The following is a 144,179-nucleotide window of genomic DNA, read 5'->3' on the forward strand; positions in this document are numbered from 1 at the left end:
TTTCCTTTATTTTTATGTTCATTTATGTACTTATTTATATGTTTATTTTATGCTTTAGTTTATTTATTTGTTTATTTGCTATAGTATATGCATGATTGATTTATTATTCGTTTTTGTTTATTTTTATTTATATAATCATGTTTATTATTCCATCATGCATATAAATATCATATTTCAAAAAAAAGAGAAAATATTTCTAATTGAGGCAATATTTAGCGTTTGGAAATTCGAGAAAACGTGCCCTAAGGTGCTGGGTGTCGATTTTTCTCGTTCAACCAAGTAGCTAAATATCCTTTCAAAAATTTTAAAATAAGGCAATGTTTTGCGTTTGGGAAATTCGAGAGAACGTGCCCTAAGGTGCTGGGTGTCGATTTTTCTCGTTCAACCAAATGGCTAAATATCCTTTTAAAAAATTTTCGAAATAAGGCAATGTTTTGCATTTGGGAAATTCGAGAAAACGTGCCCTAAGGTGCTGGGTGTCGATTTTTCTTATTTAACCGAATAGCCAAATATCCTCTTGAATTTCAATCCATATCATCCGAGTTTTTTTTAGGATCGTATTTTTTAACTTCATTAAAGTTTTTAATTTTTCGACACTAAGACATTAAGTAATCAACTAGGTACCAATTTTGGGCGTATCGAGGGTGCTAATCCTTCCTCGTGTGTAACCGACTCCCGAACTCGTTTTTCTGAATTTCGTGGACCCAACTTGTTGTTTTAATAAAATCATATCATTTATTAAAAACAACCATTTTTCAAGGTGACCCGATCACACCTTATCAAAAAGGATCGGTGGCGACTCCCATTTTCGTTTTCATTTTCAAAAAAACCCAAGTCGACCCCGTTTTAGATTAAAAATGGTGTCAACACCTATTATTGTTATTATTTTTTATTTTTCCCAAAATTGAATTTCTTTTCCTTCATCTTTTCTTGACTCAAGTATAATTAAAGCTTCAATTTTTTTTTTTGAAAATCTTAAGACACTGAACGTTTCTGATTTTTGTTTTTTTGTAAAATTAGGTAGAGTTTTCTTAAGTTTTCTTCTTATTAAAGCTTTTCTTTGACTCTAGAGTTAGGGATTGTTGCAGGTCTACGTTTTTTGTTTCTCTTACGCTTTCTAACACTTTGTTTCTTCTTGTGTTAGCAGATATTAAAGGCACGCACAATTCCTTCATCCGTGTAGCCTCCATTACAAATTGCCTCGTCAAGTTTATTAGCCTCTTAAAGCAATTAGGATCTTCATTGTTTCTTTGAAGTTTGCACCTCCGTTATTTGATCTTGATTAGTAACCCTCTCCAAACATATTTACAAGTTTTGAATCATTCAGAGAGTTATTCTTTTGAGAGCTAACGAGTGAGGTTATTATTATTTTTTCTTTCTGGTTCCTGTTTGTGTGATTTTTTCATAAATACCATGCCAATCACTAGATCCCAAACTAGTAAAAAAGAAGAGGATGAGCAAAAAAGAGAGAACGATCCTTTGGTCGAGTTGTTACAAAAAGAGATGAAAAAGTTGCAAACTCAATTCGAACATCGCATGACCCAGATGTTACAAGAGCAAAGGGAGTATCTTGATGCAAAACTTACAACTCAAGAGAGATACATTACCGATAATTACAAGAAGTTGAACGAAGCCTTTATAAGCCGATCAAATTCGCGCGATCAAACTTTTAAACGAAGGGAGGACCATGTTTTTGATGATGACTTTGAGTCCGAGTATGTACCTAGAGAAAGGTTGGAACGAAACAATGACACCCCCAAACCAAAATTTCCTTCTTTCTCAGGGAAGAATGATCCTGATGCTTACCTTGATTGGGAGGAAAAGATGGAAGCGTCTTTGCTTGTTACAACTACTCGATGAGAAAATGTAACATACTGTGTCATTGAGTTCATTGATTATGCACTAACATGGTGGAATCAATTATGTAAAAGCAGGATTCTTTATAGAGAGCAACCTGTTACTACTTGGGTTGAAATGAAGCGCATCTTTCGAAAATGGTTTGTTCCACCATACTATTATCGAGAACTCCATCACAGACTCCAACATCTTGTTCAAGGAGAAAGATCTGTGGATGACTACTACAAAGAGATGGAGACTATTCAGATTAGAGCCAATCTTGTTGAAGAGGCTGAGGTGACTATGGCTAGATTCCTTGCCGGCCTAAAACCTGAGATTGCAAATCGAGTTGAGTTACAACACTACATAGATGTTGAAGAGATGCTTCAAACCGCACTCACCATTGAAAAGAAATTACGAAAGAAAGGGACAACGAGGGGTGCTAGTTCAATTTCTAATCCTGCTTGGAGAGGAAATTGACAAAAACAAGATGATAGATTATGGAATGGGAGAGATGCACAGTTCAAGCCAAATGAGCCTAGAACTTACTCCAAAGATAGAGGTATGCCTAATTCATTTAAAGGTTCTACTTTTACTAATCGAGCTCCATCTTCTTCTTCTACTTCTCCTAGTGCTATTAAGCAGCCAAAAGATATTACTTGTTTTAAATGCCAAGGAAGGGGTCACTATGCTCGAGAATGCCCTGATAAAAAGTCATTGGTGATTCGAGAAGATGGCGAGGTTGATTTTGAGTCTGATAACGAAGATGAGATGCCTCCTTTGGAAGATGCTGATGATGTGCATACTCATGATGAGTATGAAGAATACTTGGAGTATGGTGAGAAAGCACTTGTTGCTCGAAGGGCTTTAAATGTCCAGTTTAAAGAGGAAGGGCGCGAACAAAGAGATAACATTTTTCACACGAGATGTTTGATTGGTGGACAACCTAGTTCATTGATCATCGATAGTGGAAGTTGCACCAATGTGGTGAGTTCTTCCCTTGTTGAGAAAATTGGCCTACCTTGTGTGAAGCATCCAAGGCCATACCGCTTGCAATGGCTGAATGATAGTGGGGAGGTAAAAGTATCTAAACAATGCTTAGTTTCATTTTCCATTGGTAGATACTCTGATAAAGTTTTGTGTGATGTTGTTCCAATGCAAGCTGGGTACATATTACTTGGACGGCCATGGCAGTTTGATCGACGAGTAAATCATGATGGTTTCCTTAACCAATATACATTTGTGTTCCTCGGAAAGAAGTTTACTTTGACTCTACTTCCTCCTCAAGAAGTCTACAATGATCAACTCAAACTTGCTAGTGAGATGGGTAAGGGAAGTGAGGTAAAATCATTAAAAATGGCTGAGAGTAAAGAGGCCCTTAGTGTTAAAAGCCAACTTAAAGGCCCAACATTGGTAAGTGATTGCACACACAAGCCAGGAGATGAGAGAGTGAGTTTATTCGCTAGGTTTCGAGATATCAAATTTACTCTTTGTACAAAACAAATATTTGTAATTATTAGGTTTAGAGAAAACTTTGTTTTGACTAACCCTAATACACATTTGCCTAGTTGTTTTGTTGATCTTTTGTAGGATTTTAAGGATGTATTTCCTTCTGAAATGCCTAAGGGATTACCTCCTTTACGAGGGATTGAACATCAAATTGATTTTGTGTCTGGTTCGAGTATTCCGAATAGACCAGTCTATCGAAACAATCCTGAAGAAACTAAGGAGTTGCAAAGGCAAGCTGAAGATCTCTTAGAGAAAGGGTTGATTCGTGAGAGTCTAAGCCCTTGTGCGGTCCCTGTACTTCTCGTCCCAAAAAAAGATGGTTCTTGGAGAATGTGTGTTGATTTTCGTGCTGTCAACAAGATTATGGTAAAGTATCGATATTCAATTCCTCGATTAGATGATATGTTGGATGAGCTTAATGGTGCATGCATTTTCTCTAAAATTGACTTAAAAAGTGGTTACCATCAAATAAGAATGAAACAATGTGATGAATGGAAAACTGCTTTTAAGACTAAGTATGACCTGTATGAGTGGTTAGTCATGCCATTTGGCTTAACTAATGCTCCTAGCACATTCATGAGATTAATGAACCACATACTTAGACCTTTTTTAGGAAAATTTGTCGTTGTGTATTTTGATGACATACTGATTTATAGCAAAACTTTGAATGATCATGTTGGGCATGTTAAATTAGTATTAGATGTGTTAAGGCATGAACGACTCTTTGCTAATCTTGAAAAATGCACCTTTTGTATGGATAAGCTTGTTTTTTTAGGTTTTGTGATAAGTTCTACAGGGATCCATGTGGATGAGGAGAAGGTAAAGGCAATTAAAGAATGGCCTATCCCTAAAACTGTTTCTGAGGTAAGGTCTTTCCTTGGGTTAGCCGATTTCTACCGCAGGTTTGTTCGTAACTTTTCCACAATTGCTTCGCCTTTGACTGCACTTATTAAAAAGGATGTATCTTTTCATTGGACAAATAAGCAAGAATTAGCATTTAATGAACTTAAAGATAAATTGTGAAATGCTCATATTCTTGTTTTACCTAATTTTGAAAAGACCTTTGAGATTGAATGTGATGCTTCTGGTGTAGGTATAGGTGCCGTCCTCATGCAAGATAGTAAACCACTAGCCTACTTTAGTGAGAAACTTGGTAGAGCACATTTGAACTATTCGAACTATGATAAAGAGTTGTATGCCTTGGTAAGGGCACTAGAAGTTTGGCAAAATTACTTTTTACTAAAGGAGTTTGTGATTCACACTGACCATGAATCACTTAAGCACTTAAAAGGACAAGGTAAGTTGAACAAGCGACATGCGAGGTGGGTTGAATTCATTGAATCTTTTCCTTATGTTATAAGGTATAAGAAAGGTAAAGATAATATTGTGGCTGATGCTCTATCAAGGAGGTACACTTTACTTAGTACTTTGCATACTAAGTTATTAGGTTTTGAGTATCTCAAAGATTTATATGCCACTGATTTTGATTTTGCAAGCATTTATGACGCATGTGAACATGGTGCATTTTACAAATTTTATAAGCATGATGGCTATCTTTTTCGAAATAATAGACTATGCTTACCAAAGTGTTCAATGCGAGAATTGTTGGTTCGAGAGGCTCATAGTGGTGGTCTTATGGGTCATTTTGGAGTCACTAAGACTTATGATGTTTTACATGAGCATTTTTATTGGCCTAACATGCGAAAACTTGTTGAGAAAATTTGCTCTACTTGCATTACTTGTAAACAAGCTAAATCCACTATGATGCCTCATGGTCTATATACTCCTCTTCCTGTTCCTAGTTCACCTTGGACTGACATTTCAATGGATTTTGTAATAGGTTTACCAAGGACAAAGCATGGACGCGATAGCATCTTTGTGGTTGTGGATCGATTTTCTAAAATGGCTCATTTCATTCCATGCCATAAGACTGATGATGCAACCCATGTTGCCGATCTATTTTTCCGTGAAGTTGTGAGATTACATGGAATCCCAAGGACTATCGTTTCCGATAGAGATGCAAAATTTCTTAGTCACTTTTGGAAGGTGTTATGGGGTAAGTCAAGTACTAAACTACTTTACTCTACTGCATGCCACCCTCAAACTGATGGTCAAACCGAGGTGGTAAATCGAGTTTTGGGATTTTTGCTTAGAGCCATAATAGGTAAGAATGTTAAATCTTGGGAAGAATGGATACCCTATGTTGAGTTTGATTATAATCGTTCTGTTCATTCTTCCACAGGTTTTACTCCTTTTGAGATTGTATATGGCTTTAATCCACTTACTGTTTTAGATTTGCTTCATTTACCTTTGAATGAGATTGCTAATTTAGATGGTGAAAGGAAAGCTGATTTAGTGAAAGAGATCCATGAGAAGGCTCGTAAAGCCATTGAGAAAAAGAATGAGTCCAATGCACATCGAGCTAATAAAGGGCGAAAGCAAGTCTTGTTTGAACCTGGAGATTAGGTATGGGTGCATATGAGGAAGGAACGATTTCCTTCTAAGAGAAAGAATAAACTTGATGCACGAGGAGATGGACCATTCCAAGTACTCGAGAAAATAAATGACAATGCTTATCGCATCGATCTTCCTGGTGAGTATAGTGTTAGTGCTACTTTCAATGTTTCTGATCTTTCTCCTTTTGAATTTGATGTAGGTTCAAATTCGAGGACGAATCTTCTTGAAGAGGGGGAGAATGATACGAGCCAAAGAGGTGACACTCAAGGGGTTGTTTTTTCTTGTGGTCCAATCACTCGAAGCAAGGCACGACAATTAAAATCAAAGATGAATGCTTTTGTCCAAGACTTTGTTGCTACAAATTTAATTCATCATGTTCGTGACATTGACAAATACGGGAATGCAATTCACTAGACCAATCTTGGAATAGTGAAAGCCCATAAATTGGTGGATTAATCTTTTATGTATCTTATTAATATTATTATTTACTTAATTTTCATTGGTTGGGACACATCATTTATGAGTTAAGTAATTTTATTGGTTAGGTTATTATTTATGTATTTTCTTAGATAATTTTAAAGAGTTTTGTTAGGATTCAATTACTCTTTAAAGAGTTTTTATTAGGATTCAATTACTCTTGTAATTTGCCTATAAATAGGCTTGTTTTCTACACATTGGAGGACATAAAAAAGAGAGTATTTGTTTTCTTCCAAATTTGTGTGAGGCAAATTTTTTAGAGTAGAGTGATTCTTCTCTTGCTATTAGTTTGGAGTTTGTTACTTTCGAGGGTATTTCGGAGTTACAATTATTCAAATTTCTTTCCCGTTCATCGGTGTTTCTAGAGGTTCTTCTTCTAGGGGTTTCGTAAGGAGCCGCTCAATCATTGGCGTTTTTGGTTGCAAGTTAACCAAGGGTTCCATAGGGCAAATCTATCATATTATTATTATTATTATTATTATTATTATTATTATTTAACTAATTTTATTTATTCTCGTTTTTATTTCTAATTTGTGTTTCTCTTGTGTCTAGATCCGGGGTTTCCGCATCAGTTATTTACTCCTTGGATGAAAATAAAAGCTGTTTATGGGTCATGTCACACAGTCAACCTAATCGGCTCATTTTAAATATAAGTGATTAAAAAATAATATAAATCATTTTATATCTAAATTTAATTATAATATTAATATTAATTTATATAAATATTAATTTATAATCAAATATTAATATAAACTTTTAAGTTTTATCATTATAAACATTAAAACAAGTTCCTAATTGAAACAATCCAACCAGTTTAAAGCAAATAAATTATTAAAAATAAAACATAAAAATATTTTTTAAAAATATAAAAATTAGTTCAACTATTGGTTCAATTGATTTTTAGCCTGATTCAACCAATTTTTACTGGTTTGTGGGTCAATCAATTTTTTGCATCTCACTGAACCAATACCCTAGCTAATTTTATTGGTCGATATGGTCCAATTTTATTGGTCGAAATTGTCCAATTTAGACAGCATTGAAATTTGGAATTTTTTATTTTTTGAATTTTAAATAGTTTTAGTTTTCATAAGTTTAGAAATTTTTAAAATTTTATTTTTCTTATTTACTTTTAAGCGGTAAGGATCAAATTAGAAAAGAATAAACATTAAGGGGCTAAAAAGAAATTTTACCTTATCTTTAATATCCCAAAATTAAAGTATATTTTAATGAGATATTTAAACGTCAATTTTGTAAAGAGAGAGTGAAAAAGATGTAAAGTTTAGTGGATTAACTAATATTTTGTGTTTTCTTTGAAAGAATAATTGAGTATAAGATGTGAAGAAATCAAAGCAATAATAAGATTAAAATTAAAATCACACTAATAACAAAAATTAAGCTATAAATTTGATAGTTTTGAAATTGCATCAAGTCTCTCTGCTCCCCAGTCCCCACTAATCACGCCCATAAATCAATCTTAATTTCATTATTGTTCAACAACACCAATTAAATCAATTTTTATATGTTTGGTGTCCATCCATTTTATTAATAATAATAATAAAACTTAGACAGCTAAAGCTTTAAAGTTTAGTGGATAAATTAATATTTTGAAAGAAAAAAAAAGACCACACAACAGGCTGACCAAAGTTATTTATCACAATTACTTACAACTTGTTTGCAATTTACAAATTATAATACACGCGGATTCTTCTACAGTTAATTTTTGTGTCGAAGATAAATATTATTTTTGGACTAAGCTGAATCAAAGGCCGAGGAATCCCTGCAAGTAAAAACTTCGCTCCTGTAAATTTTCTATAACCTGTCCTACCAAAACTCTAGTCTTTCTGAATTATTGTCTTATTTATAAAGTTCACAGATCCCCTTTTCTTCTTTTTCAATTCTCTCTTTTCCATCTTCTTCACAGACTCGTATAATAGAGTCATTTGCAAGGGGCAGTGTGACGATGGGAAGAGGGATCAAAGGCAGTGAACTGTTGCCTTTCACGCTACAGTTCCTGAGAGGAAGATGGTTTGCACTTTTTGCATCCTTTCTAATCATGGCTGGAGCTGGTGCCACATATCTATTTGGAACCTACTCCAAAGAGATCAAAGCTACACTGGATTATGATCAGACAACGCTCAATCTCTTAGGCTTCTCAAAGGATCTTGGTGCTAACGTTGGGGTTTTTTCCGGTCTTATTGCTGAGGTAACTCCCACTTGGTTTGTTCTTCTAGTTGGTGCTGCATTAAACTTCGGAGGGTATTTCATGATATGGTTAGCTGTGACTGGTAGAATAGCCAAGCCAAAGGTTTGGCAAATGTGCATTTACATCTGCATGGGAGCCAATTCTCAGAATTTTGCCAACACTGGAGCTCTTGTCACCAGTGTCAAGAACTTCCCTGAAAGCAGGGGTTCAATGTTAGGCCTGTTGAAGGGCTATACAGGGCTCAGTGGAGCTGTAATGACACAAATTTACTTAGCTGTATATGGAAATGATTCCAAATCTCTTATTCTTCTTATCGGATGGCTTCCTGCTGCAATTTCCGTAATATTTGTATATACAATTCGGACAATGAAGCCAGTTAGACACCCGAATGAGATTAGAGTGTTTTACCAGTTCCTTAGCGCCTCCATTTTGCTAGCAGTTTTTCTCATGCTAATAACTTTGACAGAGAAACTAGTTACTTTCTCGAAAGCAGCATATGCTGGGGCTGCCACAGTGGTTTGTTTCCTCGTCTTTTCCCCTCTCTTTATTTCCGTTAGAGAAGAATTGCTCATTTGGAACATGCAGAAACACCCAATTGGTTCTCCAATGGAGATAACAGTAGACAAGTCAACCCCTGAAATAGTTGAATCCAAACAAGTGGTTTCCATGCCTGGTTCTCCAAAACAGGGTGATGAAAAGGTAGAAAAGTCTTGTTTCTTAACCATTTGTGACAGGCCTGAGAGAGGAGAAGACTACACAATTTTGCAAGCACTGACAAGCCTTGACATGTGGGTTCTGTTTCTTGCAACATTCTGTGGACTTGGAGCAAGCTTAACAGCAGTAGACAACTTGGGGCAGATTGGTGAATCCCTTGGCTACCCCAACAAGACAGTTACTTCCTTTGTGTCCCTTGTTAGCATCTGGAATTTCTTCGGAAGGGTGTTTTCTGGATTTGTCTCTGAAACACTAATTGTAAAATACAAGGTTCCACGGCCACTCATGATGACCTTGGTCCTTCTACTTGCCTGCATTGGCTACGTCCTGGTTGCGTTTCCAATGCCAGGTTCACTCTATGTAGCATCCATCATAATTGGATTCTCATTTGGTGCACAACTGCCGCTGATTTTCGCCATCATTTCCGAGCTTTTCGGCCTTAAGTACTACTCCACATTGTTCAATTGTGGACAGTTGGCTAGTCCTCTCGGCTCATACATATTTAACGTGAAGCTTACTGGGTATCTATACGATCGAGAGGCAATGAAGGATCTTGCTAAGAAAGGTCTAACACGATCCTCAGTGAAAGCATTGACCTGCATTGGCAGTCACTGTTACAGGCTACCGTTTATAATCTTGACTTTTGTTACCTTCTTTGGAGCCTTGACGTCTCTAATTTTGGTGGTGAGAACCCGAAATTACTACAGAAGCGATATATACAAGAAGTTTAGAGAAAATGCTGAGAGTTTATGAGACAACAAAATGATCATTTGGGATTAGCATTGATAAAATAACAGTATTGTTTCTACCATATTATCCCATGTTGCTATCTGTATACCATTTTTTATGTATTATTTACAGCTTCCTCGCTCATAATCGAAAGATTCTTGCACAATATCCAAATTTGTGGATGAGTACTTTGTTGGGATTACCACCCTCTCTCCCCAAATCAAATGTCTTCTTTCTGTCGTTTTGTGCTAGATTCTGTGAGTCACGGGTGGGCAAGTCACAACTTGTGATCTCTAAATCGTTTGTTTATAGAATTTAGGAGCTGTAATTTCAGGACAGTTTTCCTTGAATTCGGCCCAAGTTGTAGGACACTCACTTCACGTGGGGGGATTTTCATACGTTGATTGGTCAGCCAAAGCCAATCCCCAAACGTTAGTGCCTCTTGCTCCATTTCCCACTATGCATTCACACTAATTTATATATAATGGCTCCTACCATATGTATTATATCTCAATCCGGAAACATAAATATATGTTTGAGTGCATTTAAAACTATATTCAATTAAATTAAAATTTAATCGGTATATTAATAATAATTAATAAATTAAAATTCTTTTCTGAAAAATAATATTGCATACTAAAACTACATCATTATTATATGATATTATCGAAATTTTTAAAAAAATATTTTTTAAATAGGTGTCACCGTTGATTTTCCTTTAACAATTTAATCTGCATTTATATTAAAATAAACAACAATAACTCGAAAAATAAACTTATTGCTTGAAAAATTGAGAAAGAGGACTGACGAAAGTGGTGTGGTTTTTTGGAGTTGGTGAGTGGTCATTGTTTCAATTTTTTTAATTGGAATAATTCCAAACTTTATCCTCCTGTTTTACAAAATCGAGAAGTTGATCTTTTATCAAAATAATATAAAATTAAAAAAGTTATTTTCTAAAATAATATGGGTGAAGGATTATTTACTAAATTGGTATGACTATAATATCATATCATTAAATTTATATTTAAAAATTGTGATAATTCTACATTTAAGATAATTATAACCTATCAGAAATTGAAGTTATAAGAATCAAACATTTAAAATTAATCATAATTTAAGTTAACAATTTTGTGTTCATTTTAAATAGATTTATTATTTAAATAGAAATCTAACCATAAAATATAGGGAAAAGTTAAATATAAATATATTTATAATTATTAGTTAAAAATTTTAACCTAAAAAAGAAGTGCTAATTTTTTTTTTGTATAAATCCTCATGGGCTAGGTCAGGTCGAGCCCAAGCATGATATTAATAAACTTATGCTTATCCAAACCCAACCCATCTCGGAATATCAGTCTAAATTTTTGCTTACGCCTACCCATATTTTTAAATGGCTAACACAAAACCCATTTTAGGCCCGCCCATATTGATTTTTATAAATTTTAAAATATTTATTTTAATTTAATAGTAAACAATTTTATATTTTTTTTATTTATTATAATTTTATATATAGTTATCTTAATTTTTTTAATGTTTACATTATAGTAGTATTATATATTATTATAAATTTAATTTTTATGCCTTATAAAATACATAATATATAAAAATAACATAACATAAAATATTACAAACTCTAAAAATAAACTGGGTTTGGGCTTTGGTCAAAGCTCGAGCCCTGGCCATATTTTAAATGGGCTTAATTTTTTTTACCTAATATTTAGATTAAGGCATAATATTAATAGAGTTGGTATTTAGTACATTGGTAGTGTACTTTTTATTTTAGTTTACAAGCAGTCTTAAAAATTTAACATATATTTGTTTCTCTTAAATATCTTTTTTTTTAACATTTTACTACACCATTGCAGAACACTTGTCAACCTTTAACCTTACTATTGACAGGATATCAAATATTTTCCTATATCAATAATAATATAATTTGACTTACTTTTAATTGTGTTAATTGGTTTCAAACTATTAAATGGCTTTCATATCCGTTGAAATAGAAAAGAATTTTTTTTATCGAAATCAAGGTGTTTATCTTTGATAACAATAATTAATTTTTTTTATCACAAATTTAGTTCACCATAAAATGTGGTTCATTTCGAGGATTTGAACCTAGAATTTACCCCAAATTTAACAAGGCCGTAAACCTAGAAAGTCTTCTTAATGACAACCCACTTTTGTTTTTTTGGATTATTGCAGCTTGAATGCAAGGATAATGCTTCACAACTAAAGCACAGAAACTGTAATTCTTACTTTTCATCACTACAATAATGTTACAATGCACATTATTACTTGCCAAAACTGGAAAACTACGCTCATTTGCTGCTACTAGAATTAGAATAGATTCTCAAACATGGACTGTTATGGATCCATTTCATCATCTTTGATCCCTAAAATTTTAGATGATTTGCTTGTATCTACTAGAATATTGTAGACTGTGTCTCACATTTTCCTCGCGATGTTATGAAGAGAAGACTGTTGACGTTGTAATGACGAAAGACGTTCGAAACAGAGATAAAATAGAGATGACATCTCGACGGTGCAACCCATGACGTTGCAATGATGCGACGGTTTCCTAATTCAAAGCAGTTGCGTAATTAAACTTTCAATAGGTTATTTTTCCCTATTAAACTCTAATTATTCCAAAGATGTTTTAATCAGATTAGAACTCTAATCTTAGCCTATAAAAAGGGTTTTAGTAACGCTAGACAAATAATCATCATAACATCAAAAGGTTTAGTGAACTTTAATGGAATTTTGTGTTTTTACCCAGATAACTTTGTATTAGGGGTTAGGGTTTATTTCAAATATTTTTCATCTTGTACTCTTTATTTATTTGCTCATTAATAAAGTTTCTTTTGTTCGTGGTATTTTATCCTTTTGAGAGGAGAGTTTTTCCAATCAAAATAATGCTAATTATATGGCATCATGGTTCTAGTACTACTACAAATAATAATAAGCTATTGTAATGGAGCCCTAATTTTAAACTAAATCTAAAATATTCAAAAGAAGATGGAAGATGGAGATGTAATTTGTAAATATAATATTAAATATAATAATTTATTTTTTAATTTAATATTAAATTAAATATTTTTCATTTCAATTAAAAATAACATGCATGATAATAGAATTGTTAAGATTTTTTAAAGGAGTAATAAATTGGGATAATTGCAATTTCAAAATGTAAGAATAGAACTAAAATTGCAAATTCAAAATGTAAAAATGAATAAACTAGTCGATAATTGCAAGAAAACTTGAGCAATGCTAAGAGAAATATCAATTGCTCGTAGAATTACAAAAGAACAAAGATAAAAACTATCTTTCTGCCGTAATTCAATTTCTCTATATCTGCGGGGTCTTGTCCTGAGAGATAATCAACTATCTTTTAACCTCGTACAACAAGTGGTTTAAGTCCTAACACTCACCAATTTAGCAACCTTATTATTGCACCTAAAGATCTAGAACTCTCTCTTTTTAAGTTTTCCTCCTCAAAACTTAGTTTGTAAATCAAGTGAACAAACATGTTGACATACAAAAAGGAATGCCTAAAGAAGATATTAAGTGCCAAAGCTCTCTGTATAACACTTATACAAATCCCGAGATATATATGCTTTTCGACTTACTAACATACTACATCAATTACAATCAATCCTCTCATTAAATTAGCAAAATAAACAAGTAACATTTTAATAAAATCCAAATTAGTATGGAAGTCCTCAAATCAATTTGACCTCCAATTGCATAATTCATCATGTAAATCTAATCTTTAAAGAAACGATGCACCAAATGAATCAACCTTCAAAAAGGAATTACCAATCATTCCAACAAATAAATAAACAAAAGCCTAATCGTTTTGATTAAAAAGTTTGTGAGTTCAAATAAAGCAAGTTTACGTCAACCTTCTAAAAAGTTAAAAATTGCAAACATTCCCTCCACTGTTCCTTTTAAATGCCAAAAATTCATTCCATTAATTTCTGTCTAAATTCTCTTAAAAAGTGAAAATTTCTCTAAATATATTTTTCTTTTCCCTCCATTCTTTTTTGGTTTACTGTTGACTTTTTGAATTCCAACACCGAAAGCTTCATAATTGGACGGAAAACTCATAACATTTTCATTCTTTTTTTCAAAATTCTTTATCTAACAAGGCAATTTTTGGGCAGTGTCGAGAACTAGTACCAATTGGTATCTGGCACTATTTGCTTGGGAAAGTTTGTCAAGTTTCAATTGGTAAATTTTAGTAACAAAAATCTTTGGGTTTTGATTGTAGCTGATACAGACAGTTAATTCATCTTTGATAACTAAACTACACATAAAATATCTTGGAGATTAATTTGGATTTAGATCAATGCAATTGATTTCCAAAGTTTGACGAATTAGATCAAATTGGGCAAAATTTAGAAGTATGTCCTAGAGATTCAAGGCTTACCCTAAGCTAATTGAAGATATTATTTATGTTTATTGTACATGTTTCATAGGAAGATTGATTGCAATTGATATAGTATGTTAGCAAGTCTCAAATATTTCTTGTAAATTGAGAAGACTTGTATAGGCGATGTACTCGACAGAGAACACTTATTCTTACTCATTGAGGAACGTTTCTTTTGAGTGCATTGAGTGAAAAATCAAGTGTGTTACTTGACTAATGTCCTAAGCTTTTAGGAGAGAAACTTAGAGGAGAGTTGTCTAGATCTTAGGTACAAAAGTGAGGAGTTTAATTTGGTGAGTGTTAGAGGTTGTAATCACTTGTATAGGTTGCTAAAATAGTAGATTATCTCTCTAGGCAAGACATTGAAAACATAAAAATCGAACTGCATAAACATATCGAGTGTTTATTGTTTCTCTACCTTGTTCATACTCACTCAATATCTGAAACACTTGGCACTAGTCACTAGCCGTGCTTGATTTCTGCTTGCAGATATTGATTTGAAACTAACAAATCTAACGCATACAAAATAGTTTTAGCTGTATCAATACACTTGGTAACTTGCTAATTAAACTACCGAAAACTAATTCAAGTGTTCATCATATTCTTCTCACGTTAGATTTTGAAGCACTGCATAATTTTGTAATAAAAATGAAACGCTAATTTGGTGTCATGTTATATATCCATTGTTGTTTGTCGACCTTTAACATATATGAAAGGACGGGTTTGCTCATTATTTATGGTTCAATATTTATTGCTTTGGCGGCCAAACGTCTAATCAGAATGAAATGCATGCATTTCATGGCTACTGGCATTTGAAATTTACACTGTGAGAATCCTGTAAAGATGGAATTTTTATTTAGACAGCTTATTGCAAACAACTCGTTTTGTTCTACTTAACTGCTGAATGATTGTAATAGAAGAAGACAAAAAGCATGGAAGAAAAGGAAATCTTTGCATTCTTACAAGCTTTAGATTTTGCTCCTGTCTGGGCCAGCTGGGAACCATGGTAATGCCAGTTGAGGGAAGGGAAAGGACCCCTCTTTATACTCATTTGTTTGTTTCCCAGTGAATTGGATTTGCCATTTGATTTTAAAACTTTGATGTTGATTTGCTCTTGCACGTGTGTCCTTTGAAGCATTTCATTAATTATTTATACATAAAAAATATTTATTCTCGAATTCAATAATTATTAGCAAATTAATTCCATGGATTTATAATCTCTAGAATAAGTTTCAATATAAGATTTCAGATTTTCTAACCCTTAAATAAGAAGATAATATATTTCAGCGCACTCGAACCCACCTCCACTTGTACTAATAACAATGTCAATGCCAACTGAGTTAAGACTCTATCGGCTAAAATATTGTTAATGTACATCCTATGATACATCATCTCTATATAAAATAATATATGATACATATGATTAAAGTATCAAATATAAATCCAATTATTCTTTTTTTTTTTTGTTGTTGCCATCAGCGGTTAAATTACTAACAAGAGATAACTTGGTAGCTTTTTAAATTGGCATAATAGTAATTTTCACCCTCATAATTTATACATTGTATCAATTTAGTATTGATTCCAAAAATTTTAACTCTCAACATTTACATATCATGAAATTTGGCCTTTTCCAGAGTTTTACTTTTACTTGTGACGCTTTAACCTAAAAAGCTAAAAAGAATATCAGCTAATTGTGATCGAATGTATATATAAATAGAAACTCCAAAAATTGAAGATAATAATTTTCATCTTTTCTCATTCTTTTAAAATTAACCCTCAATGACATAAAGAAAAATAAAAGTGCAAAAAAGACCAAATTACACAATGTTGAGGGTTAATTTTTTTAGAATCGAGACTAAATTGACAAAATGTATAAATTTTAAGGATTAAAATTGCTATTAAGTGACCAAAAATTAATTAATCAATTTGAAGAATGATATCTAAAAGGGATCTCCCATCCATGGTCGGTGGGTTATTAGCCCACATAGAAAGAGTGGGCTTTGGAATTTGTTTTTGTCCATGTCCCAAATGCAATTAGTGAACGACAATTTATCAAATCTATCTTTTTAGATTTTATAACATCATCATGTACCACTAATGAAATGGAATTAGTTTCGAGTTTGATTTATACCCTCTATCTCTTATCAAAACAGTATTCATTAAAATACTAAATAATTAAATTAATAAAAAAATTCATGTTTGCTCTAATTTTCTACGTTAAAGAATTAAGATGTTTGAGAAATTTGCATAAAAAGATTCAAAGAAAAAAAGGGAAAACAAGACATCCCAAAGCAACATGCTTTTTGAAAAATGGTACTACCTGCACTACTAAAATTATTCGTAAGCAGGGACACTTAGTGGGCAGTTACCAAAATTTTGAAACAAGTCAACAACACAGTCCTCTATGAACTTTAGATCACCAAATTCTTCCTTACAACTAAAACTTCTTACAATTATCACAAAACCGTGTGGGACAACCCTTTCTTAATCCCATCAACAATTAATTATTGGGTAAACTACATTATTAGTCATTTAATTATTCCAAAGTTTTCATTTAAGTCACTGAGCTGTTAAAAGCGATGCTATATGACTTTCTCTATTTGCACTGTCTGCATCAATTGAAAGCTCTCTTTTTTTTGTAGTTCAATTATTTTTTCATGAAATAGCTTTTGACATCACGAATCTGTGAATTAAAATTCAAATAGTTTTTTTCTCCAATCTCCGACATTCATTATCAAATCAACTTGGATCTAAGGTATGTTTTTCTACTCATCGATGGGTACTAATCTACTATACCGATCATCGAATTGTCGCTTGAAACTTGTAGGCGCAACTTAAAAAAATAAGATTAACAGTCCAATGACTTAAATGAAAACTTTCGAATAAATTAGTAATCAAATTGTAACATTTTTTTAATTAAATGATCAAAATAAAAATTTACCTATAATTTAGTGACTAATGATATAGTCTACCTTTAATTGTATAATATGCATGAAAAAAATTAAAATTTGTTGAAGATTTATGTCCCTCTTAATAATAACTGTAATCAAATTATTTATTTTTATAAAAGATAGGATGGTCTAAAATTGAAATCATAAAATTTGTAACTTATATTCAAATTTGAAATGATTGATATTGTACGAACTAGGATTATAAACCTCAATTCTTATACTACATATATATAGGTCATGAAATGGAACTTTAATCTTTAGATTAATGGCCAAATGTGCCCATTACGAAGATATCAACAAAATAATAATAATTGGATTTTAAGTCTCCCTCGTGAACTTTAACACATGAGTCAGCCTGCCCCATACATTGTTTTGCATGCTAGTTTCACTTTTCACTGTAAATCAATTTGTGAAAGTATAACCAATAATATAATATGAATAATTTTCATATTCAAATCCATTTCCACTTCTAAAGTCAAAACTAACGTTATATAAACAAAACACAGTAGAAAAGATTTTGTAATATAATTGTAAGTTTAGGTTAGGGGTTCGAATTCGTGTCGGACCTAATACAGTTTAAGATTTGTTTGTTAGACTCGAGTCCGGTCTAATTTAAAAAATTAGCTTAAAATTTAGTTCAAACCTATTTTTTAGGTTTGTATTTTTACTTAAATTCTCTTATTTTTTGAGCAGATTTTCAGACCGGGTCTTAGGTCTAGTTTAGATATAGCACACAAATAAATATATATAGTAAGCAAAGGGGTTAAAAACATATTCTATAAAATATATAACCACATAAAGAGAAAAAAGGAGCATATTTCTAAATTCAAAGGTAATGAGAAACCAAGAATATAAAATAGGAATGTTAAAGGAAGAATAGAAAATGGAAAGCACATTGATTACATTAGGCATAATAATTATATAACCCAAACTTAGGTTTGGAGGGGGCTTTAGCTTTTGCATAACGACCGCTTGGGATTCCAATGATCCAAAAACAATATGATATGATTTGACGACCCACCTAAAGACTAAAGTGGCTAAATCCCTATTTTATTTTATTTTTAGTTTTTGTGATTGGACCAAATAGAAAAAAGGGGTTGGCAACCATGATTTTCCCAACCGACAGGTACTAGCCATTGGGACCCCACTTTGGTACAACTTTGAACTTGGTTCTTCCATTACAAAGACTCAAATATCTAGGTATTTATAGGTATATTTCATCCTTTTGATATAACCCTAGAGGAAAAATGATTTGTTTGGGAAATTTTGTTTCGGTGCAAAATAATATTTTACGTAATTTTATATAGTAATGATATTATAAAATTATGTATTTCAAATGATTTATAGAGTTGATTTGATAGTAAAAAATTCTGTAGGTGATATGTTAAATCGGAGCTTTTGTTTTCGTGTATCTTTTTTAGGCAGGAACAAAACCTAGTGTCACATGCAGACAGCATAGTATCAACAAAGATACAGCAAAATGGATTTGGTAGTTGAAACCCTCACAGTTGGCATACATTAGTAGTACTTTACTCGACTCACTTCAAACCGCTTTATTAAAAAACTAATAATTAGGAAATATATTTTTAAAATATTCATAACCTTACTTATAAAATAAAATTTGAAGCTTAATCTATTTGATTTGTACAAGCAACTATAAAATATGGTATATATTGTATGGTTGTCAGAATTGGTCCGATTGAAAAAAATTGGTGGTCCAACAAATTCATTGAGTACCATAAAAATCCAGGTTAGCATAGTAAAACTATAAATACCACATTGTAGGATGATGTGTAGTTAGAGCAATTACACCGCTCTCTTTTATTACTTACTAGAGTTTAGAGTTTTACCATTTGTAATTATTAGAATTTGTGTGACCCGACTTTAGTAACTTGTTGAAGAAATATATGCAGTGAAAATAAAAAGATTTGTGGGGGCAAGAGGTCGACGGCCATAGAATTACACTTCTCCTATTTAATTCTGATTAGAATACTTAAACAGATGTAGTCGAAACTCTTCTTGTATCATTTTTTTTTCAATATTAGTGAATTTCTTCTCATCTGCTCATGATTTTTTCCCGAAAGAATTTCTACATAAAATTGTATTTTACGATCATTTTATTACTATTATAGTAAAATTTACACTCAAAACAAGGTAAGTAACTTTTTGTTAGTAGTCAAAGGAATAACTTATATTAACAAGTTGCTGTCCAACTTTTCATAGAATTGATTCCGTTAACCGTCTCAAAAGAAATTAGTTAACCCCTTTTTTTTATTCAATTAAAGATCAATCTACCTTGTGTTAATTATAACTTTATAGTAAAATGCACGTTTCGATTCCAACCAATTTTTGTAATATTTAGTTACCACACCACAAATGGCGGTGAAATCACTTCCCAAATAATTTCCCATCTCTTCAATGACCATTAACAATTCACTTTTGTCAACATAATTATATATAAATAATATTAATAATATACAATTTTGTCGGGAGAATATTCGATGTATTATTGGTACATAAATCTTATCTACCATAAATTAATTATAAAATGACACATTATTATTGGTGTAAAATAAAAAATATTAAAAAGTTTAAAATAAATATAAATAATTTCATTCTAAAAAATATTAATTATATTTATTAAACATAAATAAATATAAAAAAAGTAAATTTGAGACTCAAAACTCAAAACTCAACGAAATCCAAAACCCCAAAAACCAAAATTGAAACTTAAAACCCGAAAATGAAAGAGAAACAAAATAATTACAATTACTATTTATTTTTTAAAATAAAATTAATTGTATTTATTTTCAATTTCTTCCATATTTATTATTTTATATCGTTGATGATATGTCATATTATTATTGGTTAATAGTGCATGAGACCTTTACACCGACGATACATCAAATATTAATCTTTATTTTATCATGATCAATAAACCGCACATCATCTAAAAATTTTTAAATTAACCATGCATAAAATTATACATTAACAATAAATCAAATATAAATCATAAAAAAAAATACAATTGATTATTACTCTAATTTTTGGCCGACAAAATATTTTGTAAAGCCGAAGCACACTAAATTATTAATTTCGAATGGATAAACCAAGGTTTGTTTTCTTTCCATAGTTTGGATTTAGGCAAGCAAATGGCGATGCCATATAATTTGCAGCCTTGTTTAGGGTCCAAACTCATTTCCTTAACCACTACTTTCTCATTTAGAATTGTGCTGTGGCCAACCAGATCATGGTTTAGGCACTACAACAAAATACGATAATGTGGGGGGGGGGGGGGGCATGGTGTAAAAAATATGGGTGATGGGTCCCTCCAAAATTCCATATATTTGATTATGTATATGTTACCTTTTTTTGGTATGAAAATTATTGGTTTAAAGCATGGTATTATGTTGGTAAAGGTGATCCTATAATAATAAATCCTGTCTCCTCTTTGTGTAGTTGAGGATGGCCTTTTTCTACATATCCTAGAAGGATCATGTACATAGGGATCTAGGGTTTATATATACAAGGGATCTGCCTTTAAATTATATGTTCGGTTTATTAAAAAGACAATAATTACAATTGCTATGACCATCATGATTATCATTATCTCATAACAAAACACATGCCTTAGGCAAATGATCTTTGGAAGATGTTCATTGCGATGGTGGGAGATGAAAATATGTTTGGAGGCAGGTTTCTTTTCCATAATGAATCATCACAAGATCACCTCCAATTTCAACTCTACTTGATTATATTATCTTAAAAGCTAAATTCATCATCTGAAACCCACTAAACATTGTTTGAGGTTCTCATGAAATTATACCAATGAAACCGCTTAGTGATATGAGAATTGACTACAACAGTAAATGTTTTGAATTCGATCACTATTGCACCGGTAGATGTCTAACTTTTGTTGGTTTCAGTTTTATCTTTTAGTTACAATGTGAGTTACATTTTGAGGTATAACTTGGAAATTACCCAAGCTTTATGAACCTATGTTTGATGGATCTCGATAAGTGATTATGACCCATTTTTTATAGAAAGACGAACTAGAAAAGAATGAAGCTAGGATCATATTACAAGACTTACAATATAATCCAAGTTTCCTTTACTTAAAAAGATCGAATCATGATGAGTGTTATAAATTGAGGAGATCACAGTCATTGTGAAGATAATTGAAGACCTTTATATGTGACTATTTATGTAGAAAAGCAATTGTAAATTGATTGTAACTTAACAAGTCATACTTATTGTATATATGCACAGCTTGTTTAGGTTAGTTTATGCATTGAGAGTGCACTTTATTTGTTCAAATAGGAATTGTTATTTTGAGTGCAATATTATAAGTAAACTAAAGTGAGTCACTTAATTTAGAGTATAGGATTGAGGTTTGTACTTGGTGAATGAGTGAGACTTAAACCACAGCTTATACTTGTCAAAATATAGCAAATTAACTCTGTAAGACAAGGTCCAACAAACATAGGATGTTCAAATTGCGTGAACAGCATTTTGATATCCATTTCTATTTTTCCTACAATAGTCACTTAGTCTAATTACAACTTACCTTATATCTGCCAAGCAAAAATCAACTACATTTTAATTAGTATCAGAGCTTTACACTTGATGCACAGAGTGATGGTCCTACTATTGGTTTTTACTTGAGATGGAAGGCCTTTTAGTGACTAGATCCCCCATGCTAGACAACTCCAACTATGCTTATTGAAAAGTTAGGATGAGAGGTCTGGTTGAGTTCATGAATAAGAAGACGTGGCACTCAATTTTGACAAGATGGGAACCTCCCACTACATGTGTTATTGGTGTCAAGACTCCTAAATTCCAACTCAACAATATTAATGGAAAAATAAATAGAGTTAATGATTGGACTAATGTTTTAAAATCCAAAATTATAGGGCTCAATGTTTCAAAATTAAAGTATAGAGATTAAATTTCAAATTTCGAAAGAGTACATGAACCTTGGCCATATTTAAACCTAAAAGATATGATTGATTAGATTTTCAAAGTGGCGTGAGAAAAAACAAGCAGTTTAATTCCTTTAAAAGAAATTGAATTTTAATTATTTTTCACTACCACTTTAATATTTAATATTTTTTTTGTCAATAAAGTCTTGGCACTATTGATAAAATCTAAGGCTTCAAATTTTGAAAGCCTAAATTAGAGTCTCATTAACTGTAGTTATGATGTGTGATTTTTTCTCCCATTTCATACGTATACTTTATATGAACTTTATTCGATTCTTTATCCATTATATATATATTCTTATTAGTCATATATGTATATATACTTATCTTACAATCGTATTATCTTTATATTAGTCAAACTTTTTTAAAAAATAATTCATAATTATTTTAACATTACCGGGAAATTTTGAAATTGAGGTGGGGAAATTAGGAGGCAAGGGTGGGGGATGAGTGAAATGAGTGAGTGTGATTCGATGCTTGAGATTGCCGTTTCCGAATCCACTAACACATATGCAGGTTGGTTTTGATAAAAAAAAAGAGTTAAAATTAAAGAAATGATTCAATAATGACCTTTGGATGGGACATAAAGCTATACCCTCAGCCCCCATTTCCCTTACACTCCTGCCCCCATTGCTAAAAAATACTACTACTCTAACCCTCGAAAATTAACCATTATTTTGGACTTTGTACCCAACACGTGTTCCAAGTTAAGAGTGGTTTTTGTAACTCATAAATATAAATTCAACATTTAATTTTATTTAATTTTTTTAAAATTTTAGTGATTAAGGTTATCTCCAATTTAAAAACATCTTATTGGAAGTAAGCCCGACATATATATTTTATATAAATATCAATAAATTTGACTTCGTCGTTACAACTTCATTAGTGGAGTCTAAACTATTAGCAATCAAACCCCTAATAATAAGTAAATTGATTAAACTTTGTTTTTATAACAAAGGGTCTTAATTTAGTCTAATGGAAGCCTTTAACTTTCCTACATTGAGGACTTTATTTTTGATCTTTTTCAAAATTGGGTCCATTAGCTTTCTTTGGGCAGAATATTGGTGGGAAAGTTTGGTTACCAGCTCCTTTTTTAGACCAATGAAACAATGAACCATTGACCCTCCCCAACATATGAACATGATTGAGAGACAAAGACACAAAGAAAACAGAAGGTTTTGGTGTGGGAATTGTTTACATTGTAGGGTTCTAAAATATTATAATCCATTCCCATGAAGAAATAATAATTTTGCACATGCAAACATTCCTTAAGTCAACAACGAGTTCCATTCAGTTGTAAATTTGATTGTGTTTGTTTCCCACATTTTTTTTCTTTTGTTTGTCAAAAATGGCATGCTGATTTTTCTTTCCTAAATTCAGAAAAAATATATATTAAAAGAAAATCTTTAAGACCAAAGAAAAGAAAGCTTGTAGGACAAAGTAAAAACCAAACAAAATGCTTCATGATACTATTAAAAAGGGTTAATATCTACTTTCCTGTTCAACTTATTTAAAAATATTTAATTGGTACTTCAATTTATACTTTGTCATTCAGGTTAATGTCTTCGTATTAACACCGTTAATTTGTGCTGACGTGACATTGATAATCAATCCTTCAGTAAAGTGACATTAAAAAAATAATTACGGATAAAGTTAATTGTATTTATATATATAATGTATTTCTATATTTTAAATTAAAAGTAAAAATAAATTCCTAAAATTATAATAAAATAATTCTTGACTTATAATTTTTTATTTTAACTTGTAACTATAAATATCAATCAATGGGATTGTTAAGAAAATTGTGCTAACTTCTCTAATTATTTGTGATATTTTTCCCATTGAACTATATTATTTATGTTCTCAATTATATTATTTATATTCATATTTTTAAATATTTATTTAGGGAATAATTGGAGAAAAAGAACTTAAAGTTTATTTTTGGCAAGTTTTTGTGTATTTGGACTTTTAAAATAATATAACTTCAATATTTCGGTCATAACTTAAGCTACAGACTTCCGTTTTGGGCCCACAATATATTGATTCGGAGGAAATTGAAAGATTCAATTAAAGTTATTTCGCGAATCAAGCCCAAAAACATCAGGAAGGCCCCCAAAATGGCCTAGAAATTTGATGCAAAAATTGCCAAAATATATTGAAAAATTCTACTTTTTATGTAATTAATGACACTTTTGTATTTTTTCTATTATATTATTTTTGCACTATAAATAGATATTATTAGGTTAATATTAATGGAGGAGACAAAGACAGAGACGTTCTTAGTTTTATTTTTTTTTATAACTTTTTAAACTCCTTTTTTTTAGTCAAAACTTTTATCAAAGTTTGATTTAATAAATTTGTGAGACTTATTTACGTTTTAATTCTTCTTTACTTTTTGGCATTCATGCATCTTTTGTTTTAATTATAATTGTTCAGGTTTATTAAATATCCGGCCAGTATTTGTTAGTTTAGAACATTTGCCTTGTTAATTAGAATAATTAAACCCGTAATTGTTTAATTCATTCTAATGATAGTGATGAACTGTATAACTTATTTATGTTGTAGTTTGCGATTAAGTAGTGTGGATGTATGATCTAACTTAAATGAACCTCGTTAAGGTGAGCTTGTTGGTTAGAATTAGGTCTCTCTAGTTCTTAATGTTGTCAGTAAGTTAAATCTTGAGCGTTGAGTTACAGAGTTATTTATTGGTTAGGAAAGTAATTTCAAACAAGTTACCTATCGATTTCCGAATAAGTAAGGAGAAAGTGGTTGTCTAGTGTTGAGTCAATAACTAGAACTAATTTATTAAAGGTATTCAGGTTATATTTGCATCGATTATCAAATCTATGAATCACATAGAAATTTTACCTTTGGTTAGAACTTTTCTTCATTAATGTTCTGAAACTTTTAATTAATTGTTTTCATTGTTTTAATTTTTAATTTGAATTTAGTTTTTGCTTTTAGAAAAAAAGATATTTTTATTTATTTTACCTCTTTTTATTTAAAATAAATAAATTTATTTGTAATATATGTGGATACAATTCTGCTTATTTTTATCTAATAATTTATAGTTTCAAATAAATTATTATTTCTGCAAGTGTAGATGAGTGTTTGGTAGCAAGTACCTCCACCTCAAAGGGAGGCCAAGGAATTATTCCACAAACAAAAGACAAGGTAGTAAACATATGTAGAAGAGTTAGTGGGATGAAAAGATAATGTTAGAGCCCCAATAAAACAAAAAATCCTTTCCAGTTTCCAAGTGAAAGTTGGAAGGATACTTTACATTTACTACGACTTAGGGCTACAAACAACATATGATTGAAAACATTGACTGTTTAAACAGACAGAGCCCTTGCATTTGCTATATGATTGCAAAATATTTTCATCTGTTTTTTGGATTGATGCTTTAGCCATGCAGTTGTCTTGGGCTAGCATACAAAGTTGGAAAATCAAACTTTGTGGTGAGAGAAAATGAGAGGGGAAAAAAAGACAACACGGTTTCAATTTATTCAGCAAGGCAGCTTAGCCATGGAAAAATATTGCTGATTACTGATGTTTTATGGACAAATTTCAAGAAGGAAATTTTGATTGAAGTGCTTGCTGGTTTGAAATCGCATTTGTATTTGCTCGAAATCTTATTTATGTTTGTTTTTTTAATTTGATAAATAAAAACTAAACAATTCTAATTTACAGTAAAAAATTGAACAGCACTGGATAGCGGAAGGAAAACAAAAGTCTTTCACCAGCAAGACAAAACAGTGAATCTGCCATTGGCATGAAACTGATTTGTGAAAATCAAGGTCCAAATGTAAAGATAGGTAAACAAACAAGTGTCGTTTTATTTTGCAGAGGTTGCTTTCTTTACATATTTTAAGGAAACATATTCATGTATACGGGTGTCTAAAAGATGCGAAAAGGAACATTACAAATGGCCATAGGACCAAAGAACTAGAAGATCAGTGGTATAAGGTTTCAGTAAAAAAATAAGAGAAAAGGACTGGTTGTTTCTAACTCCCGCTTTTTGCGCTGGTATCTGATTCGTCACACTGCTTGGTGTTGGCCATGGACTCACTCAACCCAACCCTGGATATTATTAGATGTGCCCAATTGGCTAGGCTTTTGGCCTTTTGTGCTTTTGTCCAACCCCCCAGCTTGAAAAAAAAAAAGGCGGAAAATAGTAAGCTGCTGTAGCAGTGGCTGCCCCTTCTTATAAGACTCGGAAGAATCCACTCATAAACCCCACCTCTGTTTATCTTCTCATTTTCACATTTTAACAGGAAAAAGAAAATTTCACTTTCACTTTCAAGTTCAGTTTAGTTTAGTTTAGTTTAGTTCTTTTGAGTGTTGCAATTCTATGGATACTCAGAGAGGTCCTCTTTTAAGCTTGGCATACTTCTGTCAAGGAAAGGTAACACAACACACAATTTAATTGTTTCGTCTTTTGATTTGGTTTTAGTTTGAACTTTTTTTTCTGAATTTTTGAGTGTTGTGATGAAGCAGACAATGGAAGAGTTAAGGCAGCATCTTTTGTATACTACTGTGGAGCTGGAGCAGACAAGAATGGCAGTTGAGGAGGAGCTGAGAAGGAGAGATGACCAATTGATTCAACTCAAATCCTTGCTGAGCAAGGCAATGAAGGAGAGGGATGAAGCACTGGAGAAATGCCAGAAGCTTTTCCTAGAGAAGCTTCTTCTTCACCAACAGCAACAGCAAGTTGCTGCTGCTGCTGCTCCCCTCTCCGGAGTTTCCAGCATTGAAGATGAACCAAGGAGAGGAATCGATTCCAACAATGGCTTCTCATCTTCTGATTGTGAGGAAAGCATCGTTTCATCCCCTATCCTTGACCCAATGCCACCACCACCACCACCAGCAACCATGGAGGGAGTGCCTGAAAAGCCATTACCTGAGAAAGGGAAGCTTCTGCAAGCAGTAATGAAAGCTGGTCCACTCTTGCAAACCCTTCTCTTAGCAGGACCGCTGCCTCAATGGAGACACCCACCACCACCGTTGGAGTCATTTGAGATCCCACCTGTAACCATCCCTTCAGCAGCACCACCACCACCGCAACTCCTCCACCAGGACTCCTTGATCAACATTAACACCTTAAACAACTGTGGGAAAGTTAACAGGAAAAGGGGTCTGAATGAATATGATGGCTGTGGTTCTCCTACAGAGACCAAGTACCAAAGATTACTTCTCCCCTGACCGCTGCTACTGTAACAAAAGAAGCGTAGCCTAAAAACTAGTATTGATTTTTATAAAACTTACCGGTTTTCAGTATTAAACTTATAGAGTAGTTTAGGGTGAAAATTTAGGATGGGAATCAGCCTATCAGGATATGGAGACTGATCTAGCATTATTGTACAGGGGTTTGCTAGTGAAAGAAAGAGAGAGGTTTAATTTTGTTGGCATTTTGCCAATGTTTTTCGGTGAAGATTTTTTGTCCTTATTTCACCCTTTTCTTTTTCCCGCTATCTTTCTTTGCTCCATGATGTGAAAGGGGGGGTTTGATTTCTACAAAATTGTTGTGGCTGCCATGCAAAATTAGTATCATCACTTAGCTTTGTTTTTTTTGTATCCAAGAGTGTTTGGAAAATGAGAAAATTACATTTAAAAAAAAAAGAGTAGAAAAAGAAGGGTAGGAAATTAGGAATGGGGGAGGGGGGTTGTTGAAAGGGTCAAGGCCAACAACAACCAACAAGATGGGTGTGTCGGATTAATGGATCCCACAAATCACAGCCAGGATTTGTTACTGAGAGAGAGACTGTGATGTATGATTATATTTTGGTTAAGGGAATTGGAGGGAACTATGATAATTATTATTAATTTATATATGTAAGTCGTTTTTGTGTTTCTGGAAATCAAGCTTTTCCCTCTTCTCAGTTTACTGTTAGTATTAATATCTGCTCCCACTTTAACTACAAAAGTAAACTAAAGCAAAAAGTAATGCTGGGATTTTCTTTCCTTTAACAATACAAGGGGATCTGGGAAAACATTTTCTATTTGCTTTTTATTACTAGACGATGTTAGAAGGGTGTTTTCTGCTGGGCCTTAAAATTCAGGATAGGATATGAGCCTCAACCCAACTGAATCTGCAATCAACTTGCTGTGGTGTATCCTTTCAATTGAGGCCCAGCATGTTCCAAGCTAATAGGAACTCAAAGGGAAGAACTTATAAGGCTGGCTAATACGTATTCATACAAATTAAAGTCTAAAGCAATGAAAAATTTGACAGCTTTTAGCTTTAAGAAAATTGATAACAAATTATAAGTCCCCTTCACCCTTGAAAAACAGTCAGATATGTAGTCGAATTCCTGGATCGTCCTCACAATCATCTTTCTCGGCAATTTCATTGTGTTCTGATCATTATGCATCCCGGCAATCTGCAAATATTCAAGAAAGCCAATTAAGAGAACGGAAATTAAGCCATATATGGATAGCTGCTCTTCCTTTTTTGATAATGTGAATAATTTGCATATATTCATTTTTCGGGTATGCAGACAAATCATGGACGAGCTCTTAATAAAACCTAAACAAATTTGTCCATTATGGTAATGTGTCTTCATAAAAATGTGAATGAATGAATTATCAGACAACTCAATTGTTCTTCACCTGCTCAGTTGATGTAGCTTGCTCCGGAGTCTTATCTTCTCAAATACGAACTATACGTGCAAATCGGTACCAAGCATGCAGAGGAATTAGATGAGTCATTTCAATTTATAGAGAAACAACAGCTGCAGTATCCAAACTAAAGTCACCCTCAGAATTGAGTCAGCATGCAATACTTTTGTGGAATAAAAGGGAACTGGAAATGGGAGAATTGAAGGGGAAAACAAAACAAAACAGAAAGATTTCAACATTAAAAAACTTGCCCCACCTTATCAGGATCCACAACCCCAATTGCTGCATGGTACTTAGGGCTAATAGTCAAGCATGCACCTTTTACCTCCCAGATCTGCAAGAATTAAACAATATGTGTACATTCATAAATATACATTGAACTCCTGAAAACATTATTAGGAATAGCCTAAAGCTAAACTCATCGCATTATTGAATGCGAAGAGATGAGCTGCCCTAGGACCTTCTAACTACAGCTATTACAACTCTAAACAGAGATTGGAATTCACAATCCTTTTAAGATCCAACAAATGCCCTATAATTGTTGTAGGATGCAACAACAAGTATATCCATTCAGTCCTAGGAACCATTTAAATGTTTGGTTGTGATACGAAAACAGCTGATATACTTCATATAAAATTCGGCAACCCAGTTTCAACAAACAGCAGCAAGCACACAGTGAGAAGAGCATATATTCAATCACTATAATTTAGTTAATCCTCAAATGGATAAGGTAGGGGAAAAGGGGCATACTGTGTAAAATCCCATCAGAGTCAGACAGCGGACATAGACAGATAAGATTGTGATTCTGATCAAAAGAACTGAGAATTCATTATCACTTTTTGTATCATATCACCTGTAAAGGAACGGTGCTTTTCCCTATCATGGTGGAGAGTAGGGGCACATACATCCCAGCCCACCTTATTATGGAAGAAGCTCGATAGCCTTCTAACTAGAGTCATGGCAAGCTGACAACCAAACCATTCCTCACTTGATTCCATGCACCACAAAAGTTCACTCTTTCAACTAAATAACGTTGTCCGCTTTGGAAACATAGACATCAAGAGACAAGCAATTAAAAATTTCACAATCACCCAAAGATAGATTTCTGAAAGCAGTGAAAAGGTTTTAGAAAGCAGTGTAATTTTACCTCAGCAGCCTCAAACCATACATCTGGCATTTCCCCTGTGTAGTGATAGTATGAATGCTATCAACAAGAACATTAGAATTTGTATGTTATAATGAATTGACCCTATTTGCACACAATTTTCTTTCCTCCTACTGAAGACAATATCAAGAGACAAACCTTTGGTTCAGGAATCACTTTAGACGAGAGACTGGCTGAACATTCTTCGCAGACTGCTTCAGTAAAACCTATACCTATTGAGCATCAAAGAGAGAAGGAAAAGGGACGGGAGGTCAGCAGGTAGTAAACAGGAAAGACAAGCAATGTCTCGATCATTAGCAACTCAAATTTAACTAACCTATTTTACAGATACCCTGGTATTCTTCGTTGTTGTCATCATAACAAGCCAAGAGAAAGGAACCACATACTCCTAAGAATGAACATTATTGCACCATTGGCACATTTTAGGCATCAGCACCATTGGCACATTTTAGGCATCAGTTAAGGACAGAATCCTGTAAGCACTAAGTTGAGAACTGAAACAACCAACAATAAACTCTACATGAACTCTTGTTATCTGATACGCTAAATAAACTGAAATGGTTCTTACCTGTCCGTTTCCCATGGAAAGCAGCAACAGGTAGTAGATCTAATGTATCTCCAATCTGAGTATAACAAGGAACACAAGAAGTTACACATGAGAAAAATAGCAACTGACCGTAATTCGCACAGATAAGTAAACATTTCTTAGACATTAACTTTCCAAGTAGTCTTTCTTCAATTTTAGCCAGTTAAGTGATAGCTTTGATGGCTCATATTTAGCATTTCTATCCAATGTCTTGATAATTAAGCCCCCGCAACTGAAAATTTAAGACGTATTATTATCATAACAGAAATCCGAAGCACTTTGTGCAAAGTTTAATTATTTCCCAGAATTTATTTCCTATCCTCTTTCGGCTCATTCTAGCTACCTGCAAAAGATTACTGGAAGAATTAGCTTGAAGAAACATCAGAATTAAGGAATGATTGTATTTCCTCAAGATCATTTGATGTTAAAGCCGTCGCAAACTGAAAAAACCCAGTTTCTTCTTCAAATGAGTCGTAAAGCCTCTGCAAATGCCAAGTCCCTAGTGAATTAAATAGGGCATATCATATGTCGCGCACAAGATAAACACTTACTAAAGTCAACAGAAATAACTCTCCAAATCAATTAATTAACCATGCACACCAACAGCATCTCCTTATAATTAACATAACATAAATCTTCATTACTACTGATAATAATTACATTTTGCATTTTACATTAAAAAAATAATGAAGCAAGCTGCATATCAAAGACGTACATTCTCAGACAAAACCACTTAATAATTCCTGATAAAAATAAAATTTATTACTACAAATTCCAGAACAATGTGTCACAGAATTAGGGATACCTCTTTACGAATCTCCAGTTGTTCCTGAAGAAGTGCTTGCCCATTAAGATACAGGATGTCAAAAGCAAATATGCACACATCAACTTTGATGTCACTCAACAAAACATTTTTTCGAGCCCTTGTACTAAGGATCTGTATAAATCAACTAAGAGAACATGTCATCAACAAGAGCAACTTAAGAAAGCTTGGACTCGTACTACTTCAGAATGCATCTTCTATAACACCCAAAAAGGAATCAGTCAATTATTAACCATGACAAATATACGACCATTTTCATAATATAAAACAAATGCAAACATTTCAGAAATTTGATAATACTGAAATTCTTGATAGTATCGAATTCCTCTTGGTTTGTACAAGATAATTTTTTTATTGTTGAGTGATCAGCCAACTAATACATAAAGAATGGCATTTTCAAAGATGAACAATTTTCTACATGAAATAGAACCTAGAATTGCACCGTAAATTGTAATGTAAAGCTGCAAAACGATACCTGAAAGGATAAAATTTTCCATTGAACCCGATCATAAGCTACAAGCTCACAATCCAAAACAAATGGTTTTACAGAGGACTTCTTGAATCCGTACAAGAAAGAAAATTTTAGTAAAAAAATCAACAAATGCAGAAGCAGCAACCTGCCATGTTTAAAGAAATAATATATGGAAATTGTGGTAAAAAAGTGTTGCGTAAAAGTTTGTCTGTTAGTTTTTAGTGTTATCCATTGCTGCTTAAAATTGTAGTTGGAAGTTAAAATATTCTTTTTAGACATAATAGTAGAAAGTAAAAAATTAGTTAAAGTATGTAATACTGAAATAATTTAAAATATATACAAGAAACATAAATTTAAATACCTTTTAAATAATTAATATAAATTATTTATAAAATTGATGATATATAAAATATTATTAAAATTTAAATATAATAAATAATATTTAATTAATTTAATATAATAATATATAAAATATAAATCAATCTAATTATTTATTAACATTTTAAATAGTTAATATAAATAAAGATATTTTGATCATTTTTACTTCTAAACACAAAAGCTAAAAGCACTTAAATCCCAACTTTTACATTTGGGTGTAAAAACACTATTCGCACTTTGACTTCAAAAGCCAAGTGTTTTTTATTACTTTTGCAGTGAAAAAGCACTTTTAATCCCAAAATTGTTTTGAAACCACAATAGAGAATGCAACCTAAAAATTTTAGCAACCAACAAACACCCACGAGAGAGACTTCAAAGGACTATAAACGTACAAGTGTTCTAAAATCTCCATTTCAAAGATCCAGCACCTTAAAGGAATTCTTAGCATATAATCCCTATATCTAAGTTTTCACATATAACTAACTCAACACAAGTCATTTAAGTTTTCACGAGGCTTTTTCTAGATTACTAGCAGGCTATGATGTTTTGCAGAAAAGAAGGAATGGGACTTGGACTAGTAGATAACAAGGAAAACATGAATCATTTAAAAGTTAAAACTAATACATGAATGTCGAAACGCCATCTAGCACTACCTTGACAATAACAGAGGGAACAAATGGCTACAACTTAACCATTACTACAACTTTTGACTACCAACATGAATTGACCAGTTAAGCCCGGATATAAGATGAGGAAACAAACTTAATGGTGATTGCTACAATATTAAGTGGATCTCGATTAACTACAAGTTTATTTGATGTGCATTGTAAGAAAACCCTCTGAAGAGAAAGTTTTACCAACATACTCCATTTGGTGGGGAAGATGAAGAATCGTTTATTCAACACACGCACACATAGAATAAATAAATAGAGCACATCAACAAAACAAGTCAACATAGTAATTGAAGCCTACCTAGAAATTGCAGCAACAACATCCGGAAACTTTCCGGTGTTCCGCTCAGCATTTCGACTTTATAACTAGACTGAACCATTCTCCAAATAATTTATCTATATCATGCAAATGGATATTTTTTTTGGTTTTGCATAATAAATTGCTAACAACAGGAACGAAAGAAACCAGAAATAGCATAATATATTCTATAATTACCTGTGCACGCTCGCCATCATATTTATATTCACAAACAAAGTCGGTATCCTGGAATTTATTTACAATTTTGGCAACAGAATTGGTTGATTTTGCTTTCATAGGTTCAACAGGCACACCCACCGTAAAGCTACACGTCTTTGGAAGATTCCATATACCACTAGTCAAAAGAGCAGGAACCACTTTATCATAGACTGGAAGGACAGAAAAAACTTGCTTGACAATCTTAGCAGCCTACATGAGAGTTATCAAAAATCAATATCAGTACATTAGCTAAAGGTCAATGTGGGAGAGGAAAAGGTCATTTCTCAACATGCAGTCATACAAGATATAAGCTATCAAGCAGCAATTTAAGGTAAAGACCAAAAAGAACAATTTCTGAGCACTGAAAACCCAAATTTCAAAATGTCAACCATTCAAAGGCCATTCTAGATGTTGGCTGTTGACCTCTTCAACATTCACTTTCCCTTGCCCCTTCATTATCCATCTACAAAGGTCTTCATTAGATGTTATCTGTAGATCTAGCAAGCCTCAACAAACAACAGCTCACATCCAAACAACAGTGATGGAATATCAGCTCACTACAAGCTGCCAAACTCTAGGTACCAATGGCATGTCATACCATGCACATCTAAGGCACATGCTTTCAATGGCCTTGTGGATTCTTAAAACGTGCTTCTGATGCATAATCAAACCAGAAATTAAAGGTTAACAAAAATAAAACTATATATCGCTAACTGACTCTTAATATGTGGTTCAGTCCTCCCATATGCCTCTGTCAGGAACTTGATAATCGAGGCTTCTCCAATTCCCAGCTCTAACCCCTCATGCGTCGGAGCAAGCTTATTTGCTGCTAAGTAAGCCATGGCCAGCAAATCAACCGGTGTGGTATAAATAACAGTCCTCAACATATTACAACCGATACCGGTTATTAGAATCTGACTAGTCTCGTTTGACATTGAATCAGATGCCAAACAAAGAAACAAAAACGGAACCCTCTCTCCTTTCTCCCAACACGTCACCGTCTTAGGATCAAAATCCGCCGGCTTCTTTTTCAAAAACCCAATTTTCGCCTTCAGTTCAGCAGTTTTCTCAGAGATACCAACCACCTTTGTTTTCTTCGAATCCGGGGGTTTCTGCGTCTCATTCGAATTGGGTTTTGGGGAATCTTCAATGGAGTTTTCAAGTCCATCAATAGTCGTTCCCTTGGTATTTGGCCGGCGGCGGCGAGGAGAGGAGGGACTTGCGTTTCTTGGTGGGAGAGGGAGCGGAAGGGTTGTTCTTGGCGGCTAAGAGGCGTGCATTTGACATGAGAGCATCGAAGGCGGAGGGCCGAGAAGTCATGTTGGACAAAGTTCCCGCCAAAGGATCGTTAGCGGTTGCAGTCGAACAAGTGATTTTTAAAAAGCAAGGGTATTTTATTTTTATATGCCAAAAAAAAAGGGTTAAATTCTACTGCTTTTTTTTTTTTAACTAAATTCTACTGTTAGTCTTTGTTTAACCTAATTTTTTTTTGTTAATATAATATATTAGGAAATTAAAATATTTAAATTAATTAATAAAATATAAATCTTAAAAAAAAATTTAATGTAATTAATATAAATGGTTGAAATATATAAATGGTAAATACTTTAACCATATATTCCAGCTTTTATTTTTCCTTTTCAAATTTCATATTCGCATGATAATGCAACCGCATTGCGAATGATCCCGATTCATGAATTTCTCGGTCCGAGAAATTAAAATAAGAGGATTGAACCATTTCTTCTAACTCTTTTTCAAATTTGATAAATGTTGGTTGATTGTATATTTTATTATAGTTCTATGATTCAGAGTATTATTTCCTATTTGATCCCTTTGAATTCCATATTCGAAGTTGCGATCGAATCGATTCTTTTTAATGAATCGATTCAATCCATTTCTTATGTACCCATAGGTGCTATATTGGATTTGAATCAAATTTTGGATCAATCTATCTTGATTGATTGCCTCCATTATGTTGTTGCTAGCAAATATCATTATTTTTAGTTTTGGATCCTCCAAATCATTCCCGCAGGAGATTCGGATCCATTTTTTTCTGATCCTTCGATAAAAAGATTCATTTTCTTCGTAAAAAATAGGAGGTAGAGCCGATAAAAATTTCTTTTTCGATTCATCCTTGGAGTTGAATACCTCATTCAAGAATTGTTTTTGATCCAATCCGTAGGAATCAATAGAAAAGGCAAATCCATTATAATACACCAGATTCGGCTCGGTTATTGATAGAGTGAATAGATCTGCCATTTCTTAAAATCTCTCTTCTGATTCAAAATCAATTAACCGCAGAATCAACTAAGATTTCTAATTTTTCATTAAAGATCCACTATTTGATGGTCTAAGCATTGAAATCCAACACAATTGTACCAAAATAAATTAGATACGAACAATAAAATAAAATTCAAAAAAGGGAATCGAAATAATGCCCAAATTTTTTTTTTGTGAAACAGAATTTTACAAAAAGGTCCTTCAATTTTTACAATTTTGTATTTTAGTCCTTAAAACCCTTCACATGTTGATTAGGTCAGTGTCACACATCCCCTACCTCTGCCATGGCCACTCCCTCACTGCCACCAGCCACCCTATGCCATCACCATCAACCCTCATCTCTTTCACACGCCCCTCCCATGAATCAGAAAACACACACAGGCGAGGTATGTTCTTCTCTTCTATAATTTATTTATTTTAATGAAATGGTTTTAAATGTCACGAATCTACGAACTAAAATGCAAATAACTTTCTTCTTTGATCTATGATATTGACCGTCAGATCAACTTGAATCTAAAGTATGTTCTTCTATTTATCGATGGATACTAATTCACTACACTAATCATCAAATTGTCGCTTAAAGCTCGCTCGCTAGATTTTTTTTTTTTAAAATAGCCTAATGACTTAAATAAAAACTTTCGAATAGTTCAATGACTTGAATTAAAATTTTTGAATAGTTCAATGACCATTTTGTAAGTTTTTGAAGTTAAGTGACTAAAATGTAAACTTATTAATAGTTTAGTGATCTTTGATGGAATTTACCCTTTTAGTTAATATGTTATAATTTGTAATTTAAATATTAGCGGGGTGCATTTTCGTTCTCTTTTTCTCTGGAACCAATCAGTCCATTAGCTTTAGGCATTAATTAGCAGCATTCTCTTGTGTCGCTTTTTACGTCAGAAAAAGTAAAAAAAAGAAAGAAAATGTTTCCCTGGGTTCCTCATTTTAAGAAAATCAACTCCACCTTTCATTAGCCACGAACTCACGTTCTCTTTTCTCTCCGTTTTTCAGTTACCAACCGTTTGTCTTTCTATCTTCCTTTGTTTTTTCCTTTGGAAGCTTCACAGATCTGATTTACTTCGTAAAAGAACAAAACTCCATGATATTCATTGATTTACGAGTTTTTCACCTGTTTGGCTAGAGCTTTCAACTGATGTTTGGATCGGAAATGGAGATGAGAATGAAGAAATACAGCCAGGTGAGTCCTGAAAGAGCTAAAGTTTGGACCGAGAAATCCCCCAAGTATCGTCAGCATAACCGGAGAGTTCCGGTTGTTTATTATCTCTGTAGAAATCGCCAGCTTGAACATCCTCATTTCATCGAAGTCCCTCTCTCTTCTCCTGATGGTCTCTATTTGAGAGGTATTATTTATTATTAATTACTCTTTATAAATCTTGTTCGATAATTTTTTTTATTGATTTTTTTAGAATTTTTCTTGTTGTGTAGATGTAATTGAGCGGCTTAATATTCTTAGAGGCAGAGGAGTGGCTTCCTCGTATTCTTGGTCTTGCAAGAGGTAAAACATTTTCCTCTTTGTTTAATATTATTCTTAAGTGCTGTTTGGTAGCTGAGAAACTAACGGAAATTCGTTTTTTTTTTCCTTTTGTTGGAACCTTACTTTTTGGAGTATTAATTATTGCAGAAGCTATAGGAATGGATTTGTTTGGCATGATCTTTCTGAAGATGATTTAATTCCTCCCGCCCATGGAAATGAATACGTTCTCAAAGGCTCCGAATTATTTGAAGAATCCTCTCCAGGTTAATATTACCATATAATACACCAATAGTTGATTTCACAGGGGGAGAAAAAAAGGAAATATAGTACTAAAGTTTAATGACGGTATCCCTTTTTTGTGTTCAGATCGTTTTAGTCCTGTTGGGACTAGCATTAGATTTCAAAATCTGAAGCAGTTACCTGAACCACCATCTTCCTCTAGAAGTCAAGATGATTCTTCTCAGTCTTCCAGTTTGAATGGAAATAGAACAAAGCATTCTCAGGATGATGAACTCTCTTCTCCAGGTAATCGTCCGACTCCTGGCTCCTCTGGTGAGTCACCGGAGTCACTTAGTTTGACAGAGTATAAGGTTTATAACGGTGAAGGGTTGGCAGATGCTTCGACACAGACCGAAGAAAACACAAGCCGACTGAAGACACGGGAAACTTGTACAAGGGGCGTTTCAACTGATGATGGGTCATTAGAACCGGAATGCAATGCTAATTTCCAAAATCAGGTCCCTAATGTGAAAGATTGTTCTGAGATATGCAGGAATTCAGGTTCTCCTCCGTCCACGTCTAGTGCATCATCTTCAGGAGGGAAAACTGAAACGTTGGAATCTCTGATTCGCGCTGATGCAAGTAAAATCAACAGTTTTAGGATTCTTGAAGAGGAAGAAATTCGAACACCAACCAATCCGAGGCTCAAGGCAACGAACATGTTGATGCAATTGATCTCATGTGGATCAATATCTGTGAAAGGCCATAGTTTTGGCCTTGTTCCATCCTATAAGCCTAGGTTTTCACATTCAAAGAATTCATTGCCATTGTTCTCTACTTCAATCATGCTGGGTGAGCTTAATTGCTTATCAGAGAATCCAAAACTGCTTGGCCTGAGATTGGAAGACAAAGAATGTTTCAGTGGTAGCTTGATTGAGACAAAAATGCTCAAAGAAAGACATGGACATACCACTCTGAAACGTTCTTCTTCTTGCAGTGCTGATAGGTAAGTTTGTTTTTTTGGATCTTTTTTCTTATTGGATTATTGGTATGCTCTTTGAATTAAACAAATAAACTGTCTTGATACTGAATAGAAAGGCATTTAACTGTCAAAAGTGCAGATACACATTATTAGTTGCATAGCAAAGAATTCCAAAATGTGCTCTTATTTTGTTACACTTGTGACTACACCAGGCGTAGAGTAGGGGAATGTGAACTTAGTTAAAAATAAATATGTGCAAATTCAAGCCATTGCTTCAGGTTAGATCCTTTTTTATATTGGAGTCTAGAATGCCTGAGTTTGAAAAAGATTCATTACTATAATTGTTTTTTTCTTTTAGTTATTTCGTGATATTTCTCATGGAAACAGGTTCTTCTTTGTGTTTTATATAGGATTCCTCATATATATAAAGATCTTCATTTATGTGATATTTGAAAGCATAAAGAACCTGCACATTCACCAACATCAAAAGCATTTCTTAGTGGAGGTCATAATGATGGCTAGAGCAGAACCTCTTAGATTGATAGACTTCTTTTCAAAATGAAGCGTGTTATCTCTAGTTTTTAATATTTATCAGAGTAATGTAACTTCTTCAGCTGAATTTGTTTTATATCTCATGCTAAATCTATGAAACTAAGTGGAATTGCAGGACTTGTAAGGAGCTGGCTTCAACTGAAGAGAAAGAAGAGTTGAATTCAGGACGTACAAAATGCATCCTCCGCTCTGTTAAGGCTTCACTAAGCAAACAACCAAGAAGTGAGTCTATGAGATCCCCTGTTTCTGAAAACCCAAGAAGCTCCTCTGATGGGATCAATAACTTGGGCTCTGTATTGAGTAGCATATCCAATGGTGATAGTAGAAGAACCACAGAGTCCATTTGTAGTAAAAAGCAATCAAAAACATTGGATTCATTAAGAGAAGACGAGAAGTTGATCAAAATTGAAGAAAGTTGAGTGTAAACTCCTGCATTAGCACTTTCAAGATAGATGGAAAGAATTATTGTTGCTTATGATATTATATTGTTTCATGTTCATTGACGAATTGATGTGGTTTCCCTCTGCAGGCTTGCTTCAGGAGCTCGGGTTATAATCCAATCCAAGGCACCTTGTGATACCATTGTGAGTTGCTCCTAGTTCTAGGGAAGCATGTTAAAGGTAAGCTCAGGCAAATGGATACCTTCTCGGATTCTTTTGGGAAAGTTTGTTCAATGTACAACTTCTTGTTTTTCAAATCTGGTTTGAATTTCAAATGAATGTTTGGATCTGCTGGCGGGTCCAATGTGATGATTATGTAAATCTGGAAAGCTAAAAAGGGGAACAAAAAGAGAAAGATAGATATCACATTCACTCCTCCAGATGCTTGGAGTTGAGTATTTTTGGTTTCAGCTTTCTTATACATTGACATTCTGCTTTTCATGTAAACTACAGTTGCAATATCATCCTTTTTTGCTTTCTTTTTTATTTTGTACCCCTAAAACAGTTTCACGCTTCCTTGAAAAACAAGTCATCTACAATTGGCAATGTTAGCCAGGATTAGTAGGGCTACCTTAACTTTTTAATTACTGTAATTAGTTTCAAAATTTTTATAATATGAATATGAGATAGAGATATGGTAAAAATTATATTTGGATCGATAGTTTTATATGAACAATTAAAAATACAAAAAGAAATGCTGACATATACTATTAAAATTATAAAGTCATTATGTCCAAGCAAAATGTAACAGTTATAACAAAATTCGATGATGAAAATGTGCCACTATTGTAAGTGGGAGGAGACAGGCAAGACAATGTGGGTAACATGACACTAATTGTTCAAAGAAAAAAGAAACACTAGCTGACACTTTTCTTTTTTTTACCTTTTTTTTCTTTAAATTTTAAAATCCGACAGATTGGATTCTGTTTAGAACAAAGTGAGCATGGAAGGGGGGGGGGGGGGCCTGCCCCATGAGCACGAAGGTTAACCTCATATCATAGGGAGAGAGACAAGAAAGGAAAATGGGGGGTGGCCATTAATGAGTTGTCTCGAAAGCAAAAAGCTTTTTCCTTTCTTCTTCAGATGTTGTAGCTGAAATTACTTTACTCTTTTTTTTTTTTCTTCTTTTTTGATAGGAGTGAGGGAAAGAAAAAGCATTGGGGACTGAGACTGTTGCTTCTTTTGGTTGGATATAATAATGCATGCATGCATTGAAATACAATCTGATTCTTTGTGCTTTACTCAAAGCCCTAGAAGACAAATACATACCTTAGACTACACTATTTCTACGAAGTGTTCTTCATAATGTGGGCATCACATAGTTATCTTATCGAGTATGGTACAGCTACTATTAATGGTCCAATTATTGTACTACCACCTGTAAAGTAAGTATTGGACTTTGAATTATTTAGACTTTAGAGGAAGCTGGCACTTAAAGTCATAATACCAACATTTATAAACAAATCCCATTGCTAAAGAAATGGTGCTATAGTAAATTAAATTTTTTGACACTATAGCTATAGTCATTGTGAGAATCAAGAATTCTTTTATATTTGATTGGATGCAATTTTTTTTAGTTTCATACTGAAAATGGTACTGTGCCAAGCTTAACTAGAGGTGACAAGATTGTTTACGGATAAATAAATAGCATCAACAAAGGTGATTAACAAGGGAAAGACTCTAGAAGTTTAGAAAAGGGCGGTGTCAGAGGTATGAGTTGCCTGATGACTCTAATCATTAATGCTTGTTGGAAAAATCTATCTGACAACGTAAATAGTAACAATGTAAAATAAAATAGAAATTTCCAACCCAGAACAAAGACAGAGACACTTGATCGACAATATTATTTGTAACAAAAGCTGGTCATAGTTTGTTTTGTATTGGTTCAATGATGCAAGAGAATTTGTTTGTTTGTTTCTTGCTTGCATTGTTTCCTTTGTTTTTGTATACTTATTATATAAGCTAACGTTTTCCACTATTCTACATTGACTAGAAAATTAACTATGCATATGCATATGAAACTTTACAGCATAGAATAAAAATATATAAAATTCATTTAGCTTATGGTTATTTAACAAAAACAACAACCAAAATTATTTATATTATATAATCATCTCCAAACTTTCATTTTAGCAATGAAAATAATGTCTCATCAATATCATCCAAAGGTTAGCTACTAATATCATGATTTAAATATACAAATAATTTCATATCTCAAATTAAATATATATCATAAAAATACTTTTGTACTAAAAATTTCACTCACAAATGAAATGAACTAAATTTTAATTCTCCGAACTTATTATTTATTTATAATGCACTAATAAGTGACTCTTTAAAATGACTTGGTTTCAAGAGATTATTTTAACCCAAATGTAACTGTTGGATTCAATAACACAACCTTTTAGCTTAGGAAGGTTTTTCCGAATAGTCATAATGCTTCATTTGGATAGAAATTTGTTCAACTTATGTTTGAATCATGCCATCGCCATTCAAAACAAAAATATTGTTTCAATCCATTAATAGATCATTTTCAACCATGCATTTTCATTCATCCATGCATTCCATCCGTCTTTTTCATTCTTGCTTATATAATTAAATACCAATCATAACTATGCATGTAAAATATCATATATATAATAAATTAATATTCGAATTTATCAAAAATTAATCTATGACACTTATACATTTTGCATAATATAACTAATCTTAATAAAACATAACCATGATATTCAATTCATGCAACAATAGTCAACCAAAAAATTGACGGACCTCTTATTGTTACAAAGATTTCTTCTAAATCAATAGTTAGATCACTGACATCGATGTTGTCCCATTATTGATGGTCATCCTCATATTACCATGACTGCAGTGGCATTCGAATGCATGATGAACAGACACACCTTCTTTAATTTCTCATAAATTGCGAAATTAGAACCTTAAAATTGTTGGTGCATGGGGATAAAAATAAACTTATGAGAAATTAACGAAGGCTTCAAGGTGTGTGTCAATGCCATTTTCTTTTAAGGTTACCTACATTATGGTTTGCAAAAGATTTAGTGACAAATAAAACTCGAGGATACAATGAAACCCAATGACTATTGACAATTTACATTGACAAAAACAGTTCATTGAACATTGAGCGAAGCATAACAAGAATATCAATTTCAGTAATTTTTTTATAGAACAATCTAGGAATACAAAAACTGGTGGGAGAATAGAAGGAAACTTTGTTTCTACGTTTTTTTTTGTGTGCATCATACAAATAAAATTTCACTCCTATTTATAGGAGGTTTCATGTCTTTTTATAGGGACATATCTTTAACAATAAACTTAATTATTCAATAGATATATCCTTGAATAATCCAGATTCATTATTAATAATCAAGTGATACAAGTTTTGGCTACTTATAATTTTTCATTTCAAACTATTAAAACGAAAATGTTACAACATAAATTTCACTCCTTATTTTAACTTTTATGAAAAATTTCAAGATGAACTATTGGAGGTTAGATTCTATTACATCCTAATAAAGAACTCTATTTCAATTCTTTAATCTATTAGTGGCCCAATGGCCAATGGCCCATTTCCCTACACTTGTCAATCGAATCTGGGCTAGGCGACCAACCCAATAATTAAAAAACCCATTTCCATTGAGGTCAGTTTGGTAATTTCCCCTCCAAGTGTCGCAATTAGGGTTTCAACCCTGCTGTTATATATTCCCATCATAACTTCTTTCTCTCAATCCAACTCATCGCACCCCTGCCTGTAGCCTTTCAATCTTTGGGTATTGTCGTTTTAAAGATTTAGGGTTTCAGGCTCATTCAAACAAAAGGCAAAAGCTCTTTATTGTTTTTGATGAGCAAATCTGTGTGTGTTTATTGAATAGAGATTGAAGCTTCGCAATCTGGTCAGTGCGGATAGAATCCGTTCCCACATGACTCGTTCCCTTGAAGCGACATTCATTGTGTTGCTTTGGTCTTCTCTCTCCCTAATCATTTTCTCTTTGATTCTTTCGGGGAACACTTGGGCAACTATATTTTCTTTATTTCTTTCTTTTTATAAAGATCTGACTCTCTTTTGAGGAAGAACGGTGATGAGTTATTAACAGACCTGTAATGAATTGCGGATATGATCGCAGTTTATTATGAACATCTAAGGGACTGAGTTCTTCCATCATCCCCTCCATTTCTAGTTTCCATTTGTACTTATTTAAGTAATTCTTGTGGCTTCTTTAATTGATCTTTTTAAAATCCGAAAATTTTAATAAAATATTTTCGTGATGGAAAGAAGCCTAAACAGAATTGTTCTCCTCGCTATCCGGTGCTTCAAATTTTATGTGGCATTTGGACGTCGGGGAACTACATCTTTTCTTTTTCCTCTTAAAATGATTGGTTTTACCAATTTTGAAGGCCTTGTGTTCTCAAATAAAAGAGAATCATGAAGGTTAAAAATCAAATCCTAGATTCATTGGAGACTGGATAAGAACAGTCAGTGCACTGACTAACAATACAAACTTCCATCTTATTCCAAATTTGAACTGAATTTTATTTCATGTAATCATAATCTTAAAAATTCTTATTTTTAAAGTAAGAGTTATTTTCTATTTATTTGATTTATAAAATCTTCATAAAAATTAAAATTTACCAATTATGTTTTAAAATGAGATGAATATTATTTAAATAAAATAAGTTCAAAATTCGAAATTCATACCTATTATGAACAATTTGACTACGTTTCAAAAAGAAAAGGTTGATTTATTTTTTTGATAAAATTCATAATTCTTTGCCGTGGTGAAAATTTCATTGATTTAGGGATTATATGAAAAAATTTATAATATATATGTTTGAAGTTTAAGTTTCATTAATCTAAAGTTTTAAATTTTAATTTTATATATGAAAATTTTATAAATTATTAATATAATTATTTATATAATATTCATTTTATGTTAGGAGTGAATAGTTAAGGGATTAATTGATGAGTTTTGGAAGAGCTCAATTAGATACAAAAATATTTAAAGGCCTTAATAGATTCTTTAGGATCATTTTGAGGAGTTTCTCATACCATTAAGTTGTATTACATTAAAATTTGTATTATGTTATTGTTGTTATACCATACTGCAAGGTTTGTTCATGTAGTTTTATTATTTTTAATTCACGATACAACAAGTGAATCTCAAAGTATAGATACCACCTCTAATTATGATTTTGCTTGCACTTTATTTCTATTCTGCATTAATTAATTAAATATGCGTGTTTGGTTTTAAGTGATTGTGATCTGTTTTGTGATTATTAATTGAGCTTATAGTGATTTGAATGTCTGTAATTGTGAATAAAAATTCGTATGATTGTACGAATAAAGAAAAAAAGATATGAATAAAAGTGGATTACAAAGAATAAATTGAGATATCCATGGTGGTAGAGAGCAAACAAAAGAATTAGATATAAAAAGAAGGTAATTTCTAAACCTAATATGTTTTGATGTTTCATAATTAAAATTTTCTAAAATATCAAGAAGTAGATTTCATCATTGTTACATACAGAATATCCTCTATGCATTACTTTCGACAGGAGAGGAGAATAGTGGTGTTGAAGGAAACAAATCATGTTCTCTTTCCCATGTTCTTCAAGGCTGACGTTCATTCTGTTAAAACCATTCTACCAGGTTGCCTAATTTTGACAAATTGGAGCTTTTGGTCGAAAAAAACTTTTTTAGGACAAAAAACAAAATCACAAAATAACTTTTTTTAGTAAAAATACAAAAAAAAATGTGACCAATGTCAGTAACAATAAATAGGTCAAGCTAGGTCTTAGTAAGCATCAATCAACGGTTACATGTGAAATCAAATGCTACATAAGGTTAAATCTGTGTAAGAAAATCGGTTTGAGGCAACCTATTTTTCAGGTCGGTACGGATCCTATCCATGACCAGAATGAGTATACACAATATGATTTTGTACAAGGCTTCGTGAAGGACGGGTCATGAAAGCCTGTGACTAGTTGTGGCCCTTAACACGGAGGACTAGGTGGCTTTGATTCTTTGCAGGCTAATGGAGGAGCCTTGGGATTATATTGTAGCGTTTGTAAAATGTATGGAATGCAAGTGGGGATCAAGGAGGGTATGCATCATTCTTTACTTATCATTCCCTCGAACAATAGGGAACCACACGCCATTGTTTAGATAGGGATGGGGTATGGTTCACGGAGGCGCAACTCCTATTTTGAGTACCTACAAACATCGCTTTCTAAGTGGTACCATGGTTACAAAGTAAAGGCTACATATATTTTGGTTGGTGGTTTGAATCCCCACGCATGCATCCTCCATATTTATTATTGTGCATAATACTAATGCTTCTCCCTTGAGCTCTTGTAGGTCGTATCTCCCCCAAGGCATCCTCTCTCCGTGAATCATACAACAGCTTTTTACGAAAGCCAGGGGCAAAACTTAAACAAGGGACATGACCTTCGTTGTTAAGGGCATTACTGATTGCTTGACGAACAATACTTTGAAGACTTTTATTGAAGGAGTCGATCCTCCTCAACACTACTTTATATATTTTATTTTTATAATTAAATTAGTACAATAACTAATTAAGATACAATATTAGTTTTTTGTATTTGTTTATAAACAGTTAAAATGAAAAAAAAAAGAGAATAAAAAAATATTTTAATTGGAATTGGGGCATGTTCGCAATGTTTGATTGTGAATTGTTGGGATTTTACCAGGATGGGAGGAGGGCAGGAGGCGGGGGAATGGATGGTTGTGGCCTTGTGGGTAGCCAAACTGATGAAAATCTAACCAGTGCCAATTGGGAGTTAAATTGGAAGAGCCATGGACATAGTCCTCAACTTGTAAAGCAATTCCTCTGGTTGTTGCAGCTATTAACAAATGGGGAAGAATGTCGGATGTTGCGGAATGTAAGCTCTACAATCCGCGACGGTTGTTTTGTGAAATCGAGTTGACCGCTTAATGGTGAGGTAAAATTCTTTTCTCTTCCACTAGAGGATTGGATTCCTACTAATTTGCAAACTCCATCGAGAATGTTACGGCATTGTAGATGGAATAAAGCGATGCAATGTTAGATCTGATGGGTGAGTTAGGGATGGGGGCATGGCATGGCAGTTGCTGGCGAGGATGAGGAGAGCTGCAACGTGAGGCTTGGGCGATGTTTGAGGGCTTGAACGCATGATGGGATTTGGGAATCAGCATGAGAGAGGAATGCAGCACATTCATATGATTTGCTCAAAACAATGGGAAGCTAGGTTGTAGCATTTCAATGGAGACCAGAGTCCAGCAAACTTGCAGCTTTTATGGCAAGCATTATATTACTTGATACACCTGCTCTTCCACTATTCAAACATCCACCACAAGTGATGCGGTTGAACAAGAGACTTCGTAATCCGTGGACAATCTTGTCGCGAAAAGAGTAATGAAGAAGGGAAAAAATGATAGAAAAAGAGAAAGTATTAATAAAATATAAATTATAAAAGAATTGGTTTGCAAAATAGTAGCAAAGCCTTAAGGGCCGAAATTAAATTATACTTTTTTATAATAGTAAAAATATAATTTTATTATTTTAATAGTTTATATATTTATAATTTTTAAAAAATTAAATTAAAAATTTTTTAAGGAGGTAAAGTATAATTTTACCATTATAGGGTCCTAAGGAAAAAGTTTTAATTTTAAGGGCCGGCCCTGCGAGCTTCCCTGAATTTGTCACTGTTTTAAATATTAAAATATTAATTTAATTACACCACATATGATATTAGTTGTAGAAAGATGAGGTGAGCAGTTAGCAGTAGGAGAAGCAACGGTCGTTAGTGGACTGTCAATGCAACGGTAACCTTAGATAGATGGCTCCAAAGCAAAACAAAACGGTCACTGAGGGGGCGGGGACCTACCTTTTAATTCCAATCTTATCAGCTACTTTTTGATTAAGTGGGCGACAAAAGAGTCAAACATAAACTTGTAGCTGTGCTCTAATAATGTTGATGCACGTATGGTTACAGCTATTTACGTGTTTGACCTTTTTCCATTAACTTCATTCATAGGGCACTCTTTCCGTCGGCTACTCGGTTCTATATGCTCCACTCCTTTTCCTCTTTTGCCTACAACCCCTACTTTCTCTTCCTTTCGATGCAAGCTACCTCAGTTAATGTTATGTTAATAAATGAGAATGATTCGAGATTTCAAACCTTTGAATTTATTTTCATATTTATTAGTATCCCAATCAATAATTCAAGTATGTTAATTCCTTTTTTAATGAATTTCGTTAATGTCATTATTATTGCATTCTATTTTCTCATTCTTACATCTAAATGGTTTAATTACACTAATCTCTTCAATTTACTTTCACTAAAAATTTTGCTTTTAGATTCCATAATGACGTATCAAATATTAAAGGCGTTGAAAAAAAATCACATAAGAAAAAACTCCTTTTTTTTTAATTCTAATTTCACAAAATTAACAAAAAAAAAATACCAATTTTGCGTACAAGATGAAGATGAGGGTTAACTTTGATATTCCACCACACAAGGAGTGCCCCAAAAGTTAAAAGTCTGTGTTCAACATCTCTAAACTATAACCACTCCGCCATTAACACGCAAAGCAAAGACCAGCTTCTCTTCCCCCTTTATTTATATATATTCTCCTCTCTCTCTCTCACACCTGGGAAGAAAACAAAGCAAACCCTAATTCGAACGTTGATAAAAAGAAAAAAACAAGCGAAGAACAAAAAATCAAGCGAAAATCTCAACAGAAAAATAAAGGAAAGAAGAAAGAGAACGCGATGTCGTGTTCGGTCGCTGTATGTAACTCCCCTGTGTTTTCTCCGTCGTCGTCTCTTTTCTGTAGCAAAACTTCGATCATCTCTCAGTCGCCGGAAGCGTTGAACTTGTCGTTGACTCACCTCAAGCCCTCCTCTTCTTCTCCTGCTTCTCCGTCTCCTTCCTCGCCGTCTTCGCCTTTTCGGCTTCGGCTACAAAGGCCCACGTCTGGGTCTCTTTTGTCAACGCCATCGTCTTCTTCGGTTTCGGGTTCGACGATATTGAAGAGGAAGAGGCCATCCAGGCTGGATATACCGGTGTCCACGACGGCTTTGTGTTTTGGGGTTCCGGCTACTCCCTGTGAAGTGGCGAGAGAGGTAGAGAGAGAAGGAGATGGTTATTCTGTTTATTGTAAAAGAGGCAGGAGAGAAGCTATGGAAGATAGGTTTTCAGCTTCTGTTGAACTCCAAGGAGATTCAAAGCAGGTAATTATTTTTTCTTCCCTTATGATTTTGTTTGATAGCACGTTAATATAGGATTTTAGAAAGAGCAAAAGTATGCTTTTGTAGAACTCCGAAATTCTGCAGAAAACTTAGTCTTTGACTAGAATTAGTGGGAAAAATGGAATCTTTTGACCCGGGGGGGGGGATAGTTTTTTAAGAGGAAGAAGGAAAAGATTTGTCATGTTTGTTAATTCTTCTAGGTTCCATTAGAATTAGATGTTATTGAACTGAACAGGTAGTGGAGATAGATAGTTTAATTGATTTTGGATCAAGCAATGATTTGGCATGGAATCATGAATTTTATGTTGGTGAGGCTCATGGTTTATTGTGATGATTGCAGGCTTTTTTTGGTGTTTTTGATGGACATGGAGGTGCTAAAGCTGCAGAGTTTGCAGCACAAAAGTTGGAGAAGAACATCGTAGATGAAGTAGTTAGAAGAGGAGACAGGAGTGGCGTAAAGGAAGCTGTTAAAGATGGTTATTTGAAAACAGATGCTGAGTTTCTTAAGGAAGACGTCTCTGGCGGCACATGTTGTGTGACAGCTTTGATCCAGAATGGGAACCTTATTGTATCCAACGCGGGTGATTGTCGTGCTGTTATGAGCAGAGGCGGTGTCGCTGAACCTCTTACCTCTGATCACCGACCTTCAAGGGAGGATGAAAAGAGCAGAATCGAGACTTCGGTAAGCAGTTTCTCAATAAATCAACGACCTTTGCATTTGTTCACAATCGGTAATTCATGTGTGCATCTCAGAACAAACTTGATCTGATGTGTTGTGTGAAATTTGTTTTCTGCAGGGTGGCTATGTGGACTTATGCCGTGGTGTTTGGAGAATTCAGGGTTCTCTTGCTGTCTCCAGAGGGATTGGAGATCAGCACCTTAAACAGTGGGTAATATCCGAGCCGGAGACAAAGATAATTGGCATCAAACCTGAATGCGAGTTCTTGATATTAGCTTCAGATGGCTTATGGGATAAGGTATGGTATTGAAGATTTATTTTATTTTCTTTCAAATTATTTCATATCTTTACTATCTTTACAGCATATGATTTTGCATATTAATCTCCTAGTTTGTTTGTTGTCCAGGTTTCTAACCAAGAAGCAGTTGACATTGCTCGTCCATCATGTCTAGGCATCAATAAAGTGAATCCATTGGGTGCCTGTAAAAAGCTTGTTGAGCTTTCAGTTTCACGAGGCTCGTCGGACGATGTTAGCGTGATGCTGGTTCAACTGGGGTGCTATCTTTAATTCCCTAATTTATAAAAGAAAAAAAAAAGTAGGCAGCCAATTAACTCATAGGGGAAGATAGAATCCTTATACAATAAACCATTTAGAGAGCTACTTGGTGGAAATTAGTATTTATTTTGGTAGGCAGCAGGATTTAGTATTTATTGACCATTTTTTGTGGGGAATTTTATACCCACGGCTGAACCAAAGACTCAGTTGTAAACTTGTTTATATATTTGACATTCATTCTTTAACCTTAAGAGCTGTAAATCAGGATATTTTCTTTTTATGGAAGCCATTTTCGGATCATTCTTTTCAATGAATAAGAACTAGTTCATTAGTTGATTCTGCATAAACCAGATTTATGGGAAATTTGAGGGTTTCAAAGACATTCATTCTTTAACCTTAAGAGCTGTAAATCAGGATATTTTCTTTTTATAGAAGCCATTTTCGGATCATTCTTTTCAATGAATAAGAACTAGTTCATTAGTTGATTCTGCATAAACCAGATTTATGGGAAATTTGAGGGTTTCAAAGAGATTCAAGCATTTATGAATCATGCACTCTGTTCTATATGCATTCCCTGATAAGCCTTGTATTTTGTTCATGCATGCTGTGGGGATACTATGCATATTGAAATTGGATATTCAGTTCTTTGTCAAAGAGTTTCAGATTTTGGTTCTAAACCTTTGAAAGAGGCTAAACAAGGACATTTCTTTTTTGGAAGTGGTCAAATAAGAACCAATTAGGACCAAGTTTTGTTGTAATTATGTTGTATTTTTAGCTATAATGGTGTCAAAAAATAACCATGCTGTATGCATTGAGAACACTCGGGGCTTGGCTAAACCTATTCAAGTCCGATAGCCGCCTGGCTAGAGAATTACTGCTTTTTAAGAGGCATATCAAAATTTCAAGCTTATATGAAGGTTGATGGTCAAGCTTGCTACCATTAAGGCAAGACCCTACTTCCTAAGCCGGGACTCTACTTCTTGTCCTTGTTCATGCTTGTGATTTCATCTTCAATTATTATTATTATTATTATTATTATTACAAGAGTCACATGTAAACATTGGGAGTACGGCGAAGTAGAGGGAACCATTGTCCCCAATGGATGACATGGTCCATCGATCCTTTTTCTTCAGCCCCATGGAAGTCTCAACATTTCGCAAACTCGTGTCGGAATGCCTTCGTAAGTGTTCAACATTTGAGCTATTGATTGCTTGTTTATGGCGATGTTGAACCATCACAGTATCTTTAGGAAGAGGTACATAGTATATGTATGGTAAACATGAATTTCAGGTTTAATCCTCCATTATCTTTAGTAAGCTCAAATGTTGTTTATAGGCGTATAACAATCACCTCTCTATAACAGGTAAAATTTTGATAGATAAATGAGGCTATTATAGAAAGAATTAATTGTATATGATGAGAATGTTAATAGTTGTAAAGAAATATTGAAAGAGAGAAACACTTGTAGAGAAAACGAGAAAAGTTATAAAATGACTTACTAACTTTTAACGCTTAAGTTGTTTTACATAAAAATGCTACCCTTTTTTATTGACCAACTCAACATTTTATATTGACCAAACTTATTTTCCTCAACCAAACACAATAAAAATAATAATGAAAACATTTTCCATAGAATAAAAAATGTGAATCAAAACAGTCCCACCGTTAAAAATGCATTATTTAAAATAAGGGTAAACTATCAAAATAGTCACTTTTGTTTATCTTAGGTTACATTTTAGTCACTTATGTTTGAAATGTTACGTTTTAGTCACTTACGTTAACGTGTTGTAACATTTTAGTCACTGAGTAGTTAATTGTCGACAATGGTGTAACGGTAAGTTGATGTGGCACGTTAAATCATCATTTCAAATGAAATTTTTAGGTTAAATTCTACAATTGGTCCCTATATTTTTTCATTTTTAACAATTTAAATTTTTTCTTTTATGTTCTTCTAACTTTTTTTTTCCATTCTCTTATGCTTCTCCCTCTATTTTCCTCCCTTCTTCATTTCTTTTAACATAGCTTTTCTATGCTTTCCATTTGTAACTAGTCCACAAGCTCGCCTCACTCGAAAAAATTAAATTGTTCAAAAAATAAAACATAAAATAACTATGTTGAAAGAAATGGAGAAGGGAGGAAAACAAAGGGAGAAACATAAGAGAATGAAAAAGAAAGAAAGTTAAAAAAAAATAAAAGAAAAAATTAAATTGCTCCAAACGAAAAAATATGGGGACCAATTGTATAAATTAACCTAGAATTTTGTTTGAAATGATGATTTAACTGCCAAATCGATTCATCGTTACACTGCTAATGTAAACTAACGGCTCAATGACTAAAATGTTACAACGTGATAACATAAGTGACTAAAACATAACATTTCAAACATAAGTGACTAAAATGTAACTCGTACAAACAAAAGTGACTATTTTTAGTTTACCCTTAAAATAATAAATTTACTATTATTAGTAAAACCCAAATAAATCAATTTACAAATTAAAATAAATTATTAAATAATTACGCATGTGACATTTTATATGTTTAAGTTGAAGGTAATATATTTTATATTTTCTCACATTTGAGAAATTAAAATAATGAAAATCTATCGATTAAAAATTAATTAAATATTAAACACGTAAAATCACATGCAACACATCTAACATTAGAAACTAGTATCAATATTTGATTTAATGTCTCAAAATTAAAATACAAAAATTATTTTGTCTTTATAATGATTTATTTCAGGCCTAAAATTGTGATGTGTGTGCTTACCATCATGGTAATATCAGAGAATGGTGAGAGATTGTAAAACTTAGTATAGTTATAGGAAAGCCCTTTAACATGAAAACTCTAGAACATGGTTTGGTTTTAACAAAGTGCAATCGATATCCATGTTGAATAAAATGGAAGGTTCTTAATCAAGTTCAACAGCATAATGAGATTGCCACGACCGTTGACCCCAACACATGTGAAATGAAGTTATCGAGTCGTTGGTCAGCTCATAATAACGGTGGTTGACAACAATGACCACCCAGTTGATTGTGGTGTGGGACAAGTAGCAGGCGCGTGCCCACAAATAAGCAATAGAACAATATAAAACGTCATAGCTTACGAAGATTTGCGAGATGAATCTACATGGATATGGGTTCAGTGAACAATACCCTTTTTACCTGACGACAACTATGTATATTCATTTTGACAATTGCTTTCCCTTCATTAATTGGCATTTAAGATTAAAGATGGAACTTTCAAATACAAACACGACAGCACCCACACTTGGCAAATTCCCCCAAATATTTCAACCACAAAGGCCGTCTTTCTCTGCGAGCCAAGTGGAAATGTTCTCTCCTTTCGCTTTTCCCATAAAAGAATTAAACACAATTTGCTTCCATTCCTTCGTTTTAGCCCATTCAAGATTTAGTGGACAACAATATGTTTCGTTTCTTTTTCCCATCTTTCCCTTGTAGTAAGGAAATTGTTGTAGCTTATCCAATTCCAAGACCTTGTTAAGGTGATTATAGTGGGAATATTGCTTTGCTGCTCCCTTTGTATTTTAATAAGCAAAAGCATTGCATTCGGGCATCTACTTATCCATGATTTGTAATAGTCTTTCAAATATAAATCAATACATGCATGGCCTTCCACTAACGTGGAAAAGTGAGCAAAACAATATCAACATTTGGAAGGGACAGAAGTTATAACTGTACCATTCAAGCAGGGTGTGAACGGGGCTATACCCCTGTATTTAGTCCTAAGAGACTATGTGTCTAACCATGATTAGCCTTCAGTTTTTGTTACAAATACTTGAAATTTAATGGGAAATCATAAAATCTTATCCTAATCCAACTTGAAACGTGATCAATCCAAGAAATAAAACCAAGTAGCTACGGTCCAAAAAGCTCTCATCGACTTCAGGGACCCCCTCTTATTAAAATGCTGCAATTTGTAATTTAAGGAAGTTAGGGAGTGTCAAACATCGGTACTCTTTGAGTACATGGAAGGGTGTCCACCAAAATACGTATCTTTCACAAGATTCGATTGGATGTTGCCTCCATACATAAAGTTGTCATTACAATCATTTTTTTTAATTTATTTTTATAATTAATTGTGATTCAAAGGGAGGATGGTGGTGCACGTCAACAAATTTTCAAACTCAAAAACTCTTCACTGCCAAGGCCAGACAAACACAACACACAAGCAACGTGGGGTGAGAGATTTAGACAGCTGTAGATGGGATCGGATCTGTCTTGCCAAAACACAGCCTTAAGTTCTTTGGTGTTTGCGACGTGGACCTACCATTTCCCGCCAGGTATGCTAATAATGGTTACGCCCCGGATTGAAACACCAGTCTCCAAACCGAACTCAACCCTCTTGTCCTTTTGTTTGACTCCATCTTAATCTAGTGGACTTTGCCTCTAGGCAACCAACTTGGCACCTCTTCACTATTTTTTAATCCCCTACATCACAACCACGTGTTGCTTCATCCATCCCCTTTAATCATTTTGGGAGTAAGGTGATCATGGGAGATCGTCAGCTTTGTGCTTACTAAACTATACTTTTTTTTCAGACAATTTTCATTTTGGCTTTTAAATTTTTTTATCGCTTTGGTTTCAATTACTTTTTATTACTTTGGTTACCTATTTTTAAATTTTAATCAAATTGTTTTTTTAATAATTTATCAACATTAATCTGACAAACATTTTATATGTTCTTTATAAAAAATACATAAAGGTAAGATTATAAAAAAGTTTAAAATTTTCATAAATTTAAAAAAAATTCATGTCTAGAGGTGAATCCAACGAGGGCAACACTCTTCTATTCTACATTATAAAATTTTCTGTATTAACAATGTTGGCAATTTTCTTTTGCCAAAATAACGTCGGCAATTTAATCACGTGAAATAAAATAAAACAAGATATGAATTAACAATGCATCAGATATGAAATAATTCATAACATTATTTTCCGTATCTTATTTCATATCATGTGATTAATCAAGTACAAATATTTTAAATCTAAGAAAATCCCTTTTAATTTAAGATACTCAATAACATATGTCTAAAGCTAATATTCTAGAGGAGCGGGGGCAACTATTTGGGACACGTTCTAGTGAACGAGTGGTTTTGGAAATATTCTATTTAGCTCACCAAAATTTTTGCCTTTCCACGAACCCTCTTAGCTATTACCATGACATGTCAACCACATGTTTCACAACACCAAACTAACATCAACCAATCAATGCCCAGAACAAACCTTGCAAGTAACATACCCTAAATCAACGGCTGAGATCTATTCCACATGGCCTCTCCCGTATAAAATCACCCTCCCTCCTGCCTCCACCTTCCCACTCCCTTTTACGTCAATAAAAAAATAAAATAAAACTCGTGACATAATTATTAAACCGTTTTCCGTATTATCCATTTCTAAATTCCACGTAATATTAAATATAATTATTAAAATATATACCTTCTTACGCATCCTTAAATACCCATTTGGGTCCTCGAAAAACACACACCTAAAAACATACACGAAAAAGAAAAACAGTTTTTTTTTTTTCAAGTTCAGAGATGGAGAAACAGAGCAACTCCAAGAAACCTTCTTGGGTTAGGGGGAAGTGCTTAGGCAAAGGTGCCTTTGGTACTGTGAGCTTGGCGATCCACCAATCAGACGGTGCTGTTTTCGCTGTTAAGTCTGTGGATTTAGCAACGGGTGTTCCCAGCCAATTGGATTCTTTGGAGAATGAAATTAGAATCCTCCGTTCCCTTTCCTCTCCTTACGTTGTTGAGTATCTCGGCGATGATGTGACGAAGAATGAAACCTCGGCGGCGGGTTCCCGGAATCTTCACGTGGAGTACATGCAAGGTGGCACCGTCTCTGACGTGGCGATCGTCAAACAACGGTTGGCTGACTTGGACGAGAGGATTTTGCGGTGGCACACGCGGTGCTTGTTATCGGCTCTGAAGTACATGCACGGCCAAGGCATTGTACACTGCGATGTGAAAGGGAAAAATGTTTTGGTTGGACAGGATTTCAGCTCCGTAAAGCTCGCGGATTTCGGCTCGGCTATTGAAATTGTAAAGGAAAGCAGGGGTGACAGGTGTGGGACCGTGATCACGCCACGTGGAAGTCCTCTCTGGATGGCTCCGGAGGTTATTCGCGGTGAGTATCAAGGACCGGAGAGTGATGTTTGGTCCCTAGGCTGCACCGTCATCGAGATGGTAACCGGAAAGCCAGCTTGGGAGGATCAGGGTCTCAAGTCATTGACTCGAATCGCCAACTCGGACGAATTGCCTCGGTTACCGGCTGAGTTATCTGAACTCGGTAAGGATTTCGTTGAGAAGTGTTTGATAAGGGATCGAACACAAAGATGGAGCTGCGATCAGCTGCTACAACATCCCTTTGTAGCATCGGCTTCAGCACCGAGTGAAATCGGAGAATCATCTCCACGTTGCGTGCTCGATTTCAGCAGCTCGGATTTCGAAGAGGATGAAAATACGGGGAATTTCGAAACTTGGGCGAGGGAGAGGATAAGTAAATTAGCTACAGAAGAAGGGGTAGTTTGGGAATCGGATGGATGGGTGACGGTAAGAAGTTACGCGCGTGAATCAGGTGTGAATTGTGAGGAAGGCACAAGTACGGAATATCCAGAGTTGATGAGAATAATGAAGGAAATGATTGAAGGGACAAATTTGGAAACTGCCGATTGCTCTGATGGCACTCATTCAGTGGAGTGGCAGTGTAGTAATTACAAGCAATCGAAAAGGTCAAAGTGGTCGAGTGGTGAGTTACGGTGCGGTGGGTGGAGATGCGAGTGCTCGACTGGTTCGAGCTGTCTGTATGGGTCACAAAAGATGGAGTTAGCGGTGGGGAAAGGACAGTTGAGAATCTACATGTTTTGTAATTTATTATTACAACTATTTTTCTGTAATTTAAGAATATTCAAATATATTTTATTGGTGTTTTTCAATTACTCTTTTTTATTTACTATATTCTTTACCTTTTCTTCTCAGCCTCAAAATTTCCACAGTCATCACAAGAATATACTCGGTTATTAATGAAACAGTCTGGAAATTTAAAAAAAGTCACTAAGTTCAAATTTTTTAAGGTATTGTTAAAAAATAAATAAAGTTAAAATTTAAGGATTTAGCTGTTTGCCACTAACGTGAATAATGGCACCAACTTTTTGAGCAATTTAAAGGGTGGCGCAAACAGTTGGTTTAATAGGGTGTAAAAATGGGCGGACTGGATAATAGAGTAGAACACACAAATTGCGTTGCGGGATGATGTTTCTATTTATCAAAGTGCAAAATCAGCTTAAATGTCATTTCCATTTTACACGCTAAGATTTGGTTCACAGGAAACCATTCTAATAATATATGGTTGAAATTAACAAAAAGCAGAGGAAACAGCCAGAAGTAGTTGGAAATTGAACACGAGGGTGATGATTGTCCCGTAAATTCCAGGTGGATAGCTACCAAGTCATTGCAGCAGTTTCTGGAAGTTAAGATGTTTGGTCCCTTAGAATATCATGCTTTTGTCAACAAATGTAATGGAAAACTTCAAACAAGAAATGCCAACAAATTCATCTGTCTCCATTGTAAAGTACGATGTTAGATTTGGTTCGCTGTCCATTTTTGAAGCTTCCCACGAATTTGCTGCTCTGTGACTTTCCTTTGGCCGCGTGGTCCAGTATTGGAAGCTTCAGTGTGGTTGTAAAGTTAAAAAAGGGGGCACATTCACATTACATGCATGTTGGTTTACACGCATTTGGATGAAGAAAAATGGAAATAAGATGCTACAACTGTTTTCCATGTGAAGAAGAAAGTGGTAACATTTTGTGACAAATTAGTGTATGAACTAAGGAACCTTCTTAAATAGTCGGATGTGGTTGTCTAAGTTTACCACATTCACGCTGAGATGTACATTACTTCCAATGGCTCTATGTTCTCCACAAACATTCAATTTGACCTTATTCTAGGGTTGAGTTCTATATTTTATATTTAATGGATGACAATTTGGGGTGGACAAAAGTCTAATCAATTTGATTCATCATATTAGTTACGATAGTTATGAAATTAAGTCTTAATCAATTATATTGTATATTATTTTTAATTTCTTTAATTATATTTATAATATTCAGATATAATATAAAATAAAAATAAAACTTAAATCAACAAATAGTCATAATTGAAATGACAAAATTATTATATATTCACACAAAAATCAGCGTTTTAAGTCCTAGTGACCCTTTTTCAAATTTGTAATGATAAAATATATATTTATATTATATTTCTCATATTTAAAAGAAAAATAAAATCGTAAGGAGAAGAGAAAGATTATATAAAACTAAGATACCAAGTCAGCATCATTTAATGCCATTTCATCTTCTTCTTCTTTTCATGTCATCGACACATCATTTTATTGAAATTTTAATACAAAATTTGTATAATTAATTAAAATTTTCCGCCACATCCCAATCCTAATTGAAAATTGTGTACCTTATTCAACACTAATCACCAAGACTAGCTGGGATTCTCTAAATTTATTTTTCTAAAATTTTATCATATCATCAAGGTGTGTTAATGACATGAAAAAAAAAGAAAAAGAAGATGAGATGGTATTAATGATTTGTAACATATACGAGCTGATTTGGTATCCTAGTTTCATATAATCTCAAAAGTTGGTTTGTCACCCTCAACTGATTAGATATTATTAACACATGTTATATATAATGTGTATTTTTCCTATGTGGAAATATTGAAAATTATATTGCTTTTCTCAAATATCAAATGGATAAATATCAAAACTACACATGAACTTTGATTTGTTGTGTAACACTATACTTGAGTTTTTATTTTATGCAATTTTATACATGAAATTTTACTTTGATTTAATTTTTTACAAACCTCTAGCAACATTATCTATGTAGCACTAGTTTATATTTATATATTACGCACACAAACAATTATATTAACCCATTATGAAAATAAGTAGATATATTTATTTCTTTAAATGTATACAACTGAATCAAAATTAAAGTTTAATGTGTACATTTGAACCAAAAATAAAGTTCGAGTATATAATTACACCAAATCAAAGTTCATATATCGAATTGCATATTGAAAACAAAATTCATTTGTAATTTTGATATTCATCCTCTATAATATTAACTTTAAGGATTTAAAATTCCTCAAACTTTTTCAAAAAATCAATTTACCATTTTTCACCTATTGCACCATTCACTTGGAAAATTACAATCAAATCCCTTTAACTATTAACGATAATAGTTGACTTTTTTGTTGGTTATTTTGTCATGTGTCATGTTTAGGTTGCACCACGTGGCATTATAACATTTTTTCTCTTTAAATTCCTTGTTAAAAAGGTTATTAGAATGTAAAAAATTATCAAACATTATTAAGTTTTAATAATTTTATAACTTTGTAATATTTTTACAATTCTTATAAAATATTGTAATTTTCAAAAAAGTTAAAAGAAAAAAAATATCATATATGTCACCTCGCATAATTCTAACCTAACACATGAAAAAGAAACCAACAAAAAATCAATGAAAAGATTAGTGAGGTGTATTTTCCATAGGTTAAAAGGCGCAATTAAGCGTAAAATAGAGTAAGGACATAATTGAAATTTCGAAAACGTTTCAATCAAAATTAAATTAAGTGTGATTTAAGTTCGAGTCGTGCTAGAGTTTTTGTCCTTTCTTGTAATTAAAAAAAAAACAAAACATTTTAAGATGCATGTGTTCTACTAAATCGCTTGTGCATACCAAAAGGAACTGTTTACGTAATTGGACCCAATGATTTTAATTCATCAGTATTTGCAAGCCTTTAGACCCAGAGAAGGCTTTCATTGATAAGACTAAAATATTGGGCCATTTGCCTTAGGGTTGAGATTTTCACTTTAAAAATTAGGGCTCCACCTACCCAAGCCCAATTTCTCAAAAGAAACTAAAAACCAGCCTACACATGACAGTTACTACTACTGTAAACCTCGACTCTCTGCTCTGCGTAAACCTCACGCCTCCTCCCTCATTGTATAAGAAAACCCTAAACCCCAATACATCTTCCCCTGCCGAACCATCCAAACGCCTCACTCTCCACAAATCAAATATGGCAAGCAAAGAGCCCGATCACGAGCACAGAGAAGACGATGACGCCCCCGCCGCCGATGATGAAGACACCGGTGCTCAAGTTGCCCCTATCGTCAGGCTTGAGGAAGTCGCCGTTACCACCGGCGAGGAAGAAGAAGATGCCATACTCGATCTGTACGTATACTTTTTCTTTTTTATTTTCCCCATTCATTTTCTTATTCTATTTTGGAATAATCTTGGAATTCGAATGGTTTGAATTGTATATTATATTTTTATCAGGAAGTCGAAACTGTACCGATTTGATAAAGACGGGAATCAATGGAAAGAGAGAGGCGCTGGTACTGTGAAGCTGTTGAAGCACAAAAAGACTGGAAAAGTTCGCCTTGTTATGAGGCAATCTAAGACTCTCAAGATCTGCGCCAATCATTATGGTTCGTTATCTTCTTTCTTTTTCTCATCCTCAATTCTGTTTTTTTTTTATTATAAATTCGTGATTTTATGAAAGTAAACAATATTCTGCAGTGTTGGCAACGATGACGGTGCAGGAGCACGCAGGGAACGACAAATCGTGCCTATGGCACGCTTCTGACTTTGCTGATGATGAACTGAAAGATGAACTTTTCTGCATTCGTTTTGCATCAGTGGAAAGTAAGTAAAAAAAATTTTAATTAACTTTTCTGTCATGTATCTGCTAAATTGAAATTGGATCAATGTTGTTTCAATTCTTTATTTAGACTAAGATCTGGACCTGCACATTAGGGTTTAATAATTCAATTAAGATAATGTTATAGAGTTGAGCTTTGAGCTTTTCTACTAGCAGTTTCATTGTGACTTCTAATATTTTACCTAATTTTGGTTTTGTTCTTAACTGTGTTAATGCTTGATTGAACACAGTTCAAAGGTTTATGGTTTAATTCAAAGCTATTGGGATCAAAATTGTGATCATTCTACTTGACCTTGTATCGGTCTAAAATAAGCATTTCCTGTAAAAAAAAAAGACTGCATTACAAATTTCTGGTAAGGACTGGCATACTGCATCTAATAACGCCATGCATCTGTGTTAGGAACTTATGATATTTAAAAGAAGCTATTGTATATGGTTTTTTTGTGCTTATTAATGGCTGCAATAATTTATTGAAATTTACCTTTTGTTTCTTTATGAGCACTTCTACGTCTTTAGTGGTTAGTGGAAAAAGTGCAGTTGATATAATATGCGGAGAAGTAAGAAATATCAGTAATAATAAGATAACTTTACACCTATATGTAGAGTAATGTTATAGGCCTGTTTCTTAAAGTTTAAGTGAACTTCAGTTTTTCACCTTTTGCTGAGGTGGCTGAAGTTGACTTGAATTATACCTTAAAAGGAATTTTTGGATTTAGTAGTATCTTTGTGTGTGTATGATATTTCTTTACTCGGAAACTAATAAGATGGTGCGACATTGCATTCTTTTATAATGATTATAAGGTGTCATTTAAATAAGATAGGTTCCCTTGGATTTCCAGTTGATGAACTTCAAAATTAACTGTTTATGCTTGTGTAAAAGAAATGTGCTCTAAGTATTTGTTGTTTTAATTTCTATTCCTGAATACTTTGTTTATTCATGAATATTTGTTTCCTTGAGCTGATTCTTAAGTCATTTAGACAGAGGTTATAGAAATGGTTACATGCATGATTTGAGATCTGGATATAATAGCCACACTTGAGAGCTTGATATGTGGTGATAAATGTTTAGAGAAGAGTAGTTGGCTTTATTATTTCTTCCCTTTTAGCAACAATAAAAATGTGTTCTACGAGAGTAACAGGAACAGTTAAACTTAGAGATTGGTTTGGGTTGTAGTTGGCTGCATTTGTTTGTTATTTCCCTTTGTTGACAATTCTTGCGTCTTTGGTAACAAGATCCTTTTGGTCCTTACTGAGTGTTTTTGTTTTCATTCTTAAATTTAGATTGCAAAAGCTTCATGGAAACGTTCCGAGAAGTTGCTGAATCACAAAAATCAACAGAGGAAAATAAAGAGGCATCTGCTGCAGCTGGTCTACTTGAGAAGTTGAGTGTTGAGGAAAAGGAAGCCAAGGATAAAGTGGAAGAGGAGGATGTTAAAGCAAAGGAAGAAACGGAAACAAAGGAGGATACAAAAAAAGTAGATGATAGTGAGAAGAAAGATGGGGAGCCAGCATCAACTTAAAAAAAGGGGTTGGGTTGTGTTTGTTTTCTGTGCCATATGCTTTTTGGGATATATGGTGAGATTAGTCACCTCCCATGTCTTGCATATTCATCTCCTGCAGAGGAAACTAGATGGGTCAGTATGTTTATAAGCTGGAATGGTTTGAGTTCCTTTGCGTGTCATTAGGTGTGAGTGTTTGTGAGTGTTGAGGTTTGTTCGAACACCGAGTCATGTTTACATACAATGCATGTTGTTGAGAGTTTTTTCGCGGTTTTGAGTATTGTGAGGGAGGGTTGCATTCAACCGGGTTTTTCCCAGTATTATTATTATCTCCAAATTGTCTAAATTGCTTATTATTGATAGACAAGTTTTTCTTTATTTTTTAAATTTAGATTTCTTTATATGAAATTCGTAACCTTGTTTGTGGGCAAGAAATTTGGATTGCCTGACCCAGAAAGAATTGGCTAAAAGGCGGATGCTAGTTTAGGTGACCCGTATACGATGGGATCTTTTAAGCTGAGTGTGATCCTTCTGGCTCTATATCATGTCTACTGGGTGGTAGTAAGTAGTAAGGCATAAATATTTTACATATTGACGGGGTGGCAATAGATTTCTCGAGTAGAGGTGTTTATGGGCTGGGTTCAATTAAAAATTTAGGGTTTGGTTTGGCCTGAAAAATAGGCTTAAAATTTTGCTTAAGCTTCCTAAATAAAAATGATAAAACTTGGGTTTTACCCGGCTTGCTCATATTAATTTTTATATTATTTTTATATATTTTTTAACAAATTAAAAATAAATTTTAAAAAATTTGTAGACTTAAATAACAATAAGATAAATGTAATTTAACAAGTAAATGCCTCTAAAATAACAACAAAATTAACAAATACCTTTAAAATAATAACAAAATTAATAATAAAATAAGTTTTATACAATATCCAAACAATAACAACAAAATAGTAGTAACATAATAGTAAAATGATAGCAAAATAGGGAGAAAACAACAAGAAAATAACATTCAAAAAAAAGAAAAGAGAAAGTATTTTTTTTGTCCTTTAGTGAATTCGGGTCGGGCTGGGCTTGGGCCAAAAATGCCTTACCCTAGGCTCGGCTCGTTTTCTAAACAGGCATTATTTTTTTGTCGAAGCTCATTTTTTGGGCCTATATTTTTGCCTAAACCCTTCTACATTTCAAGCGAGTCTTCTGGCCGGGCTAGGTGGCTTGACCCATGATTAGGCCTAGTTTCAAGTTCACCCCTCTGTTAATACTACTTTCTACCCCACATCTAACGTATTTTGTGTAAATTGTAGATTTAATATTTAAATTTTAATTTGATCCTTTTGTCTTTGCACTTTTCATATTTTGAAATTTTAGTGTTGACCTAATGCTAAAATTTAAATCTTTTTGATTAAATTATATCATTAGTTATGTATTATGCGTGAAGTTATAGGTTTAGTCCATGTTCACCAATTGAATCATTTTTAGTGGTTATATTTTTTGAATTTCAAAACTTTAGCCTTAATGTGAACAATAATTGTTAAATCTATTAATTAATTTTTGTGAATAATATGTGAATAAAAATAGACATAGCATTACAAATGTGATAATATATTGAAATATTAAATTTTCAATATCTAAAAATACAGGATTGAAAATAAACAAATCAAAGTATAGATACTAGATTCATTAACTTATGAAAATTACATGGTCTAATACAAGAATTTGACCATATATATAGCCAGCTGCCTTGTTTAGCCTTGAAGTTTGATTGTACAGGATTTTTGGTATGGGCATTGGCAATGGTCAGACCTAAACCCAAATTCTTTGATGGCAAAAGGAAAAAAAGGGGTCCAAACCCATAATCATATTGGAAATTGGGAATGGGTTTGGAGTTTTCTTAAAGAAATGAAAAGGGCGGGGGGGACAAAAATGAAAGAGCTAGGTCACATTAAATGAGTGATATGGATGTCAGACCTAACACATCTATTTCTATCCTCTCTCCCTCACATACCAACATCTCCTGCTATTCAACCTTATAAAATTCCAATTTCTCCTCCCCTCGTGCAATGTACTAAAACTGAACTTGACAATCATTCATTGTACGGCGAGTGCTGGACTTGGTCTTGGATAATATAATTTTATATTCTGTGCTGGATATGTAGCAATAGAATCAAAGGGTAGAGTGATTTGGTTGTTAAGGTTGATAAACCATACATCCAATATCTATCTTAGTCCTTTAATCATTCAATTTTCTAAATTTTCTTTTCTTTGTGCCTCAGTCACTATTTTCAAAACCAATCATTTTAATGTTTTAGTGTAAGCTAATGATTTTCATGAGAATGGACAGATGGGGGATTTGGTTGTTGTGATGGATGTATCTAATATCTTAGTTCCTAACTAATAATGCAGCTGTTGGTGTGAATCATTATCCAATTATTTTGCCATCATGGAAATGGAAACTTTAACAAAGCTATGACCTTTGGCTTTGGCACGAAAGAAAGAGAAAAATAAGTGTTATGATAAGTCATATACATGGTCATCTTGTACTCAATCAGCAGCCTATGGTCTTATCAGTTTGCAACTTGTTTGAAACTTGCTCTCTCATAAAATCATAATTGAACCACCAAAACAGGGAGGTCGGCCATTGAATTCCCTCCTCCAACTCACCAACTTTTATACCATTTTCTCTTCAATCAACCCATGTGTTTTTTCTCTTCACATACAAAAAACACTCCACTTTGGGTTCACTCCCATCCCATTAGTTGATAAAGAATGTTTAAAATTAGTGGTGTTTTGGCATCTTGCAGAAAATGCAAAGGATGCCCAAATAGCTTTTGTGTCAGTTTGAGATGGCTTTTCAATTTCTAAATACTAAATGAAGAAACTAAAGGGAAAAAAAAAAGAAAAAGAGACAAGTTATCTCAGTTTTGAAGGGGAAAGGAAACATCGTGTTTGTGTCTAGAAAGATTCAAAGTAACCCAAGGGAAGAGGGGACCCCATAAGCTAAAGCAAACAAACAAATACTCCAAATAGTCCTTTAACATTCACTACACTTGGTCAATTTAATAGATAGCAGCTCATATTTCCTCACCTATTTGATTACTCCTTTTTTTTTTGTTCTTTCGTATTCAATAGTTACATTAGGTCACGATTAAATTCAGAATTAAATCGAGTTAAATTTCTAAACAAAAGATAAAGTTCCGTTATTACTACTTTCTTTATCCACAATATTTGAACTTAAAACTTCAAACAGAAGATAATGAGTTTCTTACTATTATCGCCTGCCCTACTAGTCTGAATCAAATCAGCTGGCTATTTTGTCAAAAAACATAGCCATAGGGGACAGTTTTGATGGTTACTTCACCATGTTTATAATCTTTGGATTCTGACATCCGATTAGCATTTGCACCTGCAATTCCAGGTGCCCCTTTATTTTAATTACTATGCAAAACAAACAAAAAATTTCCCATTGGTCTATCTATTGTTTTAGTTATATGTACTTATTTTTTTTCATTGGCCAAATTGAGAAGACTGAAAAACACTGTTATGGATAATTGGAATCAGCATTTTTTTCTGCTCATGACACAATCAAGTTCTTTCCTTAGCCAACTCTTCCACTGTTGTGCAGTTTTCAGATTTTTGAACTTAAAATAGTATTTGTTAAAATATTCACAAGTTTCTTAAGGTTTGACTTGAGTGACCTTTTAGTTTTAAAGGTTTAACATATTCTTAACCAAAATTAAATCCAGTAGCAAGCAATATGTTTATGTCCATCGTTTTAGTTTAACTGGAGGCTAATATTTTATACATGAAAGTTTCATGGCAACTTGACTAGGTAATTTTTTAGGTTATGATGCCAGAGTATAAGATTTATGCTTATCTAAGGGTCATGCTATTCCAAAAAGATGCTGAAACTGAACATGTGAAAAAAAAAACCAGATAAAAAAAGAATATCATGATTTTTTTTCCCATTCTGGGAATTTGATTACTTGGTTTAAGCAATATATTATATCCTCATGAACAAAGAGATGGTGTTAAACATGCTATTTAAGGTCTAATTATATTCTATCATTTATTGGTCGACCACAAAATTTAAAACCAAATTTGGGAGCAGTAAATTTTCACTTTTTTCTCTCTAATGTTTCCTTTTAATTATGATTGGTTGGTGTTGGAGACAGCTTTGAAATAAATGAAGCCAGTTATCAGCATGAACAAAGAATCTTGTACTAAAAAAACATTAGTTGTTTATTCTATAAATTTCATGTTGGGGGGTCATTTCTTGATTGTTTAAAAAGTTAAAACTATGCCAAAAAGAATTTAGCCAAACAGTAAATTGATGAGATGGTAAGGAAAAAACAATTGCAGGAAACTGTCAATGATTCCCTGTAAAAGATACAGGGAGTGTGATATTGTATCTTAAGATTCTGGTATATAATTGTATATATTATATATTATTTTTTGTGATTATTATTAGTACAAATTTCAAAGCTTAGGCTGCAACTAGTAGACCTATAAAATAGTAAGTGAGATAAAAGAGCATTGAATGCATTTTGCAACTTCTTTGGACGCACACAGCACTTGCCTCTTTCATTACTTACTGCTTACTTCCTACATTCTCTCTAATTCTCTTCCCCTTTAAATTCTCTTTCTCAAAGGGTTTGCTTCTCTTCCAATTCCTTCTCCTCTTCACTCACTTAATCTTGCCGTAGTCATGAATCCTTCAGAAGAGTTTTTAGAACAAGGAATATCTCAACAGGTAGAACCTTCTTTCTTTGCACCATGGCTTACTGCCATTCATAGTTCACCCTAAGTCTTTTTCTTATCCAAAATGGATAAGGAAATGTGATGCAGTCATTTTCTATTCAGTTTCTTTTGCCTCTCTCCCTGTGTTCTGCTGTTAATTTCTAATGGATGAGATTTTTAAAATTTTCCTTTCATTGATGAGTAAAATGTTTATTATAAGATAAAGTGTGGGTTTTGAATTAGGATATGTAATGGAAGAACAACAGTTATTTACCCATTAACAGGCTCTTTAATGGTTTCTGGTTAAAATTTGTCCCTAAGCTTTGAGTGAAATTTTGGTTTTCAAGCAAAGACTTGAGTAGCTCTCTGGGATGTTTTATGTCAGCCTTCCAATCAAATGAGAACAGGGAAGAGTGAACTTTGTCCTGAAATTTATGCATTTAGCATTCAGCTTCATAGATTGAATATGGTGGATACAAGGTAGAGAAACTTAACCTCAAAAAAGATTGCTATGGATTATTAAACTAAGCTGCTTAGGTAGAATAAAGTTTTGAACTTTATAGAGTCCCCCAGTTTCAATAACCCTGCTTATCTCACTTTATCTTTTCTACTCATTTTGGTGCGTTATTATCACACCATTGAATATATTGAAACATTGATATATAGTTTTGGTTTTGTGGGTCAGAATTTGAGGAAGGCTTCATGCATGACGGTGGCAACTTTAGCTTATCAAAGTCTTGGGGTTGTATATGGTGACCTCAGCACCTCTCCTCTCTATGTTTACAAGACCACCTTCTCAGGGAAGCTGAGCCTTCATGAGAATGATGAGGAGATTTATGGCGTCTTTTCCTTCATCTTCTGGACTTTTACTCTCATTGCTCTCTTTAAATATACTTTGATTGTCATGTCAGCGGATGATAATGGTGAAGGTCAGCTTTCTTCTTTCTTACAATTTGAATAATTGATTACCAATGGAAATGATTGAGTTTTGTCCCTCAAGTTTCCCAAGTGATAATATAGATTCCATGTAGATTTTAATGCTACCTATAGTATGCTACAGATACATTTTACTCCATTAGAAACAACAAAAGTAAGGCAGCTATCATATTTTCAAGGTTTCATTTGCTACTTAGGTGGTACATTTGCGTTGTATTCTCTGCTGTGCCGACATGCGAGGCTAAGCATTCTACCTAATCAACAAGCCACAGATGAAAAGTTGTCTGCATATGCAACACATGGATCCGTGGAGACATGGCAGAGCTCTGCTCTCAAGTCATTCTTTGAGAAACACCCTAGATTTCGTACTGGCTTGTTCATTTTGGTTCTTCTTGGGACCTGTATGGCAATAGGCGATGGAGTACTTACACCTACAATATCAGGTAGCCGAGGTGTTGTTTAGCCACTTTATCTCAACTATAAATCTACTTCATCAGTCTTGCACCTTCTAAAACCTGAATCTGTGATTCCAACTTCTGCAGCAGCATACTGTATTCTACCAAATTATTTGAAATTTCACTCTTATCATTTCTTACTTCTTATATGGATACTCTTACATGGATTTGTTTGCATTCCTTCTTTCAGTTCTTTCAGCAGTTTCAGGAGTCAGACTTAAGATCACAGCACTGCATGAGAGTACGTCCTGCCTCTTACTTTGTTTAAAATTTTTTTATTTTGTAAAAACGATTACAATCTCTTAATGTTCATGTTATTCGCTTTTCTTCCAGATTATGTTGTTTTGATCTCATGCGTCATCATTGTGGGGCTGTTCTCACTTCAGCATCACGGAACGAACAGAGTTGCTTTCATGTTTGCTCCGATTGTCACAGCATGGCTTCTGTGCATTAGCAGTATTGGTATATATAACATATTTAGATGGAATCCACACATATTTCATGCACTTTCTCCAGTTTACATGCTGAAGTTCCTTAAGAGGACAGGCATAGAAGGATGGATCTCATTAGGAGGAGTGGTTCTCTCAATCACAGGTAATTGCTATGGTTTACTTACTTCAAAACAGAATCCTTGAAAGCTGTAACAAACATCTATTCGAATTGGCTCAGGTGTGGAGACAATGTTTGCTGATTTGGGCCATTTCTCTTCACTGTCAATAAGGGTAAACTTTAAACTTTTAGTTGATAAACCAGGCTCCATCTGTTAGTTAATCAGCATGGCTTGTTCTAGCTTCCTTCAAACTTAATCTAATGAGATCTAGCACCTATATAATTAACATCCCAGGTAGCTTTCTCATTTTTGGTATATCCCTGCTTGGTTCTTGCATATATGGGAGAGGCTGCTTTCCTCTCAAAACACCATGAAGATATCCAGAGAAGCTTTTATAAAGCCATACCAGGCAAGAGCTAAGACAAGTATGCAATTGAGACCATCATGCTTTGCTTGCCATAATAATGTCTTTTAATTCTATTTTCCATGCAGAAGCTGTTTTTTGGCCAGTGTTCATTGTGGCAACTTTTGCTGCTGTTGTTGGAAGTCAAGCTGTAATATCAGCTACGTTCTCCATTATAAGCCAGTGTTGTGCATTGAATTGCTTCCCCTTCGTGAAAATCATTCATACTTCGAGTAAAATATATGGGCAGATATATATCCCAGAGGTCAATTGGATATTAATGTGTCTTTGTTTAGCTGTGACAATAGGATTGAGAGACACCAACATGATGGGTCATGCATATGGTATTCAGAGATTATATGCATACAATATTGTTCATTCATCTTAGATCATTGTGCACAAATGAACTTGGATTGTTTTGATCGGTGTGTAGGTCTGGCAGTCACTACAGTTATGTTTGTGACAACCTGCTTGATGGCATTGGTGATGATAATCGTTTGGAAGCAAAGGATAGCTATTGCAGTTGCATTCTTAGTGATTTTTGGATCGATGGAACTGCTTTACATCTCGGCATCTGTTTACAAGATCCCAGAAGGGGGTTGGATTCCTCTAGCACTCTCTTTCATTTTTATGGCTATAATGTATATATGGAACTATGGAACGACTAAGAAGCACGAATTTGATGTGGAGAACAAGGTATCGATGAATAGGATCGTGTGTTTAGGCCCTAGCCTTGGCATGGTAAGGGTCCCTGGGATCGGTCTTATTTACACTAATCTGGTATCCGGGGTCCCTGCAGTTTTTGGACACTTTGTCACAAACTTACCTGCATTCCATCAGGTGCTGGTTTTTGTTTGTGTCAAATCTATACAAGTTCCATACATTAGCGAAAAAGACCGGTTGATGATTAGTAGGGTAGGTCCAAAGGAGTACTGCATGTTCCGGTGCATCGTCAGGTACGGTTACAAAGATCCGCAGCAAGAAAACTACGATTTTGAGAACCGATTGGTGTCGGGAATAGTACAGTTTGTGGAAGCAGAAGAAGATACTACTTTGAAAACAACTTTTATATCATCATGTGGAAGAGAGGTAGGGAACATGGATATTGAAAAATTTGATGCACAAAACCAGGATCATAGTTTCACAAATTCAAAGTCAAGTGATATTTTGGAGACAAAAATCTGGAAGGGGCATGAAGGAGGGGCTCCCCTTAAAGATGAGTCACTGCATATACTGAGAGCCAAAGAATCAGGGGTTGCATTTATACTAGGCCATTCATATGCAAAGGCAAAGAAATCATCTTCCATAGTGAAGAAATTTGCCATAAATGTGGTATACTCTTTTCTGAGCAAGAATTGCAGGGAACCTGATGTGGTATTGAATGTGCCTCATACTTCTTTGCTAGAAGTAGGTATGATCTATCATGTCTAACTCTAACTCCAATTATCTCAATCATAAGAGAAATGTAAATTATACAAAGGGAAAGAGGGTCCCTTAAATTTACATATGATGTGTATACAAAGAGACGGGGCACAAAATAACTTCTAATTCTAACAGGAGGCTGCCTTACCCGTTAAGAACCACTTGACATGAAAATCCCTTCAATGGTTTTTTGTTTTCTTGCTATGTTAGCAATAATCTGATATCATCATATTCCAAATCAAAATCACAAGGTGAATATATATATATAATATATAAATACATGTCTACTAGTTTCGGTGTGAAGTGTTTCTCGTTGGATTTTAATATAATATAAATATTAATAAATACTAAATGACAATAAACAACAAAATACTAATAAAAAATAAATGGATTGTTGTCCTATACCCTATAAGTGGAATAATAAAATAATTAAAAAAAGACATTTGATGTAATCTTAGACTTGGGATGGTGAAAGAGTGGAATCTATCAGAATATTGTGGTTTGAATAAGGAAATTAAGAGCAAGGGATTCAAGCTGCTGCATTGGAGAGAATCTTATTTAACAAGTTGTGGGACCAAAAATCCAATTCAAGGGGATCAAATCACGAAATAATTTATTTTTCGAGTTTCCGGCATTTTCCGTTTAACTGTCCAGAATATAGGACTGGGACCGGAAAAAAATAAATATAAGTTGGTCCCGGCGAGGCTCGAACTCGCGACCTTCGGCTCATAAGACCAACGCTCTAACCAACTGAGCTACGGGACCACACGGTCTAAGTTCCAAATTAATTTTTTATGTAAAGTTAAATAAGCTTTTATAAAGTGTGTAGAATGATAACGTCTAAGAAAATGAGAGTGGTTTCGCGGAAACTTCTAATGAAATGATAGATTTGAATAAAAATCAGTTTGAAGTTTAATCTTGAATAATTTCCACATTTTATATAAAAAACATATATATCCTAAAATATGAATAAATTATGAAATGTATGACATCATATTCTAAACTTGTAGGATTGAAATGGAATTTTTATTTGCTTTACCTAGGAAAAAAAAACAAATCATTAAAATTTGTTAAATGGTTAGAAAGTTGAAGAAATCTCTGTTCATGCATGAACTGAGTTGCACCCTCATCCATTTTCTCACCTATGACATCTTCACTTTACTTAATGGAATCATGGCTAGGCTCGCATATCAAACAAAGTTAGACAAATGTGCATTTTGGATTACATTTACACGTCTCTCCCCCCACCTTTTGACACCCATTCTCACCATCCATTTCATATGGAGTTTTAACTTTGAATTGATTGATATATACACACACATACACGCACGCACAGTGAGGTATTTACACGATTACAAATCGCACTCTCTCTCTCTCTCTCTCTATCATATATATTTATGGTTGTCGAAAACTTGTAACTTGATTATTAAGTAACAATATATATGATATTCAACTACTGATTAATCTACTCCATGCCATTGCCATATTTGATGAAATGAAATTTGTAATCGTTTTAATTTTCAAGCCCAAATTGCAAGGATAGACATAGAGGTGGAGCCAAGAGCAAGGGCAATGAATGAACCCTTTTTCAACCACGTATGTGAACCCATCAACTTGTTATGGAAGAAATCGGCAGCAATGAGATCGACCAAAGCCATATAGATGAGAATACCCGACGACAATGAACCCAATATACCTTCCATTATCAATGCATTAGGGCTACTGTCATCGTACCCCGTCACCGAAAACACCATCATTCCCAACAATATTCCCATCGGGGTCGTCGCGGAAAACAATAAGCACATGTACGCCACTGTCCCCATTCTGAAACCCGCCTGAAAAATCATTCACAAACCACATTCCTCATCACTTCATCCAATTCGAATTAATATTCATGGACTCTGTAATCTTAAAAGAAAGGTAGGACAGAGAAACTCAGTAATTAAGTACAAGTATCTGAAGCTGCATGATAAAGGGTTTTGTTAATTAATGCTTTAAAGTTTAACTCATAACAATGTCATTTATAGGAGTAGTTATTGTACTCATAATAGTTGTTAGGCACAAAAGATCAGTATGAAATTAACACTTAACAGTTAGCTCTAAGGCCAGCAATCTACTGAAAATATTTGTCTTAAACATAAGTTTGAAGTAAATTTAAGTTGAAGACTTGGTATTGAAAAAAAATTAAGAATTAATTTGAATTTTATAAAACAGGAGAAAGGGATGGGTCTAAATCAAAACAGCTATATTTCTGGTCCACTGCATCAAAAAATTAAAATCAAACATTAAATTAATTGAAGTGATACCTGTGCAATGCAGCCACCGAGGCCCATGCCTTCGAAGATCTGATGAAAGGCGAGAGCAGCGACCAGAGGTCGGATGGTACACTGATTTTGGGACATCCCCATCGTCACCCCGATTATCACCGAATGGAAAATTATCCCAATCTCCAAAACCTGGGAAACCAGTCTCTGCTTAAGCTTCACTAATTCCTCGTTCGACAAATCACTATTGGTGTTGCCCACTTTTTTTCCCACCGTTACATCATGCGTTCCCACCGGTAAATAGTCTCCACTGGGTTTATGACCGTGCTCCACATGTGAGCTAGCCGTTAAGTCCACAAAAAGAGCGAGCAGAGCCCCGATTAGAGTGACAAGGCCGGCGAAGGGGAAATCTTTCCAGGGATGGCGAGAAGCGACCTGGAAGTCGGATAGGGCGGCGAAGGCGTCGGGGAGGACGTGGACCAAGGAGGTTGAAAGGATGACTCCGGCAGCGAAGCACTTGATTATTAGAATTGCCTTGTCGTACACGGGTTTTCCTTGGAAATAACGGGCCAGGAGGACCGGGGTAGTTATGCCGATGACGCTAGTGAAGAAGATTACGAAAAGAGAGATGAACTTGAGGTGCGTGGCGGCTGCACCGTCCCTACAGCCGAGGGCTCGAGCCGTGTCGCTCACGCACGATGCCATGGTTGCACCCTCGAAGAAATTAAGAAGAAAGAGAGAGCAACGGGGAAAGGAAGGGAAGGGGGATTGATAGTGTCTGGCGGGGAATTCAATAATGAAAATTTGATAACTTAATTAGAGGGTGGAATTTAACGACGGACGTTTTCGTCTTGTTTCTTGTCAACTATGAACACTTACACTTTGGACTAATAATGGTTATGGAAAAGAAAAAGAGGTTTAAAGAAAGGAAATTATTACATATTATTATATTTAGCAAAATAAAGTTAATAATTTTTTATCTAATTAAACAGTGGAAATAATTATATAAAAGATGACTAGGGTAATAAATATTGATCACTTAATTTTTCCTATTTTTAAAAAATTTTGCAGATAACAAGTGGGCTGAAAACCTTAACCGTCATTTCTAATGCCAAAAGGACTAAACTGGTGAGTGACAAAAAGGTTGAGGTCTTAATCAACAAGAATAAATAAATGATGCATTAAGGCTTCTTCTTTTTTAATTTTCTTGTAAGAATTTCACATGTATTAATTATGACTTACATTTTAAATTCATCTCTAAACTTAAAATCTGTATTAATTAAGTCATTAAAATATCAATATCGTATTAATTAAATCAGTCCATCAGTTTAGCTATTAGTTTTAGTTTTAAATGCCCTCAAATATGATGTAGAGTATGTTTAAAGTGTGTGGATCAAGTGATAAACACGTATGTATCTATTACATCAACTCTCTTTATAACAACACATTTATCTATCACAATTTTGGATGTTATAAAGATGTGATTGTTATACACCTATATCAACATTTGAGATTACGATTATATTTATTTTTAATTTTCAAATTAAATAATCATGTATTAATAAGATTAATTAGTGAGATTTAGATTATGCCTGTAATAAAATTTGTAAATGTAATTTCATTTATTAAAGATTATTTAAGCTAGATAAAATGTGATTAATAGATTTTATATAAAATTATAACATTTAGGAACATAATTTATTCTTATTTCACTTGCGAATATAATTAATTTTACTAAATTTTTAGACAATGGGTTATTATAGAGAACTAATTCAAGAAAGAGTGTACTTCATACTTTATGATTGTTGCTGTTATAGATGAAAATTGTCATAGAGAAGAAAAAAATCATTTCTACAATAAACTTGGATTTAAGTTGATTGTATGTAGATGGCTTGGATTTGATTTATTAAAAAGATAACCATCTTAAAACTTTTTAGTAGTTTTTTTTTTTAAACTTTAGATTTAAGTCGTTAATCCAATAAGCACACATAAGGGAGACATTAGGGGCAAGCGTGGGCTTTGGACTCCTTTCTCAAAAGGTAAAATTTCACTTTTAGTCCTTTAAAAATAATAAATTTATAGGTTAATATAATAATAAAATTGTACTTTGACCTCCTAAAAGAATTATAACTCTATTCTAACTCCCTTGAAAACTATTTTTGGTTTCACCCTTAGGCATACATGATTACAATTTTTGAGCATAAAAGTTTTATATATGAATAAATACAATTTCTATAATTTCAAAAACTAATAATTAAAATATCTCAATTTCCTCTAGAAATATAGCGCAAGTGTTTTTATGTTATTATATACTATATAGCAAACATGTGTACTCTAATCGGAGGAAGAGGCCAATCAGCCTTTTTGAGCCCTTTGCTTCTTCAAATTCTCACATCTTTATACTAAGAATATATATATATATATATATATATATTAAAAAATTAAAATTTGATGGGTTTTTCTTTATCATGCTTGTATGTTGTTTTTATGACGTGCTTACCTTGCTCTCCTTTTGATGGAGTAAAATTGTGTGAAGGATTCATTTGCGTTTTGTAAGTTTGACGTTGGTCACAAATTTTAAAATTGTTTCATATTTAAGGTAAGAATCAAACGTTTGAAAGATGTTTTTTATCTCAATTACTCGTTATAAAATTTTTGGATTAGTATGTATAAATTATTAATGAAGTTATTCCATCAAATGAGGTCAATTAAATTTAAAAAAAACCCAGTAAAAATATAAAATTGAATAAAGATAATTATGGTGTTTACTTTTAAAAGAGAGTCTTTATATTCACAGAGTGTTTCCTTTAATGTTTTGGATTATTGGCGAAAAGGAAAACTGGGTGTTTGATGAGTGTGATTTGCATATTGCAGTTGCAAAATATTTGTGAGAAAAGATAGGTTGAAAGCATGCATTATTGTGGAAGTGGAGTCGTCTTTTCCCTTTTATTACATTGCCTCGACTCATAACACTTGCTTCAAACCATTATATTTGTCTACCAAACAATTACTTTTTTATACTTATATTAGAATTTTAAAGGTATATTCTTATAAAAAGAATTAAGATAAAGCCATGAAACCACAAATAGAATGTGAAAGGACTTGTATTTAAATGAACCATAACATAAAAATAAAAAAATAAAGAAAAAAACCCCCAATAACATCCCTACTCCCTACTCCATGTCGCCATCCTCCAATTACACAAGGTATTAAAAATTTAAAAATCATATAATAAGTTAGTAACTTAATATTGTATCTGCAAAATAAATATGTTAGCACTAACTAGAAAATAAATGATAAAATATGAAATCAGAAATTTACTATGTCCTGGTAAATTCACTGTCTTAGAAACGAATTCGTCCTAATCGGTGTAATTGTGTAGTGGACGTTGTCCTCTAAGGTTAACATAGTGCTTCGATATTCGTACACCCGAATATGGAAGATGGAACTCAATTGGTGTTGCTTAAAACCCAAACTCCTAGATAAAATTTTTCACTAAAGTAATTTGGGAAAAATTGATAAAATTTATAAGGAAAACAAAGAAGAAAAATATTTTTCGGAGAGAGTTGTGTTTTTAGTTCTATGTATAAAATGAGGAAATCAATCTTGTATTTATGCTAGTAACAGAATGGCAAAACAATAATTAGGTAGGGGCAAAGGAGTAGAAAAAACCACACTGAAATTGCCCTATTATTTTTGCGCCCAACAGTAAAAAAATATCAGAATTCTCGGAACAGTAAATTGAAAAAAAAGTAAAACTGCTAAAGATATTATTTTTTGAAAAATAATAAAACTTTTGTCCAAAAAGATATACTTAACAAAGGCACGGAACAGAATAGACCTGTCCATGGGCCGGGTCGGGCCCACAAAAAATTTCAGCCCGTTTACTAGGCACGGGCCCGGCCCGAAATATGGGCCTGAGATTTTGCCCAGGCCCGGCCATAAGAAAAAATATGGGGCCCGAGCCCGGCCCGGCCTGTTTTTAATTAAAATTAAAATTAAAATTATTTTTTAAATAAAATTAAAACTAATTGTTATTAAAATTAATTGTTAGTAAAATTATCAAATTATTAATTGTTAATTGTATTAATTGTTGTAATAAAATCTAACATTTAATTAGTAAATTTATCAAATTATTAATTTTATTAATTGTATTAATTGTATTAATTGTTGTAATAAAATCTAACATTTCATTAGTAAATTTATCAAATTATTAATTGTATTAATTGTTGTAACAAAATCTAACATTTGATTAGTAAAACAAACTTGATGTTTTATTATTATTATTTTGTAACACTAGTCAAGGAAATGAAAGTAAATAAACTTAAAATAAAAAAATATTATATTTTAAAAATAAAAAATATATATTTAATTTTTTCGGGCCGGGCCGGGCCGAGCCCGGGCCAAAAATATCTTGCCCGAGGCCTGGCCCATTTTTTAAACGGACCTAAAATTTTGCCCAAGCCCATATTTCGGGCCTATATTTTTACTAAAACCCTCCCATATTTCAGGCGGGCCGTCGGGCCAGGCCGGGCCGCCCGGCCCATGGATAGGTCTAGAACAGAAGCCCTCTATTTATACTAGTAATGAAAGGGCAAAACAGTAATAAGGCATGGGCAAAAGAGGAAAAAAAAAGCACTGAAAGTGCACCACTATTTCCGTACCCAACAGTAAAAAAAGATACTAGGTTTTTTAGAATAATAAAAAATAAACGCGGTACGTGTTAACACGAACCAACACAAGCGAGTAATGAATGTGCACACATGTTATAGGTGTAAAGCCCAATTACTTAAAGCTTATAATTAATGAGATAAATCCACTCACATCAACCATTTCCATTACCAACAAATATTATTTGTGAAATTTAAAACTCTACTCATAATATATATTTAAAGTTTGAGATTTAATTTGGTTCATCCACGTAACTGTTTTTAGAAAGCAAGATTCAGTATGGGCTAATAAGATTACATGGGCCACGCATGGTTTTCCATGAATAAGGAACAGAGGGTTTGGTGCGGTTTTTCTTTTAGAACATAATTAAAAATTTGAGGTTAATTTATTAAATCAATCGAATTAATAATGTTATTATTTGTGTTTAATTATATATAATAATATTATTAATTATGTTGATTTATTTTATATTTAAAAGATAAAAGAAATATGTTTAGTTATAGTTCATTCATTTATTTATTATTCTTATACTTGAACCACCCAACGCCTACATTTGAAATTTGACTTTATTAATTCATCTTAATTTCATCTCGCGAAACACCACATCACATGTAAACCCATACATTCTCCAGGAAAGGGCTCTTGCCTGCTCCAATCATTTTACATCTCTTTTCTTTTCTATTTTGTTCTTCAAAGATAAATAGTCAAATTCCAATCCCAATCCTTCTACTATAGTTATTATTCTCATATTTAATTTCATTTAATTTGTTCCACTACTTTTACGATCTACATAACTATATAAAATAACTTGCCTTTTGTTAAATTTCATTTTAGTTCCTCTTTACGCCTTAATTCGAAATTTAATTTTTAATATAAATTGGCCTCTATATTTTTATAATATTATTAGCTAATCCAAATAATTAATATCGTTAAATTTTGTATTATATATAATTTGAATACCCTTGCAAATTTTTATTAAAATATTAGAGTCTTTTGGGTTTACCTCCTTTCTTTTTTCCTTTATAAGATAATGGTTAAATTTCAATTTTGGCCCCTATCTTATGTTGAAACTTGGATTGAATCCTTATACTTTAATTTTTGACATAATTTGGTCCTCTATTTTTGCAATCTCATTAGTTAATTTAAATAAATAATATTGTTAACTATTTCAATTACAATGCTTATGTCATTTTTTCTTTAAGAATACTATTCCAACAAAAAATATTTTATCAAGTTTGAAGTGATGTTTTAAGAAAAAAATTCACATGAGCATTTTCAATGTAAATTTTTGTTACATCTCTATCAAGTGATTTTTTTAAATTTTAAAATGTTACACCGTGAATTTAACAAAAGAATTTTAACAATGTAGCAATTGAACCCAATTTTTTAAATTTGAAAAGTAGAGTAACTAAAATTTTCAAAATAAAAATAGAAAGACTAGTACGATGTGTATAGAGATTTAAAATATATTTCAACCTTTCAATTTTTATTCTATAATTTAGCATTAACAAATAATTAACTCAATGCAAAACATGAGGAATCATACTAGTTTTTATAAATCAAAAGCTAGGGAGTTGGGGAGAGGACTATATAAATTTAAAAATTATTAAATTTGTGTAAATTGAATAGCTATAAGTAATTAATGGTTTAAATAAAGGGGAAAATAGGGTTAATTTCCAAAAACTATAAAGATGCTTAATTTTTAAACAGAGTTAACAAAAAATTTACCCAAATAACAAAAAAATAGCAATTTAAAAACTAAAAGACCAAATTTGAGCTAATAAAAGTAGAGATTAAATGTTCACAAATAAATATGGACCATCTTTAGAATTTAACAAAAGATAAACAAAAGTTTGTTGGATTCATTTACGACCCTAATCTATACTTCTATATATAATAGGAATGCCCTAAGGCCTTCTCTACGTGACACCTATGAAGAGGCTTTCTTTAGTTATTATAACAAATGGTTAAATTGCAGTTTTGGTCATTTACTATGCTTATATTGAGGATTTAGTTTTATATTTTAAATTTGACGTAATTTGGTTCTCTACTTTTAGAATGACTTTAGGTAGTCCAAAGAGTTAATATCCGTAACTATTCCTTTTAAAATCTTGACGTGAATTTTTCTTAAAAGCACTTTTCTAATACACTAAAAATCTATTTTGGCATAATTTAGAATGGATATTTCTAAGAAAAGAATTTTCACCTCAAAGATTTTAATCGAAATATTAAGGGTGTTGACTTTTGGACTAACTAACGATATTATAAAAGTAGATAAATCAAAATATGTCAAATTAAAGTACGATATATACAAAATCCAAATTTTAAACGTAGTAGAGGGACCATTTAGCATTTGCATGCTTAATTCAATAAAAGGACTAAATTGTAAAATATGTAAAATTGGAGTTCTATAAGCTAAAGGGATTTAAAAGCTATGAAATTAAATGGTTAGAGGGTTTATGTTGTAATTAAACCATTGACATGTTGAGTGGACAAATATGGACATTTATTAGGTGATTTTAAAGGTTATATATCAAGGTAAATTAAGTAAATTAGTAAATAAGTAATTAAAATATGATAAAGAAAAGAAAGATATCATCTTTCTTCCATCTTCACCACTGAAAATCAAAGAAGAAAAACACCATGGAAGCATGCTAGGTTCGGCCATTGATGTGAAACATTGATATATTTGATAAAAAGGGGAAGGAATCCCGGCTGAATGAAAGGAAAATTCGACGGATCTCTGAAAAGGAATTGACAGTAAAAAGGATCTAGCCCGGACGGGTGATCCTATCCTAATATAGCCCTCCCGAAGAATATGCGTGAAAAAGATCTAGCCCGAACGGGTGATCTTGATATAACCCTCCCGAAGAATATGTGGAAAATGGATTTAGCCCGGACGGGTAATTCGAATTAGGGTCTAAATTTAGCCTGGACTGGTAATTCAGATCCAAGCTCATTAGAGTAATTGTCGTTGTGGATTTAGCCTCGACCGGTAATCCCGACAATACTTATGAGTTTATATTATGTGATTTAGCCTGACCGTAATCCATTGTAATAAATGAGGTTCACGAGTGTGCTCTCTGAATTGAAAAATGTGCGCACATGAATATGAATTGACAGACTCGAATTTGTACACTAAAGTGTGCCCTTAAAATCCATCAATTTCCAGAAATTCAACGGGATAAAAATAGAAAATGATAAGTACATAAAATCATGAAATTAAACTTGAAATACATAGAATGATAATTATTTGATATACTAAAATATGACATGGAAAATACATGTATGTGAAACTTGCACGATAATTATGCATATTCAAGATTATGGACTCTCTCATGGAATAAATATACATTGAACTTATAAAAAATTATGGTACATGAAATATTGTCATAATGAATTAAATAATTTATATTTAAGAAGAAACAACAAGAAAATGATATGTATCATGACATGTAAATATAAGACTATCTTTGATACGTTGATACAAGGAAAATTATGTGTATTAAGACGAGTAATAAATTTAAGTGAGACATGGCGAGAAAATAAGTTTGTCAATATTAAAGTACGCTAACCAATGTTGTTGCTTGAAGTTTAGGAAAGTGCCAAATTACTGTTGAATGATAATATGTTTAATTATAAGGTGCACTAGAATGGTAAGTGCTTAGATGAAAATATAATTGAGCTTATGAAAGAGTGGAAATGTTTTAGTTATGCAATTTCTTATGAAAAGATTAGTTATGTGATACGCCCGTATGAACCCTACACCTAATTCGGAAATAAAAAAAATTTTAAAATCTATATATATATATTTAGGATTCTGCGAAAAATTTCCTATGATTCCGATTTAATCCCAGTAGGTTCCTAATAAATGTTTTGGGCTTCGAGAGCCCAATAGAGGGACATTATGATTGTTTTCAGAATATGGACAATAAATGATTCAGAATTATTGAAAATGTTCAGTAAACTCCGGTAATGCCTCGTGTCCTATTCCGACAACGGATACAGGTAGGGGGTGTTACATTCTAGCTTGCATATCAAGATAAGTCGAGATTGGGATTAGATCAGGGAAAAGAAAAAGCGGACGAATAGTCAATAATTTCAATCCGAGCAACTTGAGGTAAGTTCGTATAATTAGAATTGAACTTTCATTTTATTGCAATTGTATGAAATGAATATGTATATATATGTGAATTGAATGGTTGAAATAAACAATATAGAATTGCTTAATTTGAAATGTATTGAGTAATACCGAGCCCCGTTTGAACTATAGAAAATCGTAGGATACGAGTGACATGTCACTAGGGTTACCGTTTTGGTCGAGCTCCTACATTTGTTGCGGACTCACCACAGCTCGTATGAGCTTACTGATATATCAGCTCTTATGAGCTTACCGTTTCAGCTCGATAGAGCTTACTGTTCTTCAGCTCGAAATGAGTTTACCAATCATGGCTCGAAAGAGCGAAAATGATAATGAATTGACAGATTACCGATTAATGCAATAGTGTGTATCACCCGAGTATCCTTCGATGTTTCATTAGGTTCAACGGACATTATACTGTTACCGATTATATGATTGAGAATGAAATAGAATATGAGCTATGTGAATTGTATAGATGAAATATGATATGTGTTATGAGGACGTATGGAACTGAAAACAAAATTTTATGAAATGTATGAAAGAAATCATGAAAGAGCAAAATTTGCAATAAAACAGTTTTGGACAGCAGCAGTTGAATAAAACATGAAATTAAAGTTTATTGAGTCTAGTTTCACATAGAAGAAACAGTGTCAGCAAAAGAATCTCGTATTATGAGATATTTGAATTTTTATGAGATAATGTCAAAATGATTTTGGAATCCCCTATTCTGACTTTGGAAAATCATTAAAAATTGTATAAAAATAATTCTGAGTTAAATGTTATATGATTAAAATTCCTAATGAGTCTATTTTCAATAGAAACAAACGGGAATATCATCTGAATCCTATACTAAGAGATAATTAATTTTTAGAGAAGAAGGGTCGGAACTGTCAGACCACAGAATAGGGACGACTTTGAAGAATTAATTTTACTTATTGGCTAAACCAAAAATTTTGATAATTTTATGGTAAAAATATATGTGAGTCTAGTTTCGAGAAAATCAAGCGGATCTTAATTTGGAGTTTTGTAGCGCAAGATATAAATAATTTAGTGACTATGACTCAAGTGGACAACTTGAAGTGAACATGAGTAAATAGTGGAACTATGTGAAATTTTGATTGTATTATCTTGAGAACATGTTGTGAGGATTGGTTAAAGCATGTTAACAGATTGCTTATTATTTACATATCAACTTACTAAGTTTTAATGCTTACTCAATTTATTTCTTCGTGTTTTATAGAGGTTCGTTAGCTAGCTCGATTCGGACGATGTCGGAGATAAGCATCACACTATCCAGTCGATTTCTCGGCACTTTTGAACTCATGGAAGTTGTGTAAATATGACATGTATAGGCTAGTTTATGGGAATATGTTTTAGGTTACTTTAGCTTATTGTATAGTTATGTGTTTTGATGTTCTTAAGCCATGAGATTTGACTTAGTTGTTATAATGGTCAAATGTGTATAAGATGATATCTTTTGGCAAGTTTGCTTATGAATGATTGATAATTACTAAAATGAAATGATATTTGTTAAATGTTTGATGAATTACTGATCTGAACTGAGTTGAAAATTCGGTAATGCCTCTTAACCTATTCTGGCGACGGTTACGGGTTAGGGGTGTTACAAGTTCTATCATAATAGTATCATTTAAAGAAGGGGTATTCCTATAATTTCATTATTGAGTTGGTGACTCGATTAAGGGAGACACTAACTTAATAAATTCTGAATTATAGTACCAGAAATTCTATCACCACGTATTTAGAACATAAATGTATGTTTGAAAATAACATAAAATAAATAATAAAACGTATGGTTTGAAACTAATTAGTAATTAAACGTGAAATATGCATGATATTAAAATAAAAAAGTAAATTAAATTGTGAGTAAAATGAAATTTAAAATAATAATGTAGATATATATACAATTGAGGAAGGTAATAGAGTCGCATCATACAATTAAAATGTAAATATTATATTAAAATCTCATCATATGCATATTTTTATTGATTTAGTGGCAAAGTTAAAGTTATATTGATGCCAATAGCGTCAGTTCAAATCTCATATGCATATTTTTATTGAGTTTTGTTAAAATAAAAAAAACAACAGTACCCTCAAATAATAAAACTTATTTTAATTATAGAAGAACATTTCTGTAATATCTCTAATCGTGTTGGTCCCTGATTGACTCGTGGCACCAACTCAGCCAGGAATTTAAATAATAGTATAGATATACAACTGATGAAGATTATAAACCGTGCATATTAAAATAAAAATGTATACAAATATTAAAATAAAGCTTCGATTGAGTTGTAATTTTAAGGTTTTACTAATTCAATTGGTGTTGATTCAAATTTTATTATATCTATATTTTTATTGATTTTGTTAAAATAAAAAGACTAAAGTACGTTCAAATAATATAACTTATTTTAATATTTGGTTAACTCGTGACATCAACTTAAATAAATACATAAATAATAGTGTATCTAAATAATAAATAACTAACATTAAATTTACTTAAGAGTAAAACTATGGTTTGTGTCAAAACTACCATGAAGTTAATCATTCACTTAAAATAAGCAATTAATTTTAGTGAATACTGTTATTCGGAAAACTGTTTCACTCACAAAATGGGAGGTAAAAATATAGTAGATACAATATAATTAAAATAATATAAAAATAATTAAATTTTTTATAGCGGTTGATTGAATTTTAATTTAGTTGGTATTATTATTGTAAAATTAAAATACTTATTTTAATTTAAAGATTAAAATAAGTTACAACTAAAAATAAGCGTTTAATCTCTACTATTTATGTGTTTTCCCAGTAAAAAGAATCCGGTCACAGATATCAAAATTTGAAAGGGTAAGTTAAGAATTTTTTAATAATCTTATTATAAATTCTGATTATATCTATTTTTTTATATGATGTTTAGAACTATTTATAGCCCTCCAACAAATAAATAGGAGGATAATGCGCTTTAGTACACTTGAATCTACGTCTTATTATATTGACAATAATATTTATACCAATCGAACTAAAACTCCATCGACGAAGCAGGCAATCTTCTTCAACTCTAATAATTAAACATTATTATTATTATTAAGTATTGAAAAAGTAGAAACCGTGGAGCGGAGATGCCGGCTTTTTAATCTTCCAACACAACACGTTCATCCGCTAAGGTTATCGGGAATTCTGGCTTTTTTAAATTGGGCCATTCAATGAACAAATATATCCATACATTACCTAGCAATGTTTCAAATGATTTTTGGACCTGTTATCAATCTCATATGGCCCAAACTAAACCACATGGCCCAAACAGTGAAACCCACTAAGTTTCTTGTACTGTCTCTCCAAATTAAAAAAAAAATGGCATCAACTTGAGGAAATTAATCTACATTTCTCATTGAAACAAAAATTTGCTAGTAATTAATTAAGCTACCTGAGATGAAGAAGACCTTAAACAAAAAAAAAAAAAAAAGAGGCTCTTTTTGTGTGTGTGTGTGTGTTTGGTTCATCTCAAACTGCAAATTTTGGTAAAAAAAGAACACATACAAACTAGGAAAGGCATAGAAGAAAAGGAAGGGAAAAAACAAATTATGGAGATGACCCAGATATATAGTGATAAATGCAGAGGAGTGGGTCACCCCATTCATCTTCTTCAAACAACCAGATAATTAGCAAAAGCCCAAGGCTTCTTCCAATCAAAACTAGATATGGACCACCTCAGGAACAAGATAATGACTAAGACCAACCCCCTATCGCTTTCCTCACTTCTGTGTGGTGCACGGTTCAATTCCATTTGAGATTTTATTTTAACCAAAATTGAGTTTTGTTCTCAAGTAACTCTCATATATAATTTTTGAAAAGAATTTAAAATTAATTATAAATTAAACAAAAATATAATTAAGTTCAATCACAGTTTCTTAACTCTCAATTTTTGTTTTTATTTTTTTGCAGAATTTGAATAAAAATATTAATTTTAAAAAATAGGCTTTGATAAAAAGAATTGGCTTGTTTAAATTATGAATTGGGCTTGGACTTAATATTCAAAGCCGGATCTTCATTTTTCTTATTTTATGATATATATTGGATATTAATATCAGGAGGGTTTCACCAATAAAAAATAAGAATAAAAGGTTAGAAGAGGATTGGAGACAAACCGGACTCGTGCAAATCCAAACCAAACTTTCTTTGTTGTACTAATAATTGCACACCCTTTTTACTTCAAAGCCATAAGTCTTTATTCATGCACGGCTCTATTTGGTGAACCAAATGATGAGACAAATTGAGGAAACATCGGCAAAGCAAAGCGATACCAAACAAAGTGCCCCTTATCTCTTTCGTTAATTTCACTGTTCTAGATTGCAACCCAACGCAGGCAAAGGGCTCTATTAGTATTAGCTTACTTCACCCTCAATGCCTCCATCGTATAAGTTCTCACCATGTGTATCGTCTCTCTCTACTGTGAGATGGAACTGTTTAACTAATCATTCTTTTCTTTTCTTTTCGTTTTCAATATCATTTATGGAAGGAAATCTAAGTCAAGATTTGCATGTCTCTTAGTCCAATGCTAATTAAATCAGACCAGCAATCAACATTAGAAACAATTTGGCCTCTTCGGTTAAGCAGCTTCTATCTAACTTTTCATTTATGTGGGATAACTTATTTCCATTGTCAATGTCAAGTTTCCATGATGTTGTCTCGTCGTATATTATTAGCATCTATAAGTTACTAATTTCTAACTATATCCTTTTATCATATATACAGTTAATATATATTATGTATCGAAACTTTTTTTAAGAATAGAACAAGGCTTCAAAACTTTGATTTAATATGCAATTTGATACATGAATTTTAATTTAGTATAATTATAAGCATAAAACTTGAATTGTAGTTTATATTCATACACCAAACTTTAATTTTGATTCATTTGTTCATATTTAAAGAAATAAATACATAAATTTATTTTCATATTAGATTAATATAATTATTCGTGTATACAATATATGAACGTAAACTAGTACTAATTCGATGATGCTGTTAGTAATTTATAAAATTGAATCAAATCAAAATTTCGTACATAAAATCACAAAAATTAAAGTTTATATATATGATATTATAAATTGGATCAAAATTTATTTATAATTTTATATGTTATTGTCATTCCTGTCGTAGTCATGGCTTAAATATTTTGAAAACTTTAATATAGTATTATATCCGTCTAGATACTACGTAAGTAGTTCAATGATCGGCCAATATATATATATATATATATATATACTTTTATCAAATGAGGATCAAATCATCGTGGGAATGAAGACAGTAATGATATCACACTATTTGGCCTACTGTAAGATTACCGATAATGTTTGATTTGGATTCTTAATAAAACTTTGACTAATGTTTTGAACTTTGAACTTAACAGTGGGAATTGACAATAGGCTTCCATGTTTGGTAGGAAAGAATAGATGGGTCGCCTAGTATGCTGCTTTGTCTAAATACGGTCTCACGGACCTGACAAGTGACCTAAAACCCTACCCAACCTTGTTCCTTGTGCATGTATAAAGTAGGGTTACTGAAAATGGAAGATATACCCGAATTGAAATGGTGAGCTTAACATCTTCTCGGCCAGCTCGAAAATGCTACGACATAAACAAAGAAAAGAAATGGGCGCCGAAATCTTTGAGTAGGAAAGCTTTTGCTTGAAACGTGTATAGTATTTTTACTTTCTTTCATGATAATGTGAATCCCCTCGATATATTTTACCTAAGGAGGAACGAAGGTTTGGACCACTGAGGTGCAAAAGAAAAAAAGAGTTACAACTTACAACACCGAGGGTGGCACCTAATTAAGGAAATCTTGCGAGATTCAGTGTGAGCGATGCGAAAGGAACAAGAGAAAGCCCCCACCATAGACATGGATTGGATTTGTCAAAGAATACATGAGGTGGGGTTTTGATTTTAGCTCTCACCTTGGTCAGGGTTTTTGCTTTTGTTTCAGACCTCTCTTGGATCAACAAAAAGAGCTCTTGTTGGTGGGGTTTTTGTCAATTCATGGAGGCTATTCTTCTTTTCATTTTTTAAGGCTTTTATGCACCACAAATCTTCTGGACATGACAGTGACTTCCAGTGCGGGATGTGAAGTCTCGACGTGTCGCTACCTCCTACTTCTGTAACGATAACCTTACAATCCTTGGACTTTGAAGCCATGTTATGCACGAATCGGCACAGGGTCCGCACCAGCTTGCCTGACAATGGACCTTCACGGTACACTCCATATATGAAGTAGAACCCGAATGGACGAAAAAAATCGGGAATGCATGGCAGCTTAACGCAAGGTACAAGCTTTTCGATCAACCGTGAGCTCTTGGTGTACATCAAACAAGATAAGGGTGCATTCCCTAACCTCAACTTGAAAAGCTCCCCACTGTTCCATACACTAAGCATTGCCCAACTACTAGGAACTCCACTCCATGATTCACCTCTAGGATATGCAGCCCAGGTTCCCAAGCTTAGCTTGTTCCTCAGTATGTTGCCTATATCAATCGGGAAGAATTCCGTCGACGACATGAATTTACGGTATATAGCTTCAGCTTCTTCAACCTTGAGCTTTGCTAATTCAACATTGGATGATATCCGGGACATCCGATGGCTGACAGGGTTTACGAGAATGGTTGGTGTCTGGAACTTGACATAACTGAGCCTGTCTACGAACAGCTTGACCGAGGCCTTGTTATCTTTCTCTGTCGCCATGTATGCGTAATCAACGTCATTTGCAATGAACCATTCTTCCAATTTGATAACCAGGCTCGAACCAATCCCTCGTCTACGATAAAGGGATGAAACCCTTAAACCCAAGATATAGCCCACCTTGGCTAGATCATTAGGAGGTTTATGAACTGTTACAAGCTTTATAGAGCCCTGGATGACACCAACCAACTGGTTGCCCAGCTCGGCTACCTAGCATGAAAAAAAATGAAAATGATCAATCATATGACAAGTAATAAGAAAGGAAAATAGTATGGTACGTACCAGCATTTTGTAAATGGGACTGTTTCGGATCCTACAAATGGGATCACCCAAAGTGTCAGTGAAGAGAAACACTCTCTTAGCTGGGCCTACCTCACATTTTCTCTCGAAATCTTCAACTCGAGTTCTATCATATTGGGGGTCGTAGCTTCGTATAATAAGCTCTCCATATCCCATTCTATATGATAAAACTTCAATGAACACAACAGCTAGTGTTTCATATATATAATATATAAGCAAGGAAAGGAGCAGGAAGAGAGACTAAAAACATGGGTGATGAGTTGAACTTGATTGGTCCATCACCTCACCTGATACCAATCAATAAAATCTAAAGTTACAAATCCAAAGGTTTATGATTGATATGGATAGGCAGCACCCGTAGTGGAAGTAGAAGGCTTTGCCTGGAAATTCATGCTCAAAGTGATGATTTTTATAAGGGGAGAGAGGGTGGGGAAATGTGGAATGTTTCTCTGTCATCAATATCAACATCACCCTAGGCCTTCAATATAATAATAATAACAATAACAGTAATAATAATAAGTACTAGACAAAGAAGTAATAATAGATAGGAGATGTGTTTTTTGTCCTTTGTCTTTTGCCATTTTTATTTAAGCCACTCCACGTTTGGACTTGGGATCATAAGCTCAGCCTCACGCCATTTTGCACTCTTAAGCTCTTATTTCTTGCCCAACCAAATTCATTCAATCACCTAATTATTATTTATCTTGTACCTAAATTAATTTTCTTTTTAAAAGGTAATTTATACCAAAAATTATAAAGAGAGTATTTTCTTATTAACAATTAATATATTTTTTTTTACAATTTATAAGAGCATATCACTAACACACATATTACAAGTAAATAATCTTTACGACTCAAACTCATGATAAGGATGAACACTCATTATCGATATGTCAAACATTTGTTTGACAATTAATAGTTCTTTATTAAAATTACATATTAGAAGTGTTTGGCTCAAGGAGAAGCATGCTCTTATCAATAACTTATATGACATATGTCATGAGGTTGAGCGAAATCATGTGCAAATTCTTCAATTTGTGCATGATTTTCACTTATTCAAGCACTTTGAGATTTTCGATAGAGTTGGGAGATATAATCCTGACAAAAAATAATATTAAATTTGTTCTTTTTTCATACAAAGCCTATTTTTACTTGTAAATCTCAAATTCTTAAATCGAAAAAAATACACAAATTAAATATTTTCAAACTAACATTTTTTTTAATTATTACAACGGCAATAATACTGAATTTACTGCCAAAATCATTAATGTATTAATAAATCCTAAAATTTGTAAACCTGTAACACTCTAGGCCAAAGCAAGAAATATCTGTATCAAACTACACCCTCCAAACTTACCAAACTCATGAATATAAAAACATGCCGTGCAGTCGGCAGGGAAAAGAAATCTTAGAGTCCAATAACACAGTTCAAGGTTAGTAAACTATCATCATATTAGTAATTGCATTAAAAAAAATCATATTATTAATTAATTATGTCCAATAAAAAACATATTTATTAATTAATGATGGGGGGAAGATGCGGTTGTGCAGAATTTGTGGGGGCTGTGAGGGTTACGTGTACGCCGTCTAGTGCATGGCTATCAGCCATCAACCAATAATTAAGTGTGAAAAAGTAGGTTAGACAAAATTAATAGGATTAAACTAAAAGGGTTTTGGCATGTATTAATTTGATAATATGGGACCTTTTTCTTCTTCTTCTTTTCACATATATTATATTAAGGTGGAGAAGAGAAGTCGTTTTCTATTGACACTAAACTTTTTTGTAAGTGCAGTAATTGATGATATTTATGGGGAAAATGAGTGTGGGTTTTGGGTGGTCCATCTTCTCTTTTGGGCACTTCATCGAGATTCGAAAGTGAAAAGTAAAAGTGAATCTCTCCCCACTAAATTAATAATGCTTACCTTTCTGCTTATCAACTAATTATTATTTGTGGATTTATGATAATTATGCAGGCCGACGTGCCTTTAGCGCATTTATATGCTTCAACCTATAGTTTTTAACATAAAAAAGTGACAGAACTAATTACATTATCATCAAAATAGGAAAATAATTGTCTTTTTATTTTTTATTTATATATAATATCTTTATAAACATCATTTATTTCTTGAAAAAATATGCTATCAGCGCATGGACATTAGGATTAAACTATTAATCCTCAAAAAATATCTTAGAATTAATTATTTCTTTAATTTAGAATTTAGGGTTTAGCGAATATAATTATCACAAAATAAGATAGAATATGCCGAACCAAAGTTTTTTGTAATCGACCAGCAAAATAGTTGATATGATAAAAAAAATTAAACTTTAAATTTGATATCTATAGACTTTTTTAGGAAAAATTTTGAACTATGGTTTTTGTGGGAATTATAACTAAATTTCTCTTATAAATGGGGCAAATAGAATTTACGGCAGGCAATGACCCATATCTCGTTACCTCTAAAGGGAAAGAGAAGAAAGATCAGTACCCACTTCTTTATGTCATATTATTCCTGCTGAAAACTTTAATAAAACAGCATTTGAGAATTCTATTTATTGGCAACAGTTGAGTCGAATGATCTATTAATAAAGTGTCGGACTATTAATTTCAATCTCAAATATATATTTGTAGAACAGTTGGGACCATGATACTATTATGCAAGTAATGGCAAATGAGAAAACTCCAAATGGTATGGGCCTTGTCTCTTTCTTCTTTTTTTTTCTTCAATTTTTATTGCCCTACATATGTATAAATATGCACATGTGCCCTTGCTCTCCCCTCTTCCTATAATTCTGGTCTATAGGGAAATTAAATGAGTTGATTAGTGTTAAAACACTTTACCACCTCTGTCAAACCTCTACGAAAAAATTAAAACAAGATTGTGGTTTTAATTATTGGATTCAAATGATGAAATAAAATAAATCACCAACATCCTTTTTATTCTACTTTTAGGTGAATAATGATGATAATCATCAAACCCCCCATTATTAATAATGGAAAAGACAGGTAAAAAACCAATTGCAAACTACACACGTGTAGAAAAGCTGATTCAGAGGAGCCAGTAACATTGCAAAACAGGGGGGTTTTCCCCCACCCACTAAAAATACTAATACTATATTATCCCGCCAAAAAGGCAGTGAGACGATCTTAGCCTAAAAACTAAAAGAAAAATAAATGGTCCCCTTTCCTAGCATTGCATTGGCCCTCAACTCATGATTTAACCCTCCACAAAAAAAGTGAACAATCTGTCTTCTTTGTGCTTTTCGTTGCATGAATTATTTTGTCTGCATCCTTTTTCTTTAATGGGTACTTTGGAGGAGCATTTACAAATGGGGGTCCTACTACCCTTAATTAACTTCACTTGGAAGTTTCCCATTGGCTTCTAATGGCTTGCATGCTTCTTCTTTCTTTTAACTACTTAATATAATTAAGAAGTTATGATAATTAATGTAGGTTCTCTTCAACGTGTCCTAAACCCTAATCTAAATCAGAGCTGAGCCAGCAGGTAAGAAGATAGTAAAGCATGCATACCTATCTATCTGAGAATATATAGAACTAAGTTTTAAATTAATTGAGGACATCATTAATTAATTCTTGGGCAACAAAGAACAAAATATATAGCAATATTTACCAAGTTGAGTGGTAAAAAGTTCTCTACCTTATGCAAGTTATAGTGAATGGAAAAACAAGTTAAGAGTTCGGCCCAGCTCTATTTATCTAAAGTTCAATGTAACTGTTGAATACAGAAGAGTCATATAAAAAAAAATGAAATGGATACACAGCCGTGTATATGTATATGCATGTTATCATATTGAGAGAGAAAACAAAACAGATAATAAAGCCAAGTGCCCAAGTGGGGAGAGATCAGATCATCTAGAATCCTGGATGTTAATTTTTTCCTAATTGCCAAACAATCTTATCATGGAAACATCACATTCAATACTGCATAAATGGGGGAAATTGTGGTGTGGGTTTTCGCTGCACTAACGCAATCTTCTCTCTGCTCTCTGGATTTTGGTCTATTTTTCCTTGTAACAGTATTCATATTTGTACATATGCTAGTAGTATTTTATAGGCTTGCAGTCTCAACTACATTATCTATTTGTATTGCTACCCTAATCCCCCACCCTTGAACAGCATCTGAAACAAGTTGCAAAAGAATGGAAAAAGAAAAATCAAACAATGACGCTAAAGTAGCTTTCGTTATTGTAAAAGCAACAACAAAAGAAATCAATACCCAATATAAAATGACTATACAAAGCATAACAGAAACTATGAATATCTCAAAACTTCATGACAATTTTTTCCATATACTACCAATGGAACTTCATGAAAACAGTTCTGCTGGTGGTGGAGTTCAAAATTTTTAAGCAAACTTTATGATGATATGAAAAGAATGGTAACACGACGTCATAAATGGTATATAAAAAATTAGAATTATTAAATCTAAACCGCTCACGGAATATCATATTTACACATTATTTCCGAATACGATAACACCTCCCATTTATCTTCAAAATTCAAAGGATAAATGGTAAGTCTCCCTAAACTGAATCCATTCAAGTTAAATCATAAGCAGCATTCTCAACAAACATATCTGCATTTGCAATTCTGCTTTATTATTATTATTATTATAATCAAGAAATACCTTCACTTTACTGGTATTGAGACGAGATTAAATTTCCACATGCAGCGGCCTGAACTGGCAATGGAACTTTCGTATCCAACTAAACTCCAGTAAAACTCTTGTTTAAGCTTTGCAAAAATCCGTCCTATGAATTTCGAACCAATCCACTATAAATGGAGTGAGTATTTTTATTTGAAAAGTGGATGCGAGAGGGACGGGTGGATTTTTTTTTTTTGACTAGTGATTATGGTAATTATTTGTCCCGCTCCGACTCACTCCAATGCGTACACTTATAGTTTTATTCTTATATATATAAACTATTAAAAGAGTAAAAATGTAATAACATAATATAAAAAAAATCATATATTTTATTTTAAAATAATTTTAAAAAATTATGCTTAAATATTTACTATTGAAAAAATTAAAAATAAGTAGTAACAATTAAATTAAAGCAGAACCGGTGGAGATGGATGCATTCAAGTAAAGTAACAATAGTGCAGCAGAGTAACAATATCCATCCCATTACCATCCTAATCCTTCACTTCAAGCAAAACCTGAAAAAACAAGTAAAATTATTATTAATAAGAAATAACTAAATCACCTAAATTAGCTTAAATATATTTAAGAAGTTATACCTAAACCCATTAAATATAAAATAAAATACTATATGATTTAGTCCTTCAACAAGCAAATATATTTGTCCACTCCGTCACATTGGCAAATGAAAATGATTACTATTTTGGGATATACACGTTTGCCTTCAAATGAGTTGATTGGAGATCGTGAGACTATGCAACTTCTTCTCCTTATCGGTAGAAACTAATCATAAGAAAAACGAATTTCCAGTGACTGCAAATCCCACCAGTATCATTTGAGTATATAAATTATTGTTGTGCCCAAAAAATGAGTTTTCACTGCAATCATTAGCATAAATAATCAAATTACTTTGTTGTTCCAATCAAGTATTTAAATGAAATAATTTCAGATAAACTTCTGGGAAAAGAAAAAAGAAAGACTATGTAGGTTATTCAAAATACCATCAGCAAGAATTAAGGAAGAATGACTTCAACCCAATTTCAAGCCCTGCTCTGTTCAGAGAAGTGAGGTGCTCGGCCAAATGATATTATGAGATCCTTCATAACCTCATATTCCTCCATACTTATCTGGGCACCATCAAGCACCTATGCAACCATCAAAGAGCAGTGAGCATCACAAAAATGAAGTTTTTACCATCAAATTTAGGGAATCAAATCTAGAAACTGTTTCTAGCTAATGAAAAGAAACGATCAACTCATTTTTTATGCTTTACAAAGTATTCACTCAATGATCTATTGAATATATGCAGCAATAGCAGTTTGTTAAATCTATGAACTAAAGCATCAAAGGAGACACAAATAAGTTAGAGAAGACCATTTTCTGGCAACATATATATAGAATAATAAGAAGTTACACAAATACTTCAAGTGAGTCATGCCTGATACAAATGCAAAAGAACTGGCTGAAGATGCTAATCAGCCTAAATGCAGATTACCACAGCCAACAAAGATTGTAAATCTAGAGAAGATTCCATATTTGTAATGGGAATTTACTTCTCATGTGTCAACACATAGCATAACATCGAGCTTTAGCTAACACAAGGCTGATTTTTTCAAGAATTCCACTTATAATTTTATACTGAAAACTATCAATAGGCTGCATTTACAATCTAAGCACCTCACCTTTGAAGAAGCATCCTCCCATTAGTCATGAGTGGAGTGAGAGAAGGTACTCTACATACTGAAAGAGCACCAACAAACAGAAACACAATTACTTGCCACTGTTTCATTCTGAATGCTGGAAGTGCTTACACGAAAGACATTGTTTCTAGTAGGCGCCCCTGTAAAAAAGCACATTTAAAGAACATTCAGAAACAACTCAAGGCTATTGGAACTGCAAGCAATCTTTTGATAAAAAGAACTTTTATATATAAGCATAAGCAGTAAGTTTTGGCCAACTACAATAAAACTCTCAAATAGAACAGTTTAGTGTCCTCAAGGTCCTAAACAGAATTATCATAAATTTCTCAATGTGATACAACCATTTCACAGTTACAGGTTCATAATTAGTACCATTCCTTGCTCCAAAGTAGATATTGGTATAGGCAGTCTGAGAGCAGTAACAATAGCAGTTAAAGCACGAAGAAATACAGCCGGCAAGAGTTTCTTTGATTTCAGAAGAACGACCATTTCGTAAGACAACCTTCTGCGGATACTCCCTCCCATTAACTGATAGGTACTCTTCATGGAAGATTTCGTCTCTCCCATATATATAAGCCAAAGAAGATGATGTTATCCATTCAAAAAGTAAATTCCACATTGTTGCAAAAGTTCACAGCTAATGGACGTCAAGAGAAGCAATCAACAAAAGTAGAAAATGCAGAAATCATATGGCACTCTTGTAAGGCCCATAAGACTTACAGTTAAACTGAAACCCTCTGGTGGAGCATCACACCAAGAGTCCTCTGGGTCAAAAATATCAGAACGTGGAATCCCAGGTTTTGTTGGTCACTTTACAGGGCCTTCTTCTTGTTCAGGTTCTGCTTCTGGTTCAAGTGTATCAACATTCTTCACTTGCTCCTCTTTGTCCGCCTCAAGTGCATGTGGCAATATGATAAGCCCAGCTTCAGAAACTGTACACAAAGGGGGTCATGAACAAACTCCAAAAATTCTGAGCTGAAACTTTGAATCCACATGTAATTCAATGAATGCGCACAAAAATAAATACCAGCATCATTGACATCAGAATCTCCAGACGCCACAGCTGCTGCTGCCTTTCTCAATGCCATAGCACAAACTTTTGCGGATGCAAATCGTAACATATTATCATCATCACCATTGTCTGTTCTGCCACATATTTCAGAATCTCCTTTCTGAGTATTGGTTTCTTTAACTTCACAAAGACTGCCTTTCCGTGCATTGTCAACATTCTTATTATCAGCCCAAGTAACAGAGCAATTAAGTTTCTTTGCTCTAGCAGATCTAAGTACGGATTAAAGCACAACCTCACTTGATGCCACGGCCTTGTCAGCATGGGTTTCTTACTCTGCTTCGGCACTAACTGTATCCAAACCACTCTGATAGACATATTTCGATGAAGGCACTTCTACAATGCTAGAATCCTTTTCCCTCAAAGCAGATGACGATCCTGATATAAGACATTTTTCTTCAAAGTCTTTACAAATTCCTTTTCCTTCTGCTTCTTTCAGTTTCGTACCAGAACAACCTTGAACTGACACTGGGGGTGTCTTGGAAACAGTATATTCATCATTCATGATTATTTCACTAGTAAAGTCCATCTCATTAATGACATTTTTCATACTACTCGGCTTCGCTCTTTGACTCTGTCTAAGACTACCGAGACTCTCAGAAATGGTATATTCATTATTCATAATTACAACACTAGTAAAGTCTATCTTATTATTAACAAAAGAATCTCCTTTGCTATTACCCTGCTCGGAACTACTAGAATCAAACGCTGCAAGTAAGAAAACAAATATCTGTTAAACTAAATAAGACCAAGTTTTTCTATAAATAATTTGAATAATTCGGGGGGGGGGGGGGACTAACCTCCAGTTTTGCTGTTCTTAGAAGGTGAAGGGGTGAAGGCTTAGAAACCAATCCTCTTTGTGGAACATAACCTTCAATAGCATTGGAAGGACCCACCAAAGATACTTCCCCCGGCTTTTATCTCCTCATTTTCTTTAATCCTCAAATTTGAAAACCGGTAGATCAACGTTCTTCTCCAAACCCTCGTCGGCCAAATCCACATCATCAAACAAACTCAAAATCACATTAAGTTTTGCATGATTCAAAAAGGAACAAACTCCTCCTGTAAACTCCCAGCAAAAGCTCGGCTATTAATCAGGCAATCGGCAGAGCAGAACCTGTTGGTTTCTTGTAAATCATAAACTCTATGCTCTTTCAAAGAGCTTCGATAACGGCCTCTTCGACGTGGCTCAGAAGGTAAGGGGTTTCGGCATAGAGGGTAACTGCAAATGTTGGAAATCGACCTCTCAGTTACAAAATCCTCGTAGCCGCTTTGAGAAATTAAGGAACCGGAGGAGATAAGTTGTTTCTCATCTCGGATTCCGTCGAGGAAGTGCAGTTGAATCTTGTGTACGGCTTCTAAACCAGAGATTGACAGATCCTTCGCCATTGATGATGAACCTTTTTCTGTTCTAGAGAATTTTAAACTCCGTTTCCTATTTCCCCCTTGAGAAGTTATCTATGGATGGTGAATAAAATGTTTCGGAGTGAGGTATTAGAGCTGCATTCGGTTTTCGCCTTCTCGTTGAACTTTGAATAAACAAGGGCAAGGAATACTTGGTTTTAGTAAGGGTGTTTGTGACATTCGATAGTTGTTAAGCCCTTTAATGAAACTAGAAATTGGCATGAGTGTGTAAAATACAAGGGAAAGCATTTTCTAATTTCTAGTATACTGAATATACAAGCCATGATGCCTCTTCTCAATCATCCATGTTACCTTGCGGAAAAGTAGCTATTACCCAAAAATCAAACTTAAACACATCATCAGCACATGAAAACGTGTAAAAGATACCTATTGTTGAGAAAACGAATACACTAACTAATCAATTAATACAAAACACAAATACATTGGCTACTCACTACTTGCAAATAAACTCGTCAAATTAAAACAACAAAATCTACCTAACAGCTCTTGCTCTTCTCTCCCACACTAACCCCTTTCTGTTTCTCATATGCCTTCATGCTTCATTCTTTTGATATAAACTACGTCTAACTGGTGAGCTAAGTAAGAAAACAATTCGAAAAACCCTAAACCAACAAATTAATCATAAGCAAGCCTTTAGGCAGAGAAAAAAGAAGAAGGGAAACCGTCGACGAGCCAATAAAAAAGGAAAGACGAAATCTTCAAACTCACCAGAAACATGTAACTGAAGATGAAATTACAGCTAAAAGAAGATCCTCAATGCCGTTGAAGCCGCTAAAATAAACTGATTTCCTCTCTTCTTTTTTTTCACTTAGGAATCGGATAAATACAGAAACCAACTATTAACATCGGAACTTAAATTTTAAAATTTAAAAAGTAAAGAGATTAAATTTTAAAATATAAAAACAATGGATAAATTATTAATTTTCAAAAGTACAACTATAGATATATTTTATCTAAAAATAAAATCCGGAGTTTTATTTATTTATTTTAATATTATTTTTTTCTTAAAGAAGATATTTCAAAATTATTTAATAAGTTTTTTACCTCATTTGTCATTTATTTTTATTTTTTGGATTTTAGTATTTTAGAATATAAAAGGACGTACAGTAAGGACTTTGACATTCGAGGTCCTATTATGATTCAAGCTTCTTAATTATTTGAATTAATTTATTTGACACCCAAAGATACACTAAACTCTAAACATTAGAAAAGTTACTACCAAATTCAAAAAAATTATAAACAACAAACCGTAACAATATATTATATTAAATCACATTACATCTCACTATCTTAGAACCTAAGCTCTAAATAGAAATATTTGATAGAAACCGTTGCACCCAACAAATCAACCCACAGAGACAAAATTGAAGGTTGACAGGGGTCTCAAGTCTCATTTAAATTTTTTAAAATTTTAAATTAATGAAAATAAAGTTACATTTTAACCCTTCTTAAAAATATAAAAATTAATTTAATCTTTTAAAATTATAAAAATATAAACTATCAAAATTTTATCTTCTTAAAAATTATAATTTAATTTTAAACCTTAAAAGATTCTTTTTGTTGCAGAATCTGATGTATAGATGACGAGTTTTTGGCGTAGGGAATGTGTAATTGAATGGATGTGAGTACAAATTTTCTGTGACTAGAATATTGGTTGCTCACTGCCCGCCCCCAATCTTCTACATGACGCTTACACGTCTTTACCATATTTTTAAAACATTATATTTTTATTATATTAATACATTAATCTTTAAAAAACATATCCTTCGTAAATTCATGTCAACTCTTACTTTGAATTTCAAAACTCTACAAACCAAATCATATTTCAATATTTTAATTAATTCTCTAAATTATTTTCAATTCCTTAAATTCAGATAAAAATTATTGTAAATAGATTTACTAAAATCTCATATAAAAATTAAATAAAATTTTTATTAACATAATACAATTCAAAACCTTTTAATTTATCATATCTTGGTGTAAATCTCACAATTAGTGAGTTTTATATACAAATATGTATATAAACTTAAACACCTTGATAATAATATAACCGAGTTTGCATATAGCAAGATGTTTTAATCATTTCTTAATTGAGTTGATATTCGATGACTTATGACATCAACTTAATTTAAAACTTAAATATAGTATTAAGATTACGATACATACCGACTACGTAAGTGAAAAAAAATTAGATGAAGTTTGAATAAAGAAGGCTATTTTAATTAAGTTGGTGCCAATTGACTTGTAACCTTAGCTCAATTAAAAACTTAAATCTAATACTAGATTATGACAAATAATTTATGATTAGTATATAATTATTTGACAAAATAAATATTTTAATAATTTGGAGTTGGAGATTAGAATGAAATCACCTTTTTCAAGTAAATTAGAATGGTTCCACCCACACTTTTCATTCACCTATTTATTTGTTTTTATTAGTTGTATATTTGAAATTTAATATCCATACTTTTATTTTTGAGAATTTAATCTCTTTATTTTTGGATTTAAAATTTAGGTTTATTTGTAAACACTGTTAAAATTCTTTTGTTAAATTTGTTGCTTTGGCATTTTAAAATTAGGAAAAAATAATCACTTGGTATCTATGTAACAAAGAAATGATATTGTAATTAACCTCAATTTAATAGAGAATTTTGAAGATGTTAATAATTTTAAATTTCATAAAAGCATTTTAATCAAAATAAAGTATTTAGACAAACTATTAACATTATAAAAGTTGAAGTACTAAATCATATAAAAATTAAAGTATACAGATTCAATCTCAAATTTGAGTAAAATATAGGGACCAAAACTGAAATTCAAACATAAAAAAATTAGAGGGATTAAGATTGAAATTTAGCCATTATCTTGTCATTTAAAAGAAAGAGAAAACGTTAGACATGTGTCATGTAGGGAAGGCCTTACGGCTATAGATTTGAGTGAAAAATAGGGATCAAAATTGAAATTTGATCATAAAAATTAGAGGGATTAGAATTGAAATTTAGCCATTGTCTTATCATTTTAAAAAGAAAAGAGAAGAAAACATTGGACATGTGTCATGTAAGGAAGGCCTTAGGGCTATAGATTTGAGTGAAATGTAGGGATCAGAACTGAAATTTAACCATAAAAATTAGAGGGATTAGAATTGAAATTTAGCCATTATTCTTCTCATGTGAAAAAAAAAAAAACACATTGGACATGGACATATGGTCATGTAAGGCATTCCTTTTATATATAGCTGTATAGATTAGGCACAATTCTTTATTATTTTTGTTATTAAGGAAGTATTTGAATAATGGTGCCTCCAGTCTATTATTTTTCTTGGTAAAGAGATAAACGGTCCATGTTTATGTCCTTATATTATTATGTAAGGTTTATTTTAGGCTCTTTTATTAAAAAAATTTTAGATTAAATTTTATACATTAAAAATTTATTCAAATGATAATATCTTTCTAATAATTTGAATAAAGTATATCATACTTAATTATTTTATTTATGACCCAATCCAACTCATAAAAAGTCCAACCACCCGTGCCCCTTCAAAAAAAATCTATGTATCTTTGAACTATCTTATGGTCGATACAAAATTAACAAATATTTTCAGCCTCACAATAATTTAAAGATAAATGGATTTTTGGGGAATAGTTGGGTTTTTTTATGGGTCAAGTTGAGTCATGAATAAATCAATTGTGCATGAAGTATTTTGTTCAAATTATCAGTAACTTAATGATAAATTTTAACAGTGCCACGATTTGAATAAAAATTTAGTGTTCAAGGACTAATCTGAAGCAGTTTTTAGTAAAGGGATTAAATCAAGTTTTCATAATAATATAGAGACTCCCGATAGACTTTGATTAGGGATAAAAATGAGGAGTTCACATACATGAACAAACCTCAATTCTTAATCTATAAAGAAGTATGTTATATGTGAATCATAAAGAAAAGTTGACAAGAATTTTGAGACCTTGAGTTCAATTATTTTTATAAGTTAATTTAAATTGAGTTAGTCGCTAAGTTAAATATTATTGATATAGTATATAAATTTCATAATAAAAGTCTTTAATATGTTTTTTCTTGTAACAAATATTGTGTGTGTATATATATTAATGAAGGCTTGACTTGAGGGTCAAAGGCATTATATTATGAACATATGGACCAGTTACTATTTAAGTTGTCACCGATATTATCATATGGGAGCAATGAGGTTCTCATCAAATCAGTGTTTTGTTCCATTTCTACTTATGTCTTATTATGTTGTTTACTTCCTTTATTTGCTAATGATGCCATTGTTTTAGCCATTAGATAGTATTGCTGGACAGGTAAGGTAGAGACAAAGGGTGGGTTATGTTAAACTGAGGGTGAGTTTGGATGGGCGGTGCGTTTACCTGCGGTTAGTGTAAAAACAGCGGTGGCGATGAGATTAGATGCTGTAGCGATACTGTAGCGTGAGATAAAAAGTAAGCTAAACGCACCGTACCACACCCAATTGCCCATCCAAACCCACCCTGAGATACCATCCAAAAATTGAAAGGCTTCAGAAATTTTCGACTGTTCAACCTTTCTCCAATGGGCAAACTAGTTTAGAGATTCGTGCATCATAAGTACTTTTTTATGACTTTTTATGTTATAAAGTTTTTCAAGCTAACTACTTTTCTAGTGGTAATACTTTTGAGGCCAAGATGATGGATAAGCCTTCGTATGCTTGGACTAGTATTTCACATACTGCCAAGGCTCCCCCGAACTATTTTTGGAGATTGGGCAAGGGAAATTATATGAAGCCTTTTTTTGGGATAGATGAGGTGCCTGAGGTTGGATAGAGCTTTTAGGTTTTTGATAGCTTTCATATTTAGAGTATTTTAATATATTTTTGATAATATTTTAGAAGATAATTTTAGTATTTAGATTAATTTTAAGTGTATTTTATAGTTTTTCGAATTAATTATGTTTTGTTTAATTTTTTTTATTTTTAGAATTAGTTTAAATTTACTTGCTATTTTTCAGTGTACATTATAAGTTTTAAGTGAAGAATGGGAGGCTTAGAGCACATAGTAAAAAGTAGTCCATCAGATTTCAATGTGGTGGGGCACTAAAAATAAGGGGTGAGATGATTTAAGAGGAAAATGATAGAAAAACACATGGGGATGAACTTGGAGGCTAAGAACTGTTTCTCACACCAAGGGAACTTTCAAGCTTGCAAAAACGAGAAGAAAAAGAGATCTGGAGCACTCGACATTAGTTTGATAATTATTTTTCTCTCTAGATGTTTTTTTTACTTCTCTCAATGCAAGCTTATTTTAAATTTCTTGTAATGTTTTCTTAATTCAACATGAACTGAACTTCGTTTTCTTGGAAAAATAATGGATTCTATTTCTTTGTTAATTAATTAGTTTCTCTTCAATTATTTTAATTTCTGTTAATTTTTATTCAGCCCTGTGCTTATTTAATCTGCTTGCCTAATCACCGAGTTGCATTAGTTTGGTAAATTTGATTTGTTTTGGAAGAGAAAGTTAAGGTTTAGATCTAGACTGAATAAATTAAGATTAACTTTAGTAGCCCTAACAACAAGTTAATTGGCAGCTAGGATAGGAATATACCTAATGCCCTAATCAATCCAATAGGTCTGGTTGTAGTGACTTCACCCAACTTGCCTAGCATAGGAATATAGCTAATGGGGAAGGGGGATTAACTTAACTAAATACTGGAAGGGTCTAGTTAATGCCATTGAATCTTGGGTTAGTAATTTCAGGATCTTAAAATTGATTGAGAAACTTATAGATTTTTATTATTTTAGTTTAATAGAATTTTCATAATTTTCTTAATTAATTTAATTTTAGTGGTAATTATAATTGATTTTATTGATCCGAATTAGATAAAATTAAATAGTTGGTACTTAACAACTTAATATTTAAGAACTATATCTTCTTATCACTTCATTACTTAATTGGATATTTATACTTGGTAACAAATTTTCACACATCAGTTGCTATAATCATCAAATGGCTATGGATGTGAGGCTGCTATAATCATCAAATGGCTATGGATCTGAGGGTTAGTGATTTGGTGGATGATAGTTCAACTTCTTGGGATAGAGGCATGGTGCGCTGCTTATTTATTGACATGTGCACGTTGTCCTATAGTTGTCGATGCCTATAGTGCCTTATAAGGATGTCATGACCTGGGATCATGCAGGTTCGAGGGTTTAGACCACATGGTTTGGTTATAATTGGTTGTTGCTTAATAAGTTGGGTGTTGGTCCACATAGGCAGTTCTTGCAGGTCATTTAGAAGGTCAAGACTCTCCCAAAAATTGAACTCTTTGGGTGGAGAATTGGCCATAGTATTCTTTCTACAACAACTAATAGTTTGCTTCTGCTCCTATGTTGGAGGACCTCATTTTGCAAAAGATGTGGGAATTCTTGTGAGAATATCTTATATGCACTTAGGGATTATGCTAGGAGGTCCTTACTTAAGAGTTTTTCTTTTTTTTTTTTACAACTATTTGCATCTATTGGCCCGAAAATAATATGCTTTTTATGGATATTCATAACTTTTCCAGTTTTATTGTATTTACCATGTCAGATTTGGAACATGCATAATGAGTTTGTGATTCAGGGAAAGACTACTCCTTACAAAGTGAGTTCAAGTGGGCTTGATCTTTGCATGCTAATTTTTACTTGCACAATTTCACTCGTGATCCAGTTCTCCCCAAGAGGTTGAGGCAAGTTAGATGAGTTTCTCCACTTGGTCTTGCTGATAAGATCAATTTGGATGGTGCCTACTTCGAGAGAGATCATAGTAGTGGAGTGGGCATAATAGCAAGAGATTCTGAGGACTTTGTTCTTGGAGGCCTTGCGGAACCACTCAAAGACATTTAATAGGCCTAATAGAGACGAGGGCTTTCATCATGGCTCTCATATTTTTTAGGGCAAATATTATTATGAGGTCGTGATCTAAGCCGATTCCATGACTGCGACCAACAACACCATTTCAAAGGCACAACTAATCCTTGCTTGGTGTACACCTTTTGGAGGCTTATGGTATTATTAAATAATACTCTTTTATCTCTATTTCTTTTATATATGTTAATTGCATTGGTAATTAGTTGCGCTCCATGTAATAATGTGAATTTGCATCTTGATTTTAATTATCTTAATGTTATCCATTACTTTATAATATTGATGCTATGAATATTTAAAGCATTATTTTTTTAAAACATCACCGATGTTATTATAGGCTCATAAACATTGTGGTTTTAGAAAAACTTAAGACAAGTTGCTCATATCGTTGGTGAGATGTGAAGGGTGGTTTATATATATATTGTCCATCATAATCAAAGGGTAAAATCTTATAATTACAGCCTTTTTTGCACTCCAAAAATGATAGGAACATCTTAGTCTATAGATAGATTTGGGTTTTGGGGTCTAAAAGACTCAGCCTATTCGTCACTTTCCGATTCTCTGTATCAAAGACTTTAACTTCAACCATACCAATCAAGGACCCCCTGAACTCTGAAGTGTAACATCATGTGATAAACCTTTTTTTCCTGAAACGTGGGCCGTTAGATCCTATAATTCTCATCGTATGGACCCCTCACAGGTCAAATTTAGGCTCCGTGATTATGGATTTCTCATTTCACCAACATCATGATATTGTTATGATCTTAATTTCTCTGATCTTGTACCCTCCAGAAACAAATATTTCTTTGATCAAATCATGCTATTATATGCATCATTCGTGTATGTAATAAGCAAAAACACAAGACGCTCGCACACAGGAATTTGAATCTGGCCAACAGCTAACTCTAGAAGAAAAGTTTTGTTGGAAAGTCTGTCTGAAAGTCTTTTTTTTGTTGTTTGCGTACTCAATCCTCTTCAGTTTAGCCTTAGCCATTGCAGTTAGCTCAAACTCACACCTCTCTCTCAACCAACTTCACCTTCTTTTCTTTTTTTTCTTTTTTATGGTTACTGAGTATTTATTATCTGACCATGAAAAGATTCTCATCTTCAAGAAGGGCAGTAAACAATGTGGTTAAAGGGGAGATAAAGTGGGAGCTTAGGCCTGGTGGCATGCTTGTTCAAAAGAGGGACATGGGGGATGCTTCTTCTGGACCTATGATCAAGATCAAAGTCTCTCATGGCTCTTTTCACCATGATATTACTGTGCCTGCTCAATCCACTTTCGGTAATAAACCACTTCTTTGCTTTTGTTCCTCTCTTCTCTGTTGTGGCAGAATGTTGGTTTTCTTGGTTTTTACTTTGAAAAGGTTAGTAGTTTATACCAGCCAGTGCATGGTAGTACTTCAACTTGTCTCTTTTTACCAACTTTGTGTTTCCATTTTTGGGCGTTAGATTAAAGTTGATTATTGTCATCTCCATCCACTCCAGTGTGTCGGTTTCTCAAAACTTTGTGTGTCCTTTGTTGTTAAGTAGTCTATGAATTTGAGGAAAGTTTTACATGGCTTCAACTGGCTCTGCTGACATTGTTGTACAGTATGAGAGGCTAAGTTACTGAATTTGGCTCAAATTGAAGGGGATCTGAAAAAGGTTCTTGTACAAGAAACTGGTTTGGAACCCAAGGAGCAGAGACTATTGTTCCAAGGAAAAGAAAAGGATGATGGGGAATGTTTGCATATGGTGGGAGTCAAAGACATGTCAAAGGTGGTACTTTTGGAGGACCCAGCTAGCAAAGAGAGGAAGCTTGAAGAGATGAAGAGAAATCAAAGCGTGTTAAAAGCTTGTGAAGAGGTTGCTAAAGTCAGAGCAGAGGTTGTTCAACTCTCTGACAAGGTTAACTAGCATATTAGTTTTTCATGTTACTTACAACATGGAAACTTTTTGAGGGTTTTTCTTTCTTTGTTTCTTCTAAAGGTTAATGCTTTGGAGGGAATTGTTCATGGGGGTACAAAGGTTGATGAAAAGGAACTCCTTGGCTTGACAGAGCTGCTTATGGTGCAATTGCTGCAACTAGATACAATCTCAGCTAATGGAGAAGCCAAAGTCCAGAGGCGGGCTGAGGTTAGTGACTAACTTCACCCACATATTGTCATAATTGAGGTACTTAGAGTAATAAAGTTAGAAATTTTCTGTTGGCTAAAAAGAGAAAGGGGTTTGCATTGTCGGTACTTACAATAATAATCAAGTTAGCTACTGTAGTTTTCAAGTTCAATACCAACACAATGTTGCTGGAAAGTGAAAGGCTTTTTTGATTGAAAAGGCTGAGAGTTTTACACGTAATAAGAATTGGAGCCCACACCAGCAATCAGTGACTTGAAAAGTTCTCTCACCATACATGACATGAGGTCTTTGAATCTTGATCGGTTGTTCCCTGCTCTAATTATACCCTTCCAACTTTTTGGTACAAATAATTGTGCTTGTTGGTAATCACTATGGCAGCCCTTTTTCTTTTTATATATTTAGCTAAGCTGTCCTCGGCATAGGTATTTGTTCATTTTGGAGTTAAAAATGAGAACCCATTTTGCAGCTTCTAGCATGCAGTTAGCACCACTTTGATTGGAAACATTGGGTTTTGAAATTTGGTGCACAGGTTCGTCGAGTCCAACGACTTGTGGATACCTTGGACAATATGAAGGCTAGAAACTCTAATCCCTTCAGCAGTAGTGGCAAATCGGAGGCATTTGAATGTGCCTCACCCTCTTTTCCATCCTCAACAAGAATCACGCATGATTGGGAAGTTTTTGATTAAGCACAACTTTTGTAATTTATCAATCAGTCCATAAACAAACAAATTATGAAACAAAGCTTGTATCGTTTTGGTTGTGGTATGTGAGTAGTTGTTGATTAAAAGCACAAAAACAAACGGCAAGGCTTCTTATTGGCAAGTTTCCCATATTCTAGAATCAGTGAATTACCTGTGTGCGATGATGAGCTAATACATCACCAATTGTTTTGAACTACACAAGGAAACGCACACCACCATTGCAACATCGTTTAGCAGATTGAATGGGAAGTTTAGGAACGGGTAGAATAGTCAAGAATCTCGTGAAGTAGGAGTAGGAGCCATTGCCAACAAGTACAAACTATAACTTTGGTTACTTGAGTAGCTGGGAAAAGATGGCTGAAGAGGTTACCTGCACCCTGAAAATTGTAGCAGTTTGCTTTCGGTAAAGAACTGTAGAAGGACATTGTTCCATGGATACCTGTGAGTAAATTGAATTGAGACGCATTGAGAAATTTGGTTTTTCACGGGCTTATACCCATTTTCTCACTATCATATCCTTTCTTTCTTTCTTTTTTCCAAATTTGGTATTAAATTAGGTCAAAGTTTTTTTACCCACTTGACATGTTGCAGTAAATACATGACATTCTTTTATAAAATATAACATTTTCTTTTATAAAAATATATAAACCATTAAAATTATTAAAAATATAAAAATTCAGAAAAGAATATAAATAATCTAATATATATGTCTATAAAATATATAAATAATCTAAAAACATATAAAATCTAATTACATTCTAAATATATAAAATAAAATCTAAAAAAATTATTACCCCTAAAATGATTAAAAAACATATACCAAACCAAAATCCATACCTTAGAAAATCAAGAAAAAAAAAACAGCTTTTTAACTTAGTGTTTCTTTTTCTTGTCTTGGTCTTCATCATCTTCTTCTTCTTCTTCTTCATCACCAGCTTTGGTACTTTGCTCGTTAATATTCGCACCTTCTTTCGATAAGGACGAGATGGTAGACGAGTTCGGCGTTACCGGTGGGTTGTTTAAACACTTCGAAGATTTTGGCACAGCGGAATACGGCGGCGATTGGAGACCAGCTTAAAGCTTCTGCTCAGTGTCCAGCTGCAGTAATGCTTGAGACGATGGTGGTGAAAGGATCAAAAGAGACTGCTGCATAAAGGAATCGAAGAAATCTTGATAGATGCTGAGCAACTCCATGAAACCTCATGAATCTCAGTTATCTCCTCCGCCATCACCGCCACCTTCAGTCGCTGTCGTGTTTGCTGCCGTCGGATTCTCATTGCAAAATCTCATATTAGCAAAACGAAATATAATTTAAAAAAAAAAAAAAAGAACAAATCGAAGCCATAGTTTTTTATCTTTGCATTGCATTTTAAAAAAATTATAATTTTTTTATTACATGTATTCAGATTTTATATACTTTCTGAATTTTTATATATTATATTATTTCACATATATTTTAAGATTATTTATATACTTTTTATAATTTCTTTCCATTTCTATAATTGACATACTTTTTAGATTTTTTTATTTTTATAACTTTTAATGGTTTATATATATTTTATCAAGAAAAATTATATATTTATAAAAGAATGTCAGGCGGCACTTTTTATTAGTTAAAACTATTCATTTTTTCTAACATGTGTTAAATGAGTGGCAAAAAAAACATACTTTAGGTATTAAAGTGAAAAAAATTAAAATACCGAAATAAAAATAAATATATTTTAAAGATCAAATCATAAATTAAATATTTTTATTTGAATATAGTAGAAAAATTAAGTATTAATATCCGTAACCTTTGAATTATGTTAAAGAGAGGAGAAATTAGAGGAAACTATTGGTTAGTTTTTGGTTGCTTTTAAAAATGTAGGTTATGAAAAATATTTTTGAAAATTTTGATTTAAATTACAGTATTTAGTATTCTTGTCAAAAAGTATTTTTGAGAAATAAAATGTTTATTTTAGACATAATATTGTAAAGTAAAAATATACATTTAAATAATATTTAAATTTGCTAATATTATTATATATTAGAAAGAATAATATTAAAAATAATTTATCATAACTCATTATTAATATTTTGATTTATGAAATATAAATTTTAAATATTTTAAATTATTTTTTGTTCAAATTTATTATCTTCTATATAGATTATTTTAAAAAATTATAATTGTAAAATCATAATTATTTGGTATACCACGTGTATTATTTTTTTATTTTTATTTTTAAATACAATTTAAGTACACCTATCAAAACCTCAACCTTATTGTGGAGTTAAAAAATTTTATTGTGTGTACCATTAATCGTTTCCTTTCTATTTTTAACCAAACAAAATTAATGAAACTAATTCTCTTTATTAAATTTAACAATTAGGGATGACAAAATCACTTAAATTCGAGGAATTTTATTTGATTCATTAAAATATCTATTTCCTCTCCCAATTTCTTTGTTCTTTATTTCATAATACTATTATATTTTTACAATTTTATGTATCTTTCTTATATTAAAGTTTTATATGTAACTTAAACATTTTTTTATTATGTTTGCATTGTAGTATTATATATTCTTATAAATTTAATTTTTATGTGTTGTAAATTACATAATATATGAAAGTAATATATTATAATATATTACAAACTTAGAAAATTGGCGATGCTGGGCTCAAGCTTTGAATGCTTGAGCCCGAGCTCATACTTTAAATAAACTCTTTTTTTTTTTAAGTTTAATATTTTTGTCTAAATCTTCTTAAATTTCGGATGACTCTTTAAACTTAAACGAATAGTTAAAACCCTTGGACAAACGTACTTATCTCTAAAACTAAATCTAAAAGTTAACTTGATTCTTAAAATACAAAAACCCCAAAATTCTAAGTTGAAAATTGAAAGAAATATAATCTCTCAAGCTTGTCTTCCAAAAATCTATGTTGAAAATTGAAACAAAAATGATATTGAGTTGAGGCTGGGTTGATTGGTGGTGAATAATATATACAAATTTTAGTTAAAAGATAGATATTTAATATTAAGGGTTAGCGTTTAATCGAATCGAATGAAAAATTTTCGAGTTAATCGAGTTGACAAATTCTATTTTATCATCCTAACTCAATTTGAAATTTTCTCGAATCGAGTCAAGTGAGATGAAATTCGAATGAAATCGAATCGAATATATTTGTTCGAGTTAAATTAAATAATAATTTTGGGTTCTTATAATCACTGTCACCCACTATAATCAATTTTTTTATTAACTTTCATCCCCTCATAATTTATATATTAATCTTTTATATACGGGTTAGCTTCTTTGCTTGCTTAGTTACTTCAATTATCTTTTGATTCTTGTCACTATGTATTTGAAATTAAAAAAATATTAAATGTAAAAAATTTTTTTAATAAAAGTTATCTTAAAGATAAAATGTGAAATTGATACCAACATAAAATTTTAACACAAATATTTTTTGGATGATTTTAATTTTTGATTTGTGGGTAAAAGGTGAGAAGTAAAAGTTTAGGAGGAAAATGAAAAGTTTTGGGGGTTGAGGGAGTAAAATTTTGGGGGGAAGTAAATGAGGAAGTAAAATTTGAGGGGAAATATTAAAAAAAATTTGGGAGGGGGGGGGGAAATGGGTTTGGGGTAGAAGGGGTGGGATGGGAGGGGCGAAAAAGTTTTGGGGGAAAGTAAATAGGTTTGAAAGTTTGGGGTAAAAATGTAAAATATTATACTTTGGTATTTGGTTTATTCAAATTATTCGAGTTATTCGAATTTTAAAACCAAACTCGATTCAAACTCGAAATTCGAGTTGACTCAAATAATTCGATTAATTTGAATAATTCGATTCGTTTAACTCAAAATTTAAATTTTTTCGATCTTTTTGAGTCGAATCGAATTTTGCTCTCCCCTATTAATAAATCCTTAAAAAAATTATTTACTATTCACTCGATAACTGCAAGTGCATTGTATCTGTAACAGGCCGAATTTGGGACTAGTCGGAATAATGGTTTCGGGACCACAAATTCGATGAGAAAAAAAATATTTTCATTATATTTTTATGGTCTGTGATTTCACAAAAAAAAATTGTGAAAATTTCGTTCGAAAATTTTGATGTTTGGCCACTCAATTTAGTCAAAAGGACTAAATTATAAAAAGTGCAAAAGTTGAGTTCTATATGTTAGAGGTGTCCAATTGTTATGAAATTTTAAATTGGAGATCTTTATATGGTAATTAGACCATTGGTCAAGTTGGTGGACAAAAATGGGTATGGTTAGGCATGTTTCCAAAGTTTTTCATTAAGGGCATTTTGGTCATTTAGTTATTAAAATGAATTAAAAACAAATTTAAAAGCCAATTTTTGTCCATCTTCAACCCCTAGGCCGAAAATTGCATGGAATAACCATGGATAGGGTTTTTCAAGCTTCCAAGCTCGATTGTAAGTCCGTTCTATCCCCGTTTTTAATGATTTTTACGTTTTTGAAATCCTCGTAATAAGATTTACCTATTTTTACCATTGTTTTGAACTAGGGTTTGTGTTTAAAAATTTACCCATGAATTATATGCATGTATTTTTATGTTTTATGGAAGAATATAAATGTTTGGAGTGTGATAAATGATTTGTACTAAGTAATTTTCGATGAAAATGCCTAAAAGGATTAATTTGTAAATGTTATAAAATATGTCACAACTGTGTGAATAAATGAGTATTGTGGACTACTATAGTTATGAAAATGGTTCAGCTAGGCCTAAAATGTAAGGAAATTGAATAAAAATTATTTTACGAATCTATGGGCAAAATCGTAATTTTGTGATACTTTAGGGGCAAAAATGTAATTTTTCCAATGTATGATTTTTGGACTGGAATGAATAGTGTGAAGGTTATATAAGTTAAATGTATTGTTATAAATCAAGAAAGACGAGAAATTGAAATTGATCGATAAAAAGAAAAGTGAGAAAAAGTGAAAAATTCCTGAATGAACCTTTGGAATAAAAAGGGATACGAATGAAGTGACAGAAATGATCACATGTGTGGCACAGATTGTGTGTAGGCCACTATGTAAAAGTGAAAGTGATGGTCGTGTGTGTAGTATTATGTGCAAGCTACTACGTGTACCGAAATGATAGGTCGCATATGTAGTACTATGTGCAGGCTACTATGCGTGCCGAATAGTTTCGATCACGTGTGTAGTACTATGTGCAGGCTACTACGTGTATCAGATGGTAATGGTCACATGTGTAGTACTATGTGCAGGCTACTATGTGAACCGAACATCATTGATTAGTAAGGTGATTGTTATGTACTGATTCCACCGGACATCATTGATTAATAAGGTGGTTGCTATGTGTTGAATCCTGAACCTTTGGAATAAAAAAGGGATACGAATGAAGTGACAGAAATGATCACATGTGTGGCACGGATTGTGTGTAGGCCACTATGTAAAAGTGAAAGTGATGGTCACGTGTGTAGTACTATATGCAGGCTATTACGTGTATCGGATGGTAATGGTCACATGTGTAGTACTATGTGCAGACTACTATGTGAATCGAACATCATTGATTAGTAAGGTGGTTGCTATGTGCTGATTCCTCCGGACATCATTGATTAATAAGGTGGTTGCTATATGCTGAATCTACCGAGTATCTGTTATTATTCCGAAGTGTTCATCGGGAAATTGACTAAGTGTAATTGAATAATGAATATATGTGTGGAATTGAATTGTATATCGACTTAGAAATGGAAAAGTGAATTTTGAATTGAATTGTGATTGAAAGTGAAAATGTGAAATTATGAAAGAGTACATTTGGCAATAAAACAGTTTAGATAGCAATAGTTGTGTGACTTTGAGAAATCACCAAAAATGGTGTAGATTGAATTAGAGGCTTAATAATATATTAAATTGAAGCTGAATGAGTCTATTTTCACATAAAAGAAACAGAGCAAGCAAAAGAATTCTATATTTTGAGATATTTGAAGTTTAGTTAGACAGAGTCAGAATGAGTTCGGAATCCCCTGTTCTGACTTTGGAAAATTGTCAAAAATTGTAAAAAAATGATTATGGGATAAATTTTATATTTTAATAATACTCAGTGAATATATTTTCAAGATAAACAAACAAAAACAATATCCAAATTCTATAAAATGAGATAATTAATTTTTAGTGAAGAGAGGTCAGAACTGTCGAGCAGTGAAACAGGGGAAACTTTAAAGAATAAACTGTACTATTTGGATAAACGAAAAATTCTGAAAATTTTATGGTAAGAAGGTATGTTAATCTATTTTTGAGGAAAATTTATGGATCTTAATTTGGAGTTTTGTAGCTCCGGCTAAAAATAATTTAGTGACTCTGACTCGAATAGACAACTTTGAATATACATGTGAGTGAATAGTAAAATTGTAGTTAATGTTGTTTAAGTGTGTTATACACATTAAGGATGTGGAATGGAGAGGAGGAGGAGGAAAATTGGAAGAACATATGATTGATTTGTGTATATTTGGCCATATGTTCCATTATAATCGATAAACGATTGAAAAGAAATGATGTTTATAATTGTGCATTATTAGTTATAGTTAAAGTTCATGTGAGAAAATAAAGTTTCATAATATGTGTATGTGGTATACTTGGTATATGATTTGGTATGTAGCAATGTCAGAAATGGTTTATGAATTAACTCATGTTGATAAGTTTGATACATAAATAAATGTGGTGCTTATCCATGCTTATAATGCTTATACTATATGTTTGGTGTGTATGCTTAGGCTTTGGCCAAGTTGTGGCTGGATTACGCCACATTAAATTGATAAAATTCTGCATTGAGATGGTAAATGTCTAGATGGAAATATGCTTGTGATCATAAAATGGTGGTAAGGTTTAAAGTTTGTAATCTTTATTAAAATGATTTATCATGTGGTTAGTCTTCAAAAAGACTAGCTTGCGACTATGGTTGAGTGTAATGTTTATATCTTGTGTGATATACATAGGAAACGGGAGTGGAAAGGAAATGAAATACTAGGTTCATGCTTGAAGTGTAAAATGATGCAAAAAGGGGACGTTAAGTTAAACGATAAATATGTATTAGTATTGAACTTAATGAAATTGAATTGTACGTGAATTAAATGGAAATTGCAAATGATATGATTTGAATTAAATGAATTATTGTGGTTGTACAGACCAATTTTTGACCTGGGCCTAGTACCCAAACTAAACCCACTACCCAAATTAGGCCCAATGGTAAAAAAAACCCTAAGCCCAACAACAACAGCCCACAAACTAAAAAATTCATAGCAAACCCTAGCCCTCCTAAGCCTCCTAGCTCAAATGCGCCCACGCCATGTCAGCTCGTCCATCGACCACGGTCACCTCACCACACCTTTACGCCCACCGCAAAGCGAAAAAAGAACACGCAATGGCAGCCCAAATAGCAGAGAAGCAGTAACAAACAGAGAAAAAACAAATAGGCATTTTGGCTATAAAATCAAGAATTTCAATGTAATCGGGGGGGCGAAATCACTGTAATTGGGGGATTTTCTTTTTTCTTATTTTCTTTTGGTTAAAACCGAATTTTCTGTAAAGAAGAACGACCTCTTCTTTTTTACGAACATCAGAAATAAAAACAAAAAAAAGACTTTTAAAGTTTTTAGATTCGCGTTTTTTTCTTTTTCTGTCCATTTTTCTTTTTATTTTTTTATACTAAATAGTAAGTAACAAAAAAGAAAAAGAAAACTTTACCTGTGCCACGCCGGAGGAGGAGGAGACGAGCGGTTTCTCCTCATTTTCGGGTCTTGGGCTCATCTTTCTCGAAGTTTTACCTTGGATCCGTGTCCTAGAGGCATTTAGCTTCAAAAGGGAACCAAAAAGGTCCAGTTTTGCACCTCCGGCCGCCGCCTACGGCGGTGCTACGACGGGGGCGCACCGTAAACCTAGGCCGGACCATGGCCCGATTTGAGAGGGAGAGGGAGCTCAAAAGCTCTGTTTTTAAAATGGGATGAAACTGATTTTTTTTTGTTTTTGTTTAACATTTATACTGAAAATAAAACGGTGCCGTTTTACAAGTAAGGGTTAGGTGCCAAAACGATGCCGTTTTGGCCTTGACCCGCGCAGTGACCCGACCCTGGGGGAAGGATCCGCGTGTTTTCGTCAAATGGGATATTTGCGCGTGCAGTCCCTCCGACTTTGCAGCGCGTTGCAATTTGGCCCTTCTTCGTTATTTTATTTTATTTTATTTTTAATTTAGCCACATAGCTTTATTTTTGTTTCATTTTGGTCCATTTCAGCGCCGCGTTTTGAGAACTTGGTCTATTTACTATCTTGGTCCCTCCTCTTTTGGTGCGTGTCGCAATTTAGTCTTTTTCGTTTTTCTTTTATTTCAAATTCACCCAGTATTTTTTGTTTTTATTTTGATTAAGTCTGTATTTTTAGCAATTTCATTATTTAGTTAATTATTTTAATATTAATAATAATATTATTATCATTATTATTATTATTACTACTACTATTAATTATTATTATTATTATTTTTATTCGTTACTACTTTGTTAATACGATAATTAGTTTTGTATTATTTTTAGCTTTATTTTTATTCTATATATACATATACGCATTATGCACGTACATATTTTTTATAACTTATTTTTATATACATACAAGCGTGTATATATATATATTTATATATTTATATATTCTATAATTTTATACACATATATTTGCACATCTATATATGTCTATACGCATTTTATAAATATATGTATATAAAACATACTTTTGTACACCTTTTATAATATATATACGCACATGTGTATGGATTTGTTTGTTTACATTTTATATCTAATAATTTTAAAATGTATACATATGTATGTATCTTTCTACATTTACATCATTTTATTCATTTTTTATTTATTTCTTTATTTGTATTCATATTATTTAGAATGAATGCTTTAATATTATTGTTTGTATGTTTGCCATGGTGTACTATATTAGCTTGTCTTTTATTTATTTTATTTTATAGCCTTTGCTTGTATTATTTTACTTACATCATAATTGTTATTCTATTACGTCAATTTTTACCTAGATTCAAAAAAAGAAATTTTAAAAATAAGCAATACTCGATATTTGGGATTTTCGAGAGAATCAAGCCCTAACGTATTGGGTTCTGATTTTCTTCGTTGAATCTAAATAATCGAGATTACTCTTTTTTATAAAAAACGTAAATAAAAAGCTCATTATCGGGAATTCAACACGTTGTGTCCTAACGCATTGGATGTGACACGTTGTTTTCCCGAGATGAGAATATTTTCTAAAAAATGATAAAGGCAATATTCAATGTTTAAAATTTTGAGAAATTGTGCCTTAACGTATTGGGTTGCGATTTCTTCATCTGACTTAAACAATTGAATATCCTTTTAAACTTTATTACACGAGTCTTTTTTCAAATCTAAGCTTTAAATGACCTTAAAAATTAAGAAAAGATCAAGTCCTAACTTACTGGGCCTGATCCCTTTTTCTGAAATTCGAGATAATTAAATATCTTTTAAATAAGTAAATTTTTGACATCCATTCGCGTATAGGGAATTCGAGACATTGCGTCCTAACTTACTGGATATGATTCTCTTTCTCGATTAATGTGAAATATGCTTCTTTTCCCAAAAAATTATTCAACATTTTAATAGAAAGATCGTATTTTTAAAATTCTTCAAAGTTTTCGATTTTTGACATTAAGACATTGACTAATCAACTAGGTACCAATTTTGGGCGTTACGAGGGTGCTAATCCTTTCTCGTGCGTAACCGACTCCCGAACCCATTTTTCTAAATTTCGTGGACCAAAATCGTTGTTTTAATAAAATCAAATCATTTATTAAAAACAACCACTTTTCGAGGTGATCCAATCACACATTATCAAAAAGGATTAGTGGCGACTCCCGTTTTTGCTTTCATTTTTCAAAACCCAAGTCGACCCCATTTTGTCAAAAAAATGGTGTCAACAGCTTGGCGACTCCGCTGGGGATAAATATGAGAGTCAAGCCATGTGTTGATTACCTTTTGTCTTTTTGTCAAAGATCGAAAACCTGATTTAAATATACGATCCTTTTGTTGCATTTCATCCGTCTTCATTATGATATTCTTCATTGTGATTTATAATCGTTGTGGATATATTTATACGCATTGCATTGCATGACCACCCGGTCACACCTTTTAAGTGGGAGTGAGAAGCTACGCCTTCGTGAGGTTTTCACCTCCGCATGGGATAGTGAATCACTTTCGGGATACATCCGTACCTATGTCTTCGTGAGATTTTCGTCTCCACATGGCCATAGGGAAATGTATTCCCCTGAACTGAACTCGGTCCATATGAGCCTATAATGGGTGAAGATCGAGGAATCTGATGGTTCAGGTACCCTTTCTTCAAAACCAAACCACATGTAGAGGACCTTAGGAGCCCACCCTAGGTAGAACCACTCTGAACCATTAGTGGTCACCCAAATAGGTGTTCTATTCTTTCTTGCTTACTTTTGCTTTATACTAACCCGCCTTGTTTTGTTTTGTTTATGATTGCTTTGCATTTTCATCAAAGAAAAGAGGTGTTGATTCAAATTTGATTGCTAAATAGAAAAGCTTGTCATGGAAAACGAATTTCTTGATAGAGTGGAATATAATGCAACTGCCTGAATATGGACTAATCAAACACAACGAGGGAAGGCTAGAAGTTCGTGGAGGAATATACGACTATGCTTCGCTGCCTGAGGATTCAAACCGACAAAGATTATTCGAGAGCTGTCACGAAACTAAAGAGCATCGAGACGGAGCAATAGGTCGTGGCTCGGATCAAACAAAAGGAGATAGTAGAGACAGATTTTGGAAAATTCACAAGATTTGATCCCAGCATCCGTATATGAAAAAGGAGATCAATGTCTTCGCCTAGAATATGAATGCAAAGTCGCATATGTAATCTATGTTATGTAAAGAAATTTGTTCTCTAGAAAATTTGTTCTAATGGAATTGAATTCAGAATCAATGCCTCTCTTTCTTTTTGCATTCATTTCATACATTTGCATTACATGACATCGTATGCATTAAAATCTACTAAAAGAGCCTAATTGAGTAAAATTATTTTAGAAAAGTTAATCTGGAAAAACAACGCCCTCACGGTACCCGAACAGAAGTTAAAGGAATGGACCAAAGATTGAAGAGATTAGAGCAAATGCAAATACAGATGCAAGAGCAATTGACCAAATTTCAATAAGATATGCAAGAATCCCAAAGGAGCTTGATGAGCCAATTAGCACAACTTTCGTCTAGAGATAAAAAGAGAAACCCTGTAGTCAATTCTGAGGATGAATATGAAGACCCTACATATTCCCCACGTATTGGGATTTTTGAGAGAATTAAGCCCTAACGTATTGGGTTCTGATTTTCTTCGTTGAATTTAAATAATCGAGATTACTCTTTTTTATAAAAAACGTAAATAAAAAGCTCATTATCGGGAATTCAACACGTTGTGTCCTAACGCATTGGATATGACACGTTGTTTTCCCGAGATGAGAATTTTTTCTAAAAAATGATAAAGGCAATATTAAATGTTTAGAATTTTGAGAAATTGTACCTTAACGTATTGAATTGCGATTTCTTCATCTGACTTAAACAATTGAATATCCTTTTAAACTTTATTACACGAGTCTTTTTTCAAATCTAAGCTTTAAATGACCTCGAAAATTAAGAAAAGATCAAGTCCTAACTTACTGGGCATGATCCCTTTTTTCTGAAATTTGAGATAATTAAATATATTTTAAATAAGTAAATTTTTTACATCCATTCGCGTATCAGGAATTCGAGACATTGCGTCCTAACTTACTGGATATGATTCTCTTTCTCGATTAATGTGAAATATGCTTCTTTTCCCAAAAATTTTTTAACATTTTAATACAAGGATCGTATTTTTGAAATTCTTCAAAGTTTTCAATTTTTGACATTAAGACATTGACTAATCAACTAGGTACCAATTTTGGGCGTTACGAGGGTGCTAATCCTTCCTCGTGCGTAACCGACTCCCGAACCCATTTTCTAAATTTCGTGGACCAAAATCGTTGTTTTAATAAAATCAAATCATTTATTAAAAACAACCACTTTTCGAGGTGATTCGATCCCACCTTATCAAAAAGGATTGGTGGCGACTCCCGTTTTTACTTTCATTTTTCAAAACCCAAGTCGACCCCGTTTTGTCAAAAAAATGGTGTCAACAGTGGTATTGAAATGTATATTGGATTGAGAAATTGAATTGAATCATGAACATGAGAATCGTGAATTAAATGAAATGAAAATGAAGTATTGAATTGCATGAGTATGTATTGGGTCTCAGAAGCCCTATTTGTTACAACTATAGTATTTTGAAGTTATAACGTGAAGATTTATAAAAGCATGTTAAAAATTTGAAGAGTTTAAATTTGAATGAAATTTTATAACTCGGTTTAACATGTTTATATAAGTGTATGTGTTCTGGTAATGCCTCGTACCCTATTCCGGCGTCGAATACGGGTAAGGGGTGTTACAATGTGACATCGCCAAATTCGGTCATAACGTTTAGACCGAATTTTGGGGTGTTACAGTATCGTTGTTAAGTAATAATTATAACTATTGATTAGGAAGTATTTTAAGAATTGAATCCATAAGAAAGTATGTAGCCGACTTTAACTAACTAACTTGACTCGATAATAACTTTCTTATATAAGTCAACAATTAATAAAACAAATAAATATACAGAGTGCACGAAAAGAAGGCAAATAAGATAATGGAACTATACAAACTAATCTCCAATTAATAATCTATATCGAATTGATGACATGGATGTGTCTCCATATTTAGGTTAAATGCTTGGAAAGCACAAGTGTTGCTGTCCACCTTCCTCACCGTCTTCAAGTGATATACTACAGTTAATAGCTTCGTCTTCAATGGAGGTGGTTACCTGGAACCAAAATTTCCAAAATATTTATGTGATACTAAAACATTCAACAATTTTAACTAAGTCGTGGATCCAAAAGAATTATTAATTGAATACACTTCTACCAAATGGTTTTCCTCCACATAGATTGGTCATAAAAGTCAATTATCCAATTATACTTTTAACAAATTTGGATCCATCAAATAACTTGTGCAATAGAACAAGAATGGTCTGCAAACGCACATGCTGAGATAATAGTTGGTGAAGATGCTGAAAAGCATGCTATAGCTATTGATAAAGCACAAGGCCAAATAACATTAGTAGTAGGAGTGTATTTATTGCAACATGTTCTCTCTCATGGATAATTATATCTTCTATTACCAATGTCTTCATCAAAAGTTTTAGTTAAATAGAAAAAAAAAACATGAAAAAAGTAACGAAAAATATGGTATATAAAGAAAAATATTTATACACCATCCATTTTATAACTGAAAATAACATTATTGTTATGTGGATTTATAATACAACTAATTATTTTGAATGAGAGTGAAGGTGCATGGGAGAGGGAGAGGGAGCTGTTAAGGTTGAGGGAGATTGGAAATGGTAGATGATGATTGTGATGGTGATGGTGATGGGAGGAGAGAGAGATAAAAGAATCTAAAATAAATAAAATTTTATTTGTTGTTTAAAAATATTGTTTATTATACTCAAATAATATGTCCAAATATGAATCGTTTTCTATTTTTAAGGTTGTTTGACATTTGGAATGAGGTAAAATTCAAGAATTAATTTTGATTTATTATTAGGAATTTTAGGTTTTTTTTATTGGATAACGGTAAGTTTTGAATTTCAAAAATTGTTTGTATATTAAATAATTTGATTTATAATGATGAGGTTATTTTTTATCTCTTACTTTATGTGCCTCATTATTATTTGTCGGTGCAGTTACTAAATTTGCGTAACTTCCTCTTGATGTATGGTCAGTTGATGCCATGAAGGGGCCTACTTCTATTTCGGCTCTTATAAATGTTGCTACTGTTGTAGCTACGGGTATTTTTCTTGTAACCCGCCTTCTTCTCTTTTTATAGTTATACCTTACATAATAAATTTAATATCTTTGATAGGAATAATAACGATATTATTAGGAGCTACTTTGATGTAAATAAAATATTAAAAACGGGTAGAATGTGGGAAAAACATGTATATTTTGAAAGATTATCCACAAACATACTGAAAAATTCACCAAAGATTAACACTTCAGAGGCCATTTTGACTTGAAAGTTAATCCGAAAAATAAACAATACACCCGCGTTGGCTTAATCATTTTTTGTGGTCAAGCATGTTGATAAAATAACCATCCATTTTTTTACAGTGACCATACATGGATATATTTCTTAGGATTCCAAATATGAAAGAATGACACAGTGTTTCCAGGATTTTTTTTTTTTGCCAGAGTGTTTGACCATATAAGGTATCTTTTATCAGGATATTAAAAACAACATTGCCATAATTAGTTCGACCATATAAGGAAAATCAAACAAATACATGAATTTGCACAATGCATTAGCCTTTTAGACTTAAAACCCCCCATAGTAGTTGCCCCACTGGTTTAATTATATAAAAAGGAGCGTTAGCTCCTAGGGTTGTTTCACCCACCGCAATCATTTCTTGTTTTTGGCAAAGGTAAATCTGTAGTGCTAGCAAGGCACTAACTCTTACAAGGTCAATTTAAGGTTGTACAATTTCTTAACTTAAGCTTGTTTTCTGTAGGTTATAGACTTGATTGAAGTAATGGCAGGAATTAATAATAGAGATGTCAATGAAGAAACACTCAATATTGCTCCATTCCCCAACTTACCATCCAATGGAAGTGGCAATGCTAATAATGAGAGAGTTCCTCAATCAACCAATGGAAATCAGGTCCCCCATGCTGAAGGACAAGGAGTTGACACTAACATGGCGATGGACCCTAAAACGCTGAAAAGGTGAAAAACATACATAGCATTTGCAATATATTATGTTTGGAAAATATATTTGTCTATTATTATCTTATACACTAAAAAAGGTTTTAGTTTTGTTTCTCAAAATGTGATATTTTTGTGGTTTGTGTTAGGGCCGCCGCAAGCCGTCTATATTCGCAAAGGTATCGACTCAAACAGATCAACTACATTGCACAACTGGAAGCAAAAGCAAGGGCTCTCGAGGTAAACAAAATCGCTCATATATATTGCTCCTTGTTAGATCTATTCTTGATGTTGAAGATTTAAGGTTTAAAAATTACGTGAAAACATTAAATTTGAATTTGACGTGCAATCTGAATGTAATAATAAAAGAGTTAAAATATTAAGAAAAGAAAATGTAAAAGGTCTAATTTATTTTGTACGACAATGAGAGTTAAACAGAAAATCTTTAAAGAAGATAGAGATAAAAAGAATCATCAAACTAATAGTACGTATGTTGCATGGAAAGAATAAAACATATAATCAATATAATGACGTCACATTATTAGTTATACAAAGACGCCACTTTGAAAACCTTCAATATCTTATTTAAAATCCTAAAAGAAAATATTTACCACACTGTCCACAAATAAAATTGTGTAGTCACAGGTGCATATAGAATATATTATTTTAAAAAATTAAATATATAGAATAATTAGGACAGAGATAAAAACATTAAAAAATAACTAGTTGTTTATGTAAATATATTATGTAAATATTAAACATGAGTTTAGGTTAACCGTCTATAAATATAGTCAAATCGAATTTAAGTAACTATTATGATATTGATACCATACATAGATCTGGCTGAATCTAACTTAACCCATGAACACTTTTAAATATGAAAATGACTATATTCAATATCGGGTCTTTATGGGGCATAGGGGTGGCCCCAAAAATTTTAAAAGATTTCTTTTTTTTCTTGAAGTTTTTGAAAATTTTATTAATCTCATGAGAATTTTAATTAGAACTTCAATTTTTTAAATCTCTTTAAAATCTTAAAATTTTGAAAATTTAATTAGAACCCAAAACTTAATTCTAGAATTCGCCACGCACTGTATTTATATAAAAAATAAAATAATTCTTTTATTATTTGCAAACAACTTATTTAAATTTTATGATTACAATTATAATTTTTTTTGTGAGGCAAAGTTTTTAGTTCCCAAGAAACCTGAAGGAGGTTATAAAGGAATCAAATAATTACTTAAAAAGTCTTAAACATAATTCCGTTTTGATCACCTTAGAAAAGATGCTAGAGAAACCAAATTTGAAAAATCTCAATGCTAAACCTCCAAAATACAGTCACCAAGTCCACAACTCTCTGCTCCTAGCCTAGGGGTAACAAATTACTCCAAAGCAGTTTTAATGACTAAATCAAATTTTCATCCCATTACCTAATCCAAACACACTGGGGACTCATCCATCTCCTCTCAATCCTCTCTTACTACACACATATTTGCATTCGTTCTTTAAACAGGATGGATTTGTATTGGGTTTAATAATTATTTAGGGTTTAAATTTGGCAATTTTTTTCACATTGGAGTCTAATTTTTTTTTTGTCTAGGTATGAACTTGACAATTGTTCTCACATTGATGCTTGAATTTTTTTGATCCAAGCTAATCTTTGAACTTAACAATTGTTTCTATATTTAGATCTGAACTTGACAATTTTTCCTACATTAAAGTCTAAACTTTAGGGTTTTTATGGACTAACTTAAACAAAAAAAAATTCAAACCCTAATATAAAAACAGCAAAATAAAATTCAAACCTCAATATAAAAACAATTGCAAAATTTAAAACCTAACTAAGAAAAAAATAAATTCAAACCACAAGAAAATTTACTAAAGTCAGACTCCATTTAGCATTTCAAATAACATTATTCCTAACCCAGTCAGCTTGTTAGTAGCTACCTACTAACCATGGCAACCACTTGTTCATTCCTAGCTTCTAAAGCCCAATTATTATCATCAAGCCACTTGTTGAAATAACCCAACTTAGTAGCTGCAGGTTGCAGCCAACTCATAGGCCATGAACGAATCTTCCACTGGAAACCTCTTTTTCATTATTATCAGTTGTAAACTGAATTTGGGACTCTCCTCCAATATTTTTCCGGCATCATATTGGATCTCCTACATTTATTGGTATCATCAAAACCTGACATTGACTCCGTATCAATACCTGTCGTCATATCCTCAACTTTCCCTTTCATACGCACATCCAAAAAAATTTCCCAAACTCTTGCACGATATTTTTCATCATCACATTGCAATCTGATTGTTTCATCAATCCTTGATTTGTCATTATCATAATCGAACCCAAACAAAATTCCTAATAACACCTCATGTTAAATGAACCCAGACATAATTCAGTAATTGCAATATAAGAATTTATACTTCCATAGTAAGGCTAAATGAACATCTCATATTAAATTAGTAGGGAAATATCCATGCACTTTAAATTTCTTTTGCTGCTAAACCCTTACATTATCTTTATATCTGCACAGGCAGAAGTGGTGGCCGCCTATCCCAAGATCAGAGATGCTGATGCTCAGAACTCATTGCTGCGAGCGGAGAATGGTTCCATGAAGGAAAAGCTGTCAGTCCTCTCTGGAGAGATTATGTTGAAAGAAGGTTTTCCTTATTATATATATACCCCTCACCCTCACCCTCTCTCTTAATTTCTTTCTTTATTTCTAATGAGCCAAAACCTGATGTTGGAATCATGTTTTCCAAAGCCAAATATCATGAGCTAAAGAAGGAGAAGGACGCGTTGAAGCAACTGTCTCTGATGCATCTATCACCCGCATTTGCAGAATCCTCCCAACCAAATCATTACGGCTACCCACCGGTGAATAATATGGCCATGGATCAACCAGGATTCAATCAGTTTGTGGGAGCAGTAGCTCCGCCGCCAATGATGCAGAATCAAAATACTGAGAACGAGTTTGGGTTTGATGTCAACTTTGGAGACAACTATAATCCGATGTGAACTTCCAGCTTTTGGCCAAGACTGAGAATATCTCCTCGTTTGAATCTTATCTTGTAGTGCTTTTTAGTTGGCTTGCTGGCTTTGTTTGTTTTAGTTAAATTTGCATGGACTTTGCAGTACTTTTTGAAGTATTTTTCTCAGCCATAAGCTGGAAACTAGGGATATAATAAAATGGAGAAACAATTTCTGAAGAGTTGATTGATTTTCCATAAGTTTCATTTACAATTGGATGATTCCTAGAATCATATCACAACTTATCTTTGTATTGGGGTGAGTTTGTTGATAATAACCATTAGGCATAATGATACTTTACATATGTTTTCAATTTGGTTCTTATTCGTTTTTTCAGTTGAATTTGACCATTAATCTTTTAAAGAGAGTTAAATTATCTTTTTAACAAAATGCTGACTAAATCATTAATTTTAACGATATTTGCATGACAATCCGTATGACAACACATACATGCTTCATCCTAAGCACTATTTGTCTTATATGTTACGTCAACAAACAATTTAAAATTTATAAAATATTCAAAAATAAAAAATACAATATAAAAGTTTATAAAATTCAAAAAAAAGCATGACGTATATGCGGATTATCATATGGGTTGCTATATTTAAAATTTATTGTTTTAATTAGTATTCCGTTAAAAATAATAATTTGACTCTTTTTGGAAGGTTGATGGTCAAATTCAACCATTTTTAAAATCATGACTTAAAAGAAGAATTAAGATCAAATTGATAAAACATGTAAATATTAAGTATTAAATTTATCATTATGCCTAGCCATTAATATCACCTTTGGTTGTCGTTGTTGTGAGGAGCAACTATGGTTACAACTATAGTAGTTTTTGCAACTTGAGGCATAGTTAGATTAAACCATAACTTGCCTTACTTATTTGAGATAGGCCAGTTAACCACTATTACTTTACATTAATTGTTGGGACATGTAAGCTAGACACAAAAATTTAAAAGAGTAGAGTCATCACTAACTAATCTGAGATACGTCGGTTAACCACTTATTATTTAAAAATTAAGGACTTATCCTAAAATTAACTTAAAAAATCTTAAGAAGTAAGATTCAAACTCATCAACAAAATTTGGATTTGAGTAGGGAAGATTGTAACACCCCTATATATAATGCCTATATAATGATAATCCTACAAGGTTTGGTTTGGTAATTAAGATTTAACTTAAAAATCTAGGATTATCATTATAATGCATGAAAAATTTCGAATCCAATTAAATGATTAAATCAAAACACCGCCTAAATTAAATCAAAACCTAAAGTACAAGGAGCGTCGTCGTGAAAAACCTCAATTAGCAGACCAAAGACGTGCTAGAAATCTTAAAAATCTAAACTATAATGCATGAAAAATTTACATCGAACTGGATCTTAAAGTTGTAAATTCAAATTCAAATTCAATTAACAATTTTAGAATTAAAGTCAAATAAAAAGAAAATAACAGGAAAGGCCTAATTTTAAAATTTAAAAAATGTAGAAGCAAAGGGACTAATAGAGAAATTTATTTGCTCAAATTTTCGAGAATTAAAAGATATTTAAAATCCCAAGGACCCAATCTGTCATTACAAAAGGTAGAAGCCCCCTGAAAACAAGTTTAAAAACACAGAGGAACTAAATAAGAAATTTCCCACATTCCCTATTATTTAAACTCGAAACCCCAAATAGTCTTTCCATTTTTTCTCAATTTTTTTCAATTTCAGTTTCAAAAAACCCTCTCCTCCCTGTTCAGTTCAATATACGGCGAGCTCTGCCGCCGGAGAACCCAAATGTTCTTATAATGTTTTTCATCATTATTGTTAATAAAAAATTATTAGTAAAAACCATGTTTAGTCTTGCTTGATTTGTGTAATTGGCTACAACATGACTAAAATGGCTTTAAACAAACCTAGCCTTGACTATAAAATAAAGGTAAACTATACAAGTGATTACCGAACTATGTCGTAATATTTTTATCTTAGTCATTCAATTTTAAAAATTTTCAATTTAGGTATTAAACCTTATATTTATTTTTATTTTGGACTCCCTGATTAAATGCTAAAGTTACATATTTTATGTAATTAAATTGGTTAATTTATGAGAGTGCACCACTAATTTTTCCATGTTTTTGTTGAATTTTGTGTAGGGGTGCAATTTGGGGCTAAATAGAAGAAAAAGGAAACAATTGGGCTAGATTGAAGAAAGGAGCAAAGAAGGAGGGCCAAAGCAGAATTTTTCCAAGATTAATTAGCTGAAATTTTTGTTGACTTAGTGGGAGATTATGTAGGGATTTTTAATATTTTATTCCTCGATTTTCTATACTAGTTGGCTCTTAATTTAGCAAAGCCACTAGTATAAATAGTGGACTAATTTGTTCATTTTTATCATCAAGTCATTAATCAAGTTTTTAATTACCAAGTTTTTTTTATTAGTATCCATTTCAGCTTTAGGCCGGAATTAGCCTCGTCAAAACCCGTGAGTTACGCACCCGAGCAAATTAACTCCTAAATTCCAGTACTTATTATTTCTCCGGATTAAGAGTATGATTTTGTCAACTCACAAAGTCAGATCAACATTAAGTCAAAAAAGACGTCGTTTGATTTAGTGTGGTTAGACGTACAGTTGGAATTCCGAAAGGAACGTTTCTAATCGGTTTTCTGTGAACACATTGGCGTGCCAAGTGGAGATTGCTGTTTGGTTCCGTCAAGGGAAGTAGTAACCGGATTTAAATGTCCCACGCGGTTGAGGGCATTGGTTCGAGCTAGGCTCTTCTAGAACATAAGTCGCTCGGAGTTCTAAATCACGAACGTTTCGTGGTTGTTCGATCGGTAAGGGTTAGTTATTGGACGTTCCATAACTAATTTACACAAGGAATAGTTGGTGTCCGAGGCGTCCTTGGTAGCTATAACTAGCTTATTGGGAAAGAGGAGTTCATCTAATTTCGAGGATCGGTTCAAAGACGAGGAAAAATCTGTGCCTAAAGCTGAGCTTATTTTAATTAATTTTTCTTCAGATTTATTTAACTGCTTTTTATTATTTATTTTCGGCTTTTACTTTTTACGCATTTTATTTATTTATTTCAGGTTCCAGGTTTTTGATTTTATCCTCCCCCCAAATTTCTTGGGCACGACAACTGCACCGACATAAATCTGGTCAAGAGAGCAACAATTTGCAGTAAACCCAGTCTCTGAGGGATCGACCCTACTCCCTATACTACTAAAATTTACAAAATTAGGTGTAGGTTTATATTGGTGGATTCGACACCCATCACTCCCACCATTAAAATAGTGTGACCTTTTGTTAATTAGTACAATGACACATTCCGTCCTTAATTCTTACATATACCTATAATTTGAGCCTAATTCTAAATAATTTAATAAATTTAACCATTCATATTTACAAATTCTATCAATTTAATCTTCAAACTTCTTAACCAAAGCTTTTAGCTTTTAAAATGGACACATTCTACATTTGTAAATTTGTAAACCCCGGAAAAAAAAACTTCTCCGATTCTGCCATATATGTTAATAAAAACATTCTTTTAATTCAAGGATTATCATCAATAATGAAAGTTTAAATTTTTAAGTGAGGTTTAAAAATATTGCATGTTGAATTTACTTTTTACTTTTATTTTATTTTATTAAATATATTTATATAAAAAATTAGTTTACTTGTGGAAATACTAAACTCAGTAATAATATTTAATTAAATACATGTATTTTTTATTATCTCAAATATCCAAAACCATAAATGAAAATAAATTTTTAATAAGTTCACATTTACACAACATTCAAATTGCATTGAAATAGAAAATTTGGTCATCTTAATTTTATGTTTTGTGTAGTGAAAACATTATAACTTGCCTTTTACGATTTATTGATCTATGTTTATTATTATAATTTTCTCTTGAATAGTTTTAGATTAGAAAATCTTAATGGATAAAAATATGCACATGCATGCATTCGCGAGAATTCTTCATTAATAGGAGATATTATTGAAAAGCTGAGTGAAGGAGAAATGAATATGGTTCTATTTTATGCCAAATATTTATATTAAAAGCATGTTATATTTGCATTATTGGAGAAGTTTTTTCTTCTTTTTGGGTTTTACAAATTTATAGATGTGGAATATCTCGGTTAGAAAGTTTGAAAATCAAACTGATGGAATTTGTAAATGTGAAAGGTTAAATTTATCAAATTATTTATAATAAGGATCAAATTCATAGAATATGAAAGTATTGAGGGCTAAATGTGTTATTATACTAGTTAGAGAAAGATTTTATTATCAATTTAACGACGGGTGACCAAAATAGAAACAAATACAAAGTTTATTACCTAAATTAAAAAGTTTGATGACTAAAACAAAAATATAGACATGATCATTTGTATAGTTTATCCTCAAAATTTAAGCTTGTACACGAATTGGCAAAAAACTTATCTTAGATAACTTTCAATTGTACCAAAATTAATATATACAATAAAGCTAAAATTTATTTCACAATTTGATTTTATTCCAAAATTCAGCACCCAATCCTTCACCAAAATATTTAATTAAATAAAACTTATTTCAATTTTCTACTATTCCAAATTTATTGTGATCCCAAAAATTCAAGTGAAGTTGAATTTAGTTTCCATTTTAAAACCAACTTTTGATGTTAATTTTAAAATAAAAAATTAATTTAATTATAAAATTACATTGAAATGTTGGTTTAGTCCATTTTTAAAAAACTAAAAGTTTATAAAGTAAAAAAAAAGTGAAATGTGCTGACAAAATTAGGTGCTACAATTGCCCCTCTTTGTGCGTTGCTTGTGCAACAAAGAACGTGCAAATGTCACGGGGTTAGACTTTTTTCTTGTAATTCGTGCGACCTTAAGCGATTTCTTCGCTTCAAATGCGCCTAAGTCAGCGTAACTCTCATAAAGTGATAATTCTTGATAGAAATTCTCTTAAGACACTGAAAATATGGCGGAAGCAACTCGAAATGAAAAGAGCAACAAAAGTGTTGAAAAGCCACAAGAAAGCACTGCACACCAAGTGTTTGAGTAAATGCTCTTAATATATTCTTAATTCAAGAATTAGTTAATACAATGGGATGAATACAAATGAAGGAGGAGGCCTCTATTTATAGTTGAGTTCTCCCAAAATCAACGGTACAGATTGAGTTCCCATTTACAATGAATAACTTTTTTTACCCTTAGGAAGCTTTACTAGGTTCCATGTTCTATTCTTATGGAGTGATTTCATCTCTTCTTACATAACAATCATCCATTTTCCTGAATCTTCACAGATAACTACATTAGAATAAGTATATGACTCTTGATTTGTATCTATATTTTCAGCCACATTTAAGGCATAAGCAACTAGATTAGCCTCAGTGAACCTCTTTGGAGGTTTAATTTCTCTTCTAGGTTTGTTTATGGCAATAGAATATTGTGAAGCTGACTGTGATAAAGAAGCAACTCTACTTTGAGTTTTTGTATTGACCTCAAGAGTAGGCTCTATTGTAGATCTTGGATCAATCTAAAGCTCCACATGCTTCACATGGTGTTTGAAATTTGTTGGTCCTTATTGAAAAGATCTTTAAGAGGTAAGTTATGCAGCATAACTGTAACGACCCGATAGTCACGGGTGTCCGAAAATATATTTTCGAGACTCCGTTTTCGTAAATCAGACTCGTAATAAATATTTACGAAGTTAATTGTGTGGTTAATTAGATTTTGGTTAGGTGAATTTGTATGAATTAAGAGTAATTAGGAATAATGACTAAATTGCATATAATGTGAAAGTTGAATTATAAATTAAAGAAAAAATTAAGGGAACAAAGAAGCAATTATGCCATTGCTTATAAATGAGGCGGCATAAGCTTTAAAACATGTGAAAATTAATTATATATATTATAAAATAAACCTTAAATGTTGAGTAATATATTATATTATTATATATAATAATATATTATATTATTATAATAAAACAAATAAATAAAAAGAAAAAAGAAATAGAAAAAGAAAGAAAGAAACTGAGAAAACCAAACGAAACAGGGAGAAAAATAAAGAAAAGAAAGAAGGAAGGAAAAAATAGGGTTTCAAAGTTCCAAGCTTAATTGGTTAGTCAATTTAGTCCATTTTCTGTAATTTTTATGTTTTTGGAATCCCGATATTAAATACTACCCGACTCATGTCGAAATTTTAGAAATTATTGAGTTTTTAAATGTTGTTTATGTTGAATAATTTTAGTATTAGGGATTAAATTGATAGATTTTAAGTTAGAAATGAAAAAGGATTGAATTGTAGAATAAATTGTAAATTTTGAGTAATAGGGACTAAATTGTGAAAAATTCAAAATTTAGGGATTTAAGTGAAATTAGGGAGTTAAATCTAGTCTAAAGTGGAATTTGTATGAAAATATAAGATTGATTGTGAAGAAATAAGATTAGTCTCGATTTAGGGACTAAATTGGAATTTAGGTAAATATTGAGTACAAATTTAAATACTCAATATGAGATTGAATTGTGTTGTATTGATGAATTTTAATTGTTTTAATTCCGTAGCTAACGTTGTACCGGAACCCTCGACTAAGAAGGGAAAATATAATGTCGACGAGGAATAGCTCGGAATTTCCAGTTTGTATTTCTATAATCCGAACTTAGCTGTTAATTGTTGTATTTTGATTAAATGTTAAGGTAAGTGATTGAGGTGAGTATTTGACATTTTGATATTGAATTGAATTTATATATGTGATTATATGAAAAATTGATATTGGATATTGATTGTTTTTGAATTGTGAAATTAAACCATATTAACTGTATCGGGCTAAGCCGGATATAGATGGCATGCCATAGGATTAGAAGAGTTCAGAGATTTCTTTGACTTCGAGTCGATGAGACACTAGATGTTCAGAGATTTCTTTGACTTCGAGTCAATGAGACACTGGATGTCAATTTACTACTTCGGATATATTTGGCGAGGCATTCGGTGCCAATTTACTGTGGTTTAGCCAATGAGACATTGGGTGTCAACTTATTACTTTGAACTATCTGATGAGGCACTGGGTGCCAAACTGGTGTGTTTTGGTTGAATTCGTGTATCCGTTCAAGTCCGAGTCGTGTTAATAGGGGGTAAATGAATAATAAAGTCTTATAATTGATATTGAAATGGAATGATATGAGAAATGAAGTGGAATAGTGAATTGAATATTTTATGGATAAAGCAATTGCATGAATGAAATGTGATTTAAATTGTAAAAAGCTATTTCTATAGCAAGCGATGGAAATTGAATATTGTATGGTTTTAAAAAGTTCAATTGTACTTAATATTTTATTATACATTTTATATTGTTTTATATTTAAATATTCGAATTATAGAAATACCACTGATTTTACTTAGCATACGGTTTTGTTTTCCGTGCGCAGGTTAGGTATTTAATTTTGATCGTCGATTCAGCATCCAACAATGATCTCGAACTCAAACGTGGTAATGTTTATCCTTTTGAAATGTGTCAGCATGTACCTAGGGTGTCTAAATAATAATTATTTTGTGGATTGATTGTAAATGAGATTATAAGTTTAATATTGGTTGGTTATAAACATATAAATATGTGTTTGTGTTAAAGTCATATTATGGCAAGTTAAATGGTGTTTAAGTGTTCATAAATTAGGCAAAATAGATGGAATTAGGTATGTTTATAAATTGGATTTAAATTGATGCTTTGATGAATTGTTTTGATGATATAATTGTGGTACCTATGAGCGTACATTGGTTAGACATCTAGGATGATTGTTTTGACATGTTCTAGATGTGTTTGATCATGTTTTGAATTGGTTAAATGAATGATTTTTGAGTTGCTTATTGTCCAAGCTTGCAGGGAATGGTAAACTTGTTATTTAAGGTACATTTTGGCCATATGGCCTTGTGAACCCCGCAACTTTGAAAATTTTTAATATTTCGAAGAAAAAAAATTCTGAGTTTCCAAATTAGTCCCGATTTGTTTCTAACACGTATTTTGGGCCTCGAGGGCTCAAATAAAGGACATTATGTATGAATTTAATTGTTTTTTTACCTGAATATTATATGATATCAGTGTTTAAATTTATATTTATTTGATCAATAAGCTTCGGTAATGCTTCGTAACCCTATTTCGGCTACGAATGTGGGTTAGGGGTGTTACAATAACAGTGTCATAAAAAATAACATCTCTGCTAATTACAACTTTCTTAGTTTTAGAATACAATAACTTATATCCTTTAACACTAGCCTTAAGCACAAGAAAAGCACACTTAATAGATCTGGGTTCCAATTTACCATTATCAACATGAACATATGTAGGACACCCAAAAATCTTTAAATGAGAATAATCTGCGAGAGTACCAAATCATACCTCTTGTGGAGTTTTTTTCTCAATGGCAATGGACGAAGACCGGTTAATAAAAAAACATGCAGTGGAGGTCGCTTCAGCCCAAAACGACTTCGATAAACAAGCATTCGACAACATACATCGAACCTTTTCCATGAGTGTTCTATTCATTTGTTCTGCAACATTGTTTTGCTGGGGAGTATGACGAACTGTCAAATGGTGAACTGTCAAATGCCTCACGATCCTTTCTGATTTGCATAATTTATTAAATTTATCAGAATAAAATTCCAAGCCATTATTTGTGCGAAGGTGTTTTATCTATTTTTTTGTCTCCTTCTCAATCATAGTCTTTCAATCCTTAAACGTGAGCAACACATCACTTTTCTATTTCAGGAAGAATGCCCAAACTTTTCTGGAAAAATTATTAATGATCGTCAACATATAGTTAGCATCACCCCTAGAAGGCACTCTAGATGGTCCCTAGAGATTAGAATGAATATAATCTAGTAAATCGAACTCTCTTTTGCTTCCCAAAAACATAGTGCTCACAAAACTTCTGTTTGCTAATACCTTGTCCATCAAGAAGTCTTCTTTTGCTTAATTCTATCATATCGGTCTCACTCATATTCCCAAGGCGCATATGCCAAAGTCTAGTAACATCATCATCTGACAAGGAAAAGGAAGCGACATCTGCATCACCAATAATAGTTAAACCCTGCAAAACATATAACTTGACAGTTTTCCTTTGCCCTTTCATCACAACGAGGGAAACCTTGCTAATCTTTAGAACCCCACCTTAAGTTGTGTACTTGTAACCTTTTGAATCAAGTGTACTCAACGAAATCAGATTTCTCTTTAAGTCTGATACATTTCGTACGTCACTAAGTGTTCTGACGACTCCATCGTCAGATTTCTCATCCTTTTTCCCCCACAGATCCCCTTTTTTGCCACTATATTTATTTCTTCAACAAGTGACAAGATTCGGGTCACACAATCTCTAACACTTCACTTGAACAAGAATCCTATAAGGATTACCTACGTTGGAAACGTTAACAATGGAAGGGATAACTACCTTGCTTGCCACTACAAACAAAATATTTGCCTCTTCAAATGACTCTATTTTTTATGGCATCATCAAGTTTGATGAACGTCCCCCATTCGTTACCCAAAGCTTCAAAGAAACTTGCATGCTAGAGAGACACCTCTTTTTAACACCACTTTATAGAACACTTGTTGTGTTTTTTGTCAAAATCAAATAGATCAAAGGATTCAAACTAAGTAAAAAAAAAAAGCTTGTTCAAATCATGACACCATTAAAATTTTCCGTTAAACTGCTTATAAATTCAACCACACGATAGTTCAAACCTAGATGAATTTTTTGGGAGATAGTTGGGTTTCTTTATGGGTTGGATTGGGTCATGGGAAAATCAATTGGGTATAATATATTATGTCCAAATTATAAGTAACTTAACAACAAATTTTAATGGTGTCATGATTTGAATAAATTTTTGATGCACAAGTACTAATTTGGAACAATTTTTAGTAAATGGACTCAAGTGAACTTTACATGGTATAGAGAATCCTAGTAGACTTGGACATCCATTTTTTACCATTACCATATGGATATATTTCTTAGGGTTCCAAATATGAAAGAATGATTTGGTGTTTCCAGGTTTTTATTTTCTTTGGCCAGAGCGTTTCCAGGTCAAGAAACATCATGGAACATTTGATTTTCCAAAGTGGAAAACTGTTCAATTATTCAATTTTGATACCCTGGTAAAAGATAACTTTATAAGGTAACATTAATAAGGAAAAAAAATCTAAATATTTTAATGACAGATTAAATACCAAATTATAACAGGACAAAGTTCATTAGCATTTTAGATTAATGCATGCATTCCACTATGCATTACCATTTTAGAACGGAAAAACATTGCCATAATAGTTTGACCATATAAGGAAAATAAAACAAATACATGTATTTGCACTACGCATTAGCATTTTAGACTTAAAAACCGCCATAGTAGTTGCCCCACTGGTTTATCTATATAAAAAGGAATGCTCCTAGATTGTTTCACCCACCGCAATCATTTCTTGTTTTTGGCAAAGGTAAATCCGTAGTGCTAGCAAGCCACTAAACTCTTACAAGGTCAATTAAGGTTGTACAATTTCTTAACTTAAGCTTGTTTCTTTGGTAGGTTATAGACTTGATTGAAGTAATGGCAGGAATTAATAATAGAGATGTTAATGAAGAAACACTCAATGCTCCATTGCCAGAGTTACCATCCAAAGGAACTGGCAATGCTAATAATGAGAGAGTTCCTCAATCAACCAATGGAAATCAGGTCCCCCACGGTGAAGGACAAAGACTTGAGAGTAACATGGTGATGGACCCTAAAAAGCTCAAAAGGTGAAACATGCATAGCATTTGCAAGATATTATGTTTGGAAAATATTTTAAAATCTATCATTATCTTATACCCTTAAAAAGTTTCAGATTTGTTAATCAAAAGGTCGATCTCTTGGGGGTTTTGTGTTAGGGTTGCCGCAAGCCGTGAATATTCGCAAAGGTATCGACTCAAACAACTGCAATACATTGCACAACTGGAAGCAGGAGTAAAGGCTCTCGAGGTAAACAAAATCACTCCTTTATATTGCTCTATTTTGTGTTTATGATCTTTGATATATAACCCCCAAATAAATCTAAATTATAGGTTTTATTCTTAGTGTTCAAGGCTATATTATTGAAGTGTGAACAGATGTGATGGTAAAAGAGTTAAAAAATTATGTACCCAAAAACCGAGAGTTAGAATATTAAGAACAAAAGAAGTAAAAGTACACCGAAATTCATTCTGAATTTACTTTCTACGACGATTAAAAATAGAGATCAATAAGATATAATCCAAAGAAAGTTGCTAGACAATCTTGCTTTTGTAAATAATCCGACTAGTAGTACGTAACAACCGGTACATTGCATGGAAAGAATACAATATGTAATTAATTTAAGGTTTATATTTATAATTATATAAATTTATACGATAGTAATTAATTATACAATGACGTCATTTTCAAAACTTTTAGAACGTGTTTAAACGAAATTTAAAATTTTGAGTTTTTAAAATCCATCATTTCAAATTACTAGAATTTGTAGTTGCTTTGTTTTAGGTTATTGAAATTTTATAAATAATATAAGAAAATATTGAATATGGATATAAAAATTATAAATAGTTGTTATAAAATAAAATTTTAAATATATATATATATATTATAATTAAACCTTCTCAATCAAATCATTACATAAAATATGTTTGGATCACAAAAAAAATGAAAAATCTCAATGTTAAACCTCCAAAATACAACCTCTAATGGTACATGAGTGTGTGCCTTCCTAGCTTTATTGTAACTCCAAATTCCACCGTTAGAAAATTTTAAAATTTGTCAAATCATCATCAAGTCCACAAATCTCTGCTCGTTCATCACCACATTGCAATATGATTGTTGCTTACATCCTTGATTTTTCATTATCATAATCGAAGCCAGATCAAATTCCTAATAACACCTTATGTTAAATAAACCCAGACAAATTTCAATATTTGCAATATGAATAGACATCTCATGTTAAATCGGTAGGGAAATATTCATGTACTTTAAATTTCTTTTGGTGCCAAATCCTAACATTATCTTGATGTACGCACAGGAAGAAGTGGCGAATGCCTTTCCCAAGATCAGATCTGTTGATGCTCAGAACTCATTGCTGCGAGCGGAGAATGGTTCCATGAAGGAAAAGTTGTCTACCCTCTCCGGAGAGCTTATGTTGAAAGAAGGTTTTCCCTCTCTCTTAATTTTTTTTTTTTGGCGCCCTTTCATTTTAATGAGCTAGAACCTGATGTTGGGATAATGTTTTCCAAAGCTGAATATCATGAGCTAAAGAATGAGAAGGAGGTGTTGAAGCAAATGTCTTTGATGTATCGCGCACCTGCATTTGCAGAATCCTCCCAAACAAATCATTACGGCTACCAACCGGTGAATAATATAGCCATGGATCAACCAGGATTCAATCAGTTTGTGGAACCAACAGCTCCGCAGGCAATGATGCAGAATCAAAACCCCGAGAACCAGTTTGGGTTTGATGTCAACATTAGGGACAACCATAATCTGATGTAAACTGCTAGTTTTTAGCTGCTCCGCATTTAAATCTTTATCTTGTAGTGCTTTTTAGTTGGTTTGTTGTTTAGTTATTTGCAGCACTTTTTTTAAGTCATTTTCTCGGCCATAAGCTAGAAACTGAGGATCTAATAAAATGGAGAAACAATTGTGATAAGCTGATTCATCTTAATTAACTTTCATTTACAATTGGATAATTATTTGCACATATTTTTTCCCCATTAACTTTCTCTGTAATGCACAAAATGTTTGGTTTCGTAATTAGTACTATATCAAAAATCAAGCTAAATACGATCAGTGAATTAAGTGTTATTTAATTATTAATTAATTTTTTATTACGATTTATTGTATTTAATAATTAAAATATATAAAATTCAATCATTATTTTTATATTTAAAAACTAAAATATTTTTTTCATTTTATTTTTTAAATTTAATAAAATTTAAACAACATTTAAATATTTTTTAAATATTGGTTTACATTTTAATTTAGTTTTTAAATTTGTAACGGTATTTATTTATTTTTAAATGTTGTATAAATTTTTATAAAAAATTGATAATGTTTTAACATTATTTTAAAAATCATTAAATTTCGTATAAATGGTTATAATTTATTATAATTCAATATTTTATTTTTATAATTTAAAAGTAATAACAATTAACATTTTATTACCTCTCATATAATTTGGATGATATATTCAAATTAGATATATTTAAGGTAAAATATAAGAAAACAAATAATTTAAATTAATGATTTGATTGTCCAAATTTTGATAGGACATTAAAATACAAATGAGTTGAATTAAAATATGAAAATAAAGAATTTTTAATTAACATTTTCGATGTAAATAAATATAATTTATTATATAAATTTGTTTTAAAGAGTCATGAATTTGAGCGTATATCCATATTTGAGAATGTCTTTTATTTAAAAATTAACTTTTATTTATTTAATTAGTTATAGTTACTTAATAAATGTTTATCAATTTAAGTAATATGTTGTTATTAGAATAGGATTGAACTGATAAATTGAACAAGTTGAATTGAAGATTGATGGTCCAATCTATTCAATCAAAACGATAAAACTATAAAAGGAAAATCGGTTAACCATAACTTTTCACGTACAAAAATTTTAGAAGACGTTGAAGTAATTTTTTATTTTAATATAATGGAATTAGTTATAAAAAATGTAATAATTTTATTTTAAAAAGTCTAACTGAAATAATTATTTTTGCTTAAAAAAGCAAATAAAGTATTTTCGTTTTTATACACATATTTGTTTAAAAATAAGTAAGGATAAATGGGCTCGGTTGAAAATTTCTCGCAACAATATTGATTTTTGTAGATCCATGGTGGAGGTTTTTTTTTTTTTTTTACATTTACTTTAGACTTTTGAGGTGAAAGTAAAACTGAGATCATGAAGGCTATTAGAGTTGTGTGACCCAAATTCTAAGAGATTGTTTGCAAGTCAAGTTTAAAAAATATAGTTTCTTTCTAGAAGATTTAGTATTTATGAGTATAATATATTTAGCATTTATTAGCATAATATATTTGACTTTATTTATAATTAGGTTTTTTCAACCTATAAATTGATGTAGTTGAAACTCCTTTTGTAATCATTCGAATTTGACCTAGTGAATTTTCTTCTCCTCTGCCCGTGGTTTTTTTCCCAAAAGGGTTTTCACGTAAAAATCTGTGTTCTTTATTTTTATTTCTCTTTTATTTGCGATATATTGTCATTATCGACGTTCTATTTTTACAAATTGGTATCAGAGCTTCCAAGTTGTTCATCTCAATCACGGTAATGGCATCTTTGAAGTATGAAATTTCGCTATTGGATCACAACACCAGATTTACGCTGTGGCAGATTAAGATGCAAGCAATTCTTACACAAATGGATTGGGAGGATGCCCTGCTAGGGATAGATAAGATGTCTTCGACATTAACAAATGAAGAGAAGAAGCATAAGGATCGAAAGGCGTTAACACAATTACATCAGCATTTGTCTAAAGAAATTTTACAGGATATAATGAAGGAGAAGACCGCCGCTGCATTATGGAAGAGGCTGGAACAAATATGTATGTCGAAAACTCTAACCAATAAGTTGAATATGAAGCAGCGTCTTTATACTCATTGTTTGGAGGAAGGTGCATCTGTACACGAACACTTAACAGTGTTTAAAGAAATTCTCTCAGACTTAGAGGATATGAAGGTTCAGTATGATAAGGAAGATCTGGGATTGATTCTACTTTGTTCGTTGCCCTCGTCGTATTCAACCTTTAGAGACACGATTTTATATAGTCGCGAGTCTTTCACAATTGATGAGGTTTATGATTCTTTAACCTCGTATGATAAGATAAAGCATCTTGTGGTTAAACCTGACTCTAAGAGAGAGAGCCTCATTCTTCATAGGAGACAAGAATGAAATGCTGATGATGATCGTGGAAGGACACAGGAACGGAATCCTCACGGTAAATCTAAGGGTAGATCAACTTATTCAAACAGAGGTAAAACTTGTAACCTTCAAACATAGGTAAAACTTGTAAGTTCTGCAATAAGAAAGGGCACATTAAATCTGAGTGCTATAAGCTATAGAATAATATCGAAAGGGAGGCTGCGAATCAAAAGGGAAAATAACCAGAAAATTCCGGTGAAACTGATGTTGTAGAAGACTACAGCGATGGTGAACTTCTAGTCACTTCTGTCAATAATTCTAAAGTGAGCAATGAGTGGATCTTTATTCAGGCTGCACCTTCCATATGAGTTTCAATCGGGATTGGTTTACAACTTACGAAACGATGTCTGAAGGTGTTGTTTTGATGAGAAATAATGTTTTGTGTAAAATTGCAGGTGTTGGAATGATTAAAGTTAAAATGTTTGACGGAGTTGTCAGAACACTTAGTGACGCGCGATATGTTCCAGAATTGAAGAGAAATTTAATTTTGTTAAGTACTCTTGATTCAAAAGGGTACAGATACACAACTAAAAGTGGGGTTTTGAAGATTTCCAAAGGTTCCCTCGTTGTGATGAAAGGGTAGAGAAAGACTACCAAGTTATATGTTTTGTAGGGTTCTACTGTTATTAGTGATGCAGCTGTCGCTTCCTCTTCCTTGTTAGATGATGATATTACTAAAATTTGGCATAAGTGCCTAGGGCATATGAGTGAGAATGACATAACAGAATTGAACAAAAGAGGACTTCTTGATAGGTAAGGAATTTGTAAACTAAAATTCTGTAAGCACTGTGTTTTTGGGAAGTAAAAGAGAGTTCGATTCACTAGAGGAATCCATAACACAAATGGAAGGTTGGAGTATATTCATTCTGATCTGTGGGGGCCATCCAGAATGCCTTCGAGAGTTGGAGCTAATTATATGCTAACTTTTATTGATGATTTTTTCAAAAAAGTTTGGGCGTTCTTCATGAAGTAGAAAAGCGATGTGTTTTTCGCATTTAAGTCTTGGAAAACTATGATTGAAAAACAGACGGGAAAATAAATAAAATACCTCCGCATAGGTAATGGCATAGAATTCTGTTATGATGAGTTTAATAAACTGTGCAAGTTAGAAGGGATCGTGAGACACTTGATAGTTCGTCATACTCCACAATAAAACAACGTTGCAGAATGAATGAACAGAACAATCATGGAGAATGTTCAATGTATGTTGTCAAATGCCAACTTACCAAATTCATTTTGGGCCGAAACAGCCTCTACTGCATATTTTTTAATCAACCGATCTTCATTTGTTTCCATTGAGAAAAAGACTCCACAAGAGGTATGGTCTAGTAATCCTGTTGACTATTCTGATTTAAAGATCTTTGGGTGTCCTGCATATGCTTATGTTGATAATGGAAAATTGGAACCAAGATCCATTATATGTGTTTTTCTTGGTTATAAAGCTAGTGTAAAAGGGTATAAGTTATGGTATCCTGAAAATAGAAAAGTTGTGATTAGCAGAGATGTTATTTTTTTATGAAACTGCTATGCTACCTAACTTATCCCTTAAAGTCTCTTCCAATAAAGAAAATCAAAAACAGGTGGAGCATCAGATTAATCCAGAATCTACAACAGAGTCGACTCCTCAAGCCAGTACAAAAATTCAGAATAGAGTTGCTTCTTTACCATAATACTCTATCGCCAAAAACAGAACTAGAAGAGAAATTAAACCTCCAAAGAAGTATGCCGAGCCTAATCTAGTTGCTTATGCTTTAAATGTGGCTGAAGATATAGATGCAAACCAAGAGCCATTTAATTATTCTGAGGCAGTTAGCTGTGAAGACTCAGAAAAATGGATGTTTGCTATACAAGAGGAGATGAAATCACTCCACAAAAACAGAACATGGGATCTTGTGAAACTTACTAAAGGTAAAAAGGTTATTCGTTGTAAATGAGTGTTTAAAAAGAAAGAAGGGACTTGAGGAGTTGAAGAACCCAGATATAAAGCAAGGCTTGTTGCAAAGGGTTATAGTCAAATTCCATTAGTGGACTTCACAGATGTGTTCTCTCTAGTTGTTAAGCATAGTTCTATTTGAGCTTTGCTTGGTATTGTGGCCATGCATGATTTGAAGCTTGAGCAGTTAGATGTAAAAAATGCATTTTTGCATGGAGAACTTGAGGAGGATATTTACATGCAACAACTAGAGGGTTTTACAGTCTCAGAAAAAGAGGACTATGTTTACTTGCTGAAAAAGTCCATTTACGGTTTGAAACAGTCACCAAGACAGTGGTACAAGAGGTTTGATTCCTTTATGACTTCTTATGATTTCAAAAGAAGTAGTTTTGACAGTCGTGTTTACTTTAAGAAAAACAATGATGGTTTTTTTGTGTATCTACTCCTTTATGTTGATAACATGTTGATAGCAGGAAAAGATAAAGGAGAGATAAGAAAGGTCAAAGGGGTACATTGGTATTTGAGATGAAAGACTTGGGACCAGCAAAGAAGATACTTGGTATTGAGATTCTGAGAGATAGAAATGCAAGTAAATTGTACCTAAGTCAGAAGGGGTACATTGAGAAAGTTTTTTGCAAGTTCAATATACAGAATGCTAAGCCTATTAGTACTCCTTTAGCCGCCCATTTCAGACTTTCATCGGCTTTGTCTCCACAATCAGATGATGAGATTGAGTACATGTCACATGTTTCATACTCTAGTTCAGTGGGATTTTTCATGTATGCTATGGTTTGTTCATGTCCAGATTTATCATATGCAGTCAGTGCAGTTAGCATATACATGGCGAATCCCGGTAAAGAACATTGGAAAGTAGTTTAATGGATTTAAGACACTTACGATGTACTACTGATGTTTGCTTACAGTTTGGAAGAACTAGAGATGGAGTCATTGGGTATGTTGATGCTGATTTTGCTAGAGATCTTGATAGAAGAATATCTCTTATAGGTTATATATTTACAATCGGAGGTTGTGCAATCAGTTGGAAAGCCACTTTGCAAACTACAATCACTTTGTCTACCACTGAAGTTGAGTATATGGCGATTATTGAGGCTTGTAAAGAAGCTATTTGATTGAATGGACTCTTTAGTGAACTCAATGAAGACCTTCAAATCAATACAATATTTTGTGTCAGAGTGCCATATTCCTTACAAAATATCAAATGTTTCATGAGAGAACAAAACACATTGATGTTCAGTATCATTTTGTTCGTGATATTATTGCTCGTAGTGATATTGTTGTGAGCAAAATTAGTACTCATGAAAATCCTGCAGATATGATGACTAAGTCACTTCCTATAACCAAGTTTGAGCATTGCTTAGACTTGGTTGGTGTTCATTGTTGAAGTTAAAACCTTAAGGGGTTTTATGAAAGAGGTGAAAAATTTGCTCGTTGAGAATTCGTGTCAAGGTGGAGATTGTTAGAGTTGTGTGACCCAAATTCTAAGAGATTGCTTGCAAGTCAAGTTAAATAAAATATATCTTCTTTCTAGAAGATTTAGTATTTATGAGTATAATATATTTAGCATTTATTAGCATAATATATTTGACTTTGATTAGAATTAGGTTTTTTCAACCTATAAATAGATGTAGTCGAAACTCCTCTTGCAATCATTCGAATTTGACATAGTGAATTTTCTTTTCCTCTGCCCGTGGTTTTTTTCCCGAAAGGGTTTCCATGTAAAAATCTGTGTATTCTTTATTTTTATTTCACTTTTCTTTGCGATATATTGTCATCACCGACGTTCTATTTTTACAAAGGCTATTGAAATCTTGCCACCCTTGTTAAGTTTGAGAGCATGTGGTAAAGGGAGTAATTTTTTAGCAAGAATGATCAGATATGTTATTCCACATATCTCATTCCCAATC

The 144,179-nt window shown here is 32.7% G+C and overlaps 12 protein-coding genes, 3 non-coding genes and 1 pseudogene across 21 annotated transcripts; 11 read left to right on the plus strand and 5 right to left on the minus strand.

Annotated features, from left to right (window-relative positions):
• Positions 1–8,024: 8,024 nt before the first annotated feature.
• Positions 8,025–10,091, plus strand: LOC105792418 (protein NUCLEAR FUSION DEFECTIVE 4). The gene has a single exon (XM_012620997.2). The coding sequence runs from the start codon at positions 8,240–8,242 to the stop codon at positions 9,947–9,949; it is 1,710 nt and encodes a 569-aa protein (XP_012476451.1). The 5' UTR covers positions 8,025–8,239; the 3' UTR covers positions 9,950–10,091.
• A 16,427-nt stretch (positions 10,092–26,518) lies between these two features.
• On the plus strand, positions 26,519–28,169 carry LOC105792420 (uncharacterized). Its single transcript, XM_012620999.2, has 2 exons — positions 26,519–26,695; positions 26,788–28,169. The coding sequence occupies exons 1-2, from the start codon at positions 26,642–26,644 to the stop codon at positions 27,490–27,492; spliced, it is 759 nt and encodes a 252-aa protein (XP_012476453.1). The 5' UTR covers positions 26,519–26,641; the 3' UTR covers positions 27,493–28,169.
• Positions 28,170–28,445: 276 nt separating this feature from the next.
• LOC105793451 (DNA ligase 1) lies at positions 28,446–40,515 on the minus strand (the record flags this gene model as incomplete). The annotated part of the gene is given in 18 exon segments (XM_052634895.1): positions 28,446–28,670; positions 28,900–28,976; positions 29,164–29,242; positions 30,056–30,112; positions 30,212–30,285; positions 30,390–30,461; positions 30,642–30,696; positions 30,774–30,891; positions 31,017–31,141; positions 31,465–31,596; positions 31,958–32,046; positions 33,306–33,399; positions 33,500–33,730; positions 33,822–33,881; positions 33,944–34,017; positions 34,239–34,720; positions 34,722–34,846; positions 40,486–40,515. Coding segments are annotated over 18 exon segments (2,199 nt in total), but the record flags the coding sequence as incomplete, so codon positions are not given.
• LOC105792419 (protein SOSEKI 3) lies at positions 36,652–39,974 on the plus strand. 3 transcript variants are annotated; one of them, XM_052635384.1, is made up of 7 exons: positions 36,652–37,161; positions 37,247–37,316; positions 37,443–37,558; positions 37,662–37,820; positions 37,911–38,520; positions 39,164–39,462; positions 39,578–39,974. In XM_052635384.1, exons 1-7 carry the CDS (start codon positions 36,954–36,956, stop codon positions 39,601–39,603), a joined length of 1,488 nt encoding a protein of 495 aa, XP_052491344.1. In that variant the 5' UTR covers positions 36,652–36,953; the 3' UTR covers positions 39,604–39,974. The 3 variants fall into 3 exon arrangements, with proteins under 3 accessions (XP_052491344.1, XP_052491343.1, XP_052491342.1); XM_052635383.1 differs by having other exon boundaries at positions 36,653–37,161; positions 37,662–38,520; positions 39,164–39,469; XM_052635382.1 differs by having other exon boundaries at positions 36,653–37,161; positions 37,662–38,520.
• A 3,060-nt stretch (positions 40,516–43,575) lies between the features above and the next one.
• LOC128032101 (small nucleolar RNA SNORD25) lies at positions 43,576–43,662 on the plus strand. Its single transcript, XR_008188231.1, has one exon. It is a non-coding gene; the product is annotated as a small nucleolar RNA SNORD25 (small nucleolar RNA).
• Positions 43,663–43,714: 52 nt separating this feature from the next.
• LOC128032329 (small nucleolar RNA snoR136) lies at positions 43,715–43,858 on the plus strand. Its single transcript, XR_008188456.1, has one exon. It is a non-coding gene; the product is annotated as a small nucleolar RNA snoR136 (small nucleolar RNA).
• A 4,160-nt stretch (positions 43,859–48,018) lies between these two features.
• LOC105792421 (probable protein phosphatase 2C 25) lies at positions 48,019–50,292 on the plus strand. Its single transcript, XM_012621000.2, has 4 exons — positions 48,019–48,739; positions 49,098–49,439; positions 49,555–49,734; positions 49,843–50,292. Exons 1-4 carry the CDS (start codon positions 48,278–48,280, stop codon positions 50,002–50,004), a joined length of 1,146 nt encoding a protein of 381 aa, XP_012476454.1. The 5' UTR covers positions 48,019–48,277; the 3' UTR covers positions 50,005–50,292.
• Positions 50,293–55,493: 5,201 nt separating this feature from the next.
• LOC105792423 (mitogen-activated protein kinase kinase kinase 18) lies at positions 55,494–57,049 on the plus strand. The gene has a single exon (XM_012621001.2). The coding sequence runs from the start codon at positions 55,556–55,558 to the stop codon at positions 57,041–57,043; it is 1,488 nt and encodes a 495-aa protein (XP_012476455.1). The 5' UTR covers positions 55,494–55,555; the 3' UTR covers positions 57,044–57,049.
• A 2,910-nt stretch (positions 57,050–59,959) lies between these two features.
• LOC105792424 (ran-binding protein 1 homolog a) lies at positions 59,960–62,646 on the plus strand. Its single transcript, XM_012621002.2, has 4 exons — positions 59,960–60,270; positions 60,376–60,527; positions 60,619–60,744; positions 62,042–62,646. Exons 1-4 carry the CDS (start codon positions 59,972–59,974, stop codon positions 62,278–62,280), a joined length of 816 nt encoding a protein of 271 aa, XP_012476456.1. The 5' UTR covers positions 59,960–59,971; the 3' UTR covers positions 62,281–62,646.
• A 4,149-nt stretch (positions 62,647–66,795) lies between these two features.
• LOC105792426 (potassium transporter 1) lies at positions 66,796–70,962 on the plus strand. Its single transcript, XM_012621003.2, has 9 exons — positions 66,796–67,012; positions 67,685–67,928; positions 68,133–68,378; positions 68,581–68,631; positions 68,724–68,984; positions 69,060–69,112; positions 69,235–69,349; positions 69,433–69,687; positions 69,777–70,962. The coding sequence occupies exons 1-9, from the start codon at positions 66,968–66,970 to the stop codon at positions 70,772–70,774; spliced, it is 2,268 nt and encodes a 755-aa protein (XP_012476457.1). The 5' UTR covers positions 66,796–66,967; the 3' UTR covers positions 70,775–70,962.
• Positions 70,963–71,456: 494 nt separating this feature from the next.
• Positions 71,457–71,530, minus strand: TRNAI-UAU (transfer RNA isoleucine (anticodon UAU)). The gene has a single exon. It is a non-coding gene; the product is annotated as a tRNA-Ile (tRNA).
• Positions 71,531–72,039: 509 nt separating this feature from the next.
• On the minus strand, positions 72,040–73,914 carry LOC105792427 (zinc transporter 6, chloroplastic). Its single transcript, XM_012621005.2, has 2 exons — positions 73,072–73,914; positions 72,040–72,600 (listed from the first exon to the last, which is right to left on the minus strand). Exons 1-2 carry the CDS (start codon positions 73,732–73,734, stop codon positions 72,286–72,288), a joined length of 978 nt encoding a protein of 325 aa, XP_012476459.2. The 5' UTR covers positions 73,735–73,914; the 3' UTR covers positions 72,040–72,285.
• A 13,608-nt stretch (positions 73,915–87,522) lies between these two features.
• On the minus strand, positions 87,523–89,282 carry LOC105792428 (probable N-acetyltransferase HLS1). The gene is made up of 2 exons (XM_012621007.2): positions 88,873–89,282; positions 87,523–88,800 (listed from the first exon to the last, which is right to left on the minus strand). Exons 1-2 carry the CDS (start codon positions 89,044–89,046, stop codon positions 87,838–87,840), a joined length of 1,137 nt encoding a protein of 378 aa, XP_012476461.1. The 5' UTR covers positions 89,047–89,282; the 3' UTR covers positions 87,523–87,837.
• A 4,584-nt stretch (positions 89,283–93,866) lies between these two features.
• Positions 93,867–98,594, minus strand: LOC105792429 (putative RNA polymerase II subunit B1 CTD phosphatase RPAP2 homolog; annotated as a pseudogene).
• A 6,773-nt stretch (positions 98,595–105,367) lies between these two features.
• LOC105792430 (BAG family molecular chaperone regulator 4) lies at positions 105,368–107,523 on the plus strand. 3 transcript variants are annotated; one of them, XM_052634257.1, is made up of 4 exons: positions 105,368–105,923; positions 106,272–106,528; positions 106,610–106,756; positions 107,223–107,368. In XM_052634257.1, the coding sequence occupies exons 1-4, from the start codon at positions 105,728–105,730 to the stop codon at positions 107,238–107,240; spliced, it is 618 nt and encodes a 205-aa protein (XP_052490217.1). In that variant the 5' UTR covers positions 105,368–105,727; the 3' UTR covers positions 107,241–107,368. The 3 variants fall into 3 exon arrangements, with proteins under 3 accessions (XP_052490217.1, XP_012476463.1, XP_012476462.1); XM_012621009.2 differs by having other exon boundaries at positions 105,371–105,923; positions 106,272–106,507; positions 107,286–107,523; XM_012621008.2 differs by having other exon boundaries at positions 105,372–105,923; positions 107,286–107,523.
• A 16,857-nt stretch (positions 107,524–124,380) lies between these two features.
• On the plus strand, positions 124,381–125,557 carry LOC105792431 (uncharacterized). Of its 3 annotated transcripts, none has more exons than XR_008188190.1 (3): positions 124,381–124,508; positions 124,871–124,997; positions 125,102–125,557. XR_008188190.1 is itself a non-coding variant. In XM_012621010.2 (2 exons), the coding sequence occupies exons 1-2, from the start codon at positions 124,814–124,816 to the stop codon at positions 125,353–125,355; spliced, it is 438 nt and encodes a 145-aa protein (XP_012476464.2). In that variant the 5' UTR covers positions 124,812–124,813; the 3' UTR covers positions 125,356–125,557. The 3 variants fall into 3 exon arrangements, 1 of the variants encoding a protein (XP_012476464.2); XR_008188189.1 differs by lacking the exon at positions 124,381–124,508 and adding an exon at positions 124,533–124,767; XM_012621010.2 differs by lacking the exon at positions 124,381–124,508 and having other exon boundaries at positions 124,812–124,997.
• The last annotated feature ends 18,622 nt before the right edge of the window (positions 125,558–144,179 follow it).

Source organism: Gossypium raimondii, chromosome 8 (genome assembly GCF_025698545.1).
Source record: "Gossypium raimondii isolate GPD5lz chromosome 8, ASM2569854v1, whole genome shotgun sequence".
Lineage (NCBI taxonomy): Eukaryota > Viridiplantae > Streptophyta > Magnoliopsida > Malvales > Malvaceae > Gossypium > Gossypium raimondii.

Coding starts and splice junctions, on each gene's coding strand:
- LOC105792418 (XM_012620997.2), top strand. CDS start 8,240: ATGGGAAGAGGGATCAAAGGCAGTGAACTGTTGCCTTTCACGCTACAG.
- LOC105792427 (XM_012621005.2), bottom strand. CDS start 73,734: ATGGCATCGTGCGTGAGCGACACGGCTCGAGCCCTCGGCTGTAGGGAC. Junction 72,601..73,071: donor TCGGTGGCTGCATTGCACAG/GTATCACTTCAA, acceptor ATGATTTTTCAG/GCGGGTTTCAGAATGGGGAC.
- LOC105792419 (XM_052635382.1), top strand. CDS start 36,954: ATGTTTGGATCGGAAATGGAGATGAGAATGAAGAAATACAGCCAGGTG. Junction 37,559..37,661: donor ATTTGAAGAATCCTCTCCAG/GTTAATATTACC, acceptor TTTTGTGTTCAG/ATCGTTTTAGTCCTGTTGGG. Junction 39,463..39,577: donor GTTGATCAAAATTGAAGAAA/GTTGAGTGTAAA, acceptor TTCCCTCTGCAG/GCTTGCTTCAGGAGCTCGGG.
- LOC105792426 (XM_012621003.2), top strand. CDS start 66,968: ATGAATCCTTCAGAAGAGTTTTTAGAACAAGGAATATCTCAACAG. Junction 67,013..67,684: donor AACAAGGAATATCTCAACAG/GTAGAACCTTCT, acceptor TTTGTGGGTCAG/AATTTGAGGAAGGCTTCATG. Junction 68,379..68,580: donor ACTTACACCTACAATATCAG/GTAGCCGAGGTG, acceptor TCCTTCTTTCAG/TTCTTTCAGCAGTTTCAGGA.
- LOC105792430 (XM_012621008.2), top strand. CDS start 105,728: ATGAAAAGATTCTCATCTTCAAGAAGGGCAGTAAACAATGTGGTTAAA. Junction 105,924..106,271: donor GCCTGCTCAATCCACTTTCG/GTAATAAACCAC, acceptor CTCAAATTGAAG/GGGATCTGAAAAAGGTTCTT. Junction 106,529..106,609: donor TTGTTCAACTCTCTGACAAG/GTTAACTAGCAT, acceptor TTTCTTCTAAAG/GTTAATGCTTTGGAGGGAAT.
- LOC105792421 (XM_012621000.2), top strand. CDS start 48,278: ATGTCGTGTTCGGTCGCTGTATGTAACTCCCCTGTGTTTTCTCCGTCG. Junction 48,740..49,097: donor TCCAAGGAGATTCAAAGCAG/GTAATTATTTTT, acceptor TGATGATTGCAG/GCTTTTTTTGGTGTTTTTGA. Junction 49,735..49,842: donor CAGATGGCTTATGGGATAAG/GTATGGTATTGA, acceptor TTTGTTGTCCAG/GTTTCTAACCAAGAAGCAGT.
- LOC105792420 (XM_012620999.2), top strand. CDS start 26,642: ATGGATACTCAGAGAGGTCCTCTTTTAAGCTTGGCATACTTCTGTCAA. Junction 26,696..26,787: donor CATACTTCTGTCAAGGAAAG/GTAACACAACAC, acceptor GTGATGAAGCAG/ACAATGGAAGAGTTAAGGCA.
- LOC105792423 (XM_012621001.2), top strand. CDS start 55,556: ATGGAGAAACAGAGCAACTCCAAGAAACCTTCTTGGGTTAGGGGGAAG.
- LOC105792428 (XM_012621007.2), bottom strand. CDS start 89,046: ATGGGATATGGAGAGCTTATTATACGAAGCTACGACCCCCAATATGAT. Junction 88,801..88,872: donor GTCCCATTTACAAAATGCTG/GTACGTACCATA, acceptor TTTTCATGCTAG/GTAGCCGAGCTGGGCAACCA.
- LOC105792424 (XM_012621002.2), top strand. CDS start 59,972: ATGACAGTTACTACTACTGTAAACCTCGACTCTCTGCTCTGCGTAAAC. Junction 60,528..60,618: donor GATCTGCGCCAATCATTATG/GTTCGTTATCTT, acceptor AATATTCTGCAG/TGTTGGCAACGATGACGGTG. Junction 60,745..62,041: donor TCGTTTTGCATCAGTGGAAA/GTAAGTAAAAAA, acceptor TCTTAAATTTAG/ATTGCAAAAGCTTCATGGAA.
- LOC105792431 (XM_012621010.2), top strand. CDS start 124,814: ATGCACTTTAAATTTCTTTTGCTGCTAAACCCTTACATTATCTTTATA. Junction 124,998..125,101: donor AGAGATTATGTTGAAAGAAG/GTTTTCCTTATT, acceptor TGTTTTCCAAAG/CCAAATATCATGAGCTAAAG.